The following is a 131,675-nucleotide window of genomic DNA, read 5'->3' as shown; positions in this document are numbered from 1 at the left end:
AAAATAATGTCATAAATAGATTTCCTTTATCAATTAACTTCTATTAACTAAATTAAATCAACATTTGGTGTGAGCATCCTTTGCATTTAAAGCAGCTTTTGCCCTCTGTGCACTTGTGCATAGTTTTTCAGGAAGCTTTACAGGGAGGTTTCTTGAAGCATTTTGGAGACGTTGCCACAGTTCTTCTGGATTTAGTCCGTCTCAGTTCTGTTTCTTCATGTCATTCCAGACAAACTGGATGATGATCAGATCAGATCTCTGTGTGGAGCACTGGCTGTTTTCAGACTCTTTGTGCAAACAAAAATCTCACTGGATTATTACAATTAATGGCAAAATGAATGTTTGGAAATGTAAACTGATATTTCCTACAGACACATTACAGGAAAAGATCGAAATAACTGATGTAAAACCTTTTTTATTTTATTTTAGCTGGCTAAAATACTAGTGGTCTAAAACTTTTGCACAGTACTGTATATATATATTGGGGGCTTTAAATACCCCATAATTTATGCCATGTTGGTTGGATGAAATTTAGGTAGACAACCAAGAAGTGCTAGTAAGCAGAAATAAACCTAAATCAGTAACACAATAAATATTTAGTTTGAGCAACCTTTACCAGACCCATTTCACAGGAAAACCCTGATGGTTTGGCTGATTTCCATAAAATACACTTAAACGTTATTTAAGTCAACTTAAATATTACAACTTGTAAAAATGTAAGTTATGTTGCAAGACTTAAGTGTCGTGTAATTAACAGGTGGGGACCAACACGGTGATGCATTCCTGCACATTTTGTGCCTTGGTGATGAGACAACAACATCCCACACCTTCGCCATTGTTTCGGGCCATGCCATTGAAACGGACTTGTTGCTTGAGGCTGTTTTATCTTTTTCAAGTCCTTTTTTGTGCTTGATGTTAGCTACACTAACATCTTCCTTCCAGGGAGTTTCTCCAGCATGCAGTATATCATATTGATGGACATGAGTCTTCATGTGTGAAGTATTTGAGGGTAACAGTTTTTTTCTGGCCACTTGTAACGTTTTAATTTTTTGTCACATGTATTGTCTGTTGTAGGTCTCTTTGTTTGGCTTAGTTTTAATGGCACAATGTTTGGACTGATTCTCATGTGGCAATAATCAATTTCATAGTGTTATGATGCTGCAATGTTGAACAAGAATAGGAATCTACAGTACCTAGTTTACAAAGTTTTGTGTTTTAAAGAAACTGATCTACAAAAAACATTGTTTTATTTGTGTCTGTAGGGGTTGGATGCAATGTGTAACAGTAGCACCAATTTAAAAATTGTTTTAAAAAGAAATGTGAAAACTCATTAAATTGATATTTACAGTTGCATTTTTTGTGTTCTGCATTTGTATTACATAAAAATTATAATTTTACATTCCTTTGTGATTATTTATTATTATTGGTAATATTGGTATATATAAAGGTAGCAAGGCAATAAGACAACAAATAACCCAATGTTTGGGTAATGTTTAACCCAGCAACACAGTTAACCTGACCCAGTACTTGGGTCAAAACAACCCAGTGTGTGTTCTGTCCCATATTACCCAGTGGCTGGGTTAAGGTTGGGTTATTTTTTAACCCAGCCTTTGTAGAGTGTGATATCATAGCTGTAGTCCAGAGTGTGGTCCCGAACAGGGTAGACATTATGACTGCAGAAAAAAATACAAGTTTTTTTTTTTTTTTAGTTGTAAAGTATTTGAATAACTAAAGCACAAATTTACAGGTAAACTAAAAGTCTTGAGACTACCACAGTCCTTTTTGAAAAGCATCACAAATAATCCTTCACATGCGGCCTGAGACATACTCACTTCAAACAGTGGGCCGCTGTCAGTACATAATCCTCTCTGATCAGCATCCCTCCACATGTGTGATGTTTTTTGTACTGAATAGATGCCATGTATGGCCTGGAATGAGGTTTAGCCTCTTTTCCTCCAATAATACCACTCTCCATCCCACCTGTGATAAAAACATGAGTCACTCACACCACTACCAGACTATTTAATTATGCACTGATTGAAGAAGGGATATGGTATTTTTCCAATTTGCATTTTGTACATTTTGCACATATACATCATTTAAATTTAATTTATATATTCTAGTTTTAAATATTTAAGTTTTTATTTGCTTTTAAAAAAAAAAAAAGATGCACAATAAAATCTCATGAAAGAAAGGAATGAATGATATCTTACCAGCCAAAGGGATACCAAGGAGAAGAAGAAAAGAATAAGAAACTCTTTAAGAAGAGTGATTCTTAAAGGTTCCTAAGTGTTAAGACTAGGTCTCAGCTCCTAAATTATTTTAAAGAAGAAAAGACAAGATCAAAAAGTACTGACATATACATAACATTATAATGAGAACACTATTTTAATAAAACGCTGTGAATTTTTAGAGTTAAGTTGCCGTGTTTCTGCACATTGTTGCGTGAGGAACGCGTCCACAAACGGAGTTCATCCAGAGCCACGCAGACACGTTCATGCATTCGGGACATTTTGTGCAGATAGTAATATTAACGTTATGTTGTAAAAATAACGAAGCGTATTCTATGTGAGATAGCCTAAATGATGAGTTAAATCCCATTGATTAAAAACCTGCTATCAAATGCTTGACTCTACTGGCCATCTACAGCGTGCAGAATGCAGAACACTGTCATGTTGTAAAAAAAATTTAAAAAAATGCTGTGAATTCTTAGGGTTTCGCTGACGTTTAATGTTAAATATCTTTTAATCAAAACATAAAACACTATTTTTGTATTTGCGAGGCGTCCGTTACACGAATGTCTGACTTGACTCTTGGTAATGTATTTTGCCCCTGCCCCCGCACATATGATTCGACAGTCACAAGGGTTAAGATGCTTTCTGAATTACTTCTTTCTTTATATGATCTTTTCTTTCATTTTAATAGGAAACAGAATTTTGTTACTAGGTGCAACTCTTTCCACTAAGAATTTTCATGAAGTTTAAATGAATAGAATCAGCTTTACATATTCACATGTGTAATAGTTTGTTGTCAACAAATGGATCTACATTCGCGAAGACAGACCAAGATGTCAAAAATGCATTTCCTGAAAGACCGTACTAGACATATTAACAACTTAAGAATGTTCTCAACTCTAGTTTTCATACCTTTAACCACATGCTTGCATGCAAACAAAGGAGCTTTTCACAAGGTCACTCAGACAGCAAAGAGGTGTGAATTCATATGAGCAACAAGAAGTTTTTGCAGGAATAGACTAAATTGATGAGTATCAAACCATTATTTAAAACTAGTTTGCCCATTTAAAAGCAGAAAGTGTGATGTATGTAAAACTGTAATCAGGCTACATGTTTACACTGTTGAACTGAATCTCCTATCTGGTTGGCCCTTGCAGCTATGATGGCACATATATGGAGCCTATATATATATATAACAAAAGATTATATTCTAATTAATAATTAATTATGAATTAATGTTTCATTTGTGATCTACATGTGGTCGTCTAATGGTTTAACAAATATTGCAATTAATTTTATTTCTATGGGTTTCTGAATTAATACTTTACATAATTTAAGAGTTATCACCCATTTATTAATAATATCAAACTGGCTAAAACCAAATGCACTGAGATTTTGAGCAGACTTAGAAAAAAAAAAAGTCAGAAAGTTCCAAAAAAAATTATTTATTCATTTCATTTCATTTATTTATTAATCTTAATTTAACCAATGATCGTTTTAATCCAAGGGAGGAAGTATGAGATTTTTACATAAACTTGAGGATATTCTGTATTTGTACAGTTACCATCAAAAGTATATGAAGCAATTCCTTGTGGTATAGTATTGCAGATGAGAGGACTTCCTGAATCCCCCTAGTGAATAAGATGGATAGAAATACATTAAAATAAAATAAAATAAAATAAAATAAAATAAAATAAAATAAAATAAAATAAAATAAAATAAAATAAAATAAAATAAAATAAAATAAAATAAAATAAAATAAAATAAAATAATACCTTACAAAAAGCATGTTTTCCATCTGAAACACTGCAGATCATTCTCTCAGAGTTGAAGTACCACTGCCACATTTCTTTACATTTTGAGTTATCCTGCAGTTTAAGCTTGACTTCCTGCATCACATCTGATGCCTTGTCTCCTTTTGGGGATTTCGACCCCCAACCAGCAATGGAGCATTTAGTATTGGCTCGTGTTTTTCTATTTTTCTTAGGAAGAGGCATAACTTTCACGAATTTATTCAGCTTGGCTTTGTTCTTCAGCTGCAAATAACATAAAATAATTTCTAGAGAACAAACAAAGCGCATAATAAAGAGTTACAGCAGGTAAAGCTAAAAATACCTTTAGTAACATGATATCATAGCTGTAATCCTTCTCGTTGTTATGTTCAGACAGAGGATGTTTGATGTGTTTCATCACTGGGATTCTCTGCTGGTTCTTCTCCACCTTGTTAATGTTCTGAGCTCCCAGAACAACCTCAATATGGTCCTGATCAGAGCAGACATTGTTACTGCGGGAAAAACTAAAAGCTGTGTAATTCATTTTTTTTTTAGTTGTAAAGGATTTTGAATAACTAAAGCACAAATTTACAGATAAACTAAAAGTTATGAGACTACCACAGTCCTTTTTGAAAAGCCTCATAAATAATGCAGCCAGAGATATACTCACTTTAAACAGTGGGCTGCTGTCAGTACATAATCCTCTTTGATCAGCATTCCTCCACATATGTGACTTTTAGCAATCTGAATAGATGCCATGTATCGCCTGGAAAGAGGTTTAGCATCTTTTCCTCCAATAATACCACTCTCCATCCCACCTGCGATAAAAACATGAGTAACTCACACCACTACCAGACTATTTCATTTGGAACTGAATGAAGGGACATGATTAAAGACCCATCTCTTTAACCTCGCTTACATGTAACACACTAACACATTTCTATTATTTAAATGCATTAAAAGATTGTTAGACTGCATTAATTAGGTCAACCAGAACCGGGAAAACACCTTTTAACACCCGATGTACTTGTTGTATCGTAAGAAGAATGGCGTCTATGCTAATTAGTCTGTTTCATTCTTATTCTGAGGTCACTGTAGTCACACAGATCCAGTCCGTATCCAGACCAGATGGTGGATCAGCACCCAGAGACAATCTCTACAGCCCTGAATGTCAGCGGAGACCAGGACAACTAGACGAGCCCCAGAGACAGATCCCCAGTGAAGACCACGTCACCTAGATGGCCATTGGCACAAGAGCACGGGAACCAGATGAGTCCTCTGCACAATCTGACTTTGCTGCAGCCTGGAATTAAACTGCTGGTTTCGTCTGGCTAGAGGATATTTGGCCCCCCGACTGAGCCTGGTTTCTCCCAAGGTTTTTTTTCTCCATTTCTGTCACTGATGGAGTTTTGGTTCCTTTGTCGCCTCTGGCTTGCTTAGTTGGGGACACTAAATTTCCAGCAATATCGTCAACTTGAATGCACAGATAGGCTACTACCGTATTGACCCGAATATAAGACAATGTTTTTTTTCTTGGAAATACATCTGGAAAAAAAAATGTGGTCGTCTTATATTCAGGGTCTTGACTTTGACATGTCAAAAATACACCCACAACAATAGGTGGTGCCAAATACGCGTAAAACGAGTGTGCCAAGAAATACATTATGTAATGTATGTCCTAATGTTAGAAGTTTGCGAGCGAAAACAAAAGAAAAAGAAAAGCTTACAGCAGCATGAGTCGTGACTGTCATGTTAGCCTGATGGAATCAAACTTCCTCTGTAAGTGATTTTAAAACATAAGACATTACCAGAAATTTTGGTTGGCAACTATGAGATGAATAGCCTAATTGTTATATAATTCATATGTGCTACCTGTTATTTTTATGATATATCAAAAAGTGTATATTTTTAAATGTGATTGTTGGTACATTTGACCAGAATTTACCATACATTCAAAACAAAAATTAAAATAGGAAAAATATGCGATATGAAAGTAATTTAAGAATTTTTTTTTTCTTAATAAAACACAAGATTCGGTTCTCAAAAAGCCTTTTTCCAAAAGGTACATCTTGAAAATGGGGGTTGTCTTATAATCAGGGTCGTCTTATATTCAGGTCAATGCGGTATTTGAACTGAACTGAGCTGGACGATGACATCACTGAATCAATGATGAACTGACTTTAACTTAAAATTGAATGTTTACTGTTGTCCTTTTGCATTATTACACACTATTTGTATTACTGTAAAGCTGCTTTGACACAATCTGTATTGTTAAAAGCGCTATATAAATAAAGGTGACTTGACTTGACTTGGACTTTTTACAATTTGCATTATGTACATTTTTCACATGTACATTATTTATTTGCTTTTGGAAAAAAAGATGCACAATACAAATTTGGGAAAAGAAAGGAATGAATGATATCTTACCAGTCAAAGAGATACCAAGGAGAAGAAGAAAAGAATACAGAACCATGGTGCAACAGCCTGCGTTCAAGCATTAAGTGTGAATATGCTGCAAAAATACTCAAACCCACTCTGTACCCTCACTAGGTGTAACTCTTCCCATTCTTACATAGAGTCACAGGAACAAAGAGTAATGGAATAATATTCTCAGTAAGGTTACCAGAAAAGAAATAAAATAGTACTTTAAAAAGTACCTTAATTCTAAAACTAATGTTTATCCAAAAAAAAAAAAAAATGTTGGGTTGAAGTTTTCGTGTGTCCTGTAGAGATCAAACACTGGCTGATCAACTTACATAGTATTTTACTTGCAGCCAATGACTGGACATTACTTGTGGCAAACATAAAAGCATAAGAATTTGGGGGGAAAAAGGGGGATGGACATCTTCATTTTTGCAGTAATTTCATAACATTTTATGTAATGGTATGATAATCTATACCTTTCAACATAAGAATGAATAATGTTCAATAGCTTCCTGTGGACCAAAGTTCTACAGCTGATTTTATTTTTGTTTTAGGATTGTAAAAGGTTTGCTTGATACATCTGATTCTTTTCTCTCTTTTTTTTGCACATTAATCCATTTGTCTTTTTGTTCTTTGTTTTTTTATTCTTATGCAATTTAAGAAGGCTAGTCCAATAAGTAAGTTATATCATAGAGGACCTTACTGGCTCCAGTTGTTCTTCCTGAACACAGCATTGGAAGCAATACAGACAAAAAGTAAAAAAAAAAAAAAAATTCTTAACCATTTTTATGACATTACAAATGGAAATGGCAGCAGGGAGTAGCCAAGAATTAGTAATAGACCTTTTTAGGCTTCACAATTATACACATGATAGATCATTTACATGCATAAATGATGCTATTTCAATCACGTAATGTTTTTTTAATCCACGGAAGGAAGGCAGATATTTTTATATAGACTTCAGGGTATTTCTTGGACACACAGTCATTAGGATAGGTGTACGCAGCCATTCCTTTAAGTTTAGAGTCACAAAGAAGAGGACTGCCAGAATCACCCTAAAGACACAAATGAAAGACTTGTATTCTGCCACTATGTGAAATATCAGATGACATAAATTTTTTTGCTAATTATCAAAAGTGATGTTGCAGTACCTGACAGAACGCCCTTTTCCCATCCGAGAGACTACAGATCATTTTCTCAGAGTTGAAATGGTCTTGCCACTTGTTTTTGCACTCAAAGCTGAACTGCAGTTTGAGGCTGACTTCCCGCAGAACATCTGATCCTCTTCCTCCGGGTTTTGTCATGCCCCAGCCAGCAATGGAGCATTCCACACGAGCAGGAATATTCTCATTGTTCTTAGGGAGCTCAATAACATCCACAAACTCATTCCGCACGGCTTTGGTCTTCAGCTGAAACATATTAGTGAGTTTTGAGTTTTGTAAAAAAATAAATAAATAATAATAATAATTAAGATCCACCCAATTTGAGCACCAAAAATACCTTTAGTAACATGATATCATAGGTGCTGTGACCTTTCTCATACTTAGGATGTTTGATGTAGTTTTCTACTTGGATAATCTGCTGGCTGTCCGCGTTCTGGCTAATATTGTGAGCTCCCAAAACAACTTCTAAGTAATTGTAGGTCTGACTGTGAAAACATATAATGTCGAAGTTATTTTAGTGGTGATCACTGTAGAGGATTATGACAGTACATTGTTACGAAGACTAAAAACAGGATGAAGACTTAAACTGACTTCTTTATTGGTATTGATGTTTCCATGAAGAACCTTTAATATTCAAGGAATCTTTCCATTGCAAAAAAGTTCTTCAGATTATTAAAATGTTCTTCACAAAAAAAAAAAAAAAAGTTATTTTAAGTCCTGATCAATGAAAGACTCTTTGGAAAACCCAAAATGGTTGTTCTTTGGCATTGCTGAAAAAAAAATCCTTTTGGAACATTTAATAGTGTAAGCATATATGCATGCACATACTCACTCCAAACAGTGAGCCGAAGTCAGCACATAATCATCCCTAATCAGCATCCCTCCACATCTATGTTGTCTTCTATACTGGAGAGATGCCATGTATGGTCTGGAATGAGGTTTAGCCTCTTTGCCACCTACAATACCACTCTCTATCCCTCCTGTGATAATGACACAAGAGGTTGTCATGGTAAATATAGTTAAAACATGGGTACTTTGCAAACCAGTTTATTGTTATTTATGCATTTAAAAAAATCACTCTAACTGTTTGTAAGCCATTGGTACAAAAAAGTGGATACATAGAGAAATGAGTCTAACAAATAATCCAGTTAAAACATTTTAACCCATCGGAATTGGCCTTATTGACGTGAGAGGTGATTGTCTTACCGGACAGAGAGAAGAACGACAGCAGGAGACAGATGCTGAGCAGCATGATGCAGGACTGTTCTGATGCAGGATTGGAACATGAACAGGATTTGACCCTCGGTGAGGTCTTATATATGTGACAGAGTATATAGGTCAGAGAGTATTCTCACTTTCATAATTTCACATATGAAAGCACACAATGGAAAGGTGTAGGAGAAAGATCTTACTTGCATGTAAAAATAATTTTTTAAAAAGTACTCTGAACTTCATCTAAAGGGATAGCCCATACAAAAATTTCAGTCATCATTTACTCAACCATATCATTCCAAACTTCATTACTTGTTTCCTTTTGCAGAACACAAAAGATGATATTTTGAGGAGTGTTGGAAACCAAACAGTTTTGGTGACCATTGACTTCCATTATATGGACCAAAAACTGACATTTTTATCTGGAAATATCGCCTTCTAAAATCTCATTTTATAAAAGAGACGAAATGCTACTGTATGCACAGGCTATTTACCTGTATTGGCTATGACTAGATGGCAAATGCTAGTCCTCTCTCCGGTCCCACATGTCTCAGACCTCAAGTACAGAAAATATGAGCCTTTATAGCAGGGTTCCTCAGAGCTTTCCTCTTCCACAGAAGAAAGTCATACAGGTTTGAAGCAACATGAGGGTGAGTAAATAATGACAGAATTTTAATTTTATTTGGTTGGACTATCTCTTTAAGAATTATATAAACAATATAACCTCCACATTAAAGGGTTAGTTTACCCAAAACTGAAACTTCTGTCATTAATTATTCACCCTCATATTGTTTCAAATCTGTAAGACCTTTGTTCATCTTCGGAACAAAAATTAAGATACTTTTGATGAAATCCGAGAGCTTTCTGACCCTGCATAGACAGTAATGCAACTACCATGTTCAAGGCCCAGAAAGGTAGCATGGACATCGATAAAATTGTTCATGTGACATCAGATGTTCAACCGTAATGTTGTGAAGCTGCGAGAATAATTTTTTGTGTGCAAAGAAAACAAAAATAATGACTTTATTCATCAATTTCATCTCTTCCGTGTCAAGACTTTGCTGCACGTTCGCGATAGTACCACAACACATGTGTGTGGTGCTGTTGATGCAGGGGACGGCATTCTGACATAGAACGTGTCTCAAAGACTGACAGGGAAGAGAAGAAATTGTTGAATAAAGTCATCATTTTTGTTGAATAAGGTAGTTCCATCGCTGTCTATGCAGGGTCAGAAAGCTCTCGGATTTTATCAAAAATATCTTAATTTGTGTTCTGAAGATGAATGAAGGTCTTACGGGTTTGGAAATAACAGAACTTTCATTTTTGGGTAAACTAACCCTTTAAATGCACTAGAGTAAGATTAGAGAAGATTCTAATTATCACTGTCTGTAGTAAAACTTCCCACCTGGTTTGTTGCTTGTTGTGTGTCAGTCAGTTGTAAGATTACTGTGGCAATTGTGATGACCATGAACTTTTGGCCCACAAACACATTCATACTCTGAGTCAGTTTGCCCACATAGTCTAATTCCGACATATCATTTCAGTCTGTTCCATCATTTTTGACAACCATATATGACAAGTGGTTTCTACAGGTTTTGTTCCAGTTGCAATAAGAATCATGGAGTTATAACAGAATCTCCCCTCCCACTCCAAAACAACATACCATACAATTACTGATGAATATAATTGAAATTTATTAAATTTTTCATAAACACACAAGAATTTTTTTTTTTTGACTAAGTCAGATTGAATTTACAGAATTACAAAAGAAGGTTACACTTTATACAAAAATTAATAAATAAACCACTGCATTTATGGCTGTTTATGCCCCAATTAAAGGCAGAGATCATCATAGGCCAAAGACCGTGAAGACTCCAGAAGACCTTGTGCTATATGGCCCCAGATCCTTATTCTAGGCACTCTGTTTGAAGACAGTTGGTGATTTCATTAAAAGCAGTTTGGCTTTATCAGCCTTCCTTCTTCTTGGTTTTTATGAAAGGCTGATGCAGTACATCATAAAGCCTTCTTGCCTAAATGAACCACAAACAGGAAAGGAAATTAAGGCACATACCTTTGGTAGTTTAAAGTGTCAAATGCACTTACAGTTAAAATTCATGAGCAATAATAATATATGTAAAACTATGCAACATATGTTAACTGATGCTGCGTATAAAGCAAACTGCTCAAAACATATCAAAATATTTCAACACACCTTTTGTGGACCAAGTCCAGGACACAAAACTAGTTCTTCCTTAGAGGCCTTAATGATGCCCTCAAAAGACTGAAGAGATAAAATGGCATTAACACAAAAGAACATACAAGTATTTCAAGATTATTAGCAATGGGTTTTATATACACAAACTCAAAAGTCTGAGGTATATTGACTGATTGATTGACTGACTGGAAAGAAGTCTCTTAAGCTCAACAAATCTGCATAATTATTTGACCAAAAACATGAATTTAAAATTATTTTTTCTATTTTAATATATTTTAAAATGTAATTTATTCATGTGACTGCAAAGCTGAATTTTCAGCAGCGATTACTCCAGTCTTCAGTGTCACATGACAGAAATAAAAAAATATGCAGATTTTGTTCTCAAGTAATATTTTTTATTATCAATGTTGAAAACAAAGTTGTGCTGCTTAATATCTTTGTGGACACTGACACATTTTTTCAGGATTATTTGATGAATAGAACAGCATTTATTTTGAGTCCTTATACAGGTGCTGGTCATATAATTAGAATATCATCAAAAAGTTGATTTATTTCACTAATTACATTCAAAAAGTGAAACTTGTATATTATATTCATTCATTACACACAGACTGATATATTTCAAATGTTTATTTCTTTTAATTTTGATGATTATAACACAACTAAAGAAAATCCCAAATTCAGTATCTCAGAAAATTAGAATATTACTTAAGACAAAGTAAGGATTTTTAGAAATCTTGGCCAACTGAAAAGTATGAACATGAAAAGTATGAGCATGTACAGCACTCAATACTTAGTTGGGGCTCCTTTTGCCTGAATTACTGCAGCAATGCGGCGTGGCATGTTGTCGATCAGTCTGTGGCACTGCTCAGGTGTTATGAGAGCCCAGGTTGCTCTGATAGTGGCCTTCAGCTCATCTGCATTGTTGGGTCTGGCATATCGCATCTTCCTCTTCACAATACCCCATAGATTTTCTATGGGGTTAAGGTCAGGCGAGTTTGCTGGCCAATTAAGAACAGGGATACCATGGTCCTTAAACCAGATACTGGTTGCTTTGGCACTGTGTGCAGGTGCCAAGTCCTGTTGGAAAATGAAATCTTCATAAAGTTGGTCAGCAGCAGGAAGCATGAAGTGCTCTAAAATTTCCTGGTATACGGCTGCGTTGACCTTGGACCTCAGAAAACACAGTGGACCAACACCAGCAGATGACATGGCACCCCAAACCATCACTGACTGTGGAAACTTTACACTGGACCTCAAGCAACGTGGATTGTGTGCCTCCTCTCTTCCTCCAGACTCTGGGACCCTGATTTCCAAAGGAAATGCAAAATTTACTTTCATCAGAGAACATAACTTTGGCCCACTCAGCAGCAGTCCAGTCCTTTTTGTCTTTCTGACGCTGTCTGTTGTTCAAGAGTGGCTTGACACAAGGAATGCGACAGCTGAAACCCATGTCTTGCATACGTCTGTGCGTAGTGGTTCTTGAAGCACTGACTCCAGCTGCAGTCCACTCTTTGTGAATCTCCCCCACATTTTTGAATGGCTTTTGTTTCACAATCCTCTCCAGGGTGCGGTTATCCCTATTGCTTGTTATCCCTATTACACTTTTTTCTACCACATCTTTTCCTTCCCTTCGCCTCTCTATTAATGTGCTTGAACACAGAGCTCTGTGAACAGCGAGCCTCTTTTGCAATGACCTTTTGTGTCTTGCCCTCCTTGTGCAACGTGTCAATGGTCGTCTTTTGGACAACTGTAAAGTCTTCCCCATGATTGTGTAGTCTACAGAACTACACTGAGAGACCATTTAAAGGCCTTTGCAGGTGTTTTGAGTTCATTAGCTGATTAGAGAGTGGCACCAGGTGTCTTAAATATTGAACCTCTTCACAATATTCTAATTTTCTGGGATACTGAATTTGGGATTTTCCTTAGTTGTCAGTTATAATCATCAAAATTAAAAGAAATAAACATTTGAAATATATTAGTCTGTGTGTAATGAATGAATATAATATACAAGTTTCACTTTTTGAATGGAATTAGTGAAATAAATCAACTTTTTGATGATATTCTAATTATATGACCAGCACCTGTATATATTTATTTATTGAGTTTTTAGCCATCTTCAAGAATCGGCTAAAAACGCGTCTTCCATCTTTATTTGACCCTCTAACTCTAGCACTCTCTATTCTAATTTTATTCTTAAAAAAAAAAAAAAAAAAAAAAAACTTGTCCCTGTTGCACTCTATTCATTTACTAACTCCTTGTATTCTTAAAAAAACTAATAAAAAAAAATAACACTAGCTTCTCTAATCTTTTTGTATTCTATCTATTTCTTTTCTTTTTATTTATTATACAATTACCAAAAGCAAAAAAGGCCTCTAACACTAGCTTGCTATATTCTTTTTCTATTCTGTTTTCTTTTTATTATATAATTTAAAAAAAACCTTGCTACATGTACAATGTTAAGCTAACTGAGACTTGTTATAGCACTTGCATATCATTGCTCTTTTGTTGATTTTGATTGCCACCATTGTCCTCATTTGTAAGTCGCTTTGGATAAAAGTATCTGCTAAATGATTAAATATAAAAGTAATGTAAATGTAAATTTAAAGAAATTTTATGTAACAATGTCAACGTTTTTACAGTCACTTTTGATTAATTAAATGTGGCCTTTCTGAATACAACTAACAATTTGTTTTTAAAAAATCTCACTAACCCCAAACTTTTGAACAGTAGTGTAAGTAACATAGTAAATGTGCAGCATATAACGGAAAAGTATTCCTTACAGAAAAAGTAGACAGGAGAGTCATGGCATCTGTCTTATTGACAGACTTTACTGTGGTTAAACAATCTGTAACCTGTCAAACAAAAAGAAAGTTGTCATCAGCTTATGATTAAATGAACCAGACATAATCATTTTAGATTTATTAATAGGTTCTTGTGCTCTAACCTGGGACAGGTAATTTTTCTCCACTTGTTCTTTCAGTACATCTGCAGGTTTCTTCTCATAGGATTTATAAGTCTCAAGGTAACGGCCTGCTTCTTCAGGACTTACACACACAAATAGGTATGTTTAGTTAAAGGAACTAAACTGAAGCACTAAAAACTAATAGGGTTGGAGCTTTAACACCTTATATTTACAAAAGCCACCAAGGAAATTCCCTCCCACTTGATTATTTTGAACCATCCCATTACCTCCAGGCCAAAATGAGGGTACAGTCAGCCATGATGCATATTCGAGCAAGCTCTTTCAGTGCATGATGAGGGTCTTTCTAATAAATGAGGAAGAGAAAAATGGGACATGAACATCATAAATTAGAGATGTTAAAATGTTCAAAAGCTGTTTGAATTTACAATTTAATTCAGAAAGACTTAAATAACACTACACATTAGAGAAAGGGAAAAGAAACAGGAAAGACAAAGAAATTTAAGTGAATTAGTGAGTGAGTGAGTGAGTGAGTGAGACAGACAGACAGACAGACAGACTCACCACGTCAACCTGGACAAGCAACACTTTGAGGGTGAAACTCTGACCCAACTGTTTCAGACGCTCATGGATGTAGTTTGGGTTCAAATTGTGGTAACGCACACTGCAGTCAAGGAGAGAAAGAGAAATGAAAATGTCACACACTGTACTTATATATGGCTGGCGAATATAAACACTAGAGAAAGTGAATTTCAGTTTTCCATTTTGCAGTTTAGTCAAATTAAACCATTGGTTAAGGGACTAAAAAAAAAACTTTGCAATGATTCATATTCAGTACTCACCCACAAGTTGTTCCAAACTTGGTAGCCAAAAATACTATGTAAGTCAATGGCTACCGTTAACCGTTTATTTACCAAGATTCTTCAAAATACCTTCTTTTGTACTCAACAGTAGAAAGAACCTTGGTCACACTTTATATTAGGTGGCCTTAACTACTATGTACTTGCATCAAAAAATAAGTACAATGTACTTATTGTATTGCAAAACACTTTTACTGCTATTGAGGTGGGATATGGGTAAGGTTAGGGACAGGTTTGGGTAGCTTTAAGGGTGGGTTAAGGTGTAAGTGATGGGTCAACAGAGTAATTATAAATGTAATTACAGAAATTAATTACAGATGTAACTACATACAGGTATTTTTAAAAATATAAGTACAATGTAAAAACATGTATGTACACAATAAGTGCATTGTATCAAATGATTAATTTAAATGTAAGTTTATTGTACTTAAGGCCACCTAATATAAAGTGGGACCAGAAACTCATACAGGGTTGGAACAAGTGGAGGGTGAGTAAATGTTTTGGTGAACTATCCCTTTAAACACAAAAAAAGCCTCATCTTGTCATAGAAATTAAATTACATATTATACACGGATACAAGCAATTCCAAATACAAAATGCTATTGTCAATTTACAACACAACTGATTCAACGTTGTCCACGATCAGGCAGCTGCACAGGTAGGGCTCAACCTGTGCAGAGCACATGCCCTTTTTCCCATTACACTCCAAAGTGCCCTTTTTTTTTTTTGGATTGCAGTGTTTTTTTTTCTTTAATAAATCAATGCTATTGGTCATCCTTTATGTTTGTCTGTCTGTTTTACAAACATTTATCCAGTGAGAGGTATAAAAAGAGCTTGTGACTAAATCTTGTTGGATCCGCTCAAACTGTCAATAAAACCTCATAACTCAACCCCTTCTATCTGGACTGGACTGAATGAACTGAAGTTCCACAGCTGCTGAACGAAGTCTTGCAAGAGTAAATAAAGATCTTGTTGTTTGAATAAGTACAACATTTTCTTTACTCAAGAAACACTGTCTATAAAGCAGGGATCCTCAAATCTGGCCCACGAGATCCACTTTCCTGCAAAGTTTAGCTCTCAAACACACCTGAGCATGCTAATCAGTGTCTTCAAGATCACTAGAAAATCACAGGTAGGTGAGTTTGATCAGGGTTGAAGCTAAACTCTGCAGCAGATTGGCCCTCCAGGGAAAGCTCTGAGGAACCCTGCTATAAAGGCTCATATTTTCTGTACTTGAGGTCTGAGACATGTGGGACCGGAGAGAGGACTAGCATTTGCCATCTAGTCATAGCCAATACAGGTAAATAGCCTGTGCATACAGTAGCATTTCGTCTCTTTTATAAAATGAGATTTTAGTCAAATGTATTTCACAACAGGAAAAACCGAGCACCCATAGGGCTACAACAAACTTAGTAACCTGTTGATGAAAACGTAATGTGATGCCACCATTTTAATGACAGACAAAACACACATTTGCACACATGGTCAAAAACCGCATAACTGCATTTGAGTTTGATACAAAGCAACTGAGTGATCCTCGTCACCTAGGTAAAATATATTTCAAAAAAATTTCTTCTTTGAGTTATTATTGCTGATACACTTAATTTATTAACATTTAATCATATTATATGGTCGTGTGGTTCATGTTTACGCTGTTAATATGCATGTATTCGCTAGCTAGCTAATTTCTTAATCTAGCATAGTCTCAAAAAAACATTACAGAATCAGATCACTGTGAAATCTTTATACAGTCATGGCCAAAAATATCGGCACCCTTGGTAAATATGAACAAAGAAGGCTGTGAAAATTAATCTGCAATGTTAATCCTTTTGATCTTTTATTAAAAACATTCACAAAAAAATCTAACCTTTCATTGGATAATAAGAATTTAAAATGGGGAGAAAATATCATCATGAAATAAATGTTTTTTTCTCAAATACACGTTGGACACAATTATTGGCACCCCTAGAAATTCTTATGAGTAAAATATCTCTGAAGTATATTCCCATTCATATTCACAATTTTGAGCACTCCAGGGTGATTATGAACATGAAATTATCCAGCCATGGCTTCCTGTTTCACAGAAATATAAATAGGAGAGAAAACAAAGCCCAAATTCCCTTAATCATCCATCACAATGAGAAAAACCAAAGAATATATTTCTGATGTGCAGAAAAAGATAATTGAGCTTCACAAATTAGTGAAGTGGCTTTAAGAAAAGAGTTAGAGCAGTGAAAATTCCCATTTACACCATCAGGGCAATAATTAAGAATTTCCAATCAACATAAAATGTTACGAAACTGCCTGGAAGAGGACGTGTGTCTATATCGTCCTAATGCACGGTGAGAAGGAGAGTTTGAGTGGCTAAAAAAATAGTTGAGTCTCGGGGTCAGAAAACCTTTAAAAAAAATTGTCAAACAGCACCTACATCACCACGTTGTTTTGGAGGGCTTCAAGAAAAATTCTCCTCACTCATCCAAAAACAAACTCCAGCATATTCAGTTATCAGACACGACTGGAACTTCAAATGGGACTAGCTTCTATGGTCAGATGAAACTAAAAAATTAGCTTTTTAGCAGCAAACACTCAAGATGGGTTTGGTGAACAAAGGGATAAAAAGTACCCCATGTATACAATGAAATATACTGCTGTATTTTTGATGTTGTGGGCCTATATTTCTGCAGGAGGTCCTGGACATCTTGTTTAGACACACGGCATCATGGATTCTATCAAATACCAACAGATAAAAAAAATCAATAAGTGACTGACTCTGTTAGAAATCTTATAATGGGCCATGTTTGGATCTTCCAACCGTACAATAATCCAAACACAAACCTCAAAAACAACACAAAAATGGGTCACTGAGCATAAAACCAAGCTTCTGCTATGGCCATTCCAGTCCTCTGACCTGAACCCTATAGAAAATGAGTGGTGAACTGAAGAGAAGAAGCACCAACATGGAGCTGGGAATCTAAAGGGTCTGGAGTGATTCTGGATGAAGGAATGGTCTCTGATCTCTTGTCAGGTGTTCTCTAACCTCATCAGGCATTATAGGAGAAAATTTAGAGTCGTTAAACTGGCAAATGGAGGTTTCAAAAAGTATTGAATAAAAGGGTGCCGTCAATTGTGGCCAATGTGTATTAGAGAAAAACATTTATTTCATAACGATATTTCCCCCCATTTTAAATTCTTATTATCCAATGAAAGGTTGGATTTTTGTGAATTTTTGAAATAAATGATCAAAAGGATTAACAATGCAGATTAAATTTCACAGCCTTCTTTGATCATATTTACCAAGGGTGCCGATATTTTTGGCCATGACTGTATTTTATCATGCAGAATGTAATATGCTGTATATATTCTGTATGTATGTATGTATGTATATATATATATATATATATATAATTAGGAGGGGAGAGCTCTGGTACAATTCAAACTTTTCACTGCAACTTTTCACAATATTTTATAAAAATTTCATTTCTGGCTTATTTTAGACCTTTATGAGACCAACATCCTTGGTTCTCCACAGTATCAAGTTTTTGCCAGTTATGTGGATACATGTTAAACATGCTATAGCGACAGTATGGCTATAGTTTCTTATAATCTCCTATTTTGACTGGAATTGTGTTGGACATAATTATTTAGACTATATTTCAAAATAGTTTGGCAAAAACACTTGACTCATTGCTTTACCTTCCCCTCTTCTCAATGACATACATAAACATGTTAACCAAATAATAAAAATTAGCTTATAAAACCATAGCTAAAAAAAAATATTTTTCTTCAAACTATATTATTATTATGGTTATTAATAGTGAATAAATCTAAAGCTTTCGAGACTGTTATTTAATTTGTCATTAAAAAAGGTTTCTCAAAAGGTCTGTCCACAGTCCTGTGTATTGTCATACCAATCATGATTGTCAGCCACGACATGCCTGCTACCTTGAATTCTCACTTATTTTCTTTGCAAACACATGATGATGTGGTTTCACACCTGACTAACTGAGAGGATTCTGTTCTCACATAACATTTACAAATGAGTTTCAAGAGCACATGCACAGAGGGCCTAAAACTAACTTTTTGCCACACCTGCCAATGGCCAGTGACATGATAAAATTTACCGGCTAAATGATTTTTTTACCGGCCATGAAACTCTTTTTGCAAAAACAGGCAGTCATTACTACTACAATGACTAAACATAACCCATGTTAACGGATTAGAGCAGGGCTATTCAAAATTAAAATTCAATTGAAATTTGAAATTAAATTGAAATCTAAAATCTATAAAATGTTAACATTAGTGCTTTCTGTCAATCGAATAAAAAAAACAAAAACATTTTTTGTAATTAATCATGATTAATTGCATATTTATATTGTCATAATTTCACATTGACCCTCCAAATGAATGTAGAAACAACATAAAGATAGTATATTTTAAATATGTTTTAAGCATCTTTTTTACTAAGCAGCCTTTTATTAATGAAGTATTGATACCGATACTGCTACTGCATGGTGTCTCTTATTAAATGCATTTTCCCTCAATTGTCCCTATTAATTATAGCCATTCAACATTACAGTATAATTGAAAGCCATTATTTTTCACACTTAATACGCTCTGAAATACTAAGTGATTTTAAAACAATCTTCACATAAACTATAAATTGCATATGCATAAACTATACAGATTAATATTTATTAATCAGCGGCTAGAGCAGTCGAATGATTTCTCTTTTACTTTTGTTACTTGATTTGCATCAATGACAGACTTCAGCAGGTTTTACTTTAAAAGCAGCGCTGTCTCTTTAAAACCTGATGCACATGACGCAGATCTGACACATATCCGATTTTCTCCAAACTCTTTACAGTCGTTTAAGACTTTACAACTCATTTAAGACTACGTTTACGAGGTAACTCGCCAAAATCACGTATTTTGACATAATTGTGTGTGTTTTCGTCCGTTGAAGCGCTACTGGTGCGCTGTGTACTGCGGCTCGGTTAATGTGTACAGACGAACGTAGCCTACTTCACTGCACCGTTTAGGCGGCGTAACCCCAGGTATATGGCAAGCCGTTGCCACTTTTATTCATTCTCGGGATATGACTTCTGGATATCAACAATTAAATTTTCACTAGTTAAAATGTTAATTCTTGATATCAGGAATTAGATTTCCACTAGTAACAATGGCTATTTTTGATATCAGCAATTGCATTTCCACTAGTAACAATGTTAATTCTTGATATCAACAATTACATTTTCACTAGTTAAAATGCTAATTGTTGATATCAAGAATTAAATTGTTGATATCAAGAATTAAATTGTTGATATCTGTAATTGTATTTTCACTAGTTAAATGTCACCATAGGCTGCCATTCAAAATCAATTGTTGATATCAGGAATTAATTTCTTACTAGTAACAATTTAATTCTTGATATCAGAAATACAATTCTTACTAGTAAAAATGTCTATTCTTTATATCAACAATTAAATTCTTGATATCAACAATTAAATTCTTGATATCAACAATTAAATTCTTGATATCAACAATTAAATTCTTGATATCAACAATTTAATTTCTGATATCAAGAATTGAATTGTTGATATCAAGAATTGAGAGGGTAATTTTTGATATCAACAATTTAATTCTTGATATCAAGAATTAAATTGTTGATATCAGAAATTAAATTGTTGATATCAAGAATTAAATTGTTGATATCAAGAATAGACATTTTTACTAGTAAGAATTGTATTTCTGATATCAAGAATTAAATTGTTACTAGTAAGAAATTAATTCTTGATATCAACAATTGATTTTGAATGGCAGCCTATGGTGACATTTAACTAGTGAAAATACAATTACAGATATCAACAATTTAATTCTTGATATCAACAATTTAATTCTTGATATCAACAATTAGCATTTTAACTAGTGGAAATGTAATTGCTGATATCAAAAATAGCCATTGTTACTAGTGGAAATCTAATTCCTGATATCAAGAATTAACATTTTAACTAGTGAAAATTGAATTGTTGATATCAAGAAGTCATATCCTGAGAATGAATAAAAGTTAAAACGGCTTGCCATACAGGTATGTGTCGCTACATTCTTGAGTTATGAAGAATAAAGAAGGGAAAAGTTAATCTTCCGAAATGAAGTAGCAATATCTTCTCGGGTAAAAGTTATTAGAACCGTGTCTAGGGACAAGCTGGCCATCACACTGCTCTGACCTTATCAGCCCGTTTGTATCTATTATTTGATTCGGTCTGGTCGTTTATGACAGAACAGCTAACCAGTCATGATGAGCTCATCTTGGGGAAAGATTAGGCTTGTTTGAGATGAGCAAAATCTGCGCAGAACCGATCACCGGTGATCACCGCGAGATGCATGCCGGTTAGAAAAGTGTCCGAGTTACGTCCGCCTTGCTCTGATGTCATGCTGACGAGTGCCAAAACACTCTCGCAACGGCTCCGCGGCTGAGTCGGGTTGAGCAGTCGCGCGCAGTTGCTCTCCACCGACTGCGCTGATCAAAAGCATGATGGGAAACGACTGACTGACGACACAGCTGAATGCTCATTGGTTCAGACAACCGTGATGTTGCTTTCTCTTCTAAAATGTTTTATTTTTTTAAATCTGATTTCATGCGATTATGTATCTAAATTATGCATGAATATTTCCAAACACTATGACAGTGCGATCTTTGTGTGAGATATGTGATTGTTGTCATATTTCTATAAAAATCTAAAATACATGTTTGTATTAAAGTAAAAATGAATGATAAATATGCCTTTTGTATGGAATTACATAGCAAGCACATTGAGTGTCTTGTTCATTATATTTATTTTTATATAAAGGCATCAGAACTGAAATCATATCATGTTTATCAGCAGCACAGCATATGAGTGAGAATAATGGGATATCTGCCTTTGATCTCGTAGGTATCTGTTTATACTTCGAGAGGGCAAAACCGCACTGGTTCCATATTTAGGTACATGATTGGTGAAGCATCTAGGTTTTCATTGTGTACATTTGGAGGTGCATACAACACGAAACACTGACAATTGTAGTAGACATAATTTGATTTTCAAGCCGGTGTAATATATCTTCTTTCTTGTACCGTACATATACCCAAAAACCAACCTGAGAAAAAGAGCACAAGTTGTCCGCCCCAAAACATAGTCAGGCACAACTTCTCCAAACTCCCAAGGAACATTTCTCACAAACTTTAGGATGGGGTTGCCTCTCTGTAGACAGATGAAAACATAATATAATGTAATCATGGTCTATATTTGCATGTTATATAGTGGAAATTAAATAAAAGGTGCAGTCTGTTCGTTTTGATTTAAGTTTGGATGTTTATACTGCTTTGTTTATGTTTATATAGCTTTACCAAGTATAGCTTTAAAGGGGAAAATGAACATGCAATATACAGACCTGTCGAGGACTGACAATAATACTGTTTCCGGATCCTAAGAGATGAGGAGGAATGATACAACTCTCCGAACTCTGACTTTCCTCTTTCATTTGATCTTCTGTTGGTACTTTTTCTGGTCCCTGCTGCTCAGTCTCAGGTTTTCCAGAGTCTGTGGAGGATGTACTAACTGATCCACTACCAGCTGTGTTTACACTGCTTTGCCCTGCAGCATCACTCCTACTTTGTTTCTCTGGTCCATGGGCTGCTCCCTGAGGCGCCCTGTTTTTGCTCTGAACAACGAACTCTGCATAGGACAGAGGCTGGCCGGGAGCTGGAGGAGCATTCTGAGCAGATGAGGTCTCTACTTGACCATCTTTGACCTTAAATAAAGATGTCACCTGTGTGAACAAAGGGAGCTGGGTTACCTGAGTCATGTTTAAAAAAAAAAAAAAAAAAATACTGTGTAAAAACATAAAAGCGTATTTGATACATGCCGATAATGATATGGTAATTAACTAATTTGCGGATGAGAGGGAGAGAGAGAGAAAAAAGGCCTTGTAGGGCTTCCGAAATAAAGAGTAACCACCGTTTATGACCCACAGAGAAAGGGGATACACGGGTTACGGGTTTGGATTAAGGGTGAGTAAACAACATAATTGTAATTTTTGGATTAAATTAACGTTGAAACCCAGAGAACGAGCAGCTAGCTTGTTGTGAGAAGGGTTTCTTTTTCTTTTTTCAATTGTGCAAGTTTTGCAAGTGTAGGTCGAGAGTAGTTCATGTGCTGGGCTGTTCCTGTTGTGGTGGGCAACGTACTTCAGTATGTTTTGAGTCATCAACACCTTGTTACCGGCACTCTTGCAAAGATTGTGTGAAAGTTGCACATGAAGTTAGCAGATCGCGCTTGTGATTTTATTGATTCAGTCTGTGACAGACCTCACTTTACATAATAGCCTCTATTAACATTTTTTTTTTTAGTAACGTAGAGCTGATTGAAGCAGTTTGGATACTTAACGTACATGCATTACAAGTTCGATCCCACTGATTATAATCACCATGGTGATAGTTTATGTATGAAGCTTTGTGGGGTTCGAACCTCCAGTCTCAGTTAGCAGCAACTACAACACACCATAGCAATATAAGCATAATAAGGAAACAAAACCCACCGGTGTTTCCTTTGTGAACGCGGTGTCGTCCAAATTGATATTGAATCTCTTTTTTTCCATTTATTAATTAATCAGTAAAAACACAATCCAGAGAAACCAAAGATATGAGTCCATCAACCGCCATCGCAGCTAAACAAACAGAGTCAGACAAAAGTGTCACACACACAAACATCGATCGACACTGAAACGCCTGCTCATACTAACCGACAGATGGCGACATTGCAGCAGATTTAATGCTTTTCCACAATTGTCCCTTTTCAAATATTAAAAATGTAGCCTGTCGATTTTTTTTTTCTTTTACTCAGAGCATATTTTTAATCATTTTTATATTACCGTAGTTTTTCAACATCTATCAATAGTAATATGACATTTTTTGGTGTATATAATAGAATATGGTAATTTACAGTTCAGGCTGAAGGACACAATTATTTCTCAGGAAATAATACTGTTTATTTAAAATAATAATAATAGCAACAACAATAGTAATAATAATAATAATGTCGGAAAACATGGCCAGAAATTTGTATCACTGGACTTTTGATTCAAAACCTTATTCTGAAATATAGTCCTTGTGACAACTTTGTAACAATTGTTTTTGAGGACAAAGAGCTGGTTAAAGTGTAAAACCTCTCATTATCATTCTTGACTATTTAAATAGCTTTTTTTGTTTTGTATCTATTTCTTTTTATTAATGTAAATAATTGTTCATTAATGGACATTAACTGAAGTCTCATTCATGGCTTCATCCTCTCATCCCGGCCCTCAAAACATCATGTTCAGTGTTTGTGATAAATTAGAGGTTATCCAATTAAGAAACCCAAAGTCTGACAGACATCTGTGTATTGCCCATTTAACCCTGTTTGTGTGTGTACGTGGATGGCGTTTCGGGATGTCCTGCCACTGTGCCATAGCATCGTGGGTCCCACAGACAGATGGTGCCAGCTTCATTCTGAGATCATGTTCATGCCCTCCAAGAGATGCTATGCATTTACACAACACACACAAACCTTTGGCATCATACCAATGTATGTCAGTCACTGTTCAGGTCAAAACAGACAATATTATAAGCTGAAAGAGAGTATGGATGCACAGGCACACACACACACACACACACACACACACACGTGTGAGCTTATCATGAAAGATTTGTCTGGTTAACCATAGTATGACAAGGACACAGTTTCTTCACTCATTTACCAGAAAATAAATTCTTAGTCAGAACAATTTTTTGTTTTGTTTTTTGTTGGCTGAAAACATGCAAGATCTACCCAGACAGTGCTAGATGTGATGTGAAGTTTTATTTTATTATTTTTATTTTTTTCACCAACACTAATTTTCAAATTCTTAGTCATTTTCTTGTCCAAAAAGTGTGAGGAGAGATGCAGCAGGAAAGTTATTGATGCGTTAGAGAGGCGTTAGTGCTGTTTAACACTTGGCTGGTATATCTGGACACAGATTTCTGTTTCTCCTTCCTCTGTCACTCTTTCTCGCTTTCTCTCCCCTTCTATGTTGGCAGTGAGCCTGGCTTTGGCTGCATAACGGCCACCTCCAGACCTCCGGCCCCTCCCTCAGGTCTCTCCTCCCCTCCCCTCGCAGACCCCATGCTGAGCCGGCTGTGTCGAGCTGTCAGCCCCCGGCTGCGGGCCGCTCCTGGGCTCCCGGTGTGGGTGTGTGCGCATGTGTTGGGGCAGAGGGGTAACGGTCGGGTCCGTAGTGGCCGCTTATCTGCCCTGCCATCGCTGGGCGAGCGAGAGGACAGATTGGCCCTCCAGCTGTCCGACTGAAGGACTCGCAAGACCCCTTACTGAGGAAACCACATGCCCTGATACACAACACGCACATACACACACATATCTTATTGAGATCAACACATTCCCTGATACACACACCGAGTCACCCTCAGCTGTAACATATGCGTTTCAGCAGCACACTGACTGTACCATCCTGTGCCAAATGTGCCAAAGTACCCTCTTACCCATGAGGTTCAGAAAAACTGCTTTTTTTTTCAGTATGAAAGCAGACAGCATACATACTTTATCAGTACTGCTCCAGTGTTGTTTAACCACACTGAACTGAGCGCAGTAGCCAATGTCATAACTAAAGTTGGCAGAGCCAAAGACAAGCATTTTTTTTAAGAGGAAACAAACAACTTAAACCAGCCTAAGCTGACCAGGTTGTGAGACCATCTTAAACCAATCTATCACACTTTCTTAGACTAGTTTAATTTTTCTTTTTCAGGAGGCGTTGCCCCAGCATAGTTGTTTTTAAAGCAATGAAAATTGCCATTACAGTGTCGTTTTCATCTTATTTTAAATGATGTGATGTGGTTATGTGATGGAAATTATTATTTTTATTATTTTTGAAAAATGATTTACCAAATGATCAAAAGTGATTTACCAAAAAAAAAAAAATTTATTATGAGCAAAAATGACACTGGGGTACTTTTTTTTGTTGGTCAATTACTTTAACAAAATAAATATTGAATAAACATTCTCTGTATTTCACACTTTGTTTAAATTATCATAGTTTTAAACAGGTTTCGTATTTCATAAATGTAAGCTAAATTTTCATAGTTTTCCTAAGATTGAAGGTCTGGGTCTGTGACAATGACAAAACAATAGAATCTGTACATAAAAGGCAAATGAGAAATAAACAACACGACAGTTTTAATTTGATCTTCATATAACCAGAAGAAAAAGTTTCTTATGTTAATAAAAAATAATCCCCTGGTGCACAAACTTTGAAGAAATACCCTAAAATCATTAATGGGAAGAAATATCTGTAATATGTTATTGTTGTTTATAGATTTCTTTTTCCTTCTGGTCATGCTGAGTGAATTTTATGTTTGAGTATGTGTGGGTGTATTGGACTATGGTAGCCAAGCTAGAGCATTATAAGGGATTAAAGAGCTGCTTTATTAGCTAAACAACTTCTGGTTTGTATCATACCCTGGCTTGTTGCAAGTAGATACATCTTTTCTTTTTATTCTACTGTTTCTGTCACCATGTATCATGGCATTTGTCTCCTATTGCAGCAGACACACTAGTTCAGGAAGCCTGTTGTTGTCTACAACATTAATAACCTCGCCTTTCAGCACATAGACACATAATGAAGTGTGTTTTCTCAGTCAGGTTACAATACATTGGTCCCTACGTCCCAGTGCCACATATTATAAGAATTCCCAGTTAGGCTTCGTTACTCTATCTTACCTCCCCCACCCTCCAATCCTGGGACCAGCAATTCCCAAAACTGCCTGTTAGCTACAATATCAATGCACAGTTTTTCATTGGCCCCTGGTGGCTCTGTCTTGCCGACATGTACATCTGCACACACACATTGAGTGAGAAAGAGAGAAATTAAGGCGATTATGTGTGCTACATAAGACAATATAAATCACAAACTAGGTGTATACAGTAAGAAGGCTTAAATGAGATGAAGATGTGTTTGAATGTACATTTACACTTGTGTTTGTGGGTGTGGCCCTTGGGACAGCCAGGCCGTCTTGAGGGCCTCCAGGGGCCATTGGTAGCAGGCTGCATGCTGTCTGTGTACGGTCTGTTCTCCAGTTGTGACAGGGAGCAAATCCTTATGAGCGCAATTAACCAGAGAAAGGGTGTGAACAAGACAACAAAGTCAAAGGTGTACTTTTAGGATGTGCAAGACTTTCTGAAAGTTTCTGAAAGAAGATAAAATCTTAGGTTGGCTGAAATTAAGACCAAAAAAATAAGTATTTTGGGAAATACTGGATAAGCTTGGACAGGATAGGTGCAGCCAGGTGTGGAGAGAACCAAGACGCAATTAACAAAGACACTGAAAATGCCCACTAATGAGAATACACCCAAATCTCAAGTGGGAAAGAGCGAGGGCAAACACTGCCCACTGGATTTGAGAGGTCGTCAAGGTGAATATCTTGGGAATACTTCTTCACCAGCCATTAAGACTCAAATATACATGATGTTTCATCACAAAACTCCACGCACTAAATGACCTTGTCTACCCGCAACGCATCTCCATCCAGATCCAGGGCTTCTTCCCATGACCTACTTCCCCCCTCGTGTGGTGCATTGTTGTGTGTTTGTGGCTGCTGAATGCGCCCTTCTTTTGTGGCTATTTGTGAGACCAGGGGGTTAAGACCCTTGTGTTCTCCCCAGTCTCCAAAACAGGCCTCTAAACAACCGCAGCAACAATAACAACAAAAAAAGCAAACGTTGATGGCAGCCGAACTAGGAAGCGGGCCGTGACGGCATTGCGCCAACACAGTGCCGCCTTTGTCAGCGCTCACATGCCGTATTGTGTGGCACGACATCATCGCCTCCCAGCAGCTGTTGCCGATGGAAACGAGCATGACTGTCAGCCGTGCTGGATTGTGTAATGTTTGGGCATCAGGCACGATGACTCAATGCGTGTGTGAGTTTAGAACGGGTGACCATTTTTGCCAGGGGTTGTCTAGTTTTTATGTTTCAGGACATGTGCTGACATTCATTCACATTTTTCAGTCTTAGGCTAGAAACATACTTTGTGCAAGTACCCAGACAGCAAATGTACATCTCAAAGATTTCTGTTAAAGGGTGCTTCATTTGGAAAGCACCTGTAGTTTTCCATACAATGGAAATCATTCTTCAAAGTATCTTCATTTGTGTTCCACAGAAGAATGAAATTCAGACAAGTTTTGAGACGGCATGAGAGAGAGTGAGTGAGTAAATGATGATAGTATTTTCATTTTTGGGTGAACCATCACAAACACTTGGCCAACAAATGGTCTGGTTGAACATGATTGTACTTGGGTTGATCTGGTAGTAATAAAGCTTTACCTTCAGATAGATTCATGTGACATTATCCTTATGTATTATTAAGTCACTATAACTTTAGCTAACTTGCTTTTCTTCCAACTGTTGCTCTACCATGACAGCAATTAAGAGAAAACCTTTGGTCACACTTTATTTTAAGGTCCAGTGCACTAGTAATTAACTATTAACTATGATTTTCGCCTCAATAAACTCCTAATTGGCTGTTTATTAATAGTTAGTAAGGTAGTTGTTAAGTTTAGGTACTGGGTAGGATTAGGGATGTAGAATATGGTCATGCAGACTATGTGCTCTATAAGTACTAATAAACAGCCAATATGCTATTAATATGCATGCTAATAAGCAACTAGTTAATACTGAGAATCGGTCCCTATACTAAAGTGCTACCAAACCTTTTTGATGGGTGAAGGAGAAAACTGAATTGAAAAAGAAGACATTTATGCTAATAAATGCTATATTGCTCCTTTTGGCTAAATCAGGCTAGCATAGTAAGAAGTGTCTGTATTCATGTGCTTGCATAGAGTATGCCTCAGGCCCTAGACTTTAGCTGTTAGCCTGAAACATACTCTACACAAGTATATGAACAAGACCACGTCTAGCTGCACTAACTCTTTTAGTACTGTATATGTTGTTTCCACAGCATTGCCTCAAGGGGTGCTAACGGGTGTATTAGCATAAACTGTCTTACAGTATGTCAGTTTTCTGTTTCAGGTCAACTACTGTCATGGCAGAGCAACAGTTTGAAGAGAATTTTTCTAAGCAAGTCAGTGTTTATGCTAACTAGAGAAAAGTCTTCCCATTCATCCTAAAGTTGTTTAATGGGCTTCCCTAACTGTTGCCACATATAAAAGCTTTGTGTGAAGACACACAATTCCCTAAAATGTCATTGTACTGTATGCCATAGCATTAAGATTTGTCCTCACTGGATTAGACAAACATATTAATTAAAATGGGGTGTATACATACTTTTGGCCATGGTGAAATAAGGTGCATCATTGGAGTTTCAAAGTATTGAACATCACAGTTTGTCTAAAACAATATATGTGCTAATATCTACTGATGACCTCTAACATTCTTATAAGGTAAAACAATCAAATAAGTTGTAGTGCATCGGCTTTGCATACTTGCTTTGGATACTGGCATGTCATGAAATTGCATAAACCCAAATGCATACCTTACTTTCCCCTCTCCTTTAGATGTCCCATGTTTTTTGTCCTCCTTCCTCCATTCTTAATTGCCTATAAATGTCAGAGTCACTGAATCTCCAATGTTCTTCTACTAAATTAACCCATGTTCCCACTACACACACATAAACACACACACACACACACACACACACAATTAGCTCTCTTGCGCTGACTCAGAGTTGTTCATTAGTGTGGATAAACACCCGGAATTAGAGGTAAAGCACAAAACACACCTGACAACATTTATTTGAGCAGATCATCCTCCCCCTGCCTTTTGCCGTGTGTGTGTGTGCTAGAGAGAGGAGCGGAGAGTCACTTGGGAAATTAAGCCCTATGCATTCACTGTCTCACCTTGTTATTGTTGCTGTTGCTTGCATGCACGGTGGCAACCTGACTGTTTTTCTGAATTTAGCTTTCTAAATATTGCCCTATTCATCATTCGGTGACCTCCCATGTTGGCAGTCCCATGTAACAGGTGCAATTTACTGCTGAAGCAACTTATACACATTCACAATCAAGAAAACTTTTGTCAAGTTATTTAAATTGACATGAGGGACTTATGGAATTACACACTGTCTGTACTGCACCAGAGCGACATGTTGTGTCAAAATGAGGATGTTCCATTTAAAGTCAGAAAAGCTACACTGCAAAATTTAATTTGAAAAACATACTTTTCTGTTCTGTAGTGTAAGGCTTGAACAAAGCATTTCAAATAGGGCCAGTTATTGCCAATTACCTCACAACTACTACCACACTTATACATAGTGATACATATGTCACAAATCGACACACTGCAGTGCATCGCAATTTCATAACTGCATCGAGGTTATAACTGCACCAAATGTAGGTATTTTCCAATGGAGTATCAGTTTCAATCTCTCTTTTGTGGTTCACTTCACTTTTGTGAAATATGTCTCATAAAAGTGGCTCTAGCCAAACTGAGGAACTCCAGTTTCAGAGTTTACACTTATTTTGGCAACTTGCTTCTTCATTAATTGAATTGTAGGAAGATAAGTTAAATAATTAATAAATAAATACATTGATATGAGAACCTGAAGCAGTTTTAGCAGAGAATGAATTATAATACAGTATTGCTGTATATAGGTGTACTGGCACAGCCCTAATATCAAGACTTTAGATATATTTAAGCAACATTTTTAGTTACATCAAAGCCATGAACCATGATTTGATAATTGCTAGCTGTTCGTAGTTGTCTTATTTTAAAATGCATTTGATTGGACAAAAATCAACCAAATCTTTTCCTGGAAGAGAAAGACTGTACATTGCAAATGTAAATATATGAAAGTAGTTAATCGTATTTTTTATTTTTAAATTAATAAATAAATAAAAAATTTAAGTAAATCAGTTTATTTTAGTCATTTTAAAGAGTACACTAAAATAAAAGTTAATAAAAACGGAGTACACTAAAAATGTCCTGCTAATTCGACTTAAAAATTTAGGTTAAGTTACTGTGTTACTGTGTTAAATTACTGTTTAATCAAACTGGCTGTACATGTTACTTTAAATATAGCTGAATCTTGTATAACTTAAAAATGAAGTTGAAATTGGTTGCATTAATGAGTTAAAGTAATAGAAAAACGTAGACTGCAACGACTTAGTGATCACATCATTTTGTACACTGCAAAGCCACAAAACTGTATTTACTCTAAAAGCGTACATTTCCACAGAAACTTTAGTGGAGATAAAGTGTGAAAGAAAGAAAGATGCAGGTGGTATCTCGTTTCCTAGGTGATGGCTGGTGCAGTCTGGAGGTTTCTTTCCCTTTACACCCTGTTCACAGCTGTGTGTGTGAGAGAACCTGCTGGAAAAGACACACACACACAAGCACAGCAATAATGAGCATCTTAGTGAAAGATGGCTCCATAAGCTGTAAGGACTGACAAACACGCTCTCTCTTCTTCTCACTCATGCTGTCTCTTCTCTGTCTTCTGTCACACAGTAGCGTCTCTCTTCTCCAATAGCGTTTCAATACTCTACTGTCACGCCTGCTGTATGGGGACCAGATCTTATTGTGCCGGCTTAAGACACACACATTGAGAAAGAGGGTTTGTGTCAGAGGGAGAAACAGAGAGAGAGAGTGAGTTAGAAAGGAGAAAAGAGCCCAGCGGGTTCTCTATGATATCATTGCACAGGGAAGAGATGCGTTCCATTGTGATAAACTCTTGGCAGGAATACAATCTGAGATGTAATGCATTGGGCCGGTCAGGTGTGCGTGTGCCGGCGTGTGTGTGTGTGTATGTGTGCGTGCGTGCGAGTCGGTCCGTCCTATAAACACAATGTTTGTACTGTGGGGGTTTGTTGACAGATGGTCAGGCTACTCGTAGCTGCTGTGAAACAGACCCGTCTTTGTATCAAAAGAAAGAGAGTGATTGTCATTCTGTAACACTTTCGCATCCATCTATCTCTCCATCCATCAACACTCAAGTCCTTTACCAAGTTTTATGGCGATAGGACTTTTCAGTGTGAATTAGAAATATTAGTTTTGAATGATCAGGTGAACAGACTCAAATCATGATTAAAATCTCTTTAACATCTTGATTGTTTCTCAGATAGCAATGAGATTGATTGAAGACTACAAGTCTTCTGAGAGAAAAAAAATGTAAAAAATAACCTTATATGTGTCTCTTCTAGAGTTTCAGAAGAGACACTACCATTCAAAAGTTTGGGATTGGTAAGATTTTTTTGAATGATTTTGAATAAAGTCTCGTATGCCCACCAAGACTGCATTTATTTGACAAGAAATATATAGTACAAAGCTGAATGTTCAGTCTTCAGTTCCACATCCTTCAGAAATCAATATTCTAATATGCTGATTTGATGCTCATGAAACATTTTGGTAACACTTTAGAATAGGGAACACTTATTAACTATTAACTATGACTTTTCTCTGAATAAATTCCTAATTTGCTGCTTATTAATAGTTAGTAAGGTAGTTGTTAAGTTTAGGTATTGGGTAGGATTAGGGATGTAGAATAAGGTCATGTAGAATAAGGCATTAACATACTTATTTACTACTAATAAACGGCTAATATTCTATTAATATGCATGCTAATTAGCAACTAGTTAAGAGACCTTAAAATAAAGTGTTACCAACATTTCTTACTCCAATCAATATTGAAAACAGTTGTGCTGCTTAATTTTTTATTTTTTTTGGAAACCAGATTCTGTGGTAGTAAATAGTAGTCTTTCATAACATTATTAATGTCTTCTCTTTTCTCTCATGTTTATCAGTTGAATGCATCATTGCTAAATGAAAGTATTGATAAAAAAATGACCCGAAGCTTTTGAAAACAATAGATTATCTCAACATTGCTCAGATTTGCCAAGATACCAAAATCTGCTATTCTTAAATATAATTATTTATAGATGATTATTGAATATTTTTGTCAGTACCTAAACAAGACACAATGTCTATATATTGTTTATTTCTATTTTTTATCATTTCAGTTTTTTATAAATATAAAATCTGAATACATTTTTGATAACACAATATTAATAAATTTGCAGGAATCTTCATCAAATCAAACCCCTCATTTTGCCGAAACGTTTCCTCGCTCACTTTGTAATATTTAGTGTTTGCGTGTGTTTCACACCTGTGTGAGACTCATGCTGTGCTACAAGCCTCCCTGTCCAGAGACACCACGGCAGTAAACAAGCATCAGTGTCCCTCAGCAGGAGAGGACAAACTGAGAGAGAAGGTGAGAAAGGGAGGGCAGAGTTTCATTTTAGAACGTGATATGTTAAATTAGTAAGAAGAAAATACACATTGGCAACTTGTCTTGTCTTAAACCTCTCTTACTAGTTTGTTTGTACTTGCATACAGTCCAAATTAATACTCAAAAATGTATGTACTTTCCCATCACCAGCAAACAGTTTGATAGTTTGAAACAGTTTAATATTTTTAAAAGTTTATTGCATTGCATTATTCACTTTTTTCAAATTGAAAATGATGACATGCTGTCCATAGACAATAAGTTGTATTATATGGCAAACACTTAATTTATAAATAATTGTAATAATGCTAATAAGTAAATGTACACCTGCAGGACCAAAAAAATAAAGAAGACAAAGTATAGTTAAAACAGGACATTTTCATTTTCTCTTCATCACCCTCTCTTCTCTGTATTTAGAGTTCAAACTAGAAGCATCTCTCTGCCTCTCTCTCTCTCTCTCTCTCTCTCTCGCTCTCTCTCTCTCTGGTTTTGGGTTAACTCCAACTCTCTGACGCTGTCTGACAGTATGCAAATATATGCAAACGAGGCTGCAGTCAAGCCAAGCAGCACCTGCGGACCTGACCAGTCGAGACCAGTAGTGACCTGTGCGTGTGTGTGTGTGTGTGTGTATGACTGTGCCCTTCTAACAGAGTGCATTTTTACACCACCCACTTTTCTCACTGCCCTCCGTAAGCATAAGGACATTTGTACACAGGCTGAATGAAATGACTTTATAATCAGCATGAGATATGTACAAAATAATAAAATCATCTGGAATTGAGCTCCACTGAGCTGAGACATAGCTGACTTCATGATCAATAGCTGGATTCTGAATTACTTCATGCACTGTAACTTACTTTCCTTAAATTTCACATATATATATATATATATATATATATATATATATATATAAATGAAATCCCTAAATAAAAGTTTTTTTATATACGCTACCATTCAGAAGTCTGGGTACAGTACTATTTTCTCAAGAAATTAATACTTTTATTCAGCAGGGATGCATTAAAATCGTCAAAATTAATAGTAAAGATTTTTGCATTGTTAAAAAAAATTCTATTTAAAATAAATGGTGTTCAATTGCTGTTCTACGCTTTCTATTTTTGTTTTTTTTAAGAATTCTAAAAAAAAAAACTGTATCGATTTTAACATAACAACATAACTATTTTCAACACTTATCTCTCTTGAGCACCAAATCAGCATATAAGAATGATTTCTGAAGGATCATGTGACACTGAAGTCTGAAGTAATGACTGCTGAAAATTCAGCTTTGCATTACAGGAATTAATTACTTTTTAACTTTGCATTAATTATTTAATTTCAGCTTTTTTAAATCAATAGTTTTAGTTTTACTTCAGAATATGGCATGTGAAAAATTATGCACTATTAAAAATGTTGGTAAACCACTATTTGTTAAATGGTAAGTCATTAATACACCTGCAGATTTTGGGCCGTTTATGAATTCTGCAGCATGGTGCGCTTTGATCCTGCCTGCTGGTTTTGGCATTCCAGCAAGCTGGAGAGGAGAGGATCTGACCCCTCTCTCCCTCTTTCCCCTCATCTTTCTTTCTTTCCCTCCACTGCCCTTGTGCCGATGTGTCTTTAGGTTTGTGCTGGTCAGCACAACGTCTGTCCACCGTCTGGCTGAGTTCTGCTGTCAGTACAGTTCCAGAGGGTGAGTGTGTATATGTGTGTGTGTGTGTGCTGAGACTTGGCATGGTTGTCAGTGTTTCCCAAATGAGGAGAGGTGTGTATGTTTGGTTGGGGTTGTAGCGTGGGGAAAAGCTGAGGTAAGGTGGCTCAAGTCCAGACCTTGTCTATAAATGACACAAACACTCGTATCTCTCTTTCTCACACACACACACAGAGAGAGAGAGAGCGAGAGCGTTTGCCCTTCCCTGTCTCTGATCAGTGGCGGAGTGCACAGGGGAGAAGGAAGAGGGCATGACAGCATCACTCACACTGAGCGAAACGCACATGCTTTGCACACACACATATGAACGACTACCGTGGTGGGTTTTTCTGGCTCATGCCAAATACAATGAGAAATGTGCTTTCAAAAGCATGTCATTGTGGATCAGTTACTTTTGTAAATACAAATCTAGTCACGCTTCTTACAATAGGGTTTGTTTCTAAACAGCTTCAAGTCTTAAACAGAGAAGTAACAGAATCAGTGATGACAACTTCATCAAATATGAGACAAATAGACAAGTATGATAAATATGTACCATATATTATAATGCAAAAAAGCACACTTTTCAAGTATAACATTTCACAATATGTTCGATTCATAATCTAGTCCATCAATTAATGTCTTAAAATAATGCTTGAAATCAACTATTTGTAACTTTACACCAGCTAAAATACAAGTCCTCTCCTTCTCCAGTGAAAAAGTCATCTTAATCAAGAGGGAAATATGCACAGATCAAGCACCATATACAAGTGAAAACAGACTAAAACATTTATGTTGGTGGATTTTCATGGGAGAGTACTTTTCACTGGAAGAAGCAGTATTATGGATCATAGACTGGTATTTTTCTAAATGTTCTATTTTGCAATGGTATATGGTGCTGAACCCAATTTATAATGCTTGCATAAAAATATAAAAATATTATTTGTAGTGAAATTAAACTATGAATGTACATGAAATACTTGTAGGCCTATGGTTTAGGAGGCACGTGTGATTAATAGGCTACACACAAGTAGTGTTTACTGAGCACTTCCATTTTGTCTTGTGTCTGAAAAGATATGCTTGCGAGCCTCTTGTGGTGAAGTATAACTGCACATAGAATCATATGGAAGCAACTTGAACTCAAATGAAGTATATTTATGATGTCTGCTTGGCTGTCAGAGCTGAGAGTTCTTTTTCACAGTGCCTTTTAAAGAAAGAAAACAATACATTTGATGAAACAATAATGCACTTTTCCTCTGACACTAGAACACTTTACATATTCTTTACACTCATTTATATAATGAGCACATTTTGCTTTTATTTTAAAGTCAAACAGTTTGGTTTAATCTTCTTTGCCTTCAATATTTTCAGTTGTCTGCAGAGAATTTAAAAACATCTTTCTAGTAATAATGTTATATTGATATTACAAGTTCCCCCAAAATTACCATGATAACAGTAGTTACAGCCAAAATACCACAGTTATTATGCAGTTGTAACTACTTTATAATAGAGATTAATGAAAATATATCATTTCTAAAATATAAATATTGATGGAATGCAAGGAAACTGTTTGTTTATTGGATATTCACACCTAAAAAGTCTCTATCACACTGTGGAATATCTAGTCAAGCAGCACTAACATTGAAAAACTAACCCGTCTAGTGGAGCACAAAGAGCATCTCACACACACTGTGTGTGTCTATACACACACACAGACTCCCCACGCTGTGGCGGCGGGTTGACAAGCCCGTCTGCCAAACAACTCAATTAAGCAGAAAAGAGTAGGAAAGAGAAAGAGAAGGAACAGAGGAGAGAGGGAAAGGGAGAGAAAGAGAAAAGCCTGTTCCCTGTCAGCTGCGCGGCCGCCTCTGCAGGGCAAGAAGGGCAGGAACACGTCAGAGATAAAGAAGAGAAGAGAAGAGAAGAAAAAAGGGAGGGAGTGAAAAGAGAAAAGCTCTGTGATGTGTTAACTGGCATTCCGGACCCCAGGGCAGCGCTGGGGCACAGGTCAAACTAAGAGCCACTGGGTCATTGCCACGCCGACAGGGACACCCGGCCTGAACAGTGTGTCTGTGTGAGAGAGAGAGTGATTGTGTGTGTGTGTGTGTTTGCTCTTCTCTTCAGACTGGAGAGAACTCTCTCTGGCCCAAGAGTGCGAGTGAGTGTGTATTTATATTGCACTTCACAGACTCTTATGAGAACTGAACCATGACTATGTTTTTGCTTCGAATGCAAATCCCCTGTAGAACTTTATTTCTTAACATTAAGGTATTTAAATGCAGGTGTGTTTTTTTTTTTTCTTTTCTTTTCTTTTTGGCTGTATAGAAAATAGGTAGACACTTTAGTCAGACATTTTATGTATTATATTATATTATATTATATTATATTATATTATATTATATTATATTATATTATATTATATTATATTATATTATATTATATTATATTATATTATATTATATTATATTATATTATATTATATTATATTATATTATATTATATTAATTATATTATTTAGTGCTGTCAAATGATTAATCATGATTAATCGCTTCCAAAATAAACGTTTTGTTTTACATAATATATGTGTGTGAAATCTGTATATATAAATATATATATATATATATATATATATATATATATATATATATATATATATATAAATACACACACATGCATGTCTAAGAAAAATATGTTATAATTATTTATATATAATATAAATTATATCTGAATATATATATATACTTTTTTTTTTATATATACATGCATGTGTGTGTATTTATATAAACAAATAAATACACAGTACACACACATATTATGTAAAGAAAAACATTTATTTTGGATGTGATTAATCACTATTGAATCATTTGACAGCACATGTTTTAGAGGACCACAATGGAAATAAGCCGAAGGCTTTTGTGTATTTTATCCTCGACAGTTTTGAAATGTGTATGAACTAGTCTTTTTGGACTTTTTTGTATTAAGTTTTACATTTTGTAAAATAATAAACAAACAAACAAACAATTACATTATATTATATTATATTATATTATATTATATTATATTATATTATATTATATTATATTATATTATATTATATTATATTATATTATATTATATTATATTATATTATATTATATTATATTATATTATATTATACTATATTACATTACATTACATTATATTATACACATTATATTATGTTTTTAATTCTAAGAATTTCTACGATCCAATGAAAATATACGTTACAAAATGTAGAAACAAAGTATTTAGATGCTTTCTGGTTGTCAAATGCAATTGAAACATGTACATATTCAATGTAAAGAGCATCACTTTATTATGCTTCAGGACATCTGTGTGAACTTAACAGGAACTAACTTACCACTACAATGAACTTGAGACTAGGGAGTTAAAAGTAATTGCAGATGCCACTTGATTTTATATTTTGTTAGGTAATGTAATCAAATGTATACATTTTTGGTTTAAATGTCCAAAAAGTATTTTCAAGGCAACTCTATAAAATGCCACATAATTTTGTAGCAGACCAGATTTAATAGACATAAACTGAAGGAATACAGCATGTCTGGTTGGTGATGTTTCAGATATCTTTGGCAAGACATTGAACTCTCTTTTCTAATGTCTGCATGAGTGTGTTTGACTGCTGGGGTCTGGTTTGTTCCCATGCCACACCACCCTGAAGCACTCACAAAACTTAGGGGCATAAGGGTAATGAGACGCTGTTATGGAAGCCAATAAAACTGTGTGTGTGACAGAGAGAGGGTGTGAGAGGATCGACGGGTTAATGGCACAGGTCATTACTGGGCCCAGTAAAGTGTGTGTACTGGGCTGATCTGGCCTGGAGAACAGTAGGCAAGAATTTGGGGTGGAGAGGAAGACAGGGAGGGTGGAATGGATGGATGAGGGAATACAGGAGTTTTAATGCTCGAGGAGATAAATAAGAGGGGTGGGAAGAGGAGAGGGGTCCCCTGTTCCACCCCTCCCTCCCACTCTCTCTTTCATTCACATGTTCCAATTTATGGCTCAGCATTTCCTATCTCCAAGACTCCCCACGTTGAGAAGACAGAGAGGGAGAGAGCAGAAGAGAGAAAAAGTTTGAAGATATTTTTGAAAAGATTCTTAGATAATACTAAGAAAAGTGTGTAAAAATCATGTTTGATTTCAATTATTCTTATTTAAATTACTTGTGTTGGTGTAAATGAAAAAAATAATAATGTTAGATCATTTTATTTTAAATAAATTATTTAATCTGAAATAATTAAATTACTAAATTATATATAAAATATAAACAAAGATCATTGGAGTATATTTTACAAGAAATTGTAATTTTTTTGTCTTTCTACTTTAAAAATGCACATTTAATTTGGTGTTACTTTCAGTTTCTCAATAATTAATTGTGAAATATACTAGCAATTTCTGAGTGAAAACTATTTCTACACCAGTTTATGACCCCCAACAGATTGTTTTGGTTGCCAGGGAGTTGTTAAGGTGTTCTGGATGATTACTAGGGTGTTGCTTTGTGGTTTCTAGTGTGTATTAGGTGGTTGCTTACTGGCCCATGGTCAATACGTCTAATTACCAACCTATGCAACAACTTTACATTTCTCCTTAGCTGCAACATTTAAGTTCGTAACACAAATGGTGTTCCACATCAAAGTGTACTACTTGAATGTAGCAAGGATGAGCAAAAGTAATAGTGATGCTTACCTCAACTAATAATGTAATTGCATAGTGAATATAAAAACAGTCCTCTGCTCCTCACTTCAGAAAATATATCAGTTTTTATCTATGTGTGTGGTGTGTTTTGTGTTGGTGTGTGTGATATATCGATGACTCTCTAACCCTTCATAAGTCACAAAGAGGTTGGTGTTTTTTTGGCCGGGTTGCTGGAATAAAGAACCCGAAGAGTAGAGAGATAAATCCTGGGACATGTGCAGAGGCTCTGAAAGGAGGAGTGGAGATCTTCTCACACTCATCTTTTCACCAATAGCTAAGGATGGATGGCCCTCAATCAGTCTTAAACTTGCCCTGACTCAGACATTCACACACACACACACACACGTTTACTAAGCAAGACTTCTGTTGTTATTAAATAAAGCAATTAAGTAAATTATTAAAATACATGTTTTAATATAAAAAGAAAATTTAAATTTTTTGTATTAATTATTTTATTTATGAACCACTTTTCCTGTGTAACCGTGTCCAAAAAGAAGTTGTGCAAGATTTTATTTTATTTTTATTTTTTTTAGTAAACTTATTTCAGCACCAAAGCATTAAAAAACATACTTGTTGATATCAGTAGAAATAAAGCAAAACATGATTTTAGAGCCTGCAAATAATGAAGATCACTGCATTTTCCATTATAACTGGATTTTCAACATGAATTGCTTTATTTGTGAGGACATTTCTTATTACTTGGTCCTCAAAAGTATATGCACACACATTCTCTTACATACTTGATTGGTTTTACCAACATTTCCCTCTCATTAAAAAGTTAATGAAACAGCTTGATTCGCCTGAGAATTTGTGAATTCACAGTACAGAGGTCAGTTTTTCTCTCTCCAACACACACTCACACAGTGGTTGGTCAGGCCATATATCAGTGAGGTATACCAGCACACATTGGCATTTAGTGGAGAACAATAGGACACCCCGTTCTACTTTCTCTTCTTTTGTCTCATTTTGTTTTGGCTGGATTTAGCTCCACTGATGAGCTGAAGAATGAACACAAAGAGAGAGCAGACCCCTACATCCTTCTCACAATACGCCCACCATCATCAGAGAAAAAGTTATCACCTCAGGAGAGAAGGACAGGAGAAGATGGCTTTAAGAAAGGCACTGAAGTGAGGTAAAATTAGTGAGGTAATCTCTTCAAGTTATCAGCGGACATAAGGCAGCTATATGTAAATGTAAGAGGTGGCAAGTTAAAGAGTGTGTGTGTGCGTCCTCGCAAAGAGAAGGGTTTTAAGTCGGGGCGTCTTACTTTGATCTTTCCTACTTCTCTGTCCCACCTCTCCCCTACTTCTTTTTCTCTTTTTTTTTACCTCCTTGTAAGAAAATCAAGGCCTATTAACCCTAATCTCACTTAATGGCATCTACCTCTCCTTTTGTCCCGGGCGATGGGCAACAGACTCCTTCCATTCAGCCTCTCGCCCTCTTTCACGCGCCTGGCCGGACTAATCCCCTTTTGCAGTGGAACCGATTATTCCTCGTATTTTATCATTATTCTTATGATTATAATCTGCATTCTCATTCACGCACCCCTATCCACAAGATGGAATTGCTTTTCCCTCCTTTCATGGCTTTCACTGTGCCCTGAGATTGAAAGAATTGCTTTTTTTTTTTTTCAACCGCCAAGTCTTCGGAGGGGTGGATGTCAGAGTTTGGGTGCTGGAGAGGGTGTTGTTTGTAATTTAGGTAAGTGAACTCCTTTGGTGGAAACACATTTTCCGGGCGTTTGAATATGCGGTTCACAGAGAGTAATGAATGGAGCTACACCGGCCCGTGTAAACGCATTTACCTCGACAAGCAGCGAACGAGGGAGTGGATTAAACATGATGAAGCTGGAGAAAGAGTGTCTGCTAATTATTACGGGGCTGCCGGGTTTGATGTGGGGTTTGTTTGGGGAGTTGAATGGGGTGGGTTCAGGGAAGGCTGGGGTGAAAGAAAGCCTCCGTCCTTGTGCTGCAAAAGGGGTGCACAATTAATTATTTCAATCCGTTTGGATGCATCCGAGCACACACACATGCACACGCTTACTACAGAGAACGAGATGTAAAAACAGGAAATGTGCTGAGAGATGAACTTTTGCACTAGTTTCAAACAACTGACGCACACACACACTCTTGCAGTATTACTAGTTTAATTCTTAGCAAACACAAAGAAGAGAACAACTGTATGGGGAACATATATAGGAGCGTTTTGAAAAAGGAAAAAGTGGTAACACTTAAAAAGGTTTAGTTAGCCAAATGCAAATTTGCATATTCAAGTTGAAATGTTAAAAATGTATTAGTATATGTGGAAACTGACATGAACCTAAATGTATTAAATGCTGTAAAAGTTTTGCTCAGTGTTTGTTTTGGATACTTAAGGACAGTTTACCAAAAAATTTTGTTGTCATTTATCTACCATCATGGTATTTCAAAACCATGTGACTTTCTTTTTTCTGTGGAACAAAAAAAATTTGATTTCTTCATTTGTCTTCCACAGAAGAACGTCAAACAGGTTTGGAAAGTCAAGATGGTGAAGAAATTATGAAAGAACTTTAGTTTCTGGGTGAACTATACCTAAAGGTTAACAAATTGAACCTTTTTCTAAAGTGTTACCAAAAAATGAACCAGACACCCCACCCTCACAGACATAAAAAACTGCATGTTGTTGTATTGTAGCTTTCCTGTAGCTCAAATAGTAGAGCATGGCACTAGCAACATCAAGATCATGGGTTTGATTCCCAGGGAAAGCAAGAGCTGATAAAATGTAGAAACTGTAACTTGAATGCAATGTAAGCGTTTGCTAAATGCATAAATGTAAATGTATTGTTCTTTCTCCAAGTCATGTTGGAATCATTTTGGGAAACGTGTGGCGGGATTAACATGCACCACCCGTGGGGTCCGGCACACCCCACACTGGCACACCGGGCTCTCCGACATGCTGCCTGGCCCCCATGCCAAGGGATCCTCCTGGGTACCCTGAGGCAGAAGAGGGCACTTTGCTGCACCCATTTGCTGCTCAGGAGGGGAAAGCAGAAGCTGTCCTGGCCCGGTAAGAAATGGCCACCCCCCTGTCAGCAGTAGACGTGGTACAGTCCCGCTGACGCCCATTCCGATGCTGACCTCGCCCAGCAGACGCCTCATCTCCTGCAAGGAGGAGCCTAGGAGCAGGATGTAGTTACGGGCCAGCACCAGCGTGGAGATCTTAGACAGGCGGCGTCCTGTCGGAGGGGCTCCAGGAGGGAGGTAAGGGTGCTGCAGTGCTCCACCTACACCGGTGGGAGAAGCGTAGGGCACCATGACCTCCCGTAAAGCATCCATGGCTACGTTGAGGTCCTGCATTCTCTTTCTCTCACGACTGTTGATCTTTCTCCGTAGCTCCTGTTGCTCTTCCACACTAAGCTCACGAGGGGGTTTTGAAGATCTGTGAGGCCCCTGGAGACTCCCAGCACTGGAGCCTGGTCCTCCTGCTCCTGTTACCAGTACCATTCTTGGCATGAGTTGCTGCAAAGAGCCCTCACCCTGCTCTCTGCACCTAAAACCAGGCACAGCCTGCATTCTGAGAGAAGATATTAAGAAAACATGTTTAAGTCGATAAAATAAAATAGAATAAAATTTTTAAAAATCAGCAGAATATCTTTGGGATTTACAGAATGTGTTGAAGGGAGTGTTCCACCAAGAAACAAAAATTCTTTCATTTTTTAATTATCATCACCATGTCATTCCAAATGTTTCCAAATGAAGTTTGACTTTCTTTCTTCTGTGGGACATATTTTGAGAAATGTCTGTTTTTGTCCTTATGATCAAAGTCAGTTGGGTCCAAAACAATTTTGGAGCCCTATGATTTTCATTGCACAGATACATCTTCAAAATATCATCCCTTGGGTTCCACAGAAGAAAGAACAAAGTAAGAAAAGTAAGTGAGTAAATTATGGCAACATTTTCATTTTTGGGTGATTTCTTCAAAGTTCAGTTGTCTCAGTCCCACTAGTAGGCAAAGACTTTACCTTCAAGCTCCTGGTCCACACACTCCAGATCTTCTTCCAGGGATTCTTTGAGTAACAATAAAGCAGTTCACTTCTTCAAGTCCATATTCATCTAGTCGTGAGTTAATGTTCCTGAAAACAGTAATGGTTAAATGCTCAATGAGATCGTTTGCTCTTTTGTCCACGTAGTTGTCCTTCATAGAGATTTTTAAACTGTGGCTAACTAACACACTCCCTAACCATTCGAAGAATATGAGAGAAGTACTGCTGTAATGAGCTAATGACTTACTCTTTCACTCTCTCTCTCTTTCTGCTCCTGACGCCCCCTCATCTGCCCTCCATGCTAATGATTTGATCATCATTTCCAATGGTTGAAAACCTTGATCGTGAGCACATGCCCCATGTTTAATGAATGGGATTGTCTTTATTTCTGCTTATATCAATGCAATTCTGTGACATTTTCTTGCATGCGTGGGATATATCATGACATTGATAATCAGCCTTTGAATGAGGAAGCAAATGAACAAGTGAGCCAACAAACAGAAGGCCTAATGATTCTCGTCACAGGTGGCACACCGGACATACCCAGGGTAAGACTGATTGTAAACCATACAAATGGTGTAATTATCTCCTTTTCCAAACTATTGACACACTTTCATTTAGCCTCCCTCTAAACGTGAGAGGAAGGAAGAGACGTAAACAGAAAGCATGTTGTTCACGTTGAGAGCAGGAGGTGAGAACATAGAATCTCCTGTTTGTTTGGCAGGGGTGAGAGGAGGGTAAGAAGGTGGCGGCACCCGGTCCCGGTGAATGGTATCATGGCATCCATGCACACATACTCGTAGGCTCAGACAGGAAAGAGAATTTAAAGAGCAATCGCAACGCCAGGCACCTGCAGGGCAACAGAACACAACCTGCCAGTGTGTTGGTGTGTGTGGAAGTGTGTGTGCCTCTAGCTGACCTATAAAAGACAGCCTGTGATGGATTAGAGCTGGGATGTTCGTCAGCTGTACGTTTGTGAACGTGTGTGTGAAAAGAAACTGCAACAGAAAGGAGGGAGTGCGAGAAGAGAGGGCCGAAAGGGACACCTGCTCTGACACAGAGAAGAGATGAAAAAGAGAGGGAAAGAAAGAACCTGGTGTCCACCCGCAACACCGCCCCCCCTCCCGCTCTCTCCGTCCTTCCTTCCAGCTTGTGGGGGGTTGAATGGGGTGGCGCGGTGCCGGGGGGCTCACATCCGTACCCCCTGCCCCCAGCGCCCATTGCCTCCGTGGGTTTCATGGCGAGGCTGGAGTGGGTCAGGGACCGGTGGAGCCAGGCAGGGGGGAGATGAGGGCTGTCTTTGTGGGGGTCAGTGTGTGCTCCGTCTGGGCCAAGCCGGCGAGCTTGGGCTGGGTCTCTGGAGCTGCACCTGGGGGTTCAATCAGCTCTTTCACACCAAGCCTGTTTCCTGTAGTTACCAGTAAAACGCCTGGCTGAGGTGGTGTACACTTGGCACCGCTGGGGTTCCCATCTCTGAGACACACATTCTAACACACACATGCACAATAACTTGATGCAACTACACACACACACACACACACACACACACACACAAAAACATGTTTAAACTGACCTCATGCCATACTAAAAGGGAAAAACAATATATTCTAAACCTAATGTCTGTATCACATGCGGATTGCTGGAAATTATATGTTTTTCTGTTCATTGAGGGATCAATCGGGATCATTGACAAATGATTATGCATCTTGCCATTTTGAATGAGATTATGCAGCCTCAGCGAAATGGTCCATGTATGCATAAAATGCATAAAAATGTCTTCAAAATTTAAGGCCATAAAAAAGATCTTACATAGTATAAAAAATGTTGCTGTGCATGAAAATCAACAATAATTTAGTATACCATATGTACGGTAGTAAAAAGTTTCACTTTCTTAAATTAATTCATGAATGCAATTAATAAATGTGTATATATATATATATATATATATATATATATATATATAATATTGATTTACAACTGCTGTTAAAAATAGTCACGTAATATATATAGCCCTAATCACCATATCAAGGGAATTGATGTAGTGTTAAAACCTTCACTACATGAAACTTGTATAAAATGTATTTTTATTTGAATTATTTGCATTAAAGAGTCTTAAAATGTTGTAAATTTCAGATACCCTGTGGAATATAACAAACAGGTAATATTGGCTTCAGACCCAGTCACCAGTCACTTTCATTGTATGACAAAGAGATGCCAGGACATTCTGGAAAATAGCTGCTTTTGTTTCATAGAAGATGAAAAACCTGAACAATGTGAGAGTGAATAAATGATCAATCTTTAGGCCTTTCTGTAATTTTAAAATTTCCAAGTTACTGTCTCACAAATACATATTATCGACCACCCATTTTGCAACAAATTCCTCACTTCTAGAGTTTATGCAAAGGGCAATATGGATCATGCAGCACAAAGGCAAACGGGTGACCAGTGGAAACACAATGCCTCTCTGACAGACATCTGAGCTTAATTACCCAGATACAAAACCATAAACAACAAGAAGACATTGGGCATAAAGAAGTTGGACTACCTGTGCTAACTTTGACAGCTTGCACTGCTAACTCTTTTTCATGATTTGGAAGGTCACAACACAAGCTGATGCAAAAATCAGTAACATTGAAACGGAGAAGGTCTGCTTCCATATTCATTACCAGACCATGGACGCCGAGAAACGTCTGCTAAATGCCGGGCGTGATATTTCAACCGCCGGCTGGCCAGCCCTTCGCCAGCTTGTGTCCGTACTGCACGTACTGCGGAGCTGTCTCGCACACCAACAAACCTGCATAAAGAAAAGTTCTAATGAGAAATTAACAGATGTCACAACTTTATTCTCTCTTTCTCTCCCCTGGAGGGAAGCAGGTGTGGAGGGCGAGACTGGAGGGCCTCAAACTCCCTCAGACGATTCACGTTCACTTTCACGAATGTGTATCTGGTGGAGATGCTGTAAAAAAGTTGACGTGGGGGAGGTAAGCTGTCTAGAGCTTCAGAGCGCTACGAACCCCGCTTGACGTGTTGCTCTGGGCCAGCGGCCATGGATATGAGAAGATTACAAGCTGTTAATAGGGCGGAACCAATGAGCTGAAGGCTGGGTATTGTGACTCCCAGCATGCTCTGGGAAAGGTTGGCCTGGACAGAACGGTTGGCTTCTCAGATGGATGAGACGAGGCGAAGAGTCACCCCATGGGCCTTTTGTCAAGTTGCCCGAAGAACAGTTGACACAACAGATTCAAAATCATACACAGTCGCTGACGTCCAGAGAGTGCTGAGGATCGTTCTTTAAACGTGCGCTCTGAAGCGGTCCTGCTGAGGACACACTGATTATAGCTGTCACAGGCTACTCAGTGCCAGCTGCCGTGTGTGTCACATTTCACTAATAAGAGCACTCACTTTGACACGTCACATTGAACATATGCATTGCAGAATGCTGTGCCAAAAGGCTTCATGTAAAAAAAAAAAATGTAAAGCTTTTGTAAGGCAGAATTCCATTTCATGGTTTTTAAAGTTTTCTTCACTTTTCTTCACCTTTTTTGTTGATCTCTTTACAGCACTGACTCGGGAATAAATGCAAAGACCGTTGACTTTTGTTAGCTTACTTCATCATTCATTTCTTTATTGATTTTGACATGTAAATTGTGGGGGTGGAGTAACTATTTCAAGGATAGCTCCTGCCCCGATATTTTTTTCTACGGACACTTCTATATCTCCTATCCACATTATTGCAAGGCTTCTGTTACATTGATATACTTATCAATATTCAGGCAGTATTCATTTTTGTGTGTTAGAGTTGTGCAAAATTAAAGAATTGACTCAATAAACATGTATGGTCCAAATGTCCCCCCAGTATTTGATATTCTTGATGCTGCACTCTGCTACATTTCATTGCACAACTTTCTATTTGTTAATTTTTCTATTTGTCTTCTTCAGCGGTCTAACAGCGCTCATCAAAATGATTGAGATTGATCTTTACTGTTCATGGAAACTTAAGATGAATTCCAGTGCAACTCTTCAGTTTTAATAGAGTGCGAGGTAATATTGGACAACTGTTTTAAGATAGAAATGTCAAACAACCCACAGTAATTTCCAGTGATGCAAACTATTTTTTTTTTTTGCCAAATTTTGTTTTGATTTGAAAATATGCTTCATGTAGTTCATAATTTAATGTGACAAGAAACATCAACTGAGCAATTTTCATGTTTTAAAATAAAATATTATTCACAAATAGTTCAAACGGGTCACTTTACAATAAATTCTACTTCTTTTCCTATATTTGTTCCGTTTATTCCCTTTAAATTCCCCTCTTAGAAAACTGTTTTGATGGGAAAAAAGGAAATTGGTATCTAAATGTATTGAGGCAGAAAATGAATTCATGTTGCAGAATTTGTCACCCATATTCATACCATGTTGTTCCACTAAGTTTAATGTTTTTTTTTTTTTTACTCACTTTCCTTTAAGAGTTGTCAAGCAGCTAGATTAAAAAAGAACAAACTAGAAATCAAAATCGAAAAATGTCAGACTTCAGTGAAGATTTCATGAAGTTATTGAAATGAAGTATTATAAACACTTTTTTCAGATTCCAGTCTTTTTTTCCATTCAGTTGATAGCTACACAGTGAGCTACTACTGAGATGGGCTCATTAGCTTTAAAAAAGACTTCAGAGTGAACTTCCTATCCAGGGAAAGTGAAGGCTCATGGGATATGATAGATGAGCTGACAGCGCATTAGGTTTAAGAAGAAGACAAGGAATAACTCATTGACTGTCGTGTTGACAACGAGACAACATGAAAAGGAACAAGCCAGACACACACACACACACACAAATTCAAATAGAAACATACACGCCCACAGTCAAGATCACAGGCTAAAGGGCAGAAAGTCACCAATGGTAAAATGGTTACAGGGGTAAAAATTAACCACCCAAAGATTCTAAACTCATGATACAGGCAACAAGGCTTTGAGATGTTCCATTGTTTGAATATAGCATGTGTACAGAGTAAATGACCTAATTTAGCTTTCCGGTGTTGAATGTTAACTATAGCGCCGGTCTGCCCTCCATTGAGGCAGCGCAGGCCTGATGAAGGATGGATTCTCAGATGCTTGTCGTGGCAGCTGAAAATGAGTAAAGATAAATGAGAGAAAAGAAGAGTCAGGCGACCCATGCAAACCGAGAGCAGAACACCTCTATCACCCAACCATCCATCAACCGCCCTGACACATACACACAACATCTAAATGCAGCAATACAGAGCATGAATGAAAGCATGTGTGCGTGTGTGTGTTTGTGTGTGTGTGACAACAGAAGTGGGCAGAGAAATTTCTTGCTCACTCCTTAAAGTTACTAATATGATTTTGTGCTGCAGAAGGACAGAGAATGAGAGTGTGTTCCCAGTGGATTGAAGCAGAGACATATGCCACAACAGGATCAGATTGCAGGACAAAGTCATTTAGAGTTTATCGGGTACACACACATACACGCACACACACACACACACACACACACACAGTTTTTCTGAAAGAAGGAACACTGCTCATAAGATCATTTCTCTGAAAAGGTTCAGCTGGACAGCAACAAAGCCACAAAACAAAAGGTCCAACAGCCGCAAACCCTCATTGGCCTGCGGAGCTCCCATGGTGCTCTTTGATGTTAAGTTGTCCAGGCCCTGTCCTCTTTTCACAGCGCATCCACACTCGGTCAGTCATGAATATCCAAGAGTTCAGCCCCTTACAGGATTATCCCCTCTTTCTTTAACCGCTCAAACATTTCTAATGCACATCTTTCTATCTATTTTACACTCCTTTGACTCTCTTTTCTTTCTCTAGGTTTCTCTGTTCCATCTGTCTTAGTCTCTTTCAGTAAACACATTGACTCTTTCAGTAAACACACTGATCCACCCTGTATGAGAGTGTGCTGGCTTTAAAATCATAGACTTGTAGGTATACACAGCACCCCGGCTCATGACCTGCAAACAAACACACAGATGCGCATACATGCTGTCTCTCTCTCGCTTTCTCTCCCAAAAGCCCAACAGCACTAGTTGCAACAGAGACAATTTGAAAAAAACTTTGTCTCACTTTAAAACCTTGATATTTGTTGGTCACGCTCTAATGAAGAGGTTTTTGTTTCTTGTTTTGTTTTGCAAATGCTGGGTTTAGACTATTTTTTAGGTAATGGACTATTAGGTATTTTTTAGGTAATTTTATTGGGTTATTTTATTATTTTATAATGTTACAAATATAAGAACTATGTTGTCACATCAATGTGATACTAATGTTTGGAATTTTTTGTAAAATTGTAAAATTTTGGTGCTAAATGTGGTAACATCTAAATTAATTGATTTTCCCTCGTCAAAAATATATAATTTAATACATTACACCAAAAAAGTTAGAAATAGTTCCTTAATGTAACAATTTCAGGTTACCAATTTGTTTAGAGGTTTGATAAATAATTTGCATGTCTTGTCCCCATCTTGTTCCACAAAAAAAAAGAGAAATGTATAAGAATACTAAATTGGGATGTAAATGATGAATGTATTGAAAAAATAAAATTTATATATGCAGTAGAATGTATCGCTCACATTCATGCCAGTCTTGTTTCACTCAATGTTTTTTACTCACTTTCCATCATGTGATGATTACATGATTGATTAATCATGCAATCATCACAGGACACTTAATGAACCCCAACAAACTAAAAATCAAGAATAATACAATGTCTTTTACATGGAGATGTCCTCGACTCCGTGGGGTGTGTTACATAAGGATGAACAGATGATGGAGGGTGAGATAAACACTCGTCCCATGGGAGGTGTGGTCTCATATGGCTACTGTATGGGTTCCTCAAATCATCCGTCTGCTCCTCCTCTAAAATGCACTTCTTGGAATGATTATGTGATAAATGACTGACACTCACTATAACGATGATGGATCAATGAAACTGAGAAGCAGAAGAACACATTTTAGGATTGAGGGAGACAGAGTAGATAACTTTACTTCTCCCCATCTCTCTTTTTTGTTACTTTTGTTTGTCCCACAATGCTACAGATGCACTTCATTTATTTGTTTATTTTGGCTCTTCTTTTTTGCACATTATTTGTGTTTTTCCACCACCTTTGATGCATCTCTTCAATCCTCTCGCTCTAATCCTTTGGGTTAACAAGGCCCAGTGTTTGCGTCTGAATGGCCCAACATCTGTGCTGAATCAGAGGATTTAAAAATGGCTTTAAGATCTGAGTTTAAAACCACCACACACACACACATAAATATTAAACACTAAACACAATCTGTGAAAATGCTATGCATGAGACTGCAGTGCTTTGGTTAAATATTAGCTCTCTATGTAAAATGTTTCATTCATTGCCATATACTTTTTCTAAACACTGTTACATTATATAATGCAAGAGATTATACATTCAGTTCATTTATAGGCATTTGACTGATCTGCTATGCAATGATCTGTACGCAGTAGGCTTGATACTGGCACGTTTAGCTCTATCGTTGGACTCGTGACACATTACTTATGTAGATTCATTAGTTAAAGTCTATTATCTGTAAATATGTCAGTAAGTCAGTGAGTGAGAGGAGACCTTCGTTAAAGTGGATTGTGTTCAGTCAGTGGCTCTGCGGGGGAGGTGCTGCTCTGATTAATTTGGAAACGTGATAGCCTGTAATTCTCATTACCTTTCGGAGTAATTGCATTTTACGCGGAGCAAATGGGCGAGGCGGCTGAAAATTACTAACAAGCAGATGTTAGTGAAGGAAGACAAGACATCAGCAGCCTGTTTGCTTTCATGGAGCTCAATCTGGGGTCGAAATTACTATTACACTGACTGCTGCTGGGTGGGTGCAATACTGAAACTTCTTTCATTGAAACTTTAAAAAACGTATGCAGATTTGTTGATGTACATGAGCCGTTTTTGTTTGATTTAAACTATTCAGCTGTTATTAAACTTCCCAAAATGCATCCAGGATTAATCGGCAAATAAAAAAATGTAAATGAAAGAGTAAATAAATAAACAATCTTCTATAATAATCAGCTAACGTTTATCCATATAAAATAAAAATGACCCTCTTTGTTGTAAAAACTAAATAATATAACGAATTATAATAATATAATATAATGAATTTTAAAACAGACAGACAAATAAACAAGTGGCTAATATGAATATTCAAAAGCCAGCTTCACTCCATATCGTTCCAGCTCAAAAATCCCTTGGAAAACATTGCAACAGAAAGAGCAATCTGCCATCCAGCTGCTGGCGTTTAGTTATGTATTCCACCTAATACTCCTTTATTTATTCTCTCCATCTCGCAGCTCCTTTTCTCGGTGCATATTTTGTGTAGTGCAAGACTTCAAATGCGTTTCCTGCATTCTAAATAAATGATCTCCTCCTTGAGGCTTAAAAACACGAAGGCTATCTCATTTTTTCCAGAATGAAGTGAATATGCTTCATAAAAGTTAATAAGAAAATCTACAAGGTCTCATTTGGAAAGCTGCCCACAGCAGCAGAATCACTGGCTGACAGGTAAGGGTGTTCACAGGTGACACAGAAGTGAAGTGAAGTGAAGAAATGAAGGCGAGTATAGCAGAGCTTGATGTTACCTAGACGTGCCAGATTACGGAAAAAGTAACCGTGACACAAATAACTTGTTCTCCATCTCATCATAGCCTGGAATTTATATTTTGTCTCAATCTGTGTCGGAACTTAATCAATGACTAGCCTACATTACTGGGTTATGATAAACAAATTTGTCATTTTAACGCAATGGAACGCATGAATGCTATTTAACAGCTCAAAAGTTGAGCAAAAATTCGTTTAATTGGGTTGATTAGAATTATCAATAGCTACATTATTTTCTTTCTCTCTGTTTTTGTTAATTAAAAAGAAACTCGGTATTCAGATGCAGCTTAGTTTAATTTGCCTGCATAAATACTTTCAAATAATACAGGATAATGTGTAAATCATTCAGTTGGGATAAATCATGAACATATCATGGTTCAGATCATTTAATGCGTTTGAAATTAAAAAATTAAATACAAATTCTTAATTAAAAATTTGATTTATAGAATTTATCAAGCATTAGTTGTTACTAATGAAAATATCGCAAAATATAAAGCACAATAAAAATATTAAATTATAGCCTATTATAAACGATATTATCTAAAATAAAAACAGACTGTGGTTTTGGGTCTGTTTATAAGCTCAAAGCAAGTTATTGAATATTCTCAGCCCTTTTAGACTATCTTTGTTCCGGTTTTCAATAAGTAAATGGTGTCGGTCTGAGCACTCTCTGTTTGTTCTTTACACGAGCGAATAAGTGATTATTTGTTTCCGAGAATAGACTACCACTTTTTTTTTCTCGTCAAATCAACTGCGCTGTAATTTATTTTTCTTTTAATATTATTTTTGACGTGTTGAGGATTCGATAGATAGATAGATAGATAGATAGATAGATAGATAGATAGATAGATAGATAGATAGATAGATAGATAGATAGATAGATAGATAGATAGATAGATAGATAGATAGATAGATAGATATTTTATTTTTGTTTTTCGTCTTTGTTCATTTTTTCTCCTTTCTGTCCCTTTCATGTTGGAGGAACTATTTATAACCTATGTGTGGATTTGTATATTGAAAAAAATATATATGTTAATTGAGCACAAACAAGCAAATAAATGCATCATTTTAAAACATTTATTTTACAGTTAGGACTCAAACATTCACCGCACATTAATTTGAAAATACCATCAAAATAAGTAAATAAATATCATTTTACACTTTATTATAAAAAAATAAAAGTTGATCATTCTTCGCATCGGCCATGACAGGTAAGCTTGTGCAGAAAGAAGAGATAAAAATAAAGATAGAAAGCCAGAAAACTAAAGGGAGAGAGGAAGAGATAAAGACAGTGCAGGAATGAACAGGTGCATCTTTCCTGTTACAGACAGCGCTTGGCAAATGAATTCTGACCCCAAACATAAACTGGGGAAGGTAATATAAAATCTCTCAAACTGTACAAATGCTATCTACATATTTACACAGTGCAGTCCCATTACATTTTCCAAAGCTATGGGACTTTTTAATGTATAATTTCGTCTAATATTAATGGCTCATTAAACTATTTAGCCCTCTTTAACTGCAGCATGAATTGTAAGTTTTAATTTATTCTTAATTGAATGCTATAAATCTGTTTCGTATTAAGCTTATTTTGTAAAGCAGTCCAGTGTTTGAAGGCTAAAAAGAGTAAGGTAGGCCATTTTCACAAACTTTATACACAGAAATGCACATGGATAGTAAACCTAATACAGCTAAAGTGTTAGAAAATTCTATGTTAGTGGCTTTGATCCATTTTCTTCGCTTCAGAACTATATGTGCTTTCCAAAAACAAATTGTTCAGCCATAAACTGAAAAACACGAGATAATACAGCTTTAATATATAAAAGTCTATGGTTGCAACTCAGAGTTCTTTTATCAAAGTTCAGTACTTCATTTTGAGTCACTGGTCAGTCGTGGCATGCTGACGGTGCTCATACCGGACACGTGAGGCGGAGGAACCTGGCACATGCTGCACGGACACGGGATCCCCGCACCCCAGTGCTGGAAACCAGCGCCGGCTGATGGTGCCTTGAGGAGTCCGTGATGCGGCCTGATGGCTGAGAGACCCGGGCCGGAGAGAGATGCGGCAGTGGAGACTGCTGGTGGAAGCAGAGGATGGTGCACCGGGTGAGACGAATGCGAGACAGCGGCGGGGTGACCCGGTAACGGAGCGCCCGCCGCGTGCGTAAGGGTGCCACAACTGGACGGGTGGAAGCCGGTGTGATGAGCCCCGCTCCCTCCTCCGTAGATCTCGCTCACGAGCCGTTTCATCTCCTCCAGCGAGTTGCTCAGCATAAGGATGTAGTTGCGCGCGAGCAGCAGGGTGGCTATTTTGGAGAGCTTGCGCACGGATGGCCCATGGGCATAGGGCATGACCTCTCGGAGCCCGTCCATGGCGATGTTGAGATCGTGCATGCGTTTTCTCTCGCGGCTGTTGATCTTGAGGCGCATGTTCTGCAGTTCGGACTCGGATAGAAGTTTACGGTCCTTTTTGGAGAGCATCTTCAAAGACATCGAGTCCTCGTCGGCGCTAGAGACGCCCCGCAGGTCTGCGCCTCTTAACTCCGGAGGAGAATCGCTCTGCGTGGAGGAGACGGCGCCGGAGAAACCCACGGACTTCTTGACAGCGGAAAGGAAGAGATCGTCGCCTTCAGGAGAAGAAGGTCTACTGGACACTCGGCTCGTGTCGGAGTCCATGATTCTCGCAGATGTCAATATTCCTTTAAAAGAAGGGAATGGTTAAAAACTAAAATTTAAAAATGTAATACGAAAATAAAAACGAAAAGTTAAAAACTAATTAAAACGGTTTGATTAAGTAGCCTACAACAGATTTGAAGTCCTAATATGTCCTAGAGATTCGTATTAACTCGCCAACTCAATAAGTTTACAAAAAGTAAAGCTGTAAAGTTTGTTACACAGTTTTCCAGTTCATCAAACAATTCAAATAAAAATTATGACAAAACAGAGTTAGCGATTATCTAATATAGGCTATCAAAACAGTAACCTATAATAAATTACTCCACTGAATAATTAAAAGGAGAAAAGTATTTAATCGTTTAAATAACGCGGGCCTTTATTGGTGTACATAGCTTTTATACTTTTATACAAATTAATCAATATTTTCTATATATTCAGACTTACCGGTAGCAGGTGCAAGCGCGTGCTTGTGTGTGGCTTTGCAGAATTCACTCCTTATTCCAGTTCACTCGTGCACTGTTTGTGTTTGGCACGCCCGAGAGTGACGAGGGCTATTTTATAGTAGGTCCCTCCTCCCCATCACCCGGGGGCAAGTCAGCGGGACAATGTCAACGCTTTTCCGACAGCCCGTCAAGAACCAATGAGCTCCAGTGGGTGGGGGTCCTAAAACCTGATGTCATTGCAAAAAAAACTGAGGCTTCATTAAATGCATTAGACACACTTCGCATATGGTGCATCCTCACAGAACATCGTTGGGTTTAGATTTCAGAGAGTCGGTTGAACAAACTGTGCAGACTGTAGGCTACTTAAGTTATTAAGTTAGCTGATGCACGCGTGGACAAATAAAAACTTAAGAGAACTTTGTTTGATAATGTAGGCTAATTAACTTTCCTAACTCTAAATGCACTGCATGTGCATGTTTGACATCGAAATAAAATAAACCGAACTATCAATGTTTTTTTTTTTTTTTTTTTTAACTAACAGGCTACTATAGCATACATATAGGCTATATAAAATTTTGCATTGTTTTTTAAATTTATTATTAAATAAATAATAAATTACGTTAACTATGTTATATTAGTTTTAAATGTCTCACTTGATTCATAGGAATTAATTAGCTTTGCAAAATGCTATATAATAACCTAGTAGTTTAGAGGGGCGGATAGATGCAGAATGCCGATGCAAGATTTTCTTGGTGATCGTGTGCTATTTCCCGCAGGATTGAGCGCGGTCAGTTGCAGACACTATTTTGCGGTTTGAATGCGCTCATATTGTTTTAACCCGGTGACCCCATGCGGGGGCCTGACAGCTGACTGATTTCAGCCGTTAAGCGCATTTAAATCGTTAATAAACGAGGCGTGTAAAATGGTTTTTAACGGTTATGATCCGAAACATTTCAATTAGGCCAATATGGACAAACAGAAGTTGTTGTTTGGGGCAGAAGAGAGGGCATAAACAGCCGGGTTACACACACTGCCCATATTTATTACCAATTCACATTTCGCTTATTTGGAAATTAATTGGATATATAAACGCAGATATGTGAAGTTATAGATAGATAGATAGATAGATAGATAGATAGATAGATAGATAGATAGATAGATAGATAGATAGATAGATAGATAGATAGATAGATAGATAGATCAAAAGTGTCTGTTCTTCTGACTCCACAGGTGTAGATTTAACAGACGCATCAATGAGTTTAGGAGAGACATCACCAGATCAAGGTCTTTAACATATTTTCATTGAAGCATCTTTGAGCTCTTGTTGTTTGGTTGTTTTCCCCGTGCGGATAGTCCCGTCTGTCTGTTTGCTTGTTTACTCTCGTTAAATACGCTTATGCAAATGAGTTGGTTTAAACCGGCGGTGTCGGAGAGAAGTTGTAGTTCAGTTCCTTCATTATGGATTCCGGTAATCTCACTTGTTAAGTGTACCAAAATGGTAATATATGCCGCGACTGTCTGGATTAGAAACGGGGGGACAGAAAGAGCCCTATTGTCAGAGCTGCAGTTTATTCCTCGCGCATATAATTATCTGAAATGTCACCCGGGGAAGAATGCACACAAATTCACACGCACCCACACAACACACACTGACTGACAACTGTCTTGGGAGCAATTACAGAGAGAGAAAGACAGGGGTTGGTCTGCCCTCGATTCATCCCAACTTTGGTAACTGTAGTCCGCCGAGAATGTTTCCAATTAAGGCTAATTAAGAGCATGCATGGGTGACGTCATTACCTCTTGATTTAGATCACACTGAGCCAATGACAAAGATGTACACTCATTTTTTACAGACCTGCTTAAACAAGACTTAAGGCATAAACACTGGCCACATTAGTGATTACATAAGTGCTGCGTGAAAGCCTAATGAGCAATGTGCTTAATTGTAAGTTTTTGTGGACCCGTTTATGTGAACCCATTGTCACTGCTGGAATTGTAATTATTTAAATAAATTAAAATGAACACTTATGCAAAGTGATACTTTTTTATGACTTATATAGCTATATATGCACATATAACATTTTAATCTAAATCATTTTTCTGAGTTTTAACATATTTGTTTAAAAACTGAAGAAAAAATTTAAAAGTGAGAAAGCAATGCCAGTTCCCAGACTGCATTTTACAGCTTATTCAAACTTCACAGTTCAGGTGCAGAAAATTTAATCAACTGAAATGACAAAAATACAGAACTGGCAACATTTTGTGTCACTCAACATTTAATTAAAAGCTATTTGTTTAACGAAGGCCTGCCTCAGAAAAAGAGGGAGAGAGAGATACGAGAGCTTTTGCCACCTCGGGGTGAATGAATGTTAGCCTGGTGGATGAGTGTGGAAGGAGACTGAGTGCTAATTTCCGCCTGTTGGCAAAGCCAGACTCTTCTTTTCTCATTACCTTTATGAGATAATGATGTGTTTGTGTGCTCATTCCAATAATGAGGTGGGCAGAGGAGTGTATATGTGTAAAAACTGTTAACCCTAAGAGCTAAATTAGCCAGAGCTGTAACTGCAGTCATACTTAAGTTAATGAATCCAGCTGGAGTTTAGTTTCAGCATTTTTTTTGCTCGGTTAACCCAAAACTCAACATAAGCACAGTACAGTATTTAGAAGCTTGTCTGTTTCTGTATGTGTTCATGTTTCCTGAATATTCATGCGTTACATCTAACTCTGTCATGTCACGGCACATTTTTCTGCTGTTCTGTAAAACGGAGGTTCTTTTTAGGGGTTATTTGCAAAATAAAGTTGAAAAAAAAAAAGCTGCTGTTTTCAATAGAAAAATAAAATGTGTCTATTTTCAATTTTTTCTAATGGACCTCTTCACATTTCCAGGATTCTGAGAAGCAGAAGTCATTATTGGGTCAACTTATATAGTGGTGAATCCATTTGCTCCAATAGTAAAAGAAAAATATAATTTCAGCGTTTCTATGACCAAAAGAAGTATTTAAAAAATTGAGAGATTGATTATGGTGGTCAGAAGGGAGAAAAATTTACATTTGTGAATTTAGGAGACACTTTTAGCCAAATTTTCCATCACTCCTATAGTCATTGTTACAAACCCACAAAGCAGGAAGTTTTCTGAAATAATGCCTAATATGTACATTTACATTACATTTAGTTATTTAGCAGACACTTTTATCCAAAGCAACTTACAAATGAGGACAATAGAAGCAATCAAAACCAACAAAAGAGAGACAATATGCAAGCGCTACAACAAGTCTCGGTTAACCTAACGCAGTACACGTAGCAAGTGTTTGTTTTTTTTAAATAAAAAAAGAAAGCTAGTGTTAGAGGGTCATGTAGATACAAAGACGACTAATAAATACAAAGAAGACAGATATTAAATAAAACAAATAAAACAGAACAGAGAATGCTAGAGTTAGAGAGTCAAATAAAGATGGAAGAGAAGTGTTTTAAGCCGTTTCTTGAAGATGGCTAAGGACTGCTCGGACTGAGTTGGGCAGGACATTTCACCAGGAGGGAACAGTTCATGAAAAAGTCTGTGAGAGTGATTTTGTGCCTCTTTGGGATGGTACAATGATGCGTCATTCACTTGCAGAACGTAAGCTTCTAGAGGCACATAAGTCTTAAGTAATGAATTTAGGTAAAGTGGTGCAGAGCCAGTGGTGGTTTTGTAGGCAAACATTAATGCCTTGAATTTTATGCGAGCAGCTATCGGTAGCCAGTGCAAATTGATGAACAGTGGTGTGACGTGCATTCTTTTCAGCTCATTAAAGATTAATCTTGCAGCAGCATTTTGGATTAATTGTAGAGGTTTGATAGAACTGGCTGGAAGACCTGCCAAGAGAGCATTGCAGTAGTCCAGTCTGGACAGAACAAGAGCTTGAACAAGGAGTTGTGTTGCATGTTCCGAAAGAAAGGGCCTGATCTTCATAATATAATAATATTAATAATATAATATAATATTAATATAATACAAAGTATAGCATTCTAAATTTACATTACATTTTTAAAAATGAAAAAAATTATGTTATGAACTGTGGGAAAGCATTATCCCAGTCTGTGAAAAGTGTGCATTACAAAAAAAAAAATCATTATATATTTATACATTATACATATTATGTTATCAGCATAAATAGTGAAGGTTGAATTGAAAAATGAAAATAAATGTAATAATTTCTTAGTATTATGTTTGTTCCCCTTCATGAACACTACAATTAAAACCTGACAATCATGTTATCCATAAAGAAGTTTAAATGCAGTCTAAAAAATTCTGGGTTAAATACAACCCATTGCTGGGTAAATATTGGACAGAACACATGCTGGGTTGTTTTCAACCATCAGTTGGGTTAAATGTTTAGCCCAACCTTCTGGGCAGTAACCCAACCGCTGGGTTCGTCCATATTTTACCTAGCACTGGGTTATATTTAACCCAGCATTTTTTAGAGTGTGGTCAGTGTCACAAATTTGCTTAAATTTGATTGGTGAGTGCTTTTGACAATTATCAAAATCAAAAACTGTTTATTTTTAGTTTAAAAATGAAAACAAAAAAAAATGTAGTGTAACATTTTTGGACCCCACTGTATATCCTGCACCTCTTTAGCTATTTTCCATCAAAAAATGCATCCTGATTCCCCTCCTCTCACCATCCAATAGTTCCCTTTCTCTCCCATTCTCACTAAACAGCCCTTTTCTCTTCCACAATTATTCCAAACAGTAGCGATGCTTTAATATCAGAGGAAAACTTTCACTCTCACCCTCTGTCTTTCTCTTTCCCTCCCCGTCTGGGTGGCAGTTGGGCTTGTGTTGTGTTGAATGCCAATAGTGAAGAGCAGCATATGTGAGCCAGTCTTAATCCTGCTAATCTTCCCTCCAACTGAAAAAAGAGAATAAGAAAAGAAAAAAAAAAAAAAAGAATGAAAAAAAAAAAAAACACAAGAAAACCTTTTCTCCCCGGTTCCTGAGCTCAAATGGCTTTATAAAGAAAATCAAAGTACATGCAGCAAAGTCTTTTTCTTCTTTCCTTTCTTTCTTTCCTTCCATCCACACACCTCATACACATAGTGAAAAAAAGTTGTGTTGATGACATTTTTAACATAATATGGACATCACAAATTTCTGGCCACAACATCTCAATAAACAGTTCCCCCAACCCCTTCCTCTCCCAGCCTTTCTCCTCTATTACAGGAGTGTAAGTTGTTGGGGTCTACACAAGTCTTTTGTCCCTACAACAGCCATTAGTAGGTAATTAAGTCTTAACATAGCCTCTGCTCCCCTGGCTACTATTACACCCTGCTCAAATGGAACGGCTTACAAGCTCCTTTACACGGCTGGACAAATTGAATGGTGCTCATCAGGCTCTGCCTATTATTCCTGCCACCCCATCTGGCTGCCAGCGGATAAAGGGGGATTTGCAAGCGATGGTGAGGGGCATGCAGACCGCTGAGCGCAGGCTGAGAGCAGGAGAAAGACCAGGGGCTTCACTGGAGGAGAGCCCCCCCACCCCTTTTTAAGGTGGCTGCTTCTTTTCAGGAAAAAAGCTGTGGGATTTGCTGCAGCCAAATGCTACAAATGTTACCACAACCTGCTCCCCTGATCCTGCAAGAGGGAGAGATAAAAAAAGGAGGGGTGCGCGATTGCGTATGTGCTCTTGTGTGAAGGAGGGGGGATGCTGAGATAACATCAAGAAAAAGTTTTTGTATCTTATGCAATCTGCACCAAAAGGCACAGTTCACCAAAAAAAAAAAAAAAACCATTTTCTCATCATTTACTCACTCTCATCGTGATCTTTCTTCAGAAAACAAAAGAATTGTCCATACAGTGAAACTCAGTTAGGTCTAATATATATATGATATACAGTATACACACACACACACACACACACATACATACATATACTGTATATATATATATACACACAGTATATGTATTCCTCACACACATAAAATGTCAGTCATACAGGTTTGAAAAAAAACATGAATGTGAGTTAGTGATGACAAAATTGTTGAACTATCCCTTTAAGTCTCTTACATAGATTTAAAAGTTTTATAGGGCCACTGATATGGAAACCTCAGGTAAATGAGGTTAAATAAAAAAAATTAAAAATGAATAAAAAATAAAAACTCAAAATGCTACAGTAAAAGCTTGTTAACTGCTTAACTGTGAGTTACCTTACCATATTCAATGTGAAATTGAACATTATTTAACATTACATCATATGTAATTAAACTGTCATTTAAAAAAGTTTTTTTACAAAAACTATGAATTACCATATAATTATTGTGAAGGAACATTCCCAGAAGTCCCTGTGTGATACATCACAAATGATTATATATTTTTTAAAGTAATTTTATTCTTATTTTTGTTATAAGTAATATACACTCGGATACTTTAGCCACTTTTCCACTAAAATGTATTGCATTGAAAATGTGTCACATTTTCTATTATTCAGTTTTTGTTTATTGCATTATTTTAGTGTTGTGTGTTATGCTGATGGTGTTTAGTATGACACTGTGCTCTAGGAATATTGGCCATGTTTTATGGACAAGTCACCTAAAATTAATTCTGACTGATCTATATTTTACCACCTGTATTATTATAGTTATAATCATGGTACACATTTTGTTGATCTGTCCATATACATACATCACTTGATTAAATATATGATTACAAGCTGTACAATATAGAGGCATCAATATGCCATCCCATTATACCTGAAACACTGTCATCATATTTTTGTACAGTGAATTTCTGGTAACAACAGCTGTCTATTTTGACGTAAATTTAACAGGATATTTTTTACAGTATACAGTATCTACTTGCTTAAACTGATCTGTCTGAGGACTTCTTAGAGGAAACTAAGATGACAATGGGAAGGGACAAAAAGACATGCATATGAAAAACAGAGTGACACAGAGATCTCGCTCCCAAAAGTCATTTGAAAGACAGCATTACTGTACTATTGCTCCCTGGACCTTCACTCAAAGACATACACATGCACTTACCCTCGTGATGCCTAACGAGGGGGCTGGAAGCTTTATTACGAGCATCCCCTCCCACAGACAGGCTGAAGCAGTAACAGGTTGGGGTTTTGTTTTCAAAGAAAACAGAGTTGTTGTGGGTGAGAGCTGCCCTCTGTGTCACCCTTCTGTTCCCCAAGTGCCTGTGCGCTGTTCTATTGTCTCAGCTGGTTTCTTTAGGAGGAATACATCTCTCCATCCCTCCTCTGCATCCCTAACGTTCACACCAACCAGGGGTCGAGACCATCTACGTCAGCCTCACACTGATTGTTCACCAAAAACCTGAACATCTTCAAAGAATGGGTGGCACTTCCTGTCAATGTGCCGTTGGAAGCGGAGAAAAAAAAAGTGCTATTATGTAGGACTGTCTGAACCTTTCCATCACTTTTCTATTGTTTAATTTTCCATCATAACCTCTGGGGGTAAAAAAAAACAAAACAAAAAAAAAAACCAATTTTGCTTTTAACAAATGAGGTCTAACTAACAGTATTTTGTCAGCCAACCTCCTTTGACAAATTATTAACTTAAAATCTGATTCAAGAGTATATTTTATGTCAGTTAATGATCATTTGAGATAGGTATATATTATATATACACACACACACATACATATACATTAATGTTTAATTATGACTGCTTTTATTTTTTTATTTTAATTTTAAATTTACATTTTCATGATTTAATTACTAGCTTTTCATCAACTCATAAACTATCTGCATGTCCCTCATAAACCTCCAGGGGTTCACAAACACATGTTTAGGAAGCCCTGCATTAGGTTATGCCAACAAAATTAAATTCAAGGCTTAGATTAAGTAGAAATAGCACCATGAGGTAAAAATAAAAAAATAAAAAAATAAAAAATAAAAAGACACATACCTATAATCTGCATTAAAAATTTTTTTAAATAAACTAAAATACTAACCAGATTTAAAGGTTTTTGTAACGGTTTACGTAGTATGCTCATTTGAATAGAATATTGTATACAATGTCAACAATCTACAAGTTCACAAAAATCTCAGAATTCCACTAAAATGCCATTCTTCCTGTGATTTGGCTAAGTTCAGCAATCGTAATAGTGTTATAATAGCGTAATAGTGCGACTGTGTATCGCTGCAGATGCGAAGGAATGCCATTGGGTTTTCACTCGCCTCTGGCAGCGTCGTTCATTCAATTCTTTTGCCATTACGTTGTCATCAAGCCATTTGGCTGCTCTGGCCTCATAAGTGCGGCACAAGAAAAGAGCTAGTTGATTCAATTAAAGCCATACCAATTCAACTCCACTGAGAGCCAGCCAAGAAGGTTCTTTCAGAGAGAAAAGAGAGAAAGAAAGCTCTAAAGGTAGACGAAAGCCTTTTATTCCATCTGTCTCGGATTTGAGTGTGCATATTAATGTCATCTAGGTAGTCTCAATGCGTCTCCCATTGTGCATTTAACAGTGGTGTTTTTTTGCCAGGACAGTTTAGCAAATAAACACAACATGAAGCAAAATCCGTGTTAATGCGTGTGATAGTCGTGGTCTGTCTGTGCATGTGTTTGTTGCAGGGGACAGCAGTGGCCGTTTGTCACCGTGAATAGGCTCAGGGTGGTTCACATCATTGGGGCATTGAAGGTGTCTCCTCCCCTGTTGTAAAACAAGGGTGTGTGTCACATGGGGACACAGGAGGCATTGTGCTTGTTGCAGGGGCTACCGTACCACCCAGAGTGTTCCCTAAATCTAATCCCCCCCCCCCAACACCTCCCCACGACCCTGTCCGGCCCACGGACACAACCCTGTCCTGACCACTAACTGTGCAGGAGAGCGGGATGGAGCGTGAAGGTATAAGTCAGAGATGGACATTGGGGCTCCGACGCATACATATATAGAAAGAAAGAGAGCGTGGGATGAGATTGAGGCCTGGAAGAGACGAGGGGGCGTGTCTGTGAGTTTCCCCTAACAAGATAGGTCAATGGGATGATTGATGGCTGCAGAAGTGGGAACAAAACAAGGGGAGGTGATAAAAATCAGAAAAGAGGGGAAAGAATGGAGAAGGAACGAGGGCCTTGTATCCGAGTTAGGGACGTCTGTGCGAGTGTGAGAGTGTGTGGGAATATTTACTGCCCTGCAGAAGTGGGCGGCTCTGACTTGTTGCTAATTAGCTGGGAGGCATCTGAGCTCTGGTGTGTGTGTGTGTGGAAATGGTGAGTATGCAAGGATTCAAGGAATACGACAGGATACTAGGGCGAAAGAATTGCTACGCTGACCACCTAAGATGACCCCCCCCCTTAAACACTCGTATATACATACCTAAAGTTACAAACCTCTCACTACTTTCCCCCGCCTCTTACAAATTGATGTAAATGAGCTGTGCTTTTAAAATAAAGGCAAATAATTTATGGGCATCTGTCAGTTTCCTGGGTTAGAAACACACACAGTGAGGCAAACTGCTGGGCTCTTAACTGAAGAGTTCAGGCTTGTGTTTTTAAGAGGGGTCCCTTGTCATCTGAAGTACTTTGAAGAGGATCTGCAAACTATCGCAAGCTGGGACACAGACAAACAACACATTAGGACATAGCTACAGTATGAACAACACACAAGCTGTTTGTCTGTCAGAAATGACTAGCTTTTGCTTCTTGATGCAGTCAGCTGGGAACACAGTCTTGCAAATTACATTGTTTTTAATCCCAATGATTCAGAAAGTCAATGGCAAAGTCTTTGTGTCAAAATAAAAGCTTTCTTTTTCTTGTAATTTATATGAACAAAAAACAACAATTATATAACTTTAATTGAGTTGGACATCACTAATCACCTTGGACTGAACTTCCTTTCTTCCATTCTTCTTTTCAAGCTTCCATGATTTGTTCTGAATTTCCTTCCAAGTTTCAAAACGCTCTTCTTCCAGTTTCCTTCAAAATGACATTAAAAATGGCACTGTTGGACATAAGTAATCTGATTTTTCTATAAAAGGTACCTGATAATATGACTATAATTTTTCATACCATATGGATCTTACGCATACCGTGGTATAACCATAATTATACTCCTCTGTTTTGCAGAAACTTTTTGTTCCTTTATTCTCTTCTCACCAACCCATCTGTTCTTTTTGGCACATTCAATTTCCTTTCACCTTGAGAAAGAGAGAGTGAGAGAAGGATCAGGGTCTATAGCGAATTGTACCAATTTACAACAAACAAACCCCCCATCGCTAAAGGTTGCACATTATTTCATTGCAGAGAATAACAGGAGCACAAGATGGAGAGATGATAGTTATGATGATGAAACTGATGAAACCAAATCACTGCATTACTGCATATACAATTATATATATATTTTTTTTATGCAAACACTCACATCACCAGCTTTTTTCTCCCATACAATGGATTTGAACCTGTTGCTTTTTGCACATGCAAACACACTGAACAGTCTCAAACAGTGTGAGGTACATGTATAGATACAAGCGCTGGTTTTTCTACATGAGAGTCCACTTTCTTCATTGAGTGTTCAAAGTCAACCCTAATCCAACAAGAGAAGCACATCATCCTGACAAATGCCTCTTGTTAGAGACTTCCCACAACACACACGGACACATAAGGTCAGCACGCATAACAGTTTTCTACCATGTATTGGAATGGGGTTACAGAGCCCACACCTCTCACACTGTCATCAGCGAGTTAACACCCAACTCTCAGTGGTCACGCTTGCCAGGTTGAGTGTTTAACTGACAGGTGGGAATGAGGGAATTGTATATGTGTGTGTGTTTAGCAAGCAATCTGTAATGAGGGGGCAGTGTGTGTTTAGGCCTGTAATGAGGTGTGAGAGAGAAGCGAAGACCTTAATAGGCAGCAATTACTGAGTGTGTTGTCGCTGAGCGAGTCTATTTGTGTTTCGCTATGTGTGTGTGTGTGTGTATGTGTGCTTGTGTTGCAAAGGTTACTTTGACACCTACACTCTAGCAATTCCAGCAGAGAACATTTGATTGACAGCATATCAAAGACTCGGACCCAATTTCAAAACAGATCTTTGTATGTATGTGTGAGAAAAATGAAAAAAGGTCTTTATTATCTGTTGTATCTTTAAATTTATTCCCTGTATATAAAAATAATTGTATGAACTTATGGAAAAAAAAAATATATATATATTCATATTAAGTAAAATATTCATATTTTTTACGGCACATAAACATGATTATATACTGGCTGCATACAACTATATATGTTGTATATACTGTGCAGAGCTATGGCCCTCCAGGAATTGAGTTTGAGACCACTGCTGTAAATGCTTTGGTTAATGCATATGTACAATTTTTTGTAATACCAATAAAGTGCATTAAAAAGTTTTAAGCTAAAATCACAAGAAATAATTAAAACAATATGGCGCCTAAACATGATTTTTGAAAAATAAATTTTCCCTGGTTATTGCATGCATCGAAATGCATAGAAGTTGGAGCTGTGGTACAATCGGTAATAAACATAGAAAGTCGGGACATAGAAATATCTGTTGTGCTCAAGCGGACACAGGTTCAAATCCAGCTTGCATCTTGCCCTGATCCCATTTCCGTCTCTCTCCTTCCACTTTCCTGTCTGGTCTACACTATCCCTTTAATTAAATGCAAAAACCCCATAAACAGACATCAACAAAAACAAAAAAAGAAAAGTTACGTCATCTTTCTTTGGTGCATTTTGACTTTTGGATGACCTGGTGACGACCTCCCGGGGACACTCTAGTTTTGGGATAGTCCCCGGGATGACCTCATCAATTAAGATGACGATGAGTTCAACAGCAGTCATCCACCCCATCGCCATCTCTCTCCCTCTCTCGCTCACTCTGTACATCCTTTGTCTCCATTAGTTTCCATCTCTCTGTGTGCATTCCTTCATTAGACACGTCCTTCGATTTCTCTCACTGTTGTCCCTTCTTTGACGTTGTCTCACCCCTTCACCTCAGCTGAACTTCATTTGCCCTCCGCTACAGTAGTTACTCCGTTGCACTCCTTCTGTATTTTTTTTTTTTTCCAATACAAAAATTATTATTTTTCTGCTTACATGAGTGATGCATTTATTTGTGAAGACACAATGGGGTTAAAAAAATTATTTTAGTGTTAAAATTCTAAATAAATAAAACATGACAAACTGTTTTCTAAAAGACTTTAGTTTTATTATTTAAAAAAAATAAAAAATTCTGTACTATTTCTAGGTAATTAGCCTAAATACATTTGTGACCCTGGATCACAAAACCAGTCTTAAGTGTCAATTTTTTGAAATTGAGATTTATACATATTTGGCCGAGATACAACTATTTGAAAATCTGGAATCTGAGGGTGCAAAAAAGAAATCGAAATATTGAGAAAATCCCCTTTAAAGTTGTCCAAATGAATTCTTAGCAATGCATATTACTAATCAAAAACGACGTTTTGATATATTTACAGTAGGAAATTTACAAAATATATTCATGGAATATGATCTTTACTTAACATACTAATGATTTTTGGCATAAAAGGAAAATCTATAATTTTGACCCATACAGTGTATTTTTGGCTATTGCTACAAATACACCCCAGCGACTTAAGACTGGTTTTGTGGTCCAGGGTCACATTTGTGATTGACCATGTTAACTGTACATAACTGTCATAAATGTTCCTGTTGTCTATTGAAGCACATGATGCTCTTTGGATCTTTTTAATATGATAATCAGGATTTTGAGTCCATGCAGCTTGAGTGACACTATCAATAAAGCAAAAGGATGAGCAAACTAAAATAATAAGACATTGAGTTGTTTATTTTTAAGTCATACTTTAGACTTACACTTATGATAATATAATTAGTGCTGTCAAACAATTAATCGTTAAAAGTTTGTGTTTACATAATATGCGTGTATACTTATTATGTATATATAAATACACATATTTAAAAAATATTTACATGTGTTTACATGTTCATATTTATATTCATATAATTTATATTATATATAAATATATTTAATATGCAAACATAACATGTTTTTCTGAAATATATACTTGCATGTGTGTGTATTTATATATAAATAACAAAAACTTTTATTTTGTATGTGATTAATAATTTGACAGCACTAAATATAAAATAATATAATATAATATAATGTGAAAAAAAGACGTTGAACCTCTTTGCATATAATATAAAAATATTAAATATAACAACAATAAATGTGAAAATGTTTTTTTAAAAAGTGAACAGAAACAGTAAAATCCATAAACAGTCTAATTCAGAAACAGTAAAATAAGACATCTCAGCATGTTCGAGCATGTGTATGCAAGACAGAGGAAAAAAAGAGAGAAAAGTGAAAGAAAGAGAACATAGCTCTGATCTCTGATGAATATGTAAATCCTGATAGCAGCCCGCTCTCCAGGGATCCCCCTTCACCCCTGCTTTCCCACCCCACACAAGAGATGAGGAACCGGGCCGCACTGAAGCTTAGCGGCCCGAGATCTTCACTCCCCGGATGATAATCCCACTGTCCAAAGGCACGGATAACGAGAAGAGGACCATAATCCTTTTGTCCCTCTGTGTCACATATGTCGCTTAACACACTGTCTCTCCATCGCAAGACTTCATCCAGAGCTGCAACAGATTGGCCCCCTCCAAAAAAGTGCTTGTCTTTACTACTGTCCCTCCCTCTTCCTCCATACATTTTACATACACAACAAGACCTTTCGAAAACAACACAACAAAGTAGCATCTTCACAAACTCCCCAGGCTGGGTTTGTATCAATGTCGCATCTCCATATTGCTGTGTGGGTGGCATGCGGTGGGGTGTGTGTGAGAATATTTAGTTGTGTGTGTGTGTGTGTGTGTGTGTGGACGTCTCAGGTTAAGATGCACCCCTCGTCTCGCCCGCCTCCCTCAGCCCCATGGCGCTTTGTGTCAGAGAGGACCTGTTGGTATCCGCCTTTGTCATTGAGTGTGCATGTCCATGGGCATATGGTTGATCCACCTCCAATAGGTTCATGTAGGCAGAAAACAGCCATTCATACGCCTATTCATTCAAGCTGCTAGAGACACAGATTACTATGTCATAACACAGAGGGAGGGAGAGAGGGAGGGGTTCGAGTGATAGCGAGAGAGAGAAAGAGAGATTACTTCATAAACTTACTCTGATCTCTATGTGTGTGGCGCTGCTCTGGCGTTTGAAAAGATTGAGCCATTGTCGTTCTTTCAGGCCTCGATGCAATGCTTAAATTTCTTGCATCAAAAAGAGATGGTGTGTTTGAATGCGAGTCTGGGTTTTACTGTTGTGAATCAAACACCATAAGGCCTGCTGGATTTGCACAAAAATGCTGAAGTGCTGCTAGTGAATGGCATTAACATCTTGTCTAATGTCTATTCTCTTATATGTCAGATTTTGCAATACTTATACATTTCTCATTAAAGTCAGTGTATAGGGCAGCTTTGAGAAACAAAGGCTGGTAAAAATGTGTGAGATTGAGATTTTTCAGATTCATTCATGAAACATAGTATTATGTGTCAACGAAAATTTTATGGGTTGGTCACGTTCAGGTACTTTGGTGTTGGAAAGAATTGGAATCAGAGGACAACGGGGTCATTCTTGCCTATTTCTTAAGAAAAATCTTATTTAACACAATGTATGGAAGATATTTAGTCAATATTCAATAGATTTTGAATAAAATGTAACACCAATGATGTAAACATTTCCCCGCAATATTGTATATATTCACTGTGCTATCTAGGCAGTCAACTTGGTCAAATATTTCTGTCAAATAAATGTCATTTTCAATGCATATAATGTGCAAATGGTTATTTATATACATGACTATAATGTCACTATAGATTTCTTGGGGGAAATTAATAAAACTTAAAGGTTTAGTATGTTTCTTCATTGGAAAGTTTTGGACAAGTTCACAAATAGATCCTCTGCAGAGTATGGATGCTGCCACAATAAGAGTTCAAACAATATCACAATAATCCACAAGTTATTCACACGACTTCAGTCCATCAATAAATGTCTCGTGAAGCAAAGTTGCATGTTTTTAAAAAAACTAATTCATCATTAAGATGTTTTTAACAAAGAAACAAACTCATCTGCATATTAGATGGCCCGAAGGTCAGTAAATTTACTAGCAAATGTTCATACAAGTCTTTTAACTTGTATGAGAACAATTTCTCAACTTGAGAAACCATTCACATACAATTTTCAACTTGGACAATATCAAGCTTTTTGGCAAAGAACTTCACCATCTTCCTGAAACCTTCCAAAAACGTTTGTAAAGTGTTGTTAAAACACTCCTCCTTTCCAAGTTACTATGAGACAACTATATAATATATTCTTTAAAAAAATAAAAATAAAAACTCTTATACAAAACAAAAAACCTATTGTAACTGAAACAAACGTACTAACCTTGGCCTTGAGGTGCTATCAAAACATTGTTCTGCATCCTGATAAGCCTGATACAGGAACACTGGGTCAGGGCTATATGTTTTCCAACCAATGGCAGTCAGGAAGAGTGTTCAAGAAACCTGTTTGAAAACAATCATTATTTTAAGGCACATACATTACACACAGTGAGAGAAAATAATGACATGCAAAGTTCCTGATTACTTCATCTTTTTTATTATTATTATATCCTTGAAGTGTCCTCTTTTCTCTTTCCAAATCAGTGTATATCTGAAGTTGACTTTTCTGACCTCTGCGCTGTCTACTTGTCTAACCTGCTTGTTTGTCTCTCTCTCATGGCTCAGTTCTGTCTTCATTATACTCGGCATGTCCATCCTCTATCACCTTTTCTGCCCTCCTAGGACAGAAGAGCTCTCCTTCTGACAGTAACGCCCATCAATGTGTCACTTCCTCTCATTCTGATGACCTCTCGTTCTCAGGCCCCAATCACTTGTTCGCCAACAGTGTCAACACTGTCATTAAAGGCACATTGTCCTTATTAATTAATGAGTGCTGTTGTTTTTTTCCTTCTCTCCCTCTCTACATACTTATTTGGGCAAATGTGGATTAACATATTCATGAGTCGGCCAGCTTTGCAGCAGCTTGCTTGCGAATGGGGCGGCTCTGTTTAGCCCCTGTGTTTTTGTCTTCCTCCATACCTAACCTCGTTTGCTGGGCAGATCCCTGAACCATTAGAGCTCATGATCCCTTTATGCCAGCGAGACTCAGACAGGAGGGTCGGGTTATGAACCCAAACGCTGCTGTTTCACGCACCAGTGAACACACCCCGGATAATAAGGCTCAAATGCTAAGTGTTACAAACTGATTAAAATGTCTGTGTTACAACTTTATCTAGTCACAATAAACAATGCTCCTCCACCACAAACTGCGGCGGCTTCTGATATTGTCCCAGAGCTGCTCAAATCTTTTTTTTTTTTTTTTTGCTTGGTGATCAGACAAAGAGATGTTTATTTCATCATGTGATATGCAGGAACATAATCATTAAGAAGCATTTAATCCCAGACATCATTAATGTTTGAAATGATTTTTACAAACCTGACTTAATTTTTCTCTGCAAACATAACCTAAAACCACTGGTGTTTATTTTGCATTTTAAACATAGTAGTGTATATAAAGTGACTATATGAGTACATTTGATTATTGATTTATCAGTATTAGTTTATTTTAGATATTTAATTATTCGTGCTTGTTTCCATTATTTTTACATTTAAATTACATTTGCTGACATATGACTCAACACTGTTAAATGTAATCTTTACATTTTCATAATGAATATCCATTTTTCATATAGTGCATTATAATGTTGTAATGCCTAAAATCATACATTATGCATTTAAAATGCTATTTTTTGTGTGTTTTATTTTGAATGTACAGTTAAGACAAAACAGTATAAAATTTTCTTACTGTATATTCATCAGTTATCAGCCATAACATGAATATAATTAATTTTCAGTCTGAATTTAAAATCAGTGAATCCCTAATTTGACAAATCAATAATCTCAATCAAAATAAATGTATACACTTATATAACTTAAGGAAGTATAAGCAATTAATATGCATTTAAATATTAAGGATACACAAGATATTGGTGACCATATCTTTATCACCCAATAAAAAAATTTCTTTTAAGATGATTTTGAATTTATAAATTTATTTTCTTCTAATTAAAACATTTAACCTTCTGTTAAAGGTTTTCTTAAAACACTAAAGACAGTTTTTTTTTTCTACACATGCCTAATTTCATTTGAATTCCAGATCAAAACTTTCCTTCTAAATGAATGTAAAAATGAGTGTACATCTGTTACAGCGTCAGTGTATATCCACAGAAAACATGTAACGAAATATGAAAATTTGCCAAAGTGTAAGGGACTGTTTACTGCAAAGTGTTTTGGGAAACACATAAAATTAGGAATGTATGTATTTCAGTGATTAATTTATTATAATTTATTTTATTTTTTGCTTTCAATTTCCTGAGGAGCAAAAGCCCCTCTTATTAGCCATTATTAGTTGTGTCCATCACAAAGCCTTGCTAAGTGCTAAACACACGCACGCACACACATAAACTGAATCAGTCTCTCCCTCCAACTCACTGGCCCTGCTTACACATTTACTCACACACTAAAACAGTCTCTATCTCCAACTCTCTGCCTCTTGCCTGCTACACACGTGCACACACACATACAGAACTAGCACTCACCAATTTGTAGCCTGCACAGTCACATTGTTTGTTGAGGCTTGCAGTGCAGGCCGCTTCGTTAGCTTGGCCTTTAACGAGCTGCTTAATTGAGCTGTCTAGCGGGCCACCTGTCGCCCCGCACCTCATTAGCATACTAATGCTCCTACATTGTGCTGCAGTGACAGCCAGAGAGAGAGAGAGAGGGTGAGTGAGTGAGAGAATTGAAGGATAAAGTGGGTGGAATGGAGATAGAGATTTTTTCACAATCACTAAAAAAAAAGAATATATTTAGGTGCATTAATGTGACTAAATCATGCATATTAAACTATGTGGCAAAGTTTTATTATATTTACCAGTTCAAGCTCTTGCTAAATCTTAAAACTTGAATAATTCAAATGAACTTACATTTAAATAAAAACTTCTTTAAAAAGTCTGAAGGTGTTACCAGAAAAATGTGATTAATAAGTTAGACGTACTGTTAACATTGAGCAACCAAATGTGTTACGTGTCAAGCAAATGATACAGCTTTTAACAGCCAAAATGAATCTGATCAGCGATTCATCTTATCACTGAGCTGGATGTAATTGGGCAATGCTACTGCAATAATCGTGGAAAGGATTAATAGGCTTTTTCACCTTTTTACTGGGTGCACACATAGTTGCTCAAGTGCCTGCTTTCATTCAATTCATGACATGCAGCTGCAGCACCAAAGATCTACCTGCCAGGAAGAGAAAGAGAGAGAGAAGTGCAGTGTTTTGTGAACGGTCAAATGGTTTGACAGGTATTGTTGTGTGTGATTAGAGCATTCAGTACATCCGTGGGCTAAATTTGCGTCTAAACACGCTGTAAACTGAAGAGGCCTTTAGACCCGGCACAGGACACACACGAACATGTGATTTACATACTTGATCTGTCACACACAGAAAAAAAACTTTTGAAGACAAGCTCTTCACTTGAAGGCCAAGTCCCCACCAGATGGAGAGCAGTCCACCTCAACCATTGATGACCATGAACTTTGACCTGTAACAGGCTGACCACTCACACTGATAGTCTGACACATACCCACACAAACTTCACAATCACACCCGGTTGATATTACTGTATATCTGGCTTACTATTCCTCTGGCCAGAGAGAAATATTCAGCGGTGAGGGTCTGCCAGGAGTTCATTATATGATGAAGGATTCTAGCTCCCACTTACCCATTGCAGCAGGTGTGAATAATTGCTCCAAAACACCCCTGAGAGACACTTAGAAAGAAAAGACAAACATGATGACACTTAGCAAATCAGTCCTAAAGACTAAAAAGTACTTCCTGTTTGCAAAGGAAGCCTCTGAGCCAGCTAAAAAGCTAAAAGTCTAAGAGTACATTTGCATGTGAGCTTGTGCATTTGACGTGCACTAATGTGACAGCAGAAAGCTGGCATGGGGAAACCAGCACACAAAAGATGAGAGGCACCACACTGGGCGACCTGCTCTGCTCTTTTTCAGTCCCAGAGAAAAGTGTGAAATACTTTACCTTACTGCAAGAGGATCAATGCACAGATGCCGAATCATGTAAAATAAAAAAATGAATTAATAAAAATAATTTGTTTAGGGAGCATTTCTTACTATTCACCAGTTGCTTATTGGCATGCACATTACTAGCACACTGACCGTTTATTATAAACACATATTAATGCCTTATTCTGAATGACCATATTTTACATCTCTTAATCTTACCGGTCACACTTTAGTATAGGGACCAATTCTCACTATTAACTAGTTGCTTATTAGCATGCCTGTTATTAACATATTGGCTGTTTATTAGTACTTATAAAGCATTTATTCTACATCCCTAATCCTATTCAATACCTAAACTTAACAACTACCTTACTAACCATTAATAAGCAGTAAATTAGGAGTTTATTAAAGCAATACTCATAGTTAATAGTGAGAACTGGTCCCCAAACTAAAGTGTGGCCATGCAGTTTTTGATGCCTAATCACGTAAAATTTCATTTAATTAACAAAAAATTATAATATTAATAATAACAATAATAGTAATAATAATAAATACAATAAATTAAACCAATTAATTGAATAAATAAAAATAATAAACAATAATTGAAACATAATAAATAATTATTCAATACTTATTTAAGTGTAACCAAAACCAAAGAAAACTGAATTTTTTTTTTATTGTTATTATTATTATTAGAGAATACACTTTTAATTTTCTTATGCAGTTTTCATATTTTTGGAGCTATTAAAATGTTTAAAAATGTGTTGCATTTTTAGTACTAGTACTTTTGTCAAGAATAAAAATAAGTGTCCGCTGATCACATTGTACTTGCTGGACAAGACTGATCTTTAAAAAAAGAAAAAGAGAACAAGAAAAAAAAAATCTGCCTGGCCGTTGGTAACAACCTTTATATTCTACATTCACACCATTGAGAAAGAGGGCAGAAAAAGGCAATGGCCATAGAAAAGAGGTAAGAAAAGGAATTGAAAGGTGAGGGGGTGTTTGGGAGTGGGGGGAGGTTGTATCTGAAAAGGTGGCTGTGGAAATTTAGGGGGGACAAAGTCACATCCATGCCGCACACACATTCAATTCTGCCGGTAAATACTGGGTCTGGACAAACCACCATATGCTAATCAACACAGCATTTACACGTCAAAATCAGCATCTCTGTCCCTCTTGCTCCTAAACTCATTCTTCCTGCTCTTTCTTTCCTCTCTTTTTCCCCCTCACCCCTTGTTAATTACCGTATGTCTTTCGCTTTGATAGAGAGTCTCTTGCACGAATTAGTACAATATTGCTGCCCCCTTTAAAGCCCAACCCCCAGCGCCCCCTTCTTCCCCCCCATCTTGTTGCATTGGGCCACCTTGTACACGTATTGGTACCGGGTTTTTCAGTATAACACTTGTCAGTGGCATGCATATGGAAATGTGAGTCTCCATTTTAGCTGCTAATTCTGCATCCCCTCTAAGGCCCCTTGCTGTGTGGCCCCCACTATCACAACTAGGGGATGCTGGGACCTCATGCTGGGGGCAACAAGGCATTGCACTATTGAGGGATGGACAGGGGTCAGTGCTGGGGTACACTAACAGACAGGACACGCTTCTCTGGTCAAACACCAGCACACCCCTATATTCGGAAGTTGGAACGGCTCGGCCTGACATTGACCACCTGCCATATTTATAAAGCAGCTGTGCTTAATGTATGGAGTAGGACTGTGGGTGAATATTTGTAATAAGCACAATAATATTCATTATTTGAGAATAGACGGATAAAATAAAATAACTTAAAACCAGGCCACATTTTTACAATCACCTGCTTTATGGATCAAATAACAAACGTGTGATCTTGTATGCAAACAATAGCAGCATAAAACTGAACAATGATCTATCTTGTGTCTTAGACAAAAAAAACTAAAACTTAAAAATCTTTCAAATGTGGGAGGACAGGGGAATATGATGTCATGAGAAAAAAATCCCCTTTCATTGTATGGACTAGTACGACCTCACTGTAGTAAAAAAAGACTCTCAAGAGCATAAGCCAATCAGAATAAGAATGAAAGAGAACACAGAACCTAATCCGAAGCCTGCTATCAAACAGGCCTCTTCTGCACAAGTGTGAGAGGTTGAGAAATGCTCTCTCCAGCCGTGCGTGTGTGAAAGCGAAGGTGTTTGTGAGAGAAAGTGAAATGACAAGTGTGGGTGTGTGTGTGTTAAAGAGAGTGTGTGTGACTGGCATGCTCTTGACCTGCGGCTGTATGCTGCTAATCCTCTGATCAGGATGCCAGGAGGACCGCGGGGCCTCAGTCCGGTCTCTGATAGACTGCCCCACTCACAATAAAACACAGAGACCTCAGCCCATTTACATCCAACAGGGCTGATTGAACCCCAAATCTGTCTCACATGATTCAGACATTTTATCTGAAAACAGGTGGAACCCAGACACCTACAGGAGGAGAGTTACTTACTTATTTCTGCACTATTTTACACCATTTACTAGTATTAGTAGAATGTTTAATTCAATAATGCAACTGGACATAATATACCCAGAACCCAGATGATGTCTGAACAAAATGTAAAAAAATAAAAATAAAAAGATCCAAGATGATCTGATTTTAGCTGGCCAATACTGGTCTATTATGATCTGTTACTGCTTATTACTGGTAACCCAGCTTGATGAGTAACCAGTAAAAACCAACAATAAAATAAATAAATATACTGGTCTATGAAACCTTCTTAGCAAGTCTAGGTCTTTTTTTGTCAGGAGGTCCAGTTAAAGAAAGTCAGAGTAAAGAAACCAGTCGCCTGAGAGTGTAGAGAAAGCACCAAGTGAGTGTGTGTTTATGCGTAGATAGGGGTGGGGGTGAGGAATCTCAGACTGCCAGGCAAATACTTACCATTTGTCTGTGTAAGAGTGCCTGTAGGCCCCCAAATCCCTGCGTTTTGTACGGACAAATTGGCAGAACGCGGGGTCTTGTTTGCCCAGCCTCTCTGGAAGGCTGTGGGAAGTGGGTAGGCTGATGAGAGGTGGGTGGGAGCAATCCCCATCAAAGAGTGCCGTGTCTGGGAACAGAACAACTAGATGCCCTGGTCTGAGAACCGGCCTCTGTCTGAAACAACAAGGTCTAAAGTAACCAGCAGGGAGACACATCTGCCAGCCTGACCCGAATGAAAGTGACAAGAGGAAAACTAGTGTATTCACACCACAGCAAAGGGGGCAAGAAAAAAAAACAACAAAAAAAGAAAATTATCGGCGGACATTACAATGTTTTCTGAAGGATAATGTGACACTAAAGACTGGAGTAATGTCTGCTGAAAAATTAAGTTTTGCCATCACAAGAATAAATTACCTTTTAAAATATATTAAAATAGAAAAACCTGGTAACACTTTATTTTAGGGTCTCTTAACTAGTTGCTTATTAGCATGCATGTTACTAGAATATTAGCCATTTATTAGTATTAATTAAGCACATATTAATGCCTTATTCTACATCCCTAATCCTACCCAATACCTAAACTTAACAACTACCTTACTAACTATTAATAAGCAGCAAATTAGGAATTTATTGAGGGAAAAGTCGTAGTTAATAGTGAATAAGTGTTCCCTATTCTAAAGTGTTACCAAAAATCTTATTTTAAATTTTAACACTATTTCATAATATTAATATTAAAATAAATGTAAATATTTTCTTTAAAAAATATTTTTAAATCTAGTAGCACAAGTACAAACATAAATATTTTTAAGTGTGTTAAAAAGTGTTACATGTATTTGTCTGAAGTTATAGATATTTTATGACCAAATATAAGTAGTTACAATTAAAGTATGTGCACTGCCTATAAAGTCATACCTCAATAAGATATGGATGGGTGCTCAGGAAATGAGTCTGTGTGGGCGACTGCAGGTCTCTTTGAGGTGTGTGTAGCCTTGCGTGATGCCATATGATGATCGGTGCCTGTAGCTAATCATGTGACTAATCCTGTTAGTCTAAACATACCCGTTTCCTTTTTCTCACTGTCTTTCTGGCTCTCATCAGTTTCCAGGACACACTTCTTCTACCTCCACCACCTGACTTAGTAACCATAGAGGATCACTTTAGAAATTTAGCATGATCATTTGAACTTTTTAAGTATGTTGAATGTATTATACTGTATGCTATTATAACATGTCTTTCTCTTTTACTAATATCATTCTATAGTCAAGGAGAAATAATATAATTACAGGCTGTTTGCTACTGAAAATATACTAACGAGCTAGTAACATTAGAAATATAATGACTGTAATATAATTTATGAAATATAATCTGATTTAAGAAATTTGACTTTTCAAAAACAAAGTGGTCTAGTGTCAACTTGGGTAAACTGTGTATGCATCTTTGACGTTCAATTAATTCAAATGGCATCTAAAAAGCATTGGCAATTCAATTCTGAACATACAGTTACAGCATCTAGATTTTCAGTAAATACTCCATTACATGATATATTAATGATTTTAAATGGAGACTGATAAATGACTACCCACTAACATTTTATAATTTTTAGAAAAAATATTCACTTTATTCATCATTTCAAACTTCATATTTCAACACAGACTGTGTCTACTTTAAATGACATAAGGAGTTGTCAAGCTTTTAACTGGTTCTCTTTTTTTAAACAACTGGTGAGTTTATCTTACTTGGCAAGTTAAGGTTTTCAAGATTGAGAAAATCATGGAGCTACATATAATTCACATTATCTTTTTTAAATACAGAGAGTGCCCTCTGCTGTATATTCACCAAAATACCATTTAACACTGTCAGGCAGATATATGTTTGATTAGTAATGTCTGTCGAGTCATTTCAGCAAATCACAACAAATCACAGCAAGAAATAGCCTAGTCTTTATCTTTTAAGCAGTCTGATACAGATCCTATATGACTGGCGAGCTCTATGCAATGAACCTGAAAATACTGATATATTGGTTGAACTTTCACTTCCCGCTGAGCTTTAGGACATCTCTCACCATAGCACCAATCCCATCAAAAATCAAGTGCAACTTTGTTTCACACATGAAAGCAGGTGTGGTCACCACCTTGTTCTTCTTGTCCACATGGGATTCGTGAGGGTCAAAGGTTAAGGGTAATTCAGACAAACACAAACATTTATCACAGAGAAGTAAAAGAGAAAAAGAAAAACTTTTCATTTCATAATTATATCTCATGATAATGATTTAGTATGTCTTCATTTATATTTATATCAAAATTATGACTATGACGTTAGTTAAATTTATAATTCTGACTTTTTAAGTGACTTAAGTGAGAAGAGAAGAGAAGAGAAGAGAAGAGAAGAGAAGAGAAGAGAAGAGAAGAGAAGAGAAGAGAAGAGAAGAGAAGAGAAGAGACTGTTCAGGTAGGATATGGTGACTTCTTTGACAGTATGTTTGGCTCCCAGTGCAGTGATGGCTTGAGTTGTACCAGCATATGGCCACTTCCCACCTTCTTCCTCCTCATGACCCACCGTCACATCCACACCAGGAAGAACTTTCGCAGCCAGCACTGGAGATATACAGCACAACCTGGTGACAAGAAGGCAAGTTGTTAGTCCTCTATATGAAAACATGTCCGTAAAATCTGATTTGATTAATGAACAAAATAAAAGACCCAAAATCATGGGTCTATATACATAGTAATATATAATAACTAACCCAATTGGCTTTCCTGCATTATGGAAGTTCTTTAAAACTCGCTCAACTTCCTTGTTCACCTTACAGTCCTTTCCATCAACAGCAAATGTTGACCTGATGATAGTAAAGATAGATAGCAAAGAAGATAAAATACGGATAACAGAAGTAAAGACTAAAACAGAAATGTTAGTGACACATTTAAATGTATCTAAAAGCAAAGAAGGTTAATCAAAAAGGTTTTAGTATTGGTTTTATCTTTTAATATTTTCTTCAAAAGACACAAGTCTGATTTATCACAATAATTCACATCACTCACAGGTTTTTAGCTGCACCAAAACCACCAGGAAAGATGACTGCATCATGATTACTGACATTCAGTTTTGCCAGGTCAGTGATGTTGCCCCTAGCGATACGTGCTGATTCTGATAAGACGTTCCTATATATATAAAAAAAAGTTGAGCAAGATGGATTATTAATATGTTCATGATTTTTCATAACACCTAAAATCATCAAGTACCAATACATTACAGAGTACAGTTTTGCAGAGGTATATAATGGACTGTTTTGACACTGTAATCATTCTGAAATCAGAATTTCCTAAAGAACACTTCACCTTGACTCATTCTCCACAGGCTGACCTTTGCCGTGGTCTATCACATGCATCTGAGACACATCTGGAGCAAACATCTGAGCCTCTGCACCTGCCCGACTTAGATGCACAAGGATTCTACATACACAAACATAGAGAAATACAAAGTATTCACACAAAATAAAAAAGGTTTAAGCAATAGCACACATATCTAGGTTTCACTGAGAAGAAAATTCTGAAATATGACATTGTTTTTAAAATTCTTAATATCAATAAATAGAAACTAACAAATCGCGTTTATATTTACAGTAGAGAACTCCTAAAGTCAAACATGCTGGAGCTGGTTCCTTGTTGGATGTATGTCCTTTATCAAGTTACAGGTTGTTGTGTACCCACTGAATGACTCAAGAAAGAAACTAGTATGGTACTCACGCTGATGCCTCATGGATTTCAGTGCCATCATATACACCACATCCTGACAACACCTAATAAAGTTACAGAGCAGGAAACAAACGCTATAAAAAACACCGGTTACATTGTTTCAATACATATTAAAATAATTATCAAACGGCTGTCTGGAATACTTAAAACTGATTGGTCAATTTAATGTCACCGTGTAACGTTACTCGAGTTGTTCGCTTTTCCTTCATACAAACGCAACTAGCGCCATCTTGCGTCTCGTTCAGTGATTAACCAAACAACCGTTACACGATAACTTCAGCTGTAATCTAATAACTGTAATTGCAGCGCTCCTCCTGATTACCTTGTCGGGGTTTATTTTGAGAAAATGACAGTCGGCTAGTGACTCTACATTATCTCGTACACGTAAAATGAAAATGTTACTGATTTTTACTGTTTAATGCAAATGAGCAGACTAAAATCAGGGGAACGTGACCCTAACGTTACCAAAACTGACAAACAACTACTTCCAATACATAGTCAAAACTAACCTAAAACAATCTCTAAAAGAAAAATTGAGAAATTGTTGATGAAACCTATTAATTTCACACAAGGCTGCTTTAAAATGGGACACTAAATATGTTTAGGTAATTTGACATACAGCGTCAATGACAGTCATGTGCAGCACCAGCATAAATAATGTTACTTACAACAGCGACTTTTGCGCCACTGCAGTGTGAAGACGCATGAAACTGAGCAGCAGCGGTATATCTGAGGAGCGCAGGACGCGACAGAGAGCGCAGCGCAAACATGGTGCGGAGGGACATGATGGAGGAGAGTGCGCTTAACAACCAGAGTCTTCTTCGGAGTCACTGACACATGGAAGAACATAGACTCATACCGCCACCTAACGTTTACTGTGCCAGTCTACATTGTGAATGTGGTGAACGATTAGTTTTATTTAATGACTACCACAACAACCTTTCACAGTTAGACATTTTTATTTTCAACAACAACTATAAAGAACAAAGCATTAACTCAACACTTCCCGGAACCAGTGCATTTTTACATATAAATGTCTCACATGAAAATTTGTGATATTAATATTCAAACAAATGTGACCTTTTCTCTACTAGTTACTATTACTGCAGTTATGTGACTCTTATATTAATATTAAATTAGAGATCATTAAATGAACAGTCAGGAATTCTTATATTATATTTTTATGAGTGTAAAACAGAGTGTGGGATAGTTTCCAGGACATGACATGTTAGTTGGGAATTTGCACCAACACGGTCTTAACTTCTGTGTGAGAAACATGTGAAAAATAACACCCTATTGCAATTCTGAGCTAAACTTCTGGGATGTCAAAAATACACAAATCTACATCAGAAGCTTAACAATTATGCAGAATGCACAAATTTGGACAGGACTTTCCCTGCACTCCTCAGGCGTCCCAGTCTCTCTTTCAGTTCTTTCCTTTTACGTGCAACAGTGCAATCTTCTTGGAGCAGGATTCCTGGATTATTCCTTCCAATCATGGCAAGCATTGCATTCTGAAGCTGAGAGATGTACTGGTCCAGCATGTGGTACTGGACTATCAGTGGAATTTGGTTAGCCATTCGGTCAGAGGTAATCTAGAAATACACACATTATATTTAAACTTGTGTCCAATTTACACCGTATAGACAGATACAGACCAACAGCGATGGTCACTAGATCACAGTAGGTCACTTCTCAGATTCAACATGTTCAACCATTTCAACAGACGCACTGGTCAGACAAAGCCATCCATACATTTTTGGTAAGCAAACATTATTTTACATGTTGCAACTGGTATGTGCAAAAAGCACAGGGGGTACGCAAAGATTAAATAAGAAAGGTTCCTAATTCTTTAGATACTGTATAGGGAGAGATGCATAAATGTTTCGAAATATTACCGTGAAATAGGCAGTGAGATGCTGCGCCATCTCGCGAACATCTGCACTGACGAACGCCCTATGCCCAAGAACTGTTTGGCTTTGTTTTTGTTTTACAGTTTCAAGCTGACTGCTGTAGAGATGGTCTTGAGAGTACACAATCCTCTCCATCTTAAACTGAGAATGTATTTTCCCCTCAGCTCTCAGAAAATGATCATCAAGAAAATCTTCAACTGGTTCTTTAGCAGCCCTTAACAGATGAGAGAAGGCCTTGAAATGAGAGCCAACAATGCGGTTTACACAGGAATGAATAATGTCTATAAATAAAAGAGAAAGAAAACAGAGCAGCCAATCATATAGGAGGTAAAACACACCATTTTAATTTTTTTTTGCTAGATTTTCTCCATCTTTTAGAAAGAAATTCATTGTTTATTTGAACATACACATGGTATGTAACTAACATACATAAATATTCAAGGCAAAATCAAAATGAGGACACTGAAAACTTGAAACACTGCCCTTTACCAGTGACGTCTTTGAGCAGTTTTAAAGCAGGCTCCTCTAGCTCCTCAATGTGTTTCTTGACAATGTTCTCAAAGGTTCTATAGCTCACAAATCCAGGAAGCTCCTTTCCTCTGCGAGTCCTAACATACTGCTCTACCTCATCTCTGAGGGTTTCCTCCGCTAGAGATAAAAGATGTAGGATACATAAGTAATCAAGAATGATACAACCACTAGCATATACTGTTGGACACCCCTGCACCACAGAGGGTTAAACCCAAAGGGCTCACACCAACATTTTGATACTGGACAGAATTGGCCTACATAAACTCAGGAAACAATATCACATGCTTGAAGGTTGACTGTAGATTCAAATTAACATTGGAGAGAAAACAAGACACATTCTGATTGCCCAAATCAACATCATTTAGTTTTAAATCAATGCTAAAACGGTACAATACACTATATAAATACTATATAATTTATGAGCTCACTCCTTATGGTTTTGTCATCCAGAACGCGCTTCCATGTAGCAAATTCCTTTCTGATTTTGGTGAAGACCCTCATATCTGAGTTTCTTAGATCTTCTTTACTCCTTCGAGGGCATCACTGAACTGGCTAATTTTCTGTAGAGCAAAAGAGTCATCAGGCTATGAGATTAAAGAAAAAGGTTACATAAAAATATATGGGGGACAACATGTAAATGTATTCAGATTTTTACTGTAATCAGAAAATTGCTCTTCTCTTGTTCATCAAAAGGAACTCCATCTCCCAGTGCTCTAAAATCCTCAGACGTCTTCTCTAATTTCATCTCAAGTTGTTTCTGCAACTCTGGCAGCATTTTCTAGGAAATTACACAAGTAATTGAAACATTAGAAAGCAAAGAAAAAAAAAACAATCTAGGATTCTGTATCCTATTCCGATTCTGTATACTTTATTCTTCTGTTTTAAGTTATTTTCTCTGTTCTGTTGCTGTGTGATTAAGTTCCAATTAAGTGGCTGAATACTATACTGTCACTATAACTTTTAGTTCATTTGTATCATTTTTCTGTTGCATTTGTCCTTTTATTTGTAATTTATGTTGAATTACTGACTGTTTCCTTGTCTTCAATAATTGTTTTTGGACTTTTTACTTGCATTAGTTAGCCTAGTATTACTCTCTGGTGTGGCATCAAAACTGGTATGGAGAATTGTAAAATTTCATTGTTATCAACAATTTGGAAATGGCAAAATATACTTGAAAATAAAACACTCATAAGATTGTAGTCATATAGCCCACTTCTAATCATGTTAATTAATCACAAAATAATTGTGTTTATAGTTTTTGCCATAATCAAGCAACCCTGCTCGGCATACATACAGTAATGTGTTCAACCAATTCTTTTGTGAGTCTTTCTGCAAGAACGGGTATTGTAGCTTTTCCTTCCTCTAGAAGAGACCTAAAGGTAATAGATACATTTGACAAGGAAGTTAAGGACTGCAACATAACAATCTGCATGCATTTGAATTTGTGGGTTATGTGAAACGTGTATATAAAATATACAGTGTGGCTATTGCGAAACAACAGCAACAACTTACAAAAAAGCCTGAAAAGTAGTTATACTAAATTATAAAATGAGATGAATGTCATGATGACCTCTATACTAGAATATATTTAACAAACATTTTGCCTACATAACACTATAGTTTTTCCTTCCACAGACATTCAATAGTTTGTGTTACAATTCTAAGAAGAAAGACTTGCCTGAAATGAGAATGTTCATCAAAAAAATGTCTTTCTTTTTCTAGAGCTTTGATCAGATCGAGCTTCTCATTGATGTCTTGTTGGCCTCGGCACTTCACAATCATGTAGCCCTTTTTCAGTTTTATTACTTGATTATTGACCGTTCTGACCACCGTCTCCTCCATGCCTTTATCCACTAAGTCTGGCTTAGTCAGAATACCTGAAGATGAAAACCTGTTTCATTAATTCACAAAGAAAGGTAAACTATACTATCAGAAAATACTTATTGACACATTCAGTGAGCAGCCTATCTAAAATGTTACCCAGGGTCCTTTGTCCAGTTGAATCAACTTTGAAGGCCATCTGCAGAGCCTCAGTGGTGGCGATGTCAATGTTCGCAGGCACCAAAACCAAGCTGATGGTCTCTTGTCTTTTAATGAACTTTTCAATGAGATCTTTTATCTGTTACAGCAAACCAAAATTACTGATGCTGAGGGGATACACTTTATTACTGAACAAAACAATATAAAGTTTTTTTTAATTTAATGACACATTATAAATGGCACAGTCCAAACTGTAATGTTATATGAAATTCTCATTACCATATTAAAACTAGTGCTGTCAAATGATTAACCGCATCCAAAATAAACATTTTTGTGTATGTAATATATGTGTGTGCACTGTGTACAATACACACACAATCAGTATATATTTTGAAACTATTTACATGTATACATTCATATTTATATTATATATAAATATATTTAATATACAAATATAACATTTTTCTTAAATATATACAAGCATGTGTGTGTATTTATATATACATAAAATATACACAGTGCACACACATATACTATGTAAACAAAAACTTTCATTCTGTATGCGATTAATCGAGATTAATCATTTGCCAGCACTAATTAGAACCCATAATTCCTGTTAGTATTTATGTTTACAGGTCTGTGTCTATGAAGCTGCTATCCAAAGTATTTGAATGCTGTAAACATTTCTGCACATTTCCATATACAAATTACGTAGTACTTGTTTCTCTATGTCTTTTGGCTGGTTTCCAGTGGCAACTCTAGCAATGCCTGGCAGGTCGATGAGTGTGAGGTCAGGAACGTCATTGGACTGGATCTCCAGAGTGATCATCTCATAACTGATCCCTTCACCCTGTCCAGCCAATGCTATCTGAGCTACAAAACAATACAATGTCACAATCAATGACATCCCATCAATGACAAAACAGTTAATTCAACCATTCTAAAGACCACCAGGGCATTAAAGGTCTCAAACTGTACAATAATACACTTCAATGTGGACTAATACATACCGTTTAAGACTGCATTCTCCATTTCTGCAGGTTGCTTCAGTTCCTTTATTTGATCCTTATATGAGAGCAATCCATGCCAGGTAGAATTCTTCGTAACCTTCTTCAGTTTCAGTACCAGAGGACATCAGGTTACAATACCTGTGTTTAATATAATAGATGGTCAGCTGCCTATTTGTAAAGACTTTCCTACAAATGTAAATTTCTATGATAAATAAGTGTAAAGGAATTCAAACACTTTTTAAGAACAGTACATACATCTGTAAATATAGACACACATTCATATAGAGAGATAGACACTGTAGATTACATATATATTTTATTTGTGAACTGATGTTCAGCTGTTGTTTTTAACTGTCAACTTGATTTTAGGATCATGAAGGCCTGATAAACACTGCAGATATGATGGCCACAGACACAGTGTGCTTTTATTCCTCACTAAAAACCCTCATGGATTGTGTTTTCAAGTAATCTCAGGTTTGATTTCGACATGACATGAACTCAGGAGAGGCAAAGGAACGAGACTGGGATAGCTGCAGGTCAGAGAAATGGGTGTGCAGAAAGGTATGGGAATGACAAAAAGTAGGAGGTGTGTCGAAAGGTTTCTCACTGGTGAAAGGAGCTTCTTGCTGGCAACTGAGTTGGCTAATCAGCATCTGTGCTTGAAGAAACTGTGTTATTGACCAAAGAAGCTTTAAGGAAAATGACAGCAGAGCCGCAGAGGTAAAACAAGTAGTCCAACACACTGACAAGGTTATAAGCACGGAGTTTAACATACTTTTGGTGCTTTGAGAGATGTGTGTGGTGTTTTTAACATGTTTACTAATTTGGAATATTTTCCAATAATTTGGAATGGCAATCATTTAGATTAAAATATTATTTTTGGACATTGAAATGTGAGTATATAATTGAAAACCTATATATTTAAATATTTCATATAAAAAATATTTAATGTATGATTGTACATTGTGAAATTTTCTAACCTTAGTCTTGTTATTTCACATTTAAAATGCTCACGCCATGTGTTTTCATCATTTTTCGCTCAAAATGTTTCAAGCACAACTTCTGATGTTTTTTTAAAAAAAGACGACAACATAATGAGCTATGATATTTCATTTATTAGAGTTTAAAGTCATTCCCCTGATATAACGTTATTGTGCTGTACTATGAAGACACTGTATGATACTGAGAGAGAGAGAGAGAGAGAGAGAGAGAGAGACGATGGATGAATTCATTTAGAAATGATCTAGATAGATAGATAGATAAAGAACAATGTGCTTTGTGTTTGTATTACCTGTTCCTCTAGGCAGGGCCACTCCAGACAGGGCTTCCAGCACTGAACTCTTTCCTGAGCTCTGGTCACCTATGACAGCAATAGTTGGCAGGTTCAGGTCTTTTTCAACACCTAAAGACCTGAGAGAGTCCACTAGGTCGATGCATGGACGCACCTTCTCTTCATAATGCTGGTTCAGACCACTGGTTGCATTTCCTCCATTTGAAGAAACGCGCGGAGACATGTCTGCAAAAAATATCTGCACATTACGCCTGAGAAGCAGTATTTCATTCATAGTTTTGAGTGTTAAACGTTTTATTCAAGCAATAGTGCAAGCAGGCTAGTTTAAAGCAGTGGTAAGCAATTTTTTCAACCGGGTATGCCATCTAATTTATTCATTTATCACCCTGGCAGGTGTCGAATTAAAAGTTGGGCTGTTGTCAGGAATAACCATGAGGTGGCAGTGCCTTCAGTTCCCATATGCTTACACACACAAGATTTGTCAAGCACGAGGGAAAAAATGGAACATTAAAAATCCTTCGAAATGTTCGATTTAATAAATTTGCTCAAACATGTTGCCAAATTACGTGTATCTTCAACGTAATTTACGTCTATAAATAAAAAAAGTGTAAGAATGTTTTAGTGGACTTTCTTTTAGATTTGTTTTACTCGTGAAAACAAAAATATACAGTCAGTATTTTTCTGTTTTATTTAGTCGAATTTTGTTATCAAGATCTGTCAACAGCAGCACATTTTACCGCTTAGGGCGGTGAGCGATTCACGGTCAGCTTTTCTTGGCATTGATTAAGGTTGGAAGCAGTATTGATCAATCAATCGACAAAATAAACGTTTTGCAGTCTTCCTAAAACTTGTCATATCTTTAAACTATTCATCCACACTATTGGATGACTTGAGTTACAAAAGGAAGTACAGGCCTACGCACTGGATTCATCGACTGCACGCTGCGTAGACGCAGACCGTGTTATAAACACTTAAATCTTAAATCACTTAATCTAAAAATCAACAATACGACAGGGATATTGGACATTCGGTGGTACATACAATGAAAACGGTATACTTAATCGAGAAAAGCTTTACCAGGATCGCTCGGAATGGTGTTTTCTAGTGCGAGCGGGAAGCGAAATGTTTATTTTAAAAATAAAAACTGATGATGAAGGTGAGTCCGACACCTCTTGCTTCGATCCTTCGATCAACTCCGTTCCACGTTGCTTGGTGACCCACAGCAAATGAACAATTTTGTATAAAAATATAACTAAGAAGATAATATTATTTTGGTAAATTAAATTAAATCCACAATAATCCATGTATAAATCATAAAACCTTGAATAGCAATTACGCAATTAGCTAATTTTTAGAAATCAGTTTGTAGCCAGCTGTTGAAATGGCACTACTATTGTCTGTAACTTTCACTATGATCCGAATAAAATAATTCCATTAGTCTACTGTAGCTTTATTATTATTATTTTAAAAAACAGTCTAAGACAGTAAGCAGCATAAAGAAAGCATCAGTTTTATTAACATTACAAGTACTTCCAAATAAACCTAAACCAGTGCATTCTTAGATATGAATGTCTTACATGAATACATTACAAATCAAAGGCAAATACAATATAAATCAAACCAGGAACAAATGTTTAACAGAACAGCATCATAACTGGAAATGATGACAAATGATTTATTATTACAATAATTTAATATAATTGTTAAAGTTGGAATCAAACAGAAATGATCAATTGTCCATATTGTGACAGGCTATTTTTGATTAAAACAGCTTTTCAAATAATAAGAAAATGTAAAAATATATTCACAGATGAACTGTTTTTACTATTAGACCAGTAACATGTAGGCTATTTAAAAGAATAAATAAATAAAATGGGTCAACTTTGATTTCCTTCTGACTTTAAACTAAAGGAACAGTATTCATATTAAAGGAGCGAGTTTAGAAAAACTAACTATAAATGAGGATTTTCCACCCACTCTGACGCTCCTTACAATTCTGAGCAAATGGACTCCGAAGCTTCTCGGACTGGTACAGCAACAACACACAATTATGCAGAATGCACGAATTTGGACAGGACTTTGCCTGCATTCTTCAGGCGCTCCAATCGCTCTTTTAGGTCTTTCCTTTTATTTGCAACACCAGAATCTTCTCGGAGCAGGTTTCCTGGATTGTTCCTTCCAATCATGGCAAGCATTGCATTCTGAAGCTGAGAGATGTACTGGTCCAGCATGTGGTACTGGACTATCAGTGGAATTTGGTTAGCCAGACGGTCACGGGTAATCTACAAATATAAATTACATTCAAATTCAAACACAAAACTACAACTTGCACAAAAGTCAGTATTTGTCACAACAAGACTTTGCCACAAATAATGTCCTTGCATCCAATGATGAACTCATTCTTTATTCTTTAAAGGTATACTGTGTTTATCTTTCAGCGTTCTTTTTTTCTCTACTATTCCACATAAATGTGAAGGGACAAGGAAATGTAAACATGACAAGAAGAATATTTTTGGAAGACAATTTGGAAACAATCTGTACTTTTTTTCAATTCTGTTAGGTGCCACTAGTGGCATAGTGATTACTTCACACTTTAACATTACTTCTAAGTTCAGTATATTATTGTATGAATTTAACAAACGATTACCGTGAAATAGGCAGTGAGATGCTGCGCCATCTCACGTACATCTGCACTGAGAAATGAAGGAAAATGTGATGCGAAGATTTTTTTTTTTACAGCTTCTAGCTGGTGACTGTAGAGAACATCTTGAGAGTAAACAATCTTCTCCATCTTGAATTGAGAACGTATTTTCTCTTCAGATTTCTGAAATTGCTCTTCGAGAAAATCTTCAATTGGATCTTTTGCTGCCCTCAACAGGTTAGAGAAGGCATTAAAATGAGAGTTAACGGTATGGTCCACACAGGTGTGAATGATGTCTGTAAATACAGGAGACAAGTAAACAGAAGAGTCAATCAGAGTAGGTGAAAAGCATCATTATACATGCATATTTTCCTTTGATTTTATGCATCCTCTTTTTGAAAGAAAGCTTTTATTTTTCTTGTACAGTAGTAGCAAATTATATTTATATACTGTACATTAAAATTGTAGGGAAAATATATAAATTGAGGGCACTGTAAACAATTAAACCATGCTCTCGGCCATCATCAAACTCTCACCAGTGACGTCTTTGAGCAGTTTTAAAGCAGGCTCCTCTAGCTCCTCAATGTGCTTCTTGACAATGTTCTCAAAGGTTCTATAGTTCACAAATCCAGGAAGCTCCTTTCCTCTGCGAGTCCTAACATACTCTTCTACCTCATCTCTGAGGGTTTCCTCCGCTAGAGAGAAAAGACAGAAAAAAATCATGAAGGATACAGTCATATACCTGCTACAAAAGAATATAATCCAAAGTGCATATACCAAAAAGAAAAAACATCAGTATACAATTTCATGACTTGTGGGTGGGGCCTCCAATATTTGCAGTACATCCCTGTATAAAGGAATTAGTGCTATAATGCTACATTCTTATTATAAACTCACTTTTAATGCTTTTGTCATCTAGGATTTGTTTCCATTTTCCAAATTCCTGCCTGCTTTTGGTGAAGACCCTCACGTCTGAGTTTTTTAGATCTTCCTCTGCTCTCTTTACTCCTTCAAGGGCATCATTGAACTGACGAATTTTCTGCAGAGCACAAAATGTAATGCGGTTATGAATTAAAAAAGGCACATAAAAGCATTGCTAAAAATAAGTGTGTGTGTGCAGGGGCGCAACTGCACATTTGCAGAGGGGTATGCAAGATCAGTGTTGGCGCCCCCCTGTATTCTAGTAGCCCCTAAGATAAAATCCAGCAGAAAAGTTTAAATATAGGCCTATTATTCAATGGCCTCAAAGTTATTCATATTTTTTGCACATTTTATATAAAATGAGAACACTGTAAGTAAAATTTACTTTAAAGAATGTCTGCATTTTTTTTTTTTTTCATTTTTCATTTTTACTGATAGAGATAATTCATGGAAAAGTGGCCATACTAAGTTGAAGAGTTCTGCCAATATTTCACCTGGCAGAAAAACAAATAGGCCTACTATTAAAATGAATGTCATGATTTCCACTATGACCACTAGATGGCAGCAGAAGATCATTTATTGTCTCATTTACCATTTCTACTTTGTAATATGGTTCTTTTCACAAGTTTTGCTAATGGAGTTATATTTAGACAAAAAAAATAAAATAGAAAAAATTATAGCATTTAAAAATCTCCTTTTTGTGAAAATTCAGCATTGTTTTGTATTGAAGTATGAAGTAGCAAGAGTTTTCAACTCATCAGATCTACTTGAATCACAGATGGCTTATTTTGAATTAAAACGGCAATTTTCAGTGATAGGTGGCTAGTTTGTATTGTTTACAGTCTTCTCAGTTTCTCTCAAATGTAAATCAAATGCACATTCACAAACATGTTTTTTTTTGTTGTATTTGTTTTTTTTTTTGAGCAATTGAGATACTCATAAATGAACTGATATTTGCCTTCTTAGGTAGTGGATGTTTTCATAGGGGTGGCCAGTCTGTGGTGGCACAGAAATCTTCATTATTTCAATATAGAAATGTAGCCTTTTTGACTACACTGGACTGTTTTAGTGCCTAAAACACAACTGAATACAATTAATTTGTACGTAAATTTAATTGAGAATTTGTGTAGTTGTGAATTAGATCAGGTAATTGAGTGAATATGACCATTTTTGTATTATTTTTGTATTACCTCCAGGTATTTATTTTAATAAAAGGGCTCACTATAGATTTATTGTTCAGTCAGCTTAGTTCTGGGTCTCAACACCCCAAAAGCTTGTCCTCCATCATTGCACAGGCCTATTCATGGATGAGACATGCAGATAGCTCAAAGTTTAGTCAACCTTCACTGAATTTTATATAATCAATGAACTCTGAAAAAATTGTTTAACACTATTAGTTGTCAAAATGAATTCATTGCAACAGTTTTGTCAAACCTAAATCGAGCTCTGTACAAAGGAAAATAAAAAAAGTTCCCCATCTGCAATAATGTGAAAAATGGCCCTATTGTGATCTCGAATTGCAGAATATTTCAGTACATGCATTTGAGAGACTTTCTTAAATGTGATGCATCATGTATACATGCATGCACAGTTTTGCAGCTTTAATTGCAATTTTGATAATTTCATGACTCAATTGACGATGTATGCTCGTATAGTTTCTTGTGCGGTTATTTATGATGAAGTGAGAGCGTGCGTCTCATATTCGCGTACAGTGAAGAGCTTGCGCCGTGAGCACAGTAAAACCTCTGACAGAACAGTTAAGTTTGTTTTACTGACATAACAACATCTCATCAGACCGCAGTTCACTGTTGTTCTACTGAAGCTCATTTGGCACCTGTACCTTTTCCGCGCCTGGTGCTGAGGGCAAGCTGAAGTGCGCGTCTGAAAAATCTCCCGTTTGTTGTGGTCGTACAGAGATACGGCGGTTCCGCATCTTAATAAGTTTATAATAAACACATTTTTGAACTCATTAAAACTGCAAAAAAACGTTGAATAAAAATGTTTCATTACATTATTTTTAACAACTAAGCTTTTGATTATTCATGACGTTTTATTAAATAAGATTTTCACATAATGATTTCGGCAAAATGGCGCCCCCCTCTGTGCGGAGCCCTTACTGCATATACTGCATACCCCGTTTTTGCACCACTGTGTGTGTGTATGTGTGTTTTCTTAACATAATGAAGTTATGAATTTTAAATTTAATTTAATTAAAAAAATTTTTACCATGATCAGAAAATTGCTCTGCTCATTTTCATCTAGAGGAACTCCATCTCCCAGTGCCTTAAGATCCTCAGATGTCTTCTGTAATTTCACATCCAGTTGATTCTGTAACTGAGGCAGCGTTTTCTAAAAGTAAAATACATGGAAATTTAATCTAGAAATTTGCGTCCTATTCTGACATCTATAAGCCTCGTTCAGACTGTCAGCCCAAATCCGATTTTTGTGCAAATCCGATTTAAATTCGATTTAAATAGTCTGAACGGCAACGAACTACATGAAATCCGATTTGTGCAAATCCGTTTCGAGCTACATTCGTATGTGGTTTGGAATCGCATTTCTGGAAATCCGTTTCAGTCTGAACGGTCAGATCGGATTTAATGTAGCTTTTTCACGTCCTCACGCCACCTAAAACATAAACACGTCAGACGTTTTTGCAGAAAACGTGCTGAACATCTTTGCAGAAACAAGGTTGTGTCGTTGCGAAGTGAAAGTCAAGCGGAAAAAAACTATATACTGCTAGTATACATACCTGTATACATATATGTATACATACATATGAAAGTAGCAGAGACCAACAAACAAAAAAAAACAAAAAAAGACCAACCACGATGGTAAGACAACATCTGTACAGCAAACTGTATTGCTGTTACTGTTGTTTTTAGCATAGTCATAACAACGCAACGGTATTACCATAGAAACCAATGCACATTCAGTAAAAACGAAAGAGCGCTTATGGACACACAAATCGGATACGAACAGTTGCGATTTGCTGTGTGGACAGTCAGTTATTCAAATCTGATTCCATCCGGATATGCACAAAATCGGATTTGGGCTGACAGTCTAAACGAAGCTTATGTTATTATTATACATTTTATATTGATTATTGTCATAGACTCTGTTCTGTGTCAATATTTTTGCTGTATGTCATGTAAGTTTGCATACGCACAGTGATGTGTTGAACCAATTCTTTTGTGAGTCTTTCTGCAAGAAGGGGTATTGTAGCTTGTCCATCCTCTAGAAGAGACCTAAAGGGAAAGAACGAATTTGAATAGTGACAAAGTAGTTGTTAGGACTACTGCAGAATTATGCATAGCTTATGTGAAACACTAACAATACTCACTATCACATTTATCTCTTGCCTACATATTATCACAAGACATTGTTTGTGATACACATTCTGAGAGAACTGACAGAATTGAGCAAATTCTCAAAACCAAATATGTTTTCTTGCCTGAAATGAGAATGTTCATCAAAAAAACATCTTTCTTTTTCTAGAGCTTTGATCAGATCGAGCTTCTCATTGATGTCTTGCTGGCCTCTGCACTTCACAATCATGTAGCCCTTCTTCAGTTGTATTACTTGATTATTGACTGTTTTGACCACCATCTCCTCCATGCCTTTGTCCACCAAGTCTGGCTTAGTCAGAATACCTGCAGGTATAAAGATTTGTATTATTTAAAGATGCAAACTCCTTTCCTTTCAGTGACAACTCACTTTGATATGTCACCTATTTGATTTACTTAGATCCAATGAGAAAGTGTTTTCATGGGGTGTGGGGGGGGGGTCTTACAATGGTACTTGTAATCTGACAAAAGGTAAAAAAAGACGGTTGGGGACGTTTGCATAAATTGTTTAGTCTTAAAAACGTTAATCTTTTTTTTCTTCTTCAAGACTGGTCACAACTTTTTTTAATTCAGTTATGAAAAAGTAGATTGATCTTATTTGAATTTGAAAAGTAAGACTGATTAGCCCTTAGCAACTGCTAGTTGGTCAAAGTTCTTAAGACACAGTCTTAACATGGTGGCTAATTTTATGCAACTGGCCCCTGGTTGTTTCAATAAGTTTTATTGCAAATATATGTGGCATTGTTTTGACTCCATATTATTTTCTTTACTCTTTACTTCAAAAACTATGAGGTCTGAGATGTGGGAACAGTGAAGAGAGAGGGCAAACATTTTGCGTTTTAGGTCAACATTGCTGTCTAATCAGCCAATATTGTCTTTAAAAGCCTGTATAGCACATCATCGTTTATAACATGGGATTTTTACCAAATATATTCAATCTTGATTTTTGTAAAATGTTGCAACAAGATGTTAAAAATGTTTTTTTGTGTGTGTGTCTGCGTGCGTGTGTGTGTGCATATGTGTGTGGAGAAATTACAGTTTTGGACATATAAGGTAATAAGGTAACTACAAATGAGCATAGAAAGCAAATATCTTTAAAAGAAATTCTGTGTGGAGCATGCCCCCGATCTGCGACCTTTTTCACCCTTACCTGTTTGCATCTCTGTTTATTGTATTATTATGTCACAAAGCAAGATAAAATATCAGACAATACTTATTGACATATTCAGTGAGCAGCCTATCTAAAATGTTACCCAGGGTCCTTTGTCCAGTTGAATCAACTTTGAAGGCCATCTGCAGAGCCTCAGTGGTGGCGATGTCAATGTTCGCAGGCACCACAACCAAGCTGATGGTCTCTTGTCTTTTAATGAACTTTTCAATGAGATCTTTTATCTGTTACAGCAAACCAAAATTACTGATGTTGAAGGGATAGACTTCATACCAGAGTCATATAAAATAAATACTTTTTGGTTTAAATTGTAATACACATTCTGATCATTACAAATAGCACAGTCCAAATCATACTATTATTTTAAATCCCCATTACGTAATACTGACATATAGCTCTCTTATTAATCATCTGCACCACATTGCCTAATTGTTAGTATTTATTATATTTACAAATTGTGACCTTGGACCACAAAATCAGTCTTAACTCGCTGGGGTATATTTGTAAGCAGTAGCCAAAAATACATTGTATGGGTCAATTTTTTTTTATGCCAAAAATCATTAGGATATTAAGTAAAGATCATGTTCCATGAAGATATTTTGTAAATTTCTTACCGTAAATGTATCAAAACTTAATATTTGATTAGTGATATGCATTGGAACTTCATTTAGACAACTTTAAAGGCGATTTTCTCAATATTTAGATTTTTTTGCACCCTCAGATTCCAGATTTTCAAATAGTTGTATCTCAGACAAATATTGTCCGATCCTAACAAACCATACATCATTGGAAAGCTTATTTATTCAGCTTTCAGATGATGTATAAATCTCAATTTTGAAAAATTGACACTTAAGACTGGTTTTGTCATCCAGGGTCACAATTTACTAAGTACCTTAACCATTTCTAAACATGTGCATATGCAAAACTGTATCTCACTTGTTTCTCTATGTCTTTTGGCTGGTTTCCAGTGGCAACTCTAGCAATGCCTGGCAAGTCGATGAGTGTGAGGTCAGGAACGTCATTGGACTGGATCTCCAGAGTGATCATCTCATGACTGATCCCTTCACCCTGTCCAGCCAATGCTATCTGTGCTACAAAACAATACAATGTCATAATCATCCCATCTATGACAAAACAGTTAATTCAACTATAATAAAATCTAGATGGCATTAAAGCCCTCAATAAACTGTATATTAATACACTTGAAAGTGGAATAACACAAACCATTTAAGACAGCATTTTCTACATCTGCTGGGTCTTTTAGTTTTTTTTTTTGGCCCTTATATGACAACAATCCTCGCCAGGTAGCATCCTTTGTAACCTTCATCAGTTTCAGCACTAGAGGACATCGTGTTACAATACCTGTTTAACATTAGATGGTCAGTTCAGATATATATAGTGAGACATGAGCGATACTGACAAGGAAGGAGGGGGAGGTATTTCTAGGTATTCTAGCCATTAGGGTTTATACCTGTTCCTCTAGGCAGGGCCACTCCAGACAGGGCTTCCAGCACTGAACTCTTTCCTGAGCTCTGGTCGCCTATGACAGCAATAGTTGGCAGGTTCAGGTCTTTTTCAACACCTAAAGACCTGAGAGAGTCCACTAGGTCGATGCATGGACGCACCTTCTCTTCATAATGCTGGTTCAGACCACTGGTTTTATTTCTCCCCTTTGAAGAACCAGATGCAGACATTTCTGAATTCTGTCTGCAAAATATGACCAAGAGCCAGAGTTTAATAACTATTTTAAAATAAAGTTCTTCTGAACATCTGGATTCATTATCAGCGGGAAAGAAATGAATAGAAGCAGGTTGTTTTACAAATGCTTAGATTTTGGTTTTATTAAATCTGAAACACTACAGTGTGGGGTCATTTTTTTTCTTTTTATGCTGCATTCATTGTTACTCTTTTGCATTTCTAATCTCACTCCAGGATCGCTCAGAGTGGTGTTTCTCAGTAAGTGCTACAAAGATGAGTATTTTGTATAACATTTGCAACTGCTTTTTATCACTTTATTAGGAGCACTACAATTATTAAAATGTGTAATTTTACTGAACGGACATTTAGAATTTTATTTTAAAATGCAAATTATTGAAAATCCAAATAAAGCTCTGTAAACACTTGCATTTTTACAACACATACTGTTTATGTGTCCCATCGGGTAATGAAGAGTTCTACACTCTACAGTCTTCACACCCACTTGAACACTTGGGCTAAACACAAGAAATATACGTCATGTAAGTAGACAAGTGGTCAAGTGCAAAGACTGCAAGTGTGGGCATTTAGACAGTCCCAAATCTTTGAGCTGATTCTGCACAGCTTCTCCAGAGCGGCTGCATGAGCTGACATAGCTATTTCACGATTGGACTATTCACATATATTTTTGTTTGTTGTTGTTTTTTGGACGACTTTAATTCCATTGCTCACAAATACAGCAACAATTCATTTAATTTGATGTAATCTTAATCCTATATTGTGTCACATTTATCAAAATTGAAGTGATAAAAAATATAGATCCCACTTTATTGGTATTTTAATAATATTGGATAATGTTAAACGCTGTATTAAACCGACATAAATGAATGAATGAAGTGTTTGTTGCTTCGTGAAAACATCTGAAATGTCTATGTATCTGACACATGTTACTTCTACTCCACTTCTGTAAGAAAGTACTAGCAGCCTATCTTTTAAAAAGGTACTATAGCTAAACAATAAGCAGCTAAAGAATAAGCAGTAGCTGGCTACTAGTAGGCCTACTTAATGGAAAAGATAGTATCTAAAAAATAAGTAGGCTACTAGTAGCATGAAAACACTAGTACGGTTTATAGATTAAATGTTAAAACGACTTGCCATAGGCTAAATCTTGTTAATGCGATTTTGCTGCAGCAATATGCCGTGCTACATTCATTTTAAATTATTGTTATAAATTATTATAAATTAATTTAACATGAACGTGCTCAGCGTGAAAGAGAAACTTTTTTTAAATTATCCTTAAAACTTTCAGATGGGTTTTGTAATTCAGTCTAAATTCTCTACATCAGAGAGAAGGAAGCATACTCACTCAGTTCAGCTACTGCACCGCTGTGAGATGCGCTGAAATGCTGGCCGTGTTATAGACTATACGTTTCTGTTTCATTTCATTTGAAACTGCAGAACGTCCAGAGAATGTTCACACCCTTCTCACTTAAGTTTCGGTTTACTTGATCCTTTTAAGCCGTTCATGTGGAGCAGAAAATGTTGTTATTACAACCCAGACAGCAGTTGACTCTGTGCCGGATCCGTTTTCAAACCGGCAAACCCGTATTACAGTCACATCCGTTTCAGTGCTGTAACACGGATCCAGCCCGGGCCCGGTTTCAGTGGGCGGGAACTACTGTCGCAGAGCAGATCCGGGCCGCGTCCGAAACGAGCGCGTGTTTATCTGCAGTCAGAGGCAGGGCCGTAGCTAGTGGGGTGAAAGGTAGTGACAATTCTAGGGGCCCCCAACCGCCCAGGGGGCCCCACAAAATCCAGGAATTATACTATATAGGCCCATGTTCTGTGAATAATTCTAATATTTTATTAGTTGTATAACTGAGATATTATGAAAACCACAAAAAAGCATGCAATTTGGTTAAATAAATCCAGATCTTGAACAAGACGACCAATCAGAGTTGAGATGTCAGATGAAGTTAGCGATGTACATTAGTGATGGGAAGTTCGGATCATTTTACTGACTCGACCTTTGAGTCTCATTCAGCAAAATGAACTAATCTTTTTTCGAGTCATTTCGTTCATTTCGTTCATTTTAGCAAAATATAATTAAAATGTTACATGCTACTTCCCTAACACATCTACTACTTATGCAAACGTTGATCACACTACACGCAATACAAAACTAATGCTATAAGAAACATAAAAGATTCATTCATTGTTTACCTGGGTCTGTCTATTATTAGCTCACCTCTTATCTGACAAGTCTTCAGGTTTGAGTCGTTCGTTCATCACGTGACAGCCTCATAAGCTAAACCCAGGGGCGTAAATTTCATTTAACGGTAGGTGGGGACAATAAACATAAAATTTCTCAAGAGCAATTTTTGAAGGGGACACAAATAATACAGCCAAAATTGTACTTGGCTGTGTACACAGCATAGAGACCGTGTTTAAATATGAGTTTGGTTCATATGGTTCACCACACGGTCATATTATAATTATTATTTTGCGTCATCCATGGTATTTTAGGTTTCGTCTGAAACCGAGTATGTCTCTTTAGATATTCAACCGCATTAAGCCCATACTGAGCAAAACCCAACACATCGGTAGGTCTACAATATTAGCCTAATATCAGTTCACACACAGGCTTATCGCCGTGTTAGTTGTAGCGGGTGACAAGCTATGGTATTAAGCTTGTTAACCTTATAATCGCTCATAGAAAAAACATGGGATATCATAATTGTTTTGTCATGACTAATTTATTAATGATCCAGCATCATCTGTATTAAAGATAAATAATCATTTCACCCGATGTTTAAAGAGAATAAAATAGCCTCGACAGCCTAAGTTACTTACACATAACTAACTGTTACTGAGGAACTTGCTCTCTCCCACCGGAGTGACCGGACTAGTGCGTGTGTATCGGTAAAAGAGGAAAGCAGGCAGTGGACCAAACCACTGTGAGGAAAGGGTGGGGGGAATCAAAATATTTCTGAATTTAAAACGTTTTTTTTTTGCGTTTATTTTGTTTTATTACTCACACAGTTATTTTAAGTACATGTCCATTATATTATTTTTAATACAGAGTAGCTTGTAATGATATTTTTAGGGGGGACAACCCTCAGATGGGGGGGTCCTGTCCCCCCCGTCCCCCCCGGGATTTACGTCTATGGCTAAACCTATGCAGTCAGAGCCGGAAAGAGAATTGATTAGTTCATCTCTCGAGTCTTTCGAGTCGGTCGTTCTTTTGTCAAGTGATGTGACAACATTGGACACATAAATTAGTTAATTTACATGCTTCCTTACAAACGGGTGCATAGTTATTATTATTATTATTATTATTATTATTTACTCTTACAGTTACTGCATAGGTTACGCTTATGGGGCTGTCACGTGATGAACGAACGACTCAAATCCGAAGACTCAAAACAGGTGAACTAATTCAGTGCAGAACCTATAGGATGTTGCGCATGCGTGACTGAACGAATCACTCTCCAAGATGACTCGTTCTTCCCGAGTCACATTAAAGATTTGTTCAAAAAGAACGAATCGTTCAAGAACGACTCTAATGTACATGCTGACTGACAATGTCGGGGAAAAGAAAATCAGGTTACCATTGTATTTGTTAGGATTTATTATTATTATTATTATTATTCCGCGCTAAAACTGATCGTGCAGCCCAAATCGTAAGAGTTAGAGAGCTGAAACTTGGTCAGATGGTAGTAGTCTGGCTCGCTATTCAGGCGCAAAGGCATTAGGCATTAGCTTCAGTAAAAAAACCTTTATATGCATTTATTTGCTAACTGTTTTGTTATTTTGTAAGAAACACCTATTAGGATATATGTGGGCCTCCATGCTTGAATATTGTACAGTATATGATATGTGTGTGTGGGGGGGGCCCACATCAATATTTTTTCAGGGGGCCCCCAATCCTCTAGCTACGGCCCTGGTCAGAGGTGTCAAGTAACGAAGTACAAATATTTAGTTACCTTACTTAAGTAGAAATTTTGGGTATCTATACTTTACTGGAGTAATTATTTTTCAGCCGACTTTTTACTTCTACTCCTTACATTTTCACGCAATTATCTGTACTTTCTACTCCTTACATTCTAAAAATAGCCTCGTTACTCCTATTTCATTTCAGCTTGTTTTCATTCCGGCTTGTCATCGTTCAAAAAAAAAAAAAACCTATCCAGATGAATCGCGCCATCCGGATAGAGTGAATTTGATTGTGGTTGGATGAGAAGTATAAACATATACCATTCCGACACCCTGTTGGTTTGTACGCGATCCATCGCACCTGCACATGACGCAAATCACGTCACACTCCAGCAAGGACCCAGTGTTGGGGTCGTTACTCAAAAAAGATTATTTCTTAAAAGTTATTATTTCTCCACTACTGGCTCATTTATCAAACGGGTGCTTTCTCTTCGTCCTCCGCAAATTAAGCTACAGTAAGTAGTTCGGTAGAGAGACGTTTGAATAAATTAGCGTTTGCGATTGACAATGTTGTGATAAGTAGGCTATACTAACTTTGTGACTCGTTACCCCCAACACTGGACATAGCAGACGTATGTAGCCAAGTACGAAGATGTCCGTGGCAGAGACTCAAGAACAGAACTCGAGCGAAATGTAACTGATGTAGATTACCCTGTTGTTGTACATACAGCATTGAGTCCAAAGAGTTTGTTACATCTTCTAGTTAAACATTGTTACCATTAGCTATAGAATTGAGCATAGTACAAACCAGGAAGGTATCAGGATTGAGTTTATTAATCACTTGGATTAATCATTAATTTTGACAGCACTAATGTTTATTGTATATAGACAGGGGTGGCACATAAGTGGTCCGCATGCGCGACCAAAATTAAAAATGCGCTGCGTAAATAAGTTCTGACAGCGCATTTGCGTACCGACATGGTTGACAGCTGTTAATGCACAATTATCATTTCAGATCGACAAACTGTACTGTATAAGATTTCTATTCAAACTGAAAGCATAATCTAGGCTACCTGCTGCCGTTTTAAAAGCAAAACTGTTTGTGACATTTCATACACTGACGCAATTCCATCAGCAGCTCTAAACCCGGAAGCGCATAATACTTACTTGCCGGCTCGCTGATTTTACGTTTGAAAATGATGAAAATTAAAATTAAAATAATGATAACAATACAAATATTAACATTTTATTTTTAAGTTTACTATGAAATAATTGCATTTGTATTATCACACTTGATTATTTAGTTCATTTTTTTTTTAGTTAGTTAATTTATATATATATAAAAACAAAAAAAATTAATGAAGTGCAATAATATTATTATCACTATTATAAATTTTTTTTTTTATAGTTATAGTTTATGGGTCACACTACATGCCATGGCCTGTGTGAGGACCAAACCAAATCTCCAGGTTCTCATATGAGAACCAGGCTGAAAAACTTATGTTCACCCCTGTATATAGACAACCATACAAGGGTAATTGTTACTAAGCCTGCCCTGGGTACAGCAATTTTCTTGTCCGTTGCCCTCACAGATTCCTGCAGCTAAGCTTGGGTGTACATTTACATTCCAATAAAGGTTAATGATGACATTCCTCTGAAGTTTGACTTTTTGCACCATTACAATACTTATAGGCAACTAGTCATCATATCTTCCGCTCCATGAAACACGTTAATGCTCAGTAGTACACATATATGGTTCTTTAATGTATTTGCATTGTACTAAAATGCGTTAATTTTTAATGGGCATATATGCGGCTGAAACAGGTAGCCTACTGCAACCCAAATTTTTCAACATTAACATTTTAATATAACATTATAGTCATTATGGCCTTTAGAAAAATGTTTTTTTGAGGAGGTGGGGTAGTGCACAATAGGCCCCTGTGGCGCAGCCTTAGCTTTTGTCCTTAATGGCATTTTTTTTCCTTACATTACTTTTACTTTTATACTTTAAGTAGTTTTGAAACCAGTACTTTTACACTTTTACTTGAGTAAAAAGCTTGAGTTGATACTTCAACTTCTACAAAAGTCTTTTTAAACCCTAGTATCTATACTTCTACCTGAGTAATGAATGTGAATACTTTTGACACCAGTGTCTGCAGTTCAGAACAAAAGACGTCAAAGATATTTGCTTTGATCAAAGCAATAAATTGTATTTTGAAATAAATTAAAATAGAAAACCATTATTTTAAATTGTAATACTTTTTTCTGTATTTTTGATCAAATAAATGCTGGCTTGATTAGCATATCGCGGAAAGAGTAAAAAAGATGTGTTATATATACTGTTTCAATATCTTAGAGAAACCAATTTAAGTGGAAGGATATAGTTTTTTATATGCTTATACACAACATTCTGGTCCACACCTTTTTTTTTACAGTCTATGGTCCACACTCACACCAGATGGTGGCGGTAATGCACCAAAAAGTTGTTTGCCAACCGCCAATAAACCTTAATGGAGCTTGGCAACCGACTTCACTGCGCAGTGCATTCTGGGACGTACACAAGAGGGAGCCGCCATATTGTGAGGCCACATCGGGCGACACTTAAAACGAAAAACAATGTTGAAAATAGGGCTGCAACTAACGATTATTTTAATAATCGATTAATCTGTCGATTATTTTTCGATTAATCGATGAATCGGATTAAAAAAAAAAGCATTCATTTCCAACCCTTTATTCAAAAACAGAACTAAAATCTTTAGAAAGTGCACAAACATGTTGCTCCTTGAACATCCCTGAGCTGTTATAATAATAATAAAATAAAATAAAAATGGACTAATACAAAAAACATACACATGTATGCTTTACATCTGGGGTGCAAAAATTAAATAATTTAACAACACTGCGTCGTTAGCGTTGGTATTGTATCAGACACCTGCACTTAACATTATATGAAAATCAAGCTCAAATGGAGTTAACAATGTTTTTGACCAGAGAATGACGGAGATGGAGTGTTTTGTCTGTCATTAGAACGGCTGTAACTGTTATGCAGTGCATAAGTGCATTAAGTGCATTATGCTTTCATCAACTTTACAGGTTATATAACTTTGATTGTAGCTATATGGGCGCTTAGTTTTTCTTGTTGTTTAATACACTTGGCCAAAATCTCAAATTAAGCGCTTATGCACATAATGCACAGGATATTTAAAACGTATATAGACAGCAAATAACTAATTCTTCTCCACTCTTCAAACACACAAAAACATTATCCTTTACTGACATAGTGTTTGAGTAAAGAAAACGCTGTACTATTCAAACACCAATTATTTATTCACCCTTGCATTGCGAAAAAGCAGAGATCTCATCTTCTCCAGGCTGTGCGCGGCGTCAATCTGAACGGAGGCGGGTGAAGTTACGAGGTCTCGCTGAGAGCTTGATGATCCAATGGCGTTACAGTTTTACTGACAAGTTATTTTAATGCTTATAATTGGTTTACTATTTTAAAACTCTCTGATTTAAAATAATAAAACGAATTATAAGCGACTCAAGTTTGGATAATTTTTCACAGCACCTGACTGGGCTAGGGTATGGCAACTGCCATACTCTGCCATACGCAAACGCCGCCCCTGCTCCCACACCTCGGATGACTTGGGTCGCACGGATTTCTCTGCCTCCGCCATGTATCTTTCCTCTACCTCCGCTCGTTTTTTTTTTTTTTTACTTTTGTTTTTATTTATGAGGCGCCAAACTCTGCTAGCATCCGTGCGAGAGAGACCGAGTGTGTTCACTCCGCTCCGCGCTCAACTAAAGTTTTTTAATTTTTTTATTTTTAATAATCAAACGTCTCCGCGTCGCGCGACACAACGAATCGATTATGAAATTCGTTGCCAACGCTTTTAGTAATCGATTTTTATCGATTTAATCGATTCGTTGTTGCAGCCCTAGTTGAAAAGTCGATTAAAAGAACGAAATGTACTATACAGAGACAAACTTCTACCGGACGCAAGAAAACGGTACCTGGAAAAGATGGCCAAACACCCGCACCTATATTTTTGCCTGATTTTGATTTAGATAACCGCACCCGATCGTCACATTCAGGGTTCATATATGGTCATGAAAAACCTGGAAAAGTCATGGAATTTTAAAACAGCAATTTCCAGGCCTGGAAAGTTTTGGAAAAATAAATAAACCCAGAAAGTTTTGGAAAAGTCATGTTTCACAATTCTATGTACAGTAGAATTATGTTTAATCAGGTCCTGAATTTCGGTGTGGGATTGCGCATATTCCCGCAGCTTTCGACGTTAAAATGAGGGAAATTCCTGCAAAACATTTATTCAATATAGCGTGTAGGTTAGATGAGTAAATAAATTCACACAACCAGTCATTTGAACACAGCGTGAGTGATTCAGCTGCACCGCGTCTTCTCTCTTTGACCTTCTCTTCACATCAGCGCATCTAGTGCTGCTGCTGCTATACAAGACTTTAGCTCGCGTTTCGGTACAGTTGACAGAATTGTCAATTGCCTAATCAGTCATTTTTGTATTGTCACATAAATTTATTATTTGCACGTCTTTTTAAGTCTTTCGGTACTCGTGCGCTCCAGAAGCGCTTTTCTGTGCTCTGCAGTCACGTCCAAAGCGCGCGCTGCAAACAAAACAAACAAAGCTTGTTGCGCTTAAGTGGCCAAATACACACAAAATAACGTCAAAATGGTCGTCCTGGCAAGTATTCTCATAAACATTGTTGGTTTTGTCTTAAGTTGCGAACGCATAAGTATTGGATCCGTGAAACAGGTCTTGTGACAGCAGCCTAATAAAGCTGTGCCGTCTGCCATTAATGTTAATCAAACAACAAAAGACAGAAGAAATCCCTCACTGCTCTTGACTAAATAATGTTTTGTTGAATAACTTGAATATGTTGATTTACAGTTTATTCAATTTCTGTATCCTATTTAAAACATTCTAGAGCAGTGACGTCACGCCCCTATCCACCTTTTTCTTCAACGCGGAAGTAAGCCTATGGGTGAGACTTCCGGTTCATTAGCCGCTATAGGTAAATAACGAGGAGAATAACAACGTGCAGTAAATGGTAAAACTGTTTGCACTACAAACCAGCATGTTCATAATTAAGATAATACATTAAAATAATACGATAAGACACACCAATTTTCAATATCAAGCAGCAAAACGAACTGTTTTGTACAGCTAAAAATAGCTGGATGCGGATGAGACCGGAAGCTAGACCCATAGAATTTACAAATGGCCGCGCCCATTTTTATGTCAAGAAAAAGGTGGATAGAAGAAGAAGAAGAAGACGTCAAGACGATTGAGGCACGGACTGTACGCTGTTATCCTCAAAGACTTCACGAAGGTATGTCACACCGTGTGATCACACTGTTCTACTAACAAATTAATCTCTTATTATGTTGTGTACTCGATAACTTAAAGTTTTGGTGTTTTTATTGCTCCTTAGATCGGTGTTGGACCGGCGAACACTTTAGGCCTATTATCAGAGGACTTGCTAACATGAAGAAAACGGTCCAGAGGTATGCAATTATACGTAATTAATGAATTTGAACTTAATTACTTAATTTAAACTTTAGTAATTTTGACTGCTTCTATTAAAATGTAATGTTTAAGATTGCTGCCTGTCATGGTGGGCTAGCAGTGTTAAGTGCTAACCCTCAAGGCTGCATGCATTTATTTGATCAAAAATAAAATTAAAGTAATATTGTGAAATATCACTTGAATATATTTTTAAAATGTAATTTATTCCTGTGAATTTTCAGCATCATTACTGCAGTCTTCAGTGCACGATCGTTCAGAAATCATTCTAACATGCTGATTTAGTGCTGGATTTTTATTGGTGCTCAGTTATCAGTAATGGTTCTTATTATTATTATTATTATTATTATTATTATTATTAGATGTAAAAAAAAAAAAAATTTTTTTTAAGTTTTTGCTGCTTAACATTTTCTGGAAACATTTTTATGATTCTTTGATGAATAGACAGTTCAAAAGAACATAATTTATTTGAAATATATTTTTTGCTTCATTATAAATGTTTTTACTTTGATCAATTTAATGCCTATTTGCTAAATAAAAAGTCATTTCTATTAACACACACCAAACATTTGAATGGTTGTATATCATGGTTTCTGCATATATTAAGGAGCACAACTGTTTTTCAACTGATAATAATCAGAAATGTTTCTTGAACAGCAAATAATAATCATGTGACACTGAAGACTGGAGTAATGAGCATAAGAGACTTATTTCAAGAACATTAAAAACAGTAATGTGTCCAAACTTTTGTCGAGCCCAGTCCCCTTGAATAAGCAGGCAGAACGCTTTCAGGCACACTGAATGATAGAAACAGAGGGGCACTGAGGAGATATACATGTATTACATTATATTGTTTGGTTTGATTTTTATTTATAAAAGCTTGGCCAAAATATGCTTTTATTTCTGTTAACGGTATGCTCCATGTTAATTGGGTAAATTAACTGAGAAATTGTCCAGCAACACTATATAACGATCTGTTTCAATTTCAGGTTCCACCTGAGAGCCGGGACTGTCAAATAGTAAGGTGAGTCCCATTTTTTTTCTTTCTTTTTTTTTTTTAGTTTTCAGTGGAATTTGAGTTATTCAAGCTATTTGAATGCCACAATTTATAATTGAGTATTGATAATAATGAGTGCCTGATAATGTTACAACTTGTGCTGTTCAAAACATACTGTTTGTTAGGGCCGATTGAGGCTTGCAGCTTTCTGGAGAAATGCTCCTTCAAATAACTTCACACTCATCCTGAACAATATACCTGTTATAACAATCATAGTCCTCTAGCAATGCTATAGTCTGTGTCTCATTTGGGTACAAACCCTTTTTCATCTCAAGTCGGTGATTAAAGGAAGTGTATATGACACTGATGTCACATGCACTAATTTCCACAGTGGAGCATGTTAATAAACTGTGACTCTTATGTGTAAGGCTTAAACATTGCCTTCCTTGCTTTGTAATACTAAATGAAACAAATACATTCATAACTTTAACCGAGCAACGACTCCGAGCGACACACTTAAGTATCTTTTCTTTTTTCCCCCTTCCCTTACACACTCTCCGTTTCCATCCTCTTTCCTGCCACCTCTATCATGTGTTTCCAAACTATTCCGGTTCTCTCTCAACCACGCTCTAACGTCCCACGCAGACGGCAACGTAATCCTGCTAACCTGCGCCTTATCTCTACCTCCTTCACTACACCTCTTTCCTTCTCTGTGGGTCTCTGGAATTGTCAGTCAGCTGTCAACAAAGCTGACTTCATTTCTGCTTTTTCTTTAAAATCCACGCTCAGCATCTTGGGCTTGACTGAGACCTGGATTCGTCCAGAAGACTCAGCAACCCCAGCTGCTCTCTACTAATCTCTCTTTCTCTCACACCCCGGCAAGTTGGCGGGGTGGAGGCACTGGTCTGCTCATTTCTAACAATTGGAAATACTCAACCCGCTCTTCCCTATGCAATTACAACTCATTTGAATCTCATGCCATTACTGTATCAGCTCCGATAAAACTCCAGATCGTGGTCATTTACCGTCCCCCTAGCCAAATTCTAGCCACCTTCCTAGAGGAGCTGGACGGGCTGCTGTCCTCTTTCGTGGAGGATGGCACTCCACTCCTAGTCTTTGGTGATTTCAACATTCACCTAGACAAGCCTTATGCTACAGACTTCCATGCACTCCTAGCTTCGTTTGATCTCAAACGCCTTACCACTACTAGCACGCACAAATCAGGCAACCAACTTGACTTAATTTACACGCAATTGTACTGCAGATAACATTCTGGTACAACCGCTACATACCGGACCATTTCTTCATTACATTTACATTACACTTTGCTTCTCCTGTGCCACCAACCCCCCTACCAGTTACTTTTAGACGAAACCTGCGCTCCCTTTCTCCTTCCCATCTTTCCTCTGTGGTATCCTCCTCTCTTCCTTCACCCACCCATTTCTCATCTCTGGATGTAAACGCAGCTACTGAGACTTTATGCTCTACCTTAACCTCTTGTCTAGACGACATTTGTCCTCTCTCCTCTAGGCCCGCACGGGCTGCTCCTTCCAACCCCTGGTTATCCGAGGTTCTTCGTGAACATCGGACTACACTCAGAGCGGCAGAGAGAAAATGGCGCAAATCAAACGATCTGTCGGACCTCAGTAGGTACCAGTCTATGCTCACATCCTTCTCTGCTAAAGTCCACACTGCCAAATCCTCACATTTCCGCAACAAGATCGACAGCGCTCCAGACATGCGTAATCTCTTCAGAACATTTAATTCCCTCCTCTGTCCCCCTCCACCTCCTCCCTCCACCTCTATTACAGCTGATGACTTTGCCACTTTCTTTACAGACAAAACTAGATCAATCAGTGGTCAGTTTTCACCTCCACGCACACAGGACCCTCACCCTACCACATCCACTGCTAAAACTCCCATCTTTTCTTTCTGTCCACTCACTGAAGCTGAAGTATCCAAGCTTCTCCTCTCCAACCATCCTACAACATGTCCTCTTGACCCAATCCCTCACACCTTCTCCAAGCAATCTCACCCACACTCTTACCTGCACTCACACATCATCAACACATCCCTACTCACAGGTAACTTCCCCATTATGCTCAAGCAGGCTCGGTAACCCCACTGCTCAAAAACCTACATTAAACACTTCTCTTATAGAAAACTACAGACCTGTCTCTCTCCTTCCGTTCATAGCGAAAACACTTGAACGAGTTGTCTTCAACCAAGTCTCACTGTTTCTTTCACAGAACGACAAACTGGATGCTAAACAGTCAGGTTTCAGGAGGGGCCATTCAACTGAGACTGCGCTTCTCTCGGTCACTGAAGCCCTGCGAATTGCAAAAGCCCATTCCAAATCATCAGTCCTCATTCTGCTGGACCTATCTGCCGCTTTTGACACTGTCAATCATCAGATACTCCTGTCCACCCTCTCATCACTGGGCATCTCTGGCATTCCACTTCGCTGGTTTGAATCCTATCTCACTGGTAGGTCTTTCAGGGTGGCCTGGGAGGTGAGGTATCCAAAGCACATACACTGGTCACTGGGGTTCCTCAGGGATCAGTTCTTGGACCCTCCTCTTCTCCACATACACTACATCACTGGGTCCCATCATACAGGCACATGGATTCTCATACCATTGCTACGCTGATGACACACAGCTCTACCTCTCTTTTCAACCAGATGATCCAACGGTAACTGCAAGGATCTCAGGTTGCCTGGCGGACATCTCGGCATGGATGAAAGAACATCACCTGCAGCTCAACCTGGCAAAGACTGAGCTTCTTGTCCTCCCTGCCACTCCGACTCTACAGCATGACTTCACGATCCAGTTAGGTTCATCAACAATAACCCCATCAACTTCGGTCAGAAATCTTGGTGTAATCTTTGATGATCAGCTGACCTTCAAAGACCACATTACAAAACTGCTCGATCTTGCAGGTTTGCACTATATAACATCAGAAAGATCAGGCCCTTTCTGACAGAGCATGCTGCACAACTTCTTGTCCAGGCCCTTGTCATTTCTAGGCTGGACTATTGCAATGCTCTTCTGGCTGGACTTCCGTCTAATACAGTCAAACCTCTACAAATGATTCAGAATGCAGCGGCACGACTGGTCTTCAACGAGCCCAAAAGAGCCCATGTTACACCTCTCTTTATCTCCCTGCACTGGCTACCAATCACGGCTCGCATCAAGTTCAAGACACTGATGCTTGCATATAGAACAACCACTGGCTCAGCACCCGTTTACTTGCACTCTCTATTAACAAACTACATCCCCTCCAGAAATCTGAGATCTGCTAGTGAGCGACGCCTCGTGATACCATCACAGAGAGGCGCAAAATCACTCTCTAGATCATTCTCATTCACCATTCCTGGCTGGTGGAACGATCTTCCCACCTCTGTCCGAATGCTGGATCCCTGTCAATCTTCAAGCAACAACTGAAAACTCATCTCTTTCGACAGCACTTGACTTCATCCTAAACTTAAAAAAAAAAAAAAAATTATCTTTACTTATTCCTTCCTTTGGTAGTTTGTATTTATTTGAACAATGTCTGAGACTTGGTGTTGCAAGCACTTCGTATGTCTGATTGCCTCTTCAAGATTAATTGCTCGATGTATTCCCCAATTGTAAGTCGCTTTGGATAAAAGCGTCTGCTAAATGACTAAATGTAAATGTAAATGTAAATGTCATAACATATCTGTGTAAAATGCAATTAGTTGTGTATTTTTTAATATATAAAACAGGTGGCACAGTTTCCCCTTGCTTTTCTTCTCTGTTATATCAGTTATTATACTTTACACCTATGGGCAGTAAGTAGAATGAACATTATCTTTGTCACACACAAAGCAGGACAAAATTACTCGATTACAGGAAAATTAAAAAATGCTAACCATGGATAACATTTATGATGTGGAAAAGCATATTCAGTGCGTGCATAATTATTAGGCGATTCAATATTCTGATCATTTTTTTAAGCACTTTTACCAATTCCAAACCACATCAATCATAATAACTACTATTAATTTTGTGTACGATCATTTTATAATTACATAATCAACAAGAACTGGAAGTGAAAAACGCTTACTGATGCTCCAGAAGGAAACACGATACATTAAGGGGGTGAAAACTTTTAAACAGAATGAAGGTGTACATTTTTCTTATTTTGCCTAAATATTTTTTTCATTTAGTACTGCCCTTCAGAAGCTACAGAAGATACTTCCCAGACAACAAGCAGTGTCGGCTCAGATCCGGCCCACATCTGGCCTGCATGGATTTCACGCGGGCCAGATGTGGGCCGGATCTGGGCCAACACTATGTTGCTGTCTGGGTTACATGTTTCCCACAAGACAAAATAAGCTCAATTTACCCTGATGTTCAAATTCAAAAAGTTTTCACCCCTTAATGCATTATTTTTTCTTCTGGAGCATCAGTGAGCGTTTAAACCTTCTGTAATAGTTGCATATGAGTCCCTCAGTTGTCCTCAGTGTGAAAAGATGGATCTCAAAATCATACAGTCACTTCTGGAAAGTGTTAAAATACACAAAAATGCTGGAAAAGCACAGCATTTGTGGGAGCTGAAGGATTTTTCTGAAGAACAGCAGACAGTTTAACTGTTCAGAACAAACAAGGGACTCATGAGCAACTATCACTAAACAAAAACACACAGCTGTGGATCATTCAGGGAACAACACAGTATTAAGAATCAAGTGGATGTAAACAACGGGGTCTTTTTTATAAATTCAACAATTTTTTTCTCTTGTGGACAATATGTAAATGTCTTATCCCTCTTATTTTGGTAAAATTATTAAAATTTTGCAGATTCTGCAAGGTGTATGTAAACTTTTGACCTTATGTGTGTGTTTGTATATATATGTACTGTATGTATGTGTGTGTGTATAATATATTTAATTATTATTATTATTATTATTAGTTATCAGGGACAATGTACAAAAAACATTATATATTAATATGTTAATATTAAAAAGATATTTAATCTTTTTTTTTTTTTTAGAGACAACGAAAAGGGGGGAACTGTCTAAGCTGTGGAGTCAGATGGAGGGCTCGCATTTACCTCAAAAACAGCATTGCAGAAGACTCGAACAACTAGAACCACAATGGTGACACACATTTGTAAGACCTTTCCCTGTGATATAAAATTTCCCTGTGGTAATTATTCAGATTCTTCTCATTCTCATTGTGTAGCACTGTTTTAAGCTCGTTGAATATTATGTACAGTAAGCACTAGAAGTAGAGACTTGTACTACTTGGGGTAGTGTTTTAAATTAACTTTAATTTTGTTTTTGATGCAAAAATTATCAAAAGAAAAGATGTAGTGTAGTAAAACATGTTTTGTGTAGTAATTCAATTGTTTTAATATGAATATTGTTTTAATAGTGTTCAGGACAGTAATTGTCTGTACATCTAAATCATTTCTTTTAACTTTTTTTTGTCTAAGACCTTCGTATTATACCTTAAGAAAAAAAAAAGGTATTTAATTATGTATTATGTACCCAGACAGCAACATAGTTCTGGCCCAGATCCAGCCCACATCTGGCCCGTATGAAATCCATGCGGGCCAGTTGTGGGCCGGATCTGGGCCGACACTCCTTGCTGTCTGGGTAAGATGCTTGTAATCATTGCTTTAAAGGTATTTATCACTTCTACTTAAATGGTCATTATCTACTTGTATGATTTGTATTATCCGGGAACTGTACAAATACTGTGGCATATGGACATTACTCTTTTTATTTGTAACTTTTAAATGCAATACTCTTTTTAAATGCATTTTCTGTAAAGCTGCATTGGAATATGTATTGTGAAAAGCACTGTACAAATAAACAAATTGTGTTTGAATTTTAGATATGTATACAACTTATTTATACAACTTATCTTAAACCGGATCCATGCCGGTATTGGCCCGTTGTGCCAAAAGACACCGGCCCGAGTCCGTTACACGGATCTGGTCCGACCGTCCGATGGGTCTGGACCAGATCTGGCCCAAATGATTTTTGCTATCTGGGAAGTTACGTGTACAAGTTACATTCCTAAGGATATGAGACATAATCACGAAAAACTAGACCTATCAAATATTCTCTACTGTTTATTGCTTTGTATCGCTTTGTGACTAATTGAATGATTGCATTGCTTGCTTCTTTCTAATGTTGTATTCGTACAAAATTAAAGTATTCCATTTATTTTAAGTTTACTGTGCAGTCGACATAAGAGACGGACTCTAATCAAGACACGTGAATGTGAGGGGCAACGACTAATCATAAAAAAGTCATTTAGATATTTAATAACTTTCAATTACATCCCATTGCTATAAGTAGGCTATATCATATAGGTTATTTTATAGGTTAAGGAATTAAGATAGTATATGAACAAAGAACTAGTTTTGACTAGTTTAACCATACTTGACATTAAAGGCGTGTAATAAACCAGAACAAGTGCATTCTTAAATATATCTCAAATGTAAATATATTCATGGTTTAGGTTTCTACCCCTACATTATGAGACCATCCAGTTGTCTCCATGCAGAAGGTGTTCTGTGAGAATGTTGACGGGCGTGGTTAAATATTACGCCATTACGCCTATGGAAAGTCCTCATAATGAAAGGCGTACCAGGCAATACCTGTGTGTTTGAGAGAGTTTTGCCTGTCTTAAACACTAAAACTGTCATTGTTGTGTCTGACAGGGATACAATATCATAAAACAAGGGAGAGCGGAGGATGAATCATAAGCCAAACAGACCACAACTTGGCTTTGTTTGCACTAATTTGGTGTATGTTTACATCCCTCATATGTGCACACTTTAGGACCACAACAAACAGACAAATGAAAATGATATAAGATTATTTATTAACCACAGAGTATATAGACCAAGGTGAAATATTTAAGTCTTTCATATTGATGGAGCTTAAAAAAAACGTTTGGTGGTAATAGACGCAAATATGAGTCAGCAGACGGTGTAATGGCAGCAAAAGCCAGGATTGCTTTTATATGTTGACATGTTTATGGTGGGATAAAATATTCAAGCAGAACTTCAGAGGTAGGAATTTGAGATCAGGTTTGACAAAAGTTAAAGAAAAGTGGATATGTTACGGCTTGAAAATCCTAGTCAGTGCAGTTACTGTGGCTATTTTAAGAGACACAGTCTGTACAGACTAGATCACTTGCACAGCAGTTCCTCCTCTCCTTTTCTGTACGCCTCCCTCTAGTGGTCACAGCCAAACAGCTCCTGAGATACCTTGCGCTGTTCAGGCATGATTCTGCCCATCATCATAATCATGGGAGTTGCATATTGGTAGTAATGGTTATCGATCACAACCGTCACACCCTTGGGTCCACACATTGCAGCATCAATCTTTTTAAAGTGTGATATAGTTCCTTCCTTCACAGGTGCACGTGGGGTGGCTTTCAAGTCAACATCATAAACTGTTTGACCTATAGTAGAAAAGACAGTAAGCTTTCTGTCACTAGATGACAAACGCTTGTAATGAGAATAGATAATCTACAGTATTTTACAGAACAAGCATGCCAATGCTTATACCTTTGATGACATGAGCAATGTGATTGTCTGCGCACACAAAGGCAGCATCTACGGGACCCTCAATTCCCAGGACCTCCTTCAGGGGTTTGGGGTAACCTTCCAGGTGTGTGTGTGGCTCTCCAACTTTGTACACAAACACCTCATTGTCCTGCACATGGAACAGAACATATGAGAAGATGAATGCAGACATTTTCACTTCATTGAGTACAGTACAATAGTTTAAGAGACACTTAATATTATAAAGCCTTGTGAAAGTCATTTGCTGCACAAATGAACCTTGATCATGTAGAGATGGCCTTCATAAGAGAAGACTGCATCCACTTCACTGTGCAACTCTTTGAAAGCACTCTCAATTGTGTCTGAATGAAACTTATCACCAGTTATACTGAGGAAGTGGTGCCCTGGGGAAGAGAAAAAGGGATTTGTTTTACAGATGATTGTATCAGTGAACCTTCTGAAATTGCATTTGTTAAATTAGTGACTTGCTATTGTATATTAGTTTACATATTTAAGAAATAGCACACAGGCAAGAGAGCTTTTGTCCTTGAATATAAGGTTGTGATTCTGCCGTAGGCTGCATGTCATCACAGACATTGTAAAGGCAGTGCGATTGTGTACCACTTTAGCAAGTGGTTTTGCTTTTATACAACAGTTTAATAAACAAGAAGTTAATATTGAGTATATTACATTTTAGACACAACATTGCCAGCTTCATTGTCTGTTTGTGTTCTGACCATGAAAACAGTTCATAACAAACATTACAGCCACATGGTGCAAAAATTGCATCTGTGTATGAATCTGTGTTTTCAACAAATCAGTTAAATGAATGATTCAATGACTCATGAATGGTTCAGTGACTCACATTCAATGACGCCACCCTTAGTAGTAGCCTATTTAAGAGTACTGATCTTGAATACTATTTAAGGCAGTTAGAATGTGAATTGAAATGCAGGGTCTGCATTTTTGAAGGAATCGTTTGAATAAATGATGCATTGACTCCCTTATAAATGCCACCTGTGTAATGATATAACCTGAAAGAGTCACTGAAAAAGAATCAGTGACTCACAAATGGTTCAGTGAATGATTCAATGACTCGCATTCAATGACGCCACCCTAAATAGTAGCCTTGAATACTAATTAAGGCAGTTAGCATGCGAAGTGGGATGCAGGGTCTGCATTTTTGAAGGAATCGTTTGAATAAATGATGCATTGACTCCCTTATAAATGCCACCTGTGTAATGATATAACCTGAAAGAGTCACTGAAAAAAAATTCATATCACTATAATGCTGTCTGGATGAAATAACAATAGAAACTCACCTCTGAAAGCATATATGCTGCCATCGTCATCAGATGTAATAGCATCCAAGTGCACACGGCTGCACTGTTCTCTCTCAATGTGGTCATCAGTGCTCTTTTTTCCTAGAGAGATACCAGACTCCAAGTTCTTGTTTTTATCTAATGCTAAATTGCTTTCTCCAGCCGTATAACTTTTCCACACTTGCATGTTCATTATTACACTTACCAAAATGTGGGCATCTCATGAAGTAATCACGGGTCTCCTTTGGATATTTGCCATGGACTTCTCCTGTAACTGGGTCAAACTTGGAGAACTGATGACCATGAAAGCAGTAATAATGATTCATGTAACGGAAGGCTCCGGTGCAGCTGGGCATGCTCTTGAATTCTTTCTCATCAACCTTCTTGGTCTTCATATTGAAGTGATAGATCTCATCACCTTTGGTGGATTGTGAAGATATTTAGACACAACAAAACCTCTCAACACTCTTATTACATTTCCATCATGTTTTAACCTCTGCAGATAGAAAAAGACCACAATATCCTATAATACCTTTGAAAAAGATTACGGTGTCATCAGTGCAGTCTGGCTTGGGACACTCCACTGCAGCATCCAAATGGTCAGGAATTCCAGGGAAAATTTCAGAGATATCCTTGGGATAGTCCTTCTCCAGCTTGTGCTTGTAGTAGCTGAAGACCTTGGTGTCCTTTAATGGTGTTAAAGAAGAAGCCTGTCTGATACATGTCTGATACATAAAGCAAGCATCACAATGGATTAGAAACTGCATTTAAGAGAATGTTAAACTTACCAGGAAGAAGAACTGGTGGTCATGGTGGTCTGGGCTGTCTTCAGAGTGCATGCGGAATGCAGCGTCCACATGTCCCAGGTGATGATGGTCGTCCAGCTCAGGGAAAGTTTCATTAGACAGCTCAGCCTTGCCATGGAAACCCTTGAACAGGTGGTCACCTTCAGTCAAAAATCAAAGAGAAAGGTCAGATAAAAGACCTATAAGGTCATGAGGTAATCACAAATTCACTATAAAAATGTTTATATTTTTATATTATATATATTTAGATTATTTAGCCTACTTATTTATTTCTCACTGATAAAAGTCTGACTTCTCTGATCAACCATCTCTCACCCTTGAAGAAATAAGGAAACCCTTCCTCGTTCACAGCAACTGCGTCAAACTCCATTCCTTCACAGCGGTCAAGCTTAGCACCATGGTGCAATTCATGCTTATGTCCTTCAGGTTCAGGTTCATCTGAAGAAGAAAAAAACGTTATATCATGAAATATGTGTCTTAATGGAATCAGAATATACTAATACATCGCTTTCATTTACTGCCCACTTAGAGAAATTGTTTTGATTTAGCCATTTACAAGACCCACCTTTTTGAGCATGACCCTCCATATGATGGCTGAACACACAAAAAAGATGAAGTGGATGTTAAAATTACAGATTACAACACACTGCAATATCCCTAATTATAACAAAATAGTAGTATGTCTGTAATGTTACATTTTCAGCTATTAGACCATTGCTGCGTCCCAATTCGCAAACTATCCATCCTAAATAGTATTCGAAAATAGAATTAGTATGTCCCAAATTATAGTATGTTTAAAAAAGTATGCCAAAGATTCCCGGATGGTTTACTACTTCCGGTTAGAATTCGAAGTGCAGATCGATGCACACTCTGCCCACGGGGGATTCGATTAGAACTACAAACACGCACAAAACGTGTTAAAAAAAAAAAAAAACTACAAACATGGCGGATATGCACGACCAACGGACAGGTAGAGAAAGGGATTATTTTCTAACCTGTCTAACCTGATTAAAAAATATTAATTCAATGTTATCCACGTTATATTTCATCTGCAGCAACACTGTGAACTTTTATAATGATTATAATGATAAACGTTTGGTCATTAACGTTTAAATGCATCATTATGCAAACAGAGTTGAGCAGAGTTCTCGGCATGAAAGACCCGCGATGTGTTTCTGTAGGAAATCAAATTAAACGAAATGTGGATGATGTTAACTGTGACAAGATGATTGACAGGGCAGATTAAACAGTTACATCAGTGGTTCCCAAACTTTTTCTGCCGGGCCCCCCTTTTGCAGAATAAAAAAACACACACACACATACACATAAACACACCTCCAGGAGGATTTGTTTGAAAGATTGTAATTCATTAACACAAATTCAGTGTGACAACTTACTGAAAAAATAAATAAATAAAAAAACTAAATAAGAAACTAGTCCATTTTAGAGTAGAAGCATTAAAAGTAAAGCATGCAGCTTCAACATTTATTTATTATTATTATTATTATTATTATTAACTATGTAACAGTATTCATTGTTTTCAACAGATTTTCTCAAACTCGCCTCTGCACAAAAATCGAATTATACAGATATGCCTCATCATATTTTCTTCTCTTTGTTGTAGTTGTGGGGCCTCATTTATAAAATGTTGCACAGAAACCATCCTAAATTTGATCTTACGATCATTTCTCAAATATGTGTACGTTTGATTCATAAAATGAACATACGAACAGAAAACGCGCATACGCGTCTCTTTCAGATGTGAAATCTATGTATGGCAAATGATCTTCAACTTGCACGCAATTGAATGGTTTCAGCTCTCTGCCTTGTAAACCACTCCTAATTAATGTCATTAACATATAAAATATTACCAATCATCATAATTTACTCCGACAATAAAAAGTGCGTACGTCTGCTCAGACCCTGACGTGACGCTAAGCACTTTTCCACGTCAAAGACCGTCTTTATAAATATGAGCGCTGGCGTGGATTTAAACGCACACACACTCTACGATCAAATCTGAGCGTACGCGCGCTATATAAATGAGGCCCGTGATGTTTGAAGTAGATTCATCATCTACTTTATGTTTACCTGGCACTTGTTGTCTTTTCAAAAACTTGTCCATGGTTACAGCAGAATGCGTCATTCATTCATAATTTTATTCGGCTAACGGCAATTCTCATTTATGATTAATCAATTGCACCATCTAGTGGTCTGTTATTTAACGACAACAACCGCTAGAACTGATAACAGACCGCTGCAGCGGGGACTGCGAGTCGTCTTGAGGTAATAAAATATGATGAAATTCATATTTTCTGCTCATTTATTTACATATGTGGCAAGAAGCCATAATTACCAAGATAATTTCACCCTGGGGTCTTGTATCACCCTGAAAACATTTATTTTTACATACAAATCTAGGGATGCACCGAAAAGAAAATTACTGGCCGAAACCGAAACTGCTTTGTAATAATTATTTATTATTTTATTAAATAATATTAAGTCATTTTTGTAAGACTTTTTAAATTTAACTCAATTTTAATGATACTGAATTTAAAAATCACAAGCCAATAAAATAACCACGTTTATTGAAAGTAACACAATCAAATTGGACAGAAAATATAGCCAATCAATATATTACTTTTATTCAGTTTTATTAAACAGAATCGGATATAACTTTTTTTTATAGTCCTACAAAGCTATTATTATCAGAGCATAGCGTCACGAGAGGGCGTCATTTTACCACCGTTGTGCAGTACAGCTGTACTACAGCATGTTACATAGAAAGTATACAAGAAAGTATACATAGAAATTTTCTGTTGGCGCGTTATTTGAGCGGACTTTGCTTTGCGCACATTCATAGAGTGTCACGACGGCAGTGATTAGAGAGAGAGTGAGAGAGAGAGTGCGCGCTGAATACTGCCGGGCGGCGCGGCGGCAGATATTTTCGGCTCATTGGACCGTTTTTCTCTTTTGAAATTTCGGTGCATCCCTATAAATATCGGCTGACTGTATGTACACTAGCCTTGCCGCGCCCCCCTTATCATAACTCCGCGCCCCCCAGTTTGGCAACCACTGAGTTACATGATGCACGTAACTAAGCAACAGAGCGTCCGTTAAAGAAGCAGCTATGATGAAGTAGTATCATAGACATAATAAATACCTAGACGCCTCATTGGCCGCTCGACCGCACGTCAACGGCGCCGCCATATTGGTGCGGGCAACTCTCCAGAACTCTCATACCGGGACAGAAGAAAACATACCTGACTCAGCGGCAGCTTGGGCATCTACAGACCGTCGCACATTAATAACAACAGATCTCGGGGTATTATCTTTCACAGGTAAGACTGAACACTTGTTTCTGGATGTTTTTTTGGTCATTTTTAGCATTATGTCGACAACTTAATTAGCCAGTGTCAGACTATTAATAGCTAGGGATATGGCAAGTAAGCAGTGAAAGCTGAGACTTTATAAGAAATCAAAGTTTAAATTAATTCTTATTAAGTTTTAACTTATATTGTAGTTCATATCATAAACTAAATTGTGTTATGAGCACAATATATACAGTGAGCACTTTGACAAGACCGTGTCAGACTGTCAGGATAGGGATGGAGCTAAAGCATCTCTCTTTAATTTCACTTCTCATTTACAAAGAGCAAGTTTATCATCACTAGATTATAAGGATTTCATAGCTTATCATAAAACTGTGGACTGATTATATAAATTATTTGTTTTTTTCTTTTTTAGCCAACTGCAAACAGGACAAAGCAAGCCTTAAGGAAAGCTGAAGAAAGCATGTTTCCTGCATTTCCTAGAGACTATGCTACACCTCCACAGCCTAATGTTGTATTTGTACTCGTTAAAACCCAGAATAGCCCTGAATGAATGGCCAGAATGACCCTGATCATATTCAAACCACTCTCTCTCCCCGGAACAGACTTCCAGGAGCATTTTTTAACCTTTGTAAGGGTAACTTTTATAACAATATAATTACCTTATTAAATGTTTCTGTTATTTTTGTCAAATATTTAAAAATAACCAGTTTTTTCAGTCAATCACAATACTATAGACTGCATTTTAAATTATTTACACAGGCTGTTTAATGCTGATCATGTACTACTGTATATGCATTTACACAAAAACTGCATAATGTAAATAGCCTAGAAATGAGAAACACAGGAACTCCTTAGTGAGTGAAGCTGCAATATCATAACAAAATCATTGTTTATTATTGCAATAATGATTATTAATTTTGATTTATAGAAAGTTTTTTTTGGGGGGGGGGGGCATGTCATAATCTGGTCTGTGTTAAACATAACTATACTTTGACATTTTGTTGTACAACGTAAACTGCACACACTCACACCCCAAACATTCCTATGTAGTAACATATATTGAAAAATAAACGACTGCTTCAAAATGTGTTTTCTGCATGGATGTGTGTAATTTGCATTGTAGAGCAAAATGTCAAGCTTTGTCAAGTTGTTTACATTATTTTACTCATTCATTGAAAAACCTCATTAGAAAATATAGGAAAATCTTGAGGGAAGCAGTGGAGAATTAGTCTTTATTAGTCAGGTTTTGTTGTCACAATTAATATATATATATATATATATATATATATATATATATATATAAAATACTCAAGGAGCTCATTAATTAAACAATTTGGAATTCATGACCACAATTTTTTGCTTGTCATTAGTTGTCTTTGTTTAATAATTATTATACAAATACCATTATAAAACTGTACTTTTCACGATTATTTATAATTTACTATTAATTTATTCTTCATTATTGACTATTCTGCATTATTCCACCCTTGATATTACATATTCTACTTGCTATCTATTGTTATTCATTTATTTATTATTGTATTACACATATAATTTGTGCTATTATAAATCTATTATATCAGTTATGTTATTGTGCTGTTGTACTTGCTTTTAATATTATTCACTTTACTACAACTTGTACTACATATACATTTTAATGTTACATATCACTTTTACTATATTTTTACTGTGCATCAGTGCATATTAGTAACTGTAAGTTTTACTGGATCAATAAAGAATTATCAGTTATATTTGTTATTGCTTGTAGAGTTTTTATCTGTAGCCTATAGAGTGCTATGAAAATAGAAAGCAGACTACCAGTGTGTCCCTTTTTGATTTGTATTCGCTGGTTTTATTAAATTTTCTCAATGATGGTAAATTATTAGTACTTAAAGATGTATTATTTCGATTTTTTCCCCCCTCAGTATTTCAAAGGGAACGAGCTGTGTTCTGACCTAGCACGAGAAAAGCTCAAATGTTGGGGTTGAAGACAGAGAAACTTAATTTCATTTAGTACATTAAAATTACATTACAAGTATATGTCACAGTTATACTACATCAATATTAGAATTGTTAACCGAAAAAAATCAACCAAATCAACAAGAGTGTGAGTGTGAGCTTTTACAATTTCTTAAGAAAATTATTAATTTTCCAAGCCTAACTGAATAACTAGAGGCAGAGTTATTTTTAACTCCATGTAGATCACAAACCACTGAAATTGGTTGATAAATGTAAACGTTATCGTGTTTTTATCCCGAAAAAACCGCAGCTCCCCCGTTTACCTCCATTTGTTTTTAAGGCAGTCTTGCCCTCACAAACATGGCGGACGTGTTGACGTATCGCAGCAACGGACCGAAGCGGCCAATGAGGCGTCTAGGTATTTATATGTCTATGAGTAGTATGTCCCAAAGCTTGCATACTATTCTGCTACATACTCACAAGTATGTACTTTCTCTTCACAAAAAGAGTACATACTTTTAGGGCATAGTATAAGTAGGCGAATTGGGATGCAGTACATTACATTTAACGATTTGTTTATAGAAATATGTATTTTGTCATTTGTTTGAAAAAAAAAAAAAGACATTTTCCAATTCTGGAAATTTGTAACAAAAGCGAATCTCTGTATGTAATATCTGTGTCTGAGATAATTGTTTTTTTTGTTTTTTTTTAAATTGTAATACTACTGTATTAATCAAACTTATTATTGAATCGTGCCCTTGTGGCATAGGCCACTGAAAAAAAAAATGGTTGGCTCTTATGAAAAATTGCTTGATACAGTATGTTTCTCATTTGTAAGTAACTATGGATAAAAGCATATTATAACTGAGTAAATGTAAGTGTAAAACTGTTTAAAGTAAATGCAAGAATTTAATAAGTTAAAGAGCAAGCATTCAAAGGTGAAGAAATCAAAATGTTGGTGCAAAAAACCCACTTCAAATAGGCAAAAATGTTAGCAAAAAAATAAATAATAATCATTGTTACTGATATGTTAAAGTAATACACTTATAACACTGGGGAAAAGATTCATTGAATTTACAAACATTTTTAAGGTAAGTGGTTGCAATCAATTTATTTTAGCTACATTTAAATAAATTTAGTTGACTAACTTTCAACATTTTTTATGTAAATGTAGCTAAAATAAATTGTTTGCAACCACTTACCTTCAAAAATTTAGTATCATATTTTTTCAGTGCGATAGCTATTTTATACACATTATGATTAATTTTAAGCCTGTACAAACTATGTGTTGACAGGTGTGTCTGTGTGTGTACTCACGAAGCAGCAACGAGGCTCAAAGAGAGAGCCAGGCACAGAGCGAGTGTTTGAACGAGCCTCATGGTCAGGGTCCTCTGGTGAGACAGAGCTCAGCTGGAGAAGGTACAGCACAACCTGATGTCCCCAATTTATACCCTCCACCAGAGACTATCTTGCAAGCACACTGGAGACGGCACGTACGCCCCCCATTTGCGTAGGAAGGGACATTCAGTTACATGCTCACACTAAACAACACACGTACGCACGTTGCACGCTTCCCCTGACTCCCCCATCCACAAGCTGGTCAAGGTACAAGGAATTTTCTGGTGGGGTATTGGGGTTGGTACAGGTAACATGAGTTGAGCAATGCAAAGATCCATGTATAATGGTTGTAATGAGACTTGGCATGTATTATGAAATATTATCAGAAACCCCTTGCAGGTCAGCAGTCATTGGCATGAAAGTTCATATATGCACTAGCATGCAAACTTTCTTACTTAGGAATATACAGAAGAGTACATAGCATTTTATGCTGTATATAGTAATTGCATGCACTTTATTTCTTCTATTTCTTTATTAACAAATTCCAATTTTTTTAAAAATTGATAGTTCAAAAATTGAATAACATGGCGTATGCATAACCCCAAATAAGTTTACAATTCTAAACATTGTAAACAAAGTCACATTCATGTATGAAGCATATGGTGTAAAAATGATGAAGCTATCAGATAGGTCAGTCACTAAAAAAAATTATAATTCAAAAGGCTCTATAGTTTTTTGGCCCATTCTTCCAATTTGTTGGGACAATTCTTGTAGAATTTGAAGTATGCATTTGAAAGAACCTAGCATTGAAAAGCATGCATAAATTGTCTCTTGTAGTTCTTGTACTGATGTGAACAATTGCTTGCAGAAACAGAATTTACTGCTGAAGATTTATTGATAAAAAAAATGATGAAAAGTCGACGTGAGCACAAATGCATGTTTGTTCTGTTGCTTTGTGCATGTATAGGACTGAATTTTCTAGAAAACCCAAATGAAATGGGTTGTTACCTTTTCCCAAATAACATCAAACAATCAATACGAAGTGTTGACCTCTGCAGTTTAGTTTGATATGGTGATCATTAACAGACTGTTTTGCTCTGTTGAAATACTCATGGAAGCAGGTACACTAATCACACTAATACGCACATATAAGCAAGAGTGTCTTGCCGACTTCAAATTAATAAAGAAATTAAATACTTCAAACTGCTTGTCAAACTGTTACATCACGTTATTTTATATTATTTAGTTGATCAGTTTTCAAACTTTATAATGCCACAGAACCCCCAAATGCTGATCCCTTTTTGTGGAAGGAGTGACCCCCTTCCTATAATATAAAGGCTATATGTTTTCAACAACATTATAAATTAACTGCAATGCAACTGCACATATAAGAATCTTAGGGTTACATCCAGACCACTATGTTTTTTATTTATTTATTCCTTGGTCATTTATTTACACAACCATTTTAATATCTAGTTATTATTCATATTTAACTTATTTTCATTTGAACAATTAATTATTTTGGAAGATTTCGAGATAATTATTAAAAACTGCTGCAAGACCAAATTCATTTTCTTATTCATATTATTATGATTATTATTACAGAAACATTTTTGGCCCTAATGAATTATATAAGTGTGACCTTGAACATGACATGTACATGCTTCAAAAAGTATACATAAATCTAAAACTGTATAACTGTGATGAACATAGACAATCATAATATGTATTTCTAAAGTTAAAAAAACTGAAAGTTTAGCTCAATTAAATATTTATGAATAATATTTTATAGTATGAACAAATTTCTTTTGGCGAAATATTTTGTTTGAAAAATTGTTTGTTCTATCTCTCTTTAAATGTCTATCGATGAACACAAATAGATAAATAGATTGATATTAAGTATAAGATATTTTGCTAAATGTAAAGTATATAATGAAAATACATTCATACAAGTCTGTCTCTATTGTGGCACTTTTATGTATTAAAAATGATTAAATTAAATAGGGGCAATATCTTTCATAGAACTTACAATAACTAAATTCTGCAGCACATTTGAAAAAAAAATGACACATTAAATGAAACCCCTTGCAGTCTTTTAAGATCCACATATTGAGAAATGTTTCAAAATAGACAAAATGTTACGTAATGTTATCATGTGATAACATTTCAAGCAGGGCCAATATCTGTTTTTAATGTAAAGGACAAGTGTATAATATTTATTTACATTTATTAGTACTGATAGTGGCAGTCATGTTGCAAGATAAAGAAAGATCAACAAAAACTTGAAAATGATTCAAAGATTTTCATCTAGAGTGTTTTTAAATGTTACCAGAGATCACACAGAACCAGTGTTGTGCCCATTTTCGACTCCCTGCCAAATTATTACCCCCTCTCGTTGAAATCGCTACCTGATTGCCTAATCCTAACCCCACCCCTAATCCTAACCCCTCCCCCACACCTAACCCTAAACCTACCAATACTAGGGGGGTAGTAATCTGGCAGGGGTCAGAATTCAGAACAACACCATCCTCTCTTTCACTCTCCCTGTTGGTCACGTCGCATTGAGCACATAGAGAACTTTTGAAATTGGTTTGCCCACCTCAGAACCAATAACTGGGTCTAAACCTATAGTGTAAAAGTTGAGGCCTAAGGAATTAATAGCAATGCTTCAACAACTGAGTGGCTTGGCAAAACAATGGTTAAAAGACTGTTGCTCCCCCTGCTGGACAAGGACCGGCTCAGCAACCTAACCAACTGTTTGCTTTGTCACTGCTTGTCCATTGCACATCACAAATGTTAAAATGAATGAATGCAAATGAATGCCCCAAAAAGAAGTAACATAAAAGGTAGCACCCACAAAAATATTGCTGTCAAGGCACTAATATGTGTGTGTAAACAGTTTAAGTCATAAATAAGATGGAACCTTTAACCCATTATGGAGAACCTCTCCATTCCGCAAGGTCCTTTTTAGTGGAAAAAGTTAGACTTTTAACATGTTCCTTACAAGAAAATCTGTTCATAGAAACATTCTTTGGGGAACCAACAATTTGATTAATTCATTTTTATTTATTTTTTAAAAGTGTAATATTTCATCTTGACACATTCTGTGTAGTGTGAGGTTCTCAAACCAGTAAGTAAAAGGCAAGTAATGTATGCAAAGAGCATTATGCATAATGCCCACTGCAAGCGGTTAAGTAACATGCAGGGTCAAGGTTTTAAAAGCAAACCAAACAGAGGTTGTGAAAAGAACAGACGACGTAGAGCACTAATAAGGGATTGAAGCTTCCATAAAGACTTATGGTTTACACCATCCCAAGTAATCCCACTACCATTGCACTTATTAGGACAAATTAGATCCTTTCATTGACCTGCATATTATAGTCTATGTAGATGGCAACTAGAAAGTCAGTTTCACGATTTGAATATGCAAATGTGAGAGCGCATCATAAGAGCTCTTACAGTATATGTGAACAAAATGAATCTAAGATAAAAAAAAAATAAAAGATAAAAAAAAAGATGCAGACACTGTGCCATCTGCCCTATCACTCACAGTTGACTCCAGAAAACTGAAAGCACCTGGGGCACAGAGACTAAAGCCGATCACATGGAGGCCTAGTAACACAACTGTGTTTTCCTGACATGGCCAGAGTGTATTACAGTGGTGTCTGGGCATAACAACAAAAACCCTGTTAGTAAAATTATGTAACATTATCATCCCCTGCAGCCTTGTACTTGCCTCAGTGTTCAATCACAGCATCCAGAAACTGTTAATGCACAATCTCATATCTGGCATGTCTGGACTTTGTCTGCTCAATGTTTACATAGCCTTGTGTTACACAGAACGGTCACAGATGTGAACCATCTCTGCTCCATTCTCTTAAGAAATATATATCTGTTCTAGTTGTAATATTGAGCAGAGCTCCAGGCAACAAATGCAAATGCAAAGTTATAGGCTTGTGTGGGAGGGAAAATTGATTCATGTGAGAGGGAAAAAAGCTGAATGCATTGCTCAGACCCAGATGCAATCATTTTAACATCTCAGACCAATTTCAGTCTATGTTTCTCTGTGTGCGTATATCTTCCTTGCTCCTGTTAATTATAGCATTAAAGTGGTGATCTGCTGTAGCCTATCTAGAAAATATAATTATTATAATCAAAGTGAAGGATCATTATAAGCGACTGAAAACTGTATAGACATTTTTGACAGTTTGCCAAGTGTGAAATGAAAGAGGAAGACAACTTTAGGTGCAGGTGTGTTACTATAGTCAGGAAGCTGGCTGTGAATTTATTCCAAGCATTATTCTCTGAATTCCTGGTCCTGCCTCGCAAATGCAAAAATCACACCAGAGGATTTCCAGTGCATCCCAGAAACAGGAAAATAGCCTATTGTAAAGAATACTCTTGTGCCAGAAAGGTCAAAACATCAAGCAGTTCCTAAACATTCTCAGCAGGCAACAGAAAGGCAAAAATGTCACAATTTGTGTAATTAAGAGCTGCCAGGATGAAATGATATCCTTATATTTCAGCAACTCATTTTGACAAACAAACAAACAAAGCCTCTAAGAAAAACATCTATAAAAATGAATTTCACACAAACGTCTGGGTCTTATTTTAACCTCCAATAGTATATTTGCGTCTATTTATATTTGCTTATTTATATTTACAATATTAACCATTTTGAATTATAAGTGCATTAAACTGTTATCTCATACTACTTAACAAACGCGCCCCCTCGTGGACCACTACGATCACGATCGGGATAAACCAATCAAGATGCATGAAAACTTAGAGCTGCCACAGACTTCCATGGTGTGAGCAGCGCACGATCTGCTCTATTTTTTGCGGACATTAATTAAGTCATTTGCGTTTGTACAAACCTTCAGGAATTATCGACGGACACGACGCAGAATAACATCACGCTTCATGTAACCAAACATCCACCGTACACTGTACAGAACCAACGCGTCTGAGTGCGTGGATTCGACCACAGATGTGCCTTGGAGCGATACTGTGGACACGCGTGGATCTGTTGCCATGCTGACGAGAAATGAACAGGTTATTTAAATTGCACCGTTGAGTCGTGAAGGATCCAAAGGCTTAGGGTTCCTGCTGTGCAAGTGTAGTGCGGTGGGCGTCAGAATGATGAAGATGCGGCACCTGTAACCTGCACTAGTCTCTAGTTCCGGTGAATTAAACGGTATTCAGAACGCTGGAAAACGAGTGTACAGGTGAGGTTTCTAAATCTTTTTATTGCGATCAACTGTGTTCTTATATTGGCTTCCTGGATCATTGATCTGACAGAACTTAGTTGGACTTGTGTAGCCTAATGGATAAAAATGGCTGGTGACTGAAAGGTTAGAGGTCAACTAGGTGTGTTTTTGCTCAAGATGCGTAACCTCAGATTACTTTGATAAAAGCTTCAGCTAAATGAATAAGCCTTAATAAGTCTGTGTAGCATATAAAAGTGTAATGCATGTTGTTCTATATTAGAAGGGCAGAGTTTGATTATTCTGACAAGTTTTTTTTTTCTTTGTCCAAAATGTCTGCTTTTTAATCCAAGCCAAATGTAATTTAACCTGTAATGAAACTTAACCTGTATTCGGGTATTTGACATGACATATACATTAACTTTTTTATTTGACAAAACATGCAGCTGAACTTCAGCTGTTATTGCCCAGGAATATGATGCAGTTCTCTTAACACTATAAGTCACACTACTTTATACAGGAAAAGCTGTCACATTGAAACTTGTCATTAAACCGCCTCTATCAGAAAAATTAAAACAGCAAAGCATATATGAAACACGAAACAATTCCTGAGACAGCATGAATGTAAAGAGGATAAGTGTATACATACACTGAACAAAATTATAAAACGCAACACTGTTGTTTTTGCCCCCATTTTTCATGAGCTGAACTCAAAGATCTAAGACTTTTTCTATGTACACAAAAGGCCTATTTCTCTCAAATATTGTTCACAAATCTGTGTTAGTGAGCACTTCTCCTTTGCCGAGATACTCCATCCACCTCACAGGTGTGGCATAATCAAGATGCTGATTAGACATTAGGATCTGAAAAGTAAACCAGTCAGTATCTGGTGTGACCACCATTTGCCTCACGCAGTGCAACACATCTCCTTCACATAGAATTGATCAGGTTGTTGATTGTGGCCTGTGGAATGTTGGTCCACTCCTCTTCAATGGCTGTGGGAAGTTGCTGGATATTGGCAGGAACTGGAGCATGCTGTCGTATATGCCGATCCAGAGCATCCCAAACATGGTCAATGGGTGACATGTCCGGTGAGTATGCTGGCCATGCAAGAACTGGGATGTTTTCAGCTTCCAGGAATTGTGTACAGATCCTTGCAACATGGGGCCGTGCATTATCATGCTGAACATGAGGTGATGGTCGTGGATGAATGGCACAACAATGGGCCTCAGGATCTCGTCACGGTATCTCTGTGCATTCAAAAATGCCATCAATAAAATACACCCGTGTTCGTTGTCCATAACATACGCCTGCCCATACCATAACCCCACCGCCACCATGGGCCACTCAATCCACAACGTTGACATCAGCAAACCGCTCACCCACACGACGCCACACACGCTGTCTGCCATCTGCCCTTTACAGTGAAAACCAGGATTCATCCGTGAAGAGAACACCTCTCCAAAGTGCCAGACGCCATCGAATGTGAGCATTTGCCCACTCAAGTCGGTTACGACGACAAACTGCAGTCAGGTCGAGACCCCGATGAGGACGAAGAGCATGCAGATGAGCTTCCCTGAGACAGTTTCTGACAGTTTGTGCAGAAATTCTTTGGTTATGCAAACCGATTGTTGCAGCAGCTGTCCGGGTGGCTGGTCTCAGACGATCTTGGAGGTGAAGATGCTGGTGTGGTTACACGTGGTCTGCGGTTGTGAGGCCGGTTGGATGTACTGCCAAATTCTCTGAAACGCCTTTGGAGACGGCTGATCTTAGCGAAATGAGCATTCAATTCACGGGCAACAGCTCTAGTGGACATTTGCACGCTCCCTCAAAACTTACGACATCTGTGGCATTGTGCTGTGTGATAAAACTGCACATTTTAGAGTGGCCTTTTATTGTGGCCAGCCTAAGGCACACCTGTGCAATAATCATGCTGTCTAATCAGCATCTTGATATGCCACACCTGTGAGGTGGATGGATTATCTCAGCAAAGGAGAAGTGCTCACTAACAGATTTAGACAGATTTGTGAGAAATAGGCCTCTTGTGTACATAGAAAAAGT

At 36.9% G+C, this 131,675-nt stretch overlaps 9 protein-coding genes across 17 annotated transcripts; all 9 read right to left on the bottom strand.

Annotated features, from left to right (window-relative positions):
* Positions 1–3,715: 3,715 nt before the first annotated feature.
* Positions 3,716–6,294, bottom strand: LOC131546507 (granzyme B-like). The gene is made up of 4 exons (XM_058786108.1): positions 4,677–6,294; positions 4,350–4,518; positions 4,010–4,270; positions 3,716–3,865 (listed from the first exon to the last, which is right to left on the bottom strand). Exons 1-4 carry the CDS (start codon positions 4,817–4,819, stop codon positions 3,716–3,718), a joined length of 723 nt encoding a protein of 240 aa, XP_058642091.1. The 5' UTR covers positions 4,820–6,294.
* A 1,038-nt stretch (positions 6,295–7,332) lies between these two features.
* Positions 7,333–9,037, bottom strand: LOC131546506 (granzyme B-like). Its single transcript, XM_058786107.1, has 5 exons — positions 8,800–9,037; positions 8,426–8,573; positions 7,931–8,078; positions 7,582–7,839; positions 7,333–7,485 (listed from the first exon to the last, which is right to left on the bottom strand). The coding sequence occupies exons 1-5, from the start codon at positions 8,843–8,845 to the stop codon at positions 7,333–7,335; spliced, it is 753 nt and encodes a 250-aa protein (XP_058642090.1). The 5' UTR covers positions 8,846–9,037.
* A 1,442-nt stretch (positions 9,038–10,479) lies between these two features.
* Positions 10,480–23,532, bottom strand: ercc1 (excision repair cross-complementation group 1). Its single transcript, XM_058785965.1, has 9 exons — positions 23,378–23,532; positions 22,232–22,609; positions 21,938–22,041; positions 14,508–14,607; positions 14,213–14,289; positions 13,968–14,067; positions 13,804–13,875; positions 11,018–11,086; positions 10,480–10,835 (listed from the first exon to the last, which is right to left on the bottom strand). Exons 1-9 carry the CDS (start codon positions 23,435–23,437, stop codon positions 10,773–10,775), a joined length of 1,023 nt encoding a protein of 340 aa, XP_058641948.1. The 5' UTR covers positions 23,438–23,532; the 3' UTR covers positions 10,480–10,772.
* An 18,179-nt stretch (positions 23,533–41,711) lies between these two features.
* Positions 41,712–43,235, bottom strand: olig1 (oligodendrocyte transcription factor 1). Its single transcript, XM_058785966.1, has one exon. The coding sequence runs from the start codon at positions 43,067–43,069 to the stop codon at positions 42,365–42,367; it is 705 nt and encodes a 234-aa protein (XP_058641949.1). The 5' UTR covers positions 43,070–43,235; the 3' UTR covers positions 41,712–42,364.
* A 9,997-nt stretch (positions 43,236–53,232) lies between these two features.
* On the bottom strand, positions 53,233–73,639 carry olig2 (oligodendrocyte lineage transcription factor 2). Of its 7 annotated transcripts, none has more exons than XM_058787499.1 (9): positions 73,556–73,639; positions 72,942–73,093; positions 70,688–70,806; positions 65,299–65,426; positions 65,109–65,205; positions 64,760–64,840; positions 60,061–60,179; positions 55,290–55,515; positions 53,233–54,868 (listed from the first exon to the last, which is right to left on the bottom strand). In XM_058787499.1, exon 9 carries the CDS (start codon positions 54,843–54,845, stop codon positions 54,039–54,041), a length of 807 nt encoding a protein of 268 aa, XP_058643482.1. In that variant the 5' UTR covers positions 54,846–54,868; positions 55,290–55,515; positions 60,061–60,179; positions 64,760–64,840; positions 65,109–65,205; positions 65,299–65,426; positions 70,688–70,806; positions 72,942–73,093; positions 73,556–73,639; the 3' UTR covers positions 53,233–54,038. The 7 variants fall into 7 exon arrangements, with proteins under 7 accessions (XP_058643482.1, XP_058643484.1, XP_058643481.1 ...); XM_058787501.1 differs by having other exon boundaries at positions 65,319–65,426; XM_058787498.1 differs by lacking the exon at positions 64,760–64,840.
* A 5,306-nt stretch (positions 73,640–78,945) lies between these two features.
* On the bottom strand, positions 78,946–81,962 carry gatd3 (glutamine amidotransferase class 1 domain containing 3). 2 transcript variants are annotated; one of them, XM_058786658.1, is made up of 7 exons: positions 81,774–81,957; positions 81,097–81,149; positions 80,689–80,802; positions 80,392–80,511; positions 80,097–80,189; positions 79,812–79,967; positions 78,946–79,512 (listed from the first exon to the last, which is right to left on the bottom strand). In XM_058786658.1, the coding sequence occupies exons 1-7, from the start codon at positions 81,888–81,890 to the stop codon at positions 79,383–79,385; spliced, it is 783 nt and encodes a 260-aa protein (XP_058642641.1). In that variant the 5' UTR covers positions 81,891–81,957; the 3' UTR covers positions 78,946–79,382. The 2 variants fall into 2 exon arrangements, with proteins under 2 accessions (XP_058642641.1, XP_058642640.1); XM_058786657.1 differs by lacking the exon at positions 78,946–79,512 and having other exon boundaries at positions 79,664–79,967; positions 81,774–81,962.
* Positions 81,963–82,035: 73 nt separating this feature from the next.
* LOC131546769 (interferon-induced GTP-binding protein Mx-like) lies at positions 82,036–88,650 on the bottom strand. Its single transcript, XM_058786654.1, is given in 13 exon segments — positions 82,036–82,700; positions 83,004–83,299; positions 83,508–83,666; positions 83,978–84,067; positions 84,070–84,109; positions 84,205–84,327; positions 84,844–84,922; positions 85,228–85,426; positions 85,530–85,668; positions 86,248–86,402; positions 86,540–86,677; positions 87,831–88,055; positions 88,568–88,650. Coding segments are annotated over 13 exon segments (1,920 nt in total). The 5' UTR covers positions 88,611–88,650; the 3' UTR covers positions 82,036–82,466.
* A 674-nt stretch (positions 88,651–89,324) lies between these two features.
* On the bottom strand, positions 89,325–99,306 carry mxe (myxovirus (influenza virus) resistance E). Of its 2 annotated transcripts, XM_058786655.1 has the most exons (12): positions 98,969–99,306; positions 97,379–97,614; positions 97,132–97,269; positions 96,844–96,998; positions 95,993–96,131; positions 94,847–95,045; positions 94,562–94,640; positions 93,619–93,741; positions 91,369–91,510; positions 91,008–91,166; positions 90,478–90,767; positions 89,325–90,112 (listed from the first exon to the last, which is right to left on the bottom strand). In XM_058786655.1, exons 2-12 carry the CDS (start codon positions 97,599–97,601, stop codon positions 89,879–89,881), a joined length of 1,881 nt encoding a protein of 626 aa, XP_058642638.1. In that variant the 5' UTR covers positions 97,602–97,614; positions 98,969–99,306; the 3' UTR covers positions 89,325–89,878. The 2 variants fall into 2 exon arrangements, with proteins under 2 accessions (XP_058642638.1, XP_058642639.1); XM_058786656.1 differs by lacking the exons at positions 97,379–97,614; positions 98,969–99,306 and having other exon boundaries at positions 96,844–96,993; positions 97,132–97,270.
* A 15,632-nt stretch (positions 99,307–114,938) lies between these two features.
* On the bottom strand, positions 114,939–124,515 carry hpxa (hemopexin a). Its single transcript, XM_058787913.1, has 10 exons — positions 124,387–124,515; positions 118,341–118,369; positions 118,091–118,213; positions 117,758–117,915; positions 117,502–117,655; positions 117,175–117,387; positions 116,970–117,071; positions 115,927–116,051; positions 115,651–115,798; positions 114,939–115,544 (listed from the first exon to the last, which is right to left on the bottom strand). Exons 1-10 carry the CDS (start codon positions 124,446–124,448, stop codon positions 115,315–115,317), a joined length of 1,344 nt encoding a protein of 447 aa, XP_058643896.1. The 5' UTR covers positions 124,449–124,515; the 3' UTR covers positions 114,939–115,314.
* Between the last annotated feature and the right edge of the window lie 7,160 nt (positions 124,516–131,675).

The sequence above is a fragment of the Onychostoma macrolepis genome, chromosome 09 (genome assembly GCF_012432095.1).
Source record: "Onychostoma macrolepis isolate SWU-2019 chromosome 09, ASM1243209v1, whole genome shotgun sequence".
NCBI lineage: Eukaryota > Metazoa > Chordata > Actinopteri > Cypriniformes > Cyprinidae > Onychostoma > Onychostoma macrolepis.
This window is presented reverse-complemented; position numbering and strand designations above follow the sequence as displayed.

Coding starts and splice junctions, on each gene's coding strand:
- LOC131546507 (XM_058786108.1), bottom strand. CDS start 4,819: ATGGAGAGTGGTATTATTGGAGGAAAAGATGCTAAACCTCTTTCCAGG. Junction 4,519..4,676: donor ACAGCAGCCCACTGTTTAAA/GTGAGTATATCT, acceptor TTTTTCCCGCAG/TAACAATGTCTGCTCTGATC. Junction 3,866..4,009: donor GAAAACATGCTTTTTGTAAG/GTATTATTTTAT, acceptor CTTATTCACTAG/GGGGATTCAGGAAGTCCTCT.
- LOC131546506 (XM_058786107.1), bottom strand. CDS start 8,845: ATGCTGCTCAGCATCTGTCTCCTGCTGTCGTTCTTCTCTCTGTCCG. Junction 8,574..8,799: donor GTCGTTCTTCTCTCTGTCCG/GTAAGACAATCA, acceptor TCATTATCACAG/GAGGGATAGAGAGTGGTATT. Junction 8,079..8,425: donor ACTTCGGCTCACTGTTTGGA/GTGAGTATGTGC, acceptor ATGTTTTCACAG/TCAGACCTACAATTACTTAG.
- ercc1 (XM_058785965.1), bottom strand. CDS start 23,437: ATGGAAAAAAAGAGATTCAATATCAATTTGGACGACACCGCGTTCACA. Junction 22,610..23,377: donor CGTTCACAAAGGAAACACCG/GTGGGTTTTGTT, acceptor TTGTTCACACAG/GTGACATCTTTATTTAAGGT. Junction 14,608..21,937: donor ACTTGTGCTCTTTTTCTCAG/GTTGGTTTTTGG, acceptor CCTTGACTGCAG/TGTGCGTTACCACAATTTGA.
- olig1 (XM_058785966.1), bottom strand. CDS start 43,069: ATGCAGGCTGTGCCTGGTTTTAGGTGCAGAGAGCAGGGTGAGGGCTCT.
- olig2 (XM_058787499.1), bottom strand. CDS start 54,845: ATGGACTCCGACACGAGCCGAGTGTCCAGTAGACCTTCTTCTCCTGAA.
- gatd3 (XM_058786657.1), bottom strand. CDS start 81,890: ATGTCCCTCCGCACCATGTTTGCGCTGCGCTCTCTGTCGCGTCCTGCG. Junction 80,803..81,096: donor GAAATCCATGAGGCATCAGC/GTGAGTACCATA, acceptor TTGTGTATGTAG/AATCCTTGTGCATCTAAGTC. Junction 79,968..80,096: donor AATGCAGGAAAGCCAATTGG/GTTAGTTATTAT, acceptor TCTTGTCACCAG/GTTGTGCTGTATATCTCCAG.
- mxe (XM_058786655.1), bottom strand. CDS start 97,601: ATGTCTGCATCTGGTTCTTCAAAGGGGAGAAATAAAACCAGTGGTCTG. Junction 94,641..94,846: donor GATGAACATTCTCATTTCAG/GCAAGAAAACAT, acceptor CTTTCCCTTTAG/GTCTCTTCTAGAGGATGGAC. Junction 93,742..94,561: donor AATTGGTTCAACACATCACT/GTGCGTATGCAA, acceptor TTTTACTTTTAG/AAAACGCTGCCTCAGTTACA.
- hpxa (XM_058787913.1), bottom strand. CDS start 124,448: ATGAGGCTCGTTCAAACACTCGCTCTGTGCCTGGCTCTCTCTTTGAGC. Junction 117,916..118,090: donor GTTTCCTTATTTCTTCAAGG/GTGAGAGATGGT, acceptor TTTTGACTGAAG/GTGACCACCTGTTCAAGGGT. Junction 117,388..117,501: donor CACCGTAATCTTTTTCAAAG/GTATTATAGGAT, acceptor AATCCACCAAAG/GTGATGAGATCTATCACTTC.